This window comes from Camellia sinensis, chromosome 5 (genome assembly GCF_055761805.1).
Source record: "Camellia sinensis isolate YWXY chromosome 5, ASM5576180v1, whole genome shotgun sequence".
Taxonomy (NCBI): domain Eukaryota; kingdom Viridiplantae; phylum Streptophyta; class Magnoliopsida; order Ericales; family Theaceae; genus Camellia; species Camellia sinensis.
The window spans coordinates 213,028,656-213,172,834 of record NC_138965.1 but is presented as its reverse complement, the minus strand read 5'-3'; the positions used below and the strand labels follow the sequence as shown (position 1 = coordinate 213,172,834).

The 144,179-nt window shown below is 37.0% G+C and overlaps 5 protein-coding genes across 6 annotated transcripts; 3 read left to right on the top strand and 2 right to left on the bottom strand.

Annotated features, from left to right (window-relative positions):
- Nucleotides 1–9,729: 9,729 nt before the first annotated feature.
- On the top strand, nucleotides 9,730–16,845 carry RGS1 (REGULATOR OF G-PROTEIN SIGNALING 1). 2 transcript variants are annotated; one of them, XM_082871432.1, is made up of 11 exons: nucleotides 9,730–10,207; nucleotides 11,214–11,334; nucleotides 11,447–11,510; nucleotides 11,651–11,735; nucleotides 11,896–11,969; nucleotides 13,427–13,618; nucleotides 14,462–14,550; nucleotides 14,677–14,915; nucleotides 15,466–15,590; nucleotides 15,900–16,021; nucleotides 16,124–16,845. In XM_082871432.1, the coding sequence occupies exons 1-11, from the start codon at nucleotides 10,131–10,133 to the stop codon at nucleotides 16,352–16,354; spliced, it is 1,419 nt and encodes a 472-aa protein (XP_082727558.1). In that variant the 5' UTR covers nucleotides 9,730–10,130; the 3' UTR covers nucleotides 16,355–16,845. The 2 variants fall into 2 exon arrangements, with proteins under 2 accessions (XP_082727558.1, XP_082727557.1); XM_082871431.1 differs by having other exon boundaries at nucleotides 11,621–11,735.
- Nucleotides 16,846–45,878: 29,033 nt separating this feature from the next.
- Nucleotides 45,879–47,059, bottom strand: LOC145790349 (uncharacterized). The gene has a single exon (XM_082868092.1). The coding sequence runs from the start codon at nucleotides 46,866–46,868 to the stop codon at nucleotides 46,101–46,103; it is 768 nt and encodes a 255-aa protein (XP_082724218.1). The 5' UTR covers nucleotides 46,869–47,059; the 3' UTR covers nucleotides 45,879–46,100.
- An 11,423-nt stretch (nucleotides 47,060–58,482) lies between these two features.
- On the top strand, nucleotides 58,483–63,241 carry LOC145790348 (uncharacterized). Its single transcript, XM_082868091.1, has 3 exons — nucleotides 58,483–58,605; nucleotides 60,520–60,928; nucleotides 62,287–63,241. Exons 2-3 carry the CDS (start codon nucleotides 60,527–60,529, stop codon nucleotides 63,031–63,033), a joined length of 1,149 nt encoding a protein of 382 aa, XP_082724217.1. The 5' UTR covers nucleotides 58,483–58,605; nucleotides 60,520–60,526; the 3' UTR covers nucleotides 63,034–63,241.
- Nucleotides 63,242–78,665: 15,424 nt separating this feature from the next.
- On the bottom strand, nucleotides 78,666–79,723 carry LOC145791179 (photosystem II reaction center proteins PsbY, chloroplastic-like). The gene has a single exon (XM_082871429.1). The coding sequence runs from the start codon at nucleotides 79,379–79,381 to the stop codon at nucleotides 78,791–78,793; it is 591 nt and encodes a 196-aa protein (XP_082727555.1). The 5' UTR covers nucleotides 79,382–79,723; the 3' UTR covers nucleotides 78,666–78,790.
- A 16,153-nt stretch (nucleotides 79,724–95,876) lies between these two features.
- Nucleotides 95,877–108,203, top strand: ALB4 (OxaA/YidC-like membrane insertion protein). The gene is made up of 11 exons (XM_082871430.1): nucleotides 95,877–96,353; nucleotides 100,352–100,462; nucleotides 100,657–100,731; nucleotides 101,691–101,751; nucleotides 104,894–104,967; nucleotides 105,082–105,186; nucleotides 105,469–105,576; nucleotides 106,239–106,345; nucleotides 106,524–106,730; nucleotides 106,882–107,245; nucleotides 107,835–108,203. Exons 1-11 carry the CDS (start codon nucleotides 96,003–96,005, stop codon nucleotides 107,910–107,912), a joined length of 1,641 nt encoding a protein of 546 aa, XP_082727556.1. The 5' UTR covers nucleotides 95,877–96,002; the 3' UTR covers nucleotides 107,913–108,203.
- Nucleotides 108,204–144,179: the final 35,976 nt, after the last annotated feature.

The window sequence follows — 144,179 nt, the reverse complement described above, 5'->3', positions numbered from 1 at the left end:
GACTTAGCTTTCTGAATGCATACAGAGGCTACCACCAAATCGCCATGCATGAACCAGACCAGGAGGTCACATCTTTTACCACTCCAAGAGGACTATATTGTTACAAGGTCATGCCCTTTGGCCTGAAGAACGCAGGGGCAACATTCCAACGAATGGTCACCAAGATGTTTGAACCATTGTTAGGAAGAACGATGGAGGCTTACATCGACGACATGGTGGTCAAAAGCAAGGATGAAAATGACCATCTTAAGGACCTAGGAGAGATGTTTGATATCCTAAAGAAGCACAAGTTGCGCCTCAACGCATCGAAGTGTGCATTCGGTGTAGGATCTGGCAAATTCTTGGGCTCCTTGTGACCAACCGGGGTATAGAAGCGGACCCCTCCCAGATTAAAGCAATTCAGGAGTTGGAGAGACCAAACTCAGTAAAAGAACTACAGCATCTCACCGGCATGGCGGCTGCACTCAACCGATTCATCAGCCGATCGTCAGACAGACTACGACCATTCTTTCAAGCTTTAAAAGCCAAATTCGAATGGGACGAAGAATGCGACCAAGCACTGGAAAGCCTGAAAGAATACATGTCCTCCCCACCATTGCTGGTCACCCCAATACCAGGAGAAGAACTCTTCCTATACCTTGCAGTCTCTCAGCACGCAATTAGCGCAGTATTGGTCCGTGCGGAAGGAATTCAACATCTACCCATCTATTATGTCAGCAAGACATTGCTGGGAGCCGAAACAAGGTATTTGCCACTGGAAAAACTGGCATTAGCCTTGATGATGGCCTCTAGGAAATTGGCACACTACTTTCACGCCCATACCGTAGTCGTCTTCACAGCTTTCCCACTAAAAGTTTTGTTTTAGAGGGCGAACTTTTCCGGGCGAATTTTGAAGTGGGCAGTAGAGTTGGGACAATTCGACATCAAGTTCCAACCTAGGACCACAGTAAAGGCCCAATCTTTGGCAGACTTCGTCGCAGAGTTTACTCCTGGAAGTCGTCATATCTGCCCAGTCGACCTAACTGACACAACCAAACTAGGGATGGAAGATGACGCCGGAATAGCGCAATCCCTAGCAGAAGGTACCAAGTTAGACTCAAAGGCAAACCAGACTAAAGACAGCAAGGAAGAAACAAACCAAGCTTCAACAAACCAAGACTCACCAATAAATAAAGACTTGGTTCAGCCAGATAGCGAGGGGCAGACAGCAAGCATGGACCTTGAAGAAAACACCAGCAACGTTCTTGACCCCACGACATCATCCGACCCCTCCATTTGCTGGAAGTTATTCATTGGTGAGATATGGAAGCTCTTTGTGGATGGAGCATCCAACCGGCATGGTGCAGGACTTGGCATAGTCCTCATCTCACCAGACGGCTTGGTTGTGGAGCAAGCAATCAACCTTGGTTTCCTAGCATCAAACAACGAAGCGGAATATGAAGCACTTCTAGCAGGACTCAAATCGGCATACCATATGAAGGCTACCGAATTAATGGTTTACAGCGACTCATAGTTGGTGGTAAACCAAATTTCTGGCGACTATGAAACAAAGGATGACAGGATGGCCAAGTACCAAGAATTGGTCAGAACAGAGATCAAGAAATTCGAAGTAGTAAGGATAGAGCAAATCGGCAGGGAGAAAAATAGTAGAGCAGACGAACTAGCAGGCTTCGCCTCAATGGCAGACACCTCCATCCCTCATCCACTACTGATCGACTACCTACCAAGACCAAGCATTGAGGACCCCGAAGCAGAAGAGGTATGTTGCACAGAACTAGGCCCCTCATTGATGGATCCCATCATACTATTTTTAAAAGATGGCGTCCTACCAGAAGAAAAGAAAGAAGCCAACAAAATTAGAGCAAAGTCACAGCGATTTTGGCTCTCCCCATCTTTAGCACTATACAAAAAGTCGTTCTCAGGACCCTATCTAAAGTGTGTCCACCCCAGCAAAGTGGAAGCATTCTTGTACGAGATACACGAAGGGGTGTGCGAAAGCCATCAAGGAGGAAGATCGCTAGCTTACAGGGCCATTTCACAAGGATAATGGTGGCCATACATGCAGGCAGACTCAGAGAAATATGTGAAGAAGTGTGAAAAATGCCAAAAATTCGCACACCAAATACATCAACCAGCAAGAGAACTCCTACCATTAACTAGCCCATGGCCTTTCGCAATGTGGGGCTTGGACATAGTAGGCCCACTTCCGACAGCGCCCGGCAACAGAAAGTTCTTTTTCGCAGCAACAGACTACTTCACAAAGTGGGTGGAAGTAGAAGCATTGGCATCAATCAAGGAAAGAGATGTGAAGAAATTCGTCTGGTAAAACATCATCACTCGGTTTGGCATACCAAAAGCCCTTATCTCAGACAATGGCACTCAGTTCGACGGCAAAATCTTCAGAGGCTTTTGTGAAGAATACAAAATAGAGTTCTATAATTCTACACCGGCATATCCCCAAGCAAATGGACAGGCAGAAGCTTCAAACAAAGTAGTCTTGGATGGGTTGAAGAAAAGGTTGGAGAAAGCCAAAGGCAAATAGGCAGAAGAACTTCCTCATGTGTTATGGGCCTACCGCACCACACCGCGACGTTCAACAGAAGAAACACCATTCTCCTTAGCCTATGGAATGGAAGCCGTAATCCTACTGAAAATTGGCCTCCCCACAATTCGAAACGAAAATTTTGACCCCGACTTAAATGGAGAGGCCATAACATTCGAGCTCGACCTCACCGAAGAAAGAAGAGAAAAAGCATTAGTCCATATTGCCTCGTACCAACAAGAGTTATCCAAGAAATACAACAAAACAGTACATCCAAGACAATTCAAGATCAGAGATTGGGTACTACGCAAAGTGATGGGAAACACCTTGACACCAGGAGATGGCAAGCTAGGGCCAAACTGGGAAGGTCCTTACAAAGTGGTTGGGTTAGCAGGCAAAGAGGCATACCACTTAGAAGACAAGGACGGCAAAGCAATCCCTAGGCCATGGAACACGGCCAATCTCAAGTTATTTTATTTTTAACTTTCTTTCCAAACATGTGTAATTTCTTTTTCTTCAATAAAACAATCGATTCTTTTTAGCATGGGTTGTTCTCTGTAAAAGTTAGCTTTAGTGAAGTTAGGAATATTGCAAACATGTTATTCTAAGTTGGCTGGAAAAAACTAACTTAGAGGTTGGCTGGATTAAACCAACTCTTTTGTACTCTTCAGCCGAAGTAAGGGTATAGCTGAAGAGTGGTTGGTTGGATTAAACCAACACCCTTCCTAAGCCCAGGATAAGGATCCAGGCTGCAGGACGTTTGGTCGGAATAACCAAACATTATGCTAAGTTGGCTGGAAAAAACTAACTTAAAGGTTGGCTGGATTAAACCAACTCTTTTGTACTCTTCAGCCGAAGTAAGGGTATGGCTGAAGAGTGGTTGGCTGGATTAAACCAACACCCTTCCTAAGCCCAGGATAAGGATCCAGGCTGCAGGACGTTTGGTCGGAATAACCAAACATTATGCTAAGTTGGCTGGAAAAAACTAACTTAGAGGTTGGCTGGATTAAACCAACTCTTTTGTACTCTTCAGCCGAAGTAAGGATATGGCTGAAGAGTGGTTGGCTAGATTAAACCAACACCCTTCCTAAGCCCAGGATAAGGATCCAGGCTGCAGGACGTTTGGTCGGAATAACCAAAAATTATGCTAAGTTGGCTGGAAAACTAACTTAGAGGTTGGCTGGATTAAACCAACTCTTCGTACTCTTCAGCCGAAGTAAGGGTATGGCTGAAGAGTGGTTGGCTGGATTAAACCAACTCTTCGTACTCTTCAGCCGAAGTAAGGGTATGGCTGAAAAGTGGTTGGCTGGATTAAACGAACTCTTTATACTCTTCAACCGAAGTAAGGGTATGGCTGAAAAGTGGTTGGTTGGATTAAACCAACTCTTTGTACTCTTCAGCCGAAGTAAGGGTATGGCTGAAGAGTGGTTGGCTGGAATAAACCGACTCTGATTACTCCTCAGCTGAAGTAATTATGTCGGCTAAGGAGTGGTTGGCTGGTAAAGCATAGTTAGTTTGAACAGAAAAAACCGAGATAAAAGATCGTGGAAAAATCATAACAAGTACAAACGTACACATCAACCGAAGTAAGAGTTAATGAAAATTTTCATTCATCAGGAAGCAAATACAAAGGAGGGGCCGTAGCACGGTTACAAGAGTAAAAAAGTAGCAAAAAAAGAAAAGTACAAAATCAAGAAAAGAGGTCTTCAATTTTGGTATTAATGTCAACTTGAACGCCGGTTGCAGATGGAACATCTGTCTCAGTAGCAACTGACAGAACGATATCAGTCGATGGCTCAACAGTCAGGTCTTCCACCGTTGCCTCCAACCGAGCTGATTGATCGTTGACTGGCGCGTTGACTACCGGAATAACAGTTTGTTCGTTTTCATCGTCTGAATCATCTGAATCTTGCAAAAATTGTTTTTGGACCGAAACAGCATATTCCGCAAGTGAGGCCGGAATGAAGTACTGTGGAGCATTGTAGACCTCGGTTTCAGGCGCACAGCCGAGCTGTTCCACAACACTCCTCCAGCCACACTTGAAGAACAAGTCTTTCGCCCCCTCGCATTGCGGAATGTAGAGGCCCTCCGCCTCTTTGAAACCTTGGGCATTGGCATCACTGATCTTCTTCTTCAGGTCCGCTATTTCGGCGTCTTTTTTGCCTTCGAGTTTGGCCAACTCGTGCAAATATTTATCTTTCACCGTTATTGTAATTTTTTGTTTTTCAACTTCAGCCGAGCTAACAAGTCCGGTCAAGCGACCGTTCTCGAACTGTAGCTCGGCTATCCGCTTCTTGGAATTCTCAAGTTCGGCTGTCTTTGCCTTGGTGTCTGCCATGGCATGCCTTGTCGTTTTCCTGAGCTCCAGCACTTTCTTATGTGCGATATTGTTCTTCTGAATGGCTTGCAAAAGAATAGTAACTCTCTTCAGCCGGACTGATAATTGGGAAAAATTAGACAGAAAAGGGAGAGCCACTTACCAGGATCATTGACTTTGTTGATGACCGGATGGCCTTCAGTTCAGTGTTGAGTTGCTTGTTGTGGTGCTCCATATCTTTTGGAAGGCAAACACTCTTGGCTAGGTTGAAAGCCATTAAGTGGTCCTTCTCAGTAACAACCGAGTCACTTTCCTCGATATTTCGGTTTTGAAAGGAGAGAACTGGAGCCCATTTTGAGGAATCAGCTCGGTCAGATTGCTCTGGTTGAAGGATGGGTTGAGGACTTAGTGGAGGGATGGATTCGTTCTCATCCACAAGTTGTTGTTCGGTCAGGGTAGATCGGGCGCACTTTGAGGGGTGTGATGAAGAAGGCTGTTGAGAAGGGAGGGCCACAATGGCAGGCTGCGTTTGGCTTAGTAGCGGTACTTCGGGCCTGTTTGTTTCGGTTAGAAGCGCCCTTACTCTGTTCTTTTTAGCCATCTCCTCCTCAACTGTTAGTGGGATTAGTCTGATTTTTGGCAAGGTTGGGTCCGGTTCTGGGGCCTCCTCAAGAAGAAAGTCGGTTACTCTTGCCTTTCGGCGACCGCTGTATCTGTAGGTCGGCTCGAACTTTAATAGCTTAGCCCAACTACGTTCTGGATACCGTAGTGCGGTGCGCAAAGTCGCTAGATTGGGGTAGCTGTATAAAGAATGGAGGTGGGCAGAATCTGCAAAAAAAAAAGACAACTGTTAGCTCGGCTGAAAGATTGACAAACCGAAATATTAAATAGCAAGCAAGAAAACCGAAGTAAATTTACCAGGTTCTCCTTTTTTTCCAGTTTATACGTCGGCCAGGAATCTGGGCTTGGTGATCCTCAAAATTCCCAGACACCCAGAAAAAATCGTCGTCATTCAAGTCCTTATCTGGTGTTTGTTTTATTATCTTCTCTCGGCGACGACGTATTCTTAAATAATAGACCCACCCATCTTCTTTTGAACCAATGGAGTATTGGTGGAAGATTTCGGCCAGGCCAAGGTTTAGTCCAGCTTGGCGGTTCAGTTCGGCTATTCTCATTATGATGCGGTAGGAATTGGTGGATAGTTGGGTAGGGCACAGTCTAGTTTGCCTAAGAAACTCGCAAATTAAAGGTTGGACTGGAAATCGTAGTCCGGTTTCAATTATGGATAAGAGGGTGAAGGGGACAAAGCCTTCATTACCCCAAGGAATGACATCTTTTTCGGCCAAAATCAGGTGGACGTCATCGGGTATATTGTAGTCTTTCCTGAATTCGGCTAGGCCGCCCGGAGTATTTACTAAATACCTATACTTACCCATATATTGTATAATTTACGAATAAATTAGATCGGTGCAAAAATTGTGCTCAGTAGTTCGGTTGAGCGCGCAGAGGAGTGCCTGGGCAACCTAAGTCTACAAGGTAGAAAACAGAGGGGTTAAGCACAGATCATTGGACCGTGTTACAAAATAAAAGTAAAAAAATTATAGGAGCCCTACTTCGGCTTTGTGGATACTATAGGTTCTATCTCGGTTTCTGCAAGGTGATTGGTAGCTCGGTTTAAGCAGGGTTTTTATTAGCCAGGCCTTGGCAAGCGTTAGGGCATACTGATTGTGGAAACGATTTTGTTAGACCGGTTCATCGTCTAGGGGCAGCTTTCTGAGTTCGGTCTAAAAAACTAAGAAAGCTGGTTTAGCCCCAAAGGCCTAAATCGGTTGGATTTCAGGTATCTCAGTATACTAAGTGCAAACCTAGTTCGGTAGGTTACCTCGGTTAAGGGCTACCAAGAAGTGGTTTGACTTATTTAAAGCTACTGACATAAATATGAAGTGTTAGTTCGGTTGTAAGCTAACTAAAGTTTTACCTAGCTTAAACAGTATCCTAGTTCGGATGCATCATGATTCTGGATCAAAAGCTAGTTTCCTACAGGGTATTACATATACTCATATGTTCTACTATTAAGTTTTTTCTATAGAAGTACAGAGCAAAGCAAGACAGAAAAAGTGTTTGCAAAAAACACACAAAACAAAATATACAGGTACGAGAGCAAAACAGAGCAAGAAAAATGGATTTGCTTACCAGATTGTAGAAGAAGATCTGGAGATGGAAGCAACGGCCGTAAAAAAAGCACACGAAACAAAGCTTCACAGTTGCAAAAGTTAGAGGGCAATGGAGCTTGAAAGAAGGAATGAGGGAAATAAGAAAAACTGTGGTAGAGCCAAAGATGAGAAGGTTGTTTTGTGAAAAGGACGAAAGGAGAAAGTTTAGGCAGGACTGTTCAAATTTCACAAAGTACGAAGACGGCGTGATAGCCGTCCTCAGTCAATCAGAGCGTGCCACGTGTCATTAGAATGGGAAGCGTTACAGTCGTTGTGATTGAAGAGACATTTTGACCGGACAAGTAGAGCCCGGAGTGAAATAAGCTCGGCTGGAAGGCTAAAGAGCTTTTAGCCCGGCTGGAGAGGCTAAAGGCTTTTTTTAGCTCGGTTGGAACGGCTTGAAAACTTCAGCTCGGTTGATAGGCAGGTAATCCCAATCATGCTGTGCAGATGGAATTAAGGGGCAATTGAGAGGGTAATTTTGGTGAAAATTGGGCCGAGCTATGAGATGGACATTATGACCCAAAGCACGAAGGGCTGGGTAAAAGGCTGTAAGATTACTCCGGCCCAAGAGAGGTAAAAGATTACTTCGGCCTAGAAGAAGTGTAAAGTTACTTCGGTCCGGAAGCAACTTGTAGTTAGGCCGGACTCAGAGTTAGTTCGGTTATAACGTATTGTGGTTAGAACGGTCAGAACCTTGCTACTTGGAAGCTCGGTCTGAATGTACCATGGGTTGTACATGAGAGAACCGAGATAAAGAGGAGTAGAAGGAAGAACCGAGCTAAGGATAGTTCGGCCAACTCTGTGGCTCAGCATAACTAGTTTTATTTCGGTCATGTTGTGGTTCGGCCATGGTAAAAACCATCTCACTTGGTTTAAGCAGTGAGGGGGGTGTTAAAGGATAAGCATTATCCTACAGGAGTACGAATCCTAGGAGGACTCTGCATGGAGGAATAGAAGTCCTACTAGGATTGTGCTACACGAAACCTATAAAAGCTCACAAACATCACCTTTGGGGAGGTAACACACAACTTTGCTTTCTGAATACACAGAGCTTTTGTCTATTTGTCAAGTTTACTGACTTAGGCATCGGAGAGGTTTCCGGCATACACCCGCCGGCTAGCTCACGTTTGTGTTTTCAGGTGATAAAGCGACGACGTACGGAGGAGTGCAGACTTGGTCAACAGGATTATACGAGAAGGTTTATTTCTTTCCCGTACAATCACAATTTGCTCTCTGGAATGATTCCATCTTCTTTGAGCAAGTTGGGTAGCCTTGAAATGCTCAATTTGTCGGAAATTCTATCAATGGGAGCTTCCCAGCAAGTCTAATCAACCTCTCTTCTCTTGTTTCACTCAATCTTGGATCCAATCACCTCAATAACCAAATCCCAGAAGCCATTGACATATTACAGAACCTTTCAGTACTCGTCTTGAAGAACAACCAGTTCAAAGGCCAGATTCCATAAACTCTTGGGGATATCTTTACCATCACTGTACTCGATTTGTCTAACAACAATTTCACCGGCAAAATCCCAAATTCACTTGCCAAATTACTCAACCTTACTAATTTCAATGTTTCCAACAACAATCTTTCTAGCATTGATCCTGCTCTCCTCTCCAAAACTTTCAATTCAAGCTCTTTTGTCGAGAATTTGCAGCTTTGTGAGTATAGTCCCCTGAGTCCATGTCCTTCTCCCCTGCCTCTAATGCTGCCTTCATCTCCTCCTCCAGAGGGTTCAAATCATCGCCATCGTGGACTTAATATGAAGGACATAATTATTATAGTAGCTGGAGTCCTCCTCATGGTTCTTTTGCTACTTTGCTGTGTTTTAATCTGTTGACTGGTCAAGAAAAGAGTGATTGGAAAGAAAAATAATGGGAAAAAAGCCGGTCAACTTGCAGGGAGAAGCGAGAAGGCGGTCCCTTTTGAAATCGAGACTGAAGTGAGTTTGGTGGCGAAGTGGGTGGTAAATTAGTCCACTTCGATGGGCCATTTGTGTTTGGAGCAGATGATCTGTTGTGTGCGATGGCACACCACTGGTGGGACAACCGGCCGGAGGTCTAGCTGGTTATCTGGTGAGACCCACCTCCAACATAAACATACAGTAAAATGGTGAAATCTGTCCAGTTTCTCAATTTAGTGAAATTTTTGGGCCGTTCTCATTTTGATATCATTTGTTGGAGACAAAAAAGTTGTCTTTTTTTACCAAATTTAAATTTAGTGATGGTTTTGTTGAACCATTGGAGATGGTCTAAGTAACCCAATTTAACTCAATGTTAAATTGACGATTTTGATGTATTGAGCTGACAGATGTGGGTCTATTAATTTTTTTTTAAAAAAAATGGAGGTTTGGTTGGATGGTGGATATACAAGTTTTAATTTGTCAAAATTGATCCAACAGCATACAATTAAAAATTTGTCATAAATATTTATATATGTGGATATTATTTATTTGTTCAACAAATAAAGTATTGAAATTTAAAAATAATACTTTTAAGAATCTTCTTTATTGTGTGTAGTGAAAAAAAATTAAGATTTTTTTTATGAAGTATGATTTATTTAGTCAAAAATTAGAACTATTTTTGTAAAATTAAGATTTGCTAAATTTGTCAACTTAATCCATATTCAATCCGCCTAATTCGCCTAACTGGCATAGTTGATTTTGAAACTATGAGTAGTTGGATGTGGCCAATATTTTCTGAACCCAAACTCATTCGGTCAGATGACCAATGACATGCAACCTAACTAAACTAGATTCGCGAGCACCGTACCCTCAAGTCCTCACAGTGATCGATTTATTTATTTCTGGCCCATACAACGTGAGGGAAGGCCATCCCATTCCCAGATAATCAATTTTGTTTTCTCGATCGGTATGCCAAACGCCTAAAATGTAATAAGCAATTGTACTGTAGTGTGGTGGACTTATTGACTCAGAAAAACAGCGACGAACACATTTGACAATGACGAAGAAGAAGAAGACTTGTTTCTCTTTCGCCGCTAATTAATCAGAGAGGGTTTAAACAGTTGGAACTGAACGATTCAATTCCCAACTTCAATGGCTAGCTGTGCCGTCAAAGGAGGCTGTCCCACCGATTACATAGCCGTCTCTGTTTCCCTTCTCTCCATCATCTTGTACCTTCTCATCTCTCTCATAGTTACATATATATATATATATATATATGTATGTATAAATGTGTGTGTGTGTGTGTGTGTCTCTATGTTTGCTTAAAATCTTTGATTTTAATGGGTTTTCAATGAAATGGGTATTTCATGTGGAATTTTTGTTGCTTTTGATGTTGAAGTTATGTGGAAATATGAGATTGTTTTGTTTGATTTGAGTGTTTTTGGGTTGTAACTAGTGGAGTTTTGAATTATTTTAAAAATTTAAGGTTAAGAACTTAAGAGGGAAAGTCTTATGGCAATTGATTTGAAATGATGAGTCTTTCTTGTAAGTAAATTTTATGAGATTCAAGATTGTTATGTTTCAATTTGAGTGCTTTTAGCTTGTAATATGTAGCGATTGAACTCTTTTAAATCAAATTACGGTGTTAAGAAGTTGTTCTTATGGCAATTGATTTGAAATGGATCTTTCTTGTAAGTCAATTTTATGCAGATTGGTTTTGTTTCTCATTGAATTTGGTTTTGTTTCTCATTGAATTTGATTCACTCTCAATTAGGGTAGCTCAAAAATCTTTACAGATTAACAATCTGATATATATATATATGTGTGTGTGTGTGTGTATATCCATTTCACTGATCTGCATACCTGTGAAACATAAATTAAGTTGGGGCTTAAAACACGATTTCAAACAAAGCTTTGTGGTTTGTCCAATGCATCCAGTTGATTAGCTTTTGCCTCTTCTTTTTAACAATTTTTTTTTTTTTTTTTTTTTTTTTTTTTTTTTTTTTTTTTTTTTTTCGGAAATAGTTTGCTAAACAAGTTTACTCTGTTTTTCAGTAAATGAAAACAAAAAATAGAAAATGACAACACAACCGAACAGGCCCTAATTGTTTCCTTTGATAAAACATTGTATTATTATACATTTTTTATATTCTTTACTCGTATTGCTTTCTATTTGTTAGAAGCAGGCTCATTTCGGAGGCCGTCTATGCCCCATTAACCACTCTTTTCTTTTAGGCTTCTCACACGGTCAGCTTTACCCTTTTTAATCCATAAGGTTCCTCGTCCTAAAGGCAGCAGTTTTTGGCTACCAATGATTCAAGTTTTTGCCAGCTTCAACCTCTTGTTGTCAATTGTGGTAGGAATGTATTTCTATATCGTCCATTTTATAATGTCTTAATTATAGAAAAAAAAATTATGGGCTTCGGAGTGATGGTTGCTTCAACAGTATCATCTAATGATTTATGCAGTTGTCCTTTAATTTCCTGGAATTCAGAAAAACGCATTGGTGGCAATCTTGCTATCTTTGGGCAGGTTTTTTACACCTTTTTCCTTTTTAATTATTATTATTATTATTATTATTATTTCCCTGTATTTCTGTGTGCATCTTTGGTACATTGCCTTTAATAGTTATATGTTCCAAGGATTTATTTTCCAAGGAAATTTGTTTACAGTTTGGGTTGAAGGTCCTCTTGGATTTGGTTTGTTGTTGAGCTGCCGCATTGTTCAGGCTTTCCAACTGTATAACATATTTGTGAGGTATGTCAGCATTTTATTTATTTGTTTATTTTTGGTGATCAGTACAGCATTTTACGGACTTCTATCTCACTATGTATATCTGAATTGTATCATGACATTTGTCAGTTTTTATTTTCTGTCTTAATAATTTTGCCACTTTCATTTTCTTTTGATGTTTCAGGAGGCGTTTACCACCCTTTAGGTCTTATATTTTTCTTCCCTTGATTCTCTTGCCTTGGATTGCTGGTGCTGCATGTAAGAAATACCATGTCAGTTTGGCTTTTTTGCTAGAAATCCATTTTGTTTCTCTATCTTGTGGCCATGAACTCATTAATTTTTTCTTCCCAGGTCTCTTACCAGTACCTTTTAGCATCCTTAGAAACCGATATATATGGTTTATGTTCTTTTTGCTGTTGGTTAATGTTTATTTTCAAATTGAGTACACTGTTTTTCTTAGTCTTTATTCTTCCCAATTTTTATGTGTTATAGCAAGAGAACAAATGTGAAATGGTGATATTAGAGAACTGATTTTTATTGCAATTATAAGATATGCAGTCCCTCAAACTTTAGGGTAAACATTTCAGAAGCCAAGTCATCAATTTTACACTTGAATAAAGATGTCAAAACTTTAACTCTACAAGAGTCCCAACTCCTACGGAGTTAGGTTCTTGGACCTTAAGTTGATAATCTAAATAGAAAGTTTTTGTTAATACATGTGATCAAAGTTTCAGTGTGTATTATTGTTTTTATGTCGTTGACAGAAAACGTAAGAACAAGAACAAAGTGCTGTGATTTCTAATGCACCAACGAAGTTCTCAAGGGGGGAAATCTTTCTTCCTCGTGGATAATTATATTAAATTGTGAATACAAATATTGAATAATTGTTCTCATGTCAATATCATTAAGAGCATTTCAAATCCGTACTCTCTTTTTTTCATCAATTTTGAGAGAAAATTTGGTTAAAAGCTTGATCAAGTATGGAACACTCCAATCCTCACTCTCTTTTTTCATCAAATCTTGCTGAAGAATTCCAAACTTATTATAAAAACATGTTTTACCCATTTTTGATGAAAGAAAATTATCTACAATCCTTGCTCTTTTTGAAATTTCATCAAATCTGAGTAAAAATATTATTGTTGTAAATTTGGTCAAGGATTTGGTTCAACCTTGATTTGTTGAAAATTTTGCCTCTCTCTTGATTTGCTACAAGTTTGGTCAAGTGATTGGAGCTCACTTAAAACTCATTATTCATCAAATCAATTTGATGAAAGAATAGGTGAAGGATTGGAGATGCTCTAAGCGCAAAATGATCATGCATAGCAAAATATAGGGAGCCACTATTCCCACTCCACTTTACTTCAAATACATTCCCTTCTTTGCTCCAAATACATTAATACCCTTGAATTTTTGATTTTTTCAAGGAGTGTATTTTGTGTGAAAGAGTATTAATGTAACTATGTATAATAAAGGACAAAGCAGGGAGTATATTTAGAGTAAAGTGTAGTGGGAATAGCGGCTCCCCAAAAGATGTTTTGATATGTATGATTGGATGTTCCTACATGCCTGAATCTGCACACAGTCGGTGTTTCCATCAATGTGCTCGATCTTTACAACTGCTCTTTCATTTTTTTAAGTCTTTTTTTTGTTTTGGTTCTTCTGTTGCTTTAGTTTTCAAGGTAATTGCTTGTTGTGATTGAGTTTCTTTGCTGTAGTTATTCACATGAAAAGACCTTTAAATAATTGGTGCCACATGCGGACTCAATGGATCATCCCAGTTGTTTGCCTCCATGCACTGTATGTTGCAGCTTTGGTTGGTTTCACAGGAGCCATTCGTCACATACAGTTCAGATTTCACGAACTCAAAGACCTCTGGCGTGGAATTCTTGTCTCCACTTCTGCCATTGGTACATATTTTAGATTGCCTCCAATTTTCCACTTTTTATTAGGATTTATATTCGTCTTTGATAAATATGCACCAGATTTCTTCTGGAGTGATGAAATTATCATTTTTCCAAACTACCATGAAATTATGGACTTGACAGAGAGTTGAAAATTCTTACCTGAGGCTGTATCCGTAGGAGAATATACCCAGATTGATTTATGGTGTCATTGTGAGAATGTTTTGATTTCACACTCTAGATATGACATTTAAAATTTTAAAAAAAAATTAGGATACAGACACTACGAGAATATGCAAAAAAATTATATATATATATTTTTAAATATTTTTATTTGCTATGTAGTGGGATATAAATTTAGGGCACAAAGATATAAGAGGCATCAATGTAAAAGCCGATGGATTTTATTATTTTTTTTCACTTTTCCCTTTCTTTGTTTTCATATATTTTATGTTGACCCTAAATTAGCTTTCATATTATAAAAAAAGCCCCACACAAAGGAGTCCTAAGGCATGTCCAAACACAAGACATCTACATCCGTGAAGTGTACCCAATGTGTCTTGCAAAAAATAATAATAATAATAATAATAAAAAATATGACTTGCCACATGGACAGTGTGTCTGTGTCAGATATGGGTCAGGCACAGATGCGGAACCATGTTGGATAGTCCTTGCTTTCTAGTGCATTGTTATAACTTACCCCCTGGCACTGGTCTGGTTCTAATTTATTGGCAGTTGGCACTAGGTGCTTTTATCTGTATAAATAATTGCTAAGTCATGAAAAAAGACCCATTACTCTTTATTCTTCTTTCTTCTTTTCTTTTCTTTTTTTTTTTTTTTCCCTTGCAGGAATATGGGTTGTTGCCTACATCTTGAATGAAATCCACGATGATATTAAACGGCTTCAAGTAGCTTCAAGATTTCTGCTATTAATTACGGTATGCTTTTTCCATGTTCTTTTTTCTCTGTCAGGTTGCGTGTGTCTGCAAACATTAGTAGAATTTTTTCTTGATTGAGATCATTGCATATATTTGCTAACATTTATAGCAATCTTGTTTAAACAGGCAAGTATATTTGTTCTTGTTTTCTTTTCTATATCAAGTTCTCAGCCTCTAGTCTCCCAAATGAGTTTGAGGAAAAAGGATACCCAGGAATTTGCAACAATGGGTCAGGCTCTGGGGATACCTGATAGCGGTCTACTATTACAAAGGGAATCAGCTCCGGTCATAGATCCTAATGAGCCGCTCGATAAACTTCTTTTGAACAAAAAATTCCGTCAGTCTTTCACGGCATTTGCAGATAGGTGCAGTGTTCCCCCCTTAAACAAAATGAGTTACAGATTGGTTATCATTAGGGGTGCAACTTGGGTGGGTTTGATCCGAGGAACCTGAGCTCATCCCAACTGTAGTTTATGATGCTCGGGTCAAGCTTGGCTAGACAAGTTTGGATTGCAGGTCGAGCTTAGACAACTTTCAGCACAACTTGGGATGGGCCTAGGCAACATCTCAACCGGACAGAATCCGTTTGAGTTGCACGCCTAGTCATCATTGAGTTTTACGTAAATTACACTTACCACTCCTGGGTTTGGGAAAAAAACAATAAATCTCACAGGTTTGACATAACTATGCTGACTTTCCTTCTAGTAAAGGCTAAAACGAATAGGGCTAATGGAGATGGTGTGTAAACACATGGACAAACAATAGTAAAATGTTTGCATCCATTAGACTAATGAATGACTAATTGAAAGGGGACTGTGTTATGTCAAACTTGTGTGGTCCGGTGTATTTCTCTGAGCCTCAAGGGAGGTTAGTGTCCCTATGTTTTATTACTTATTTGTTTCTTCATAATTGCAGTTGTTTTGCTGGGGAGAGCATGCATTTTTATGATGAAGTGAATGAGCTTCATAAGATACCTATTGATGATACTGTTAGAAGAATTTACATGGCACGGCACATTATTGAGAAGTATGTAGTTGCAGGTATATTACTTCTACACACTGAGATTAAATCATATTTCTACATGAATTTCTTCCAGCCCAGCCCAGGGTTCGACACAGAAATTTAAATCCTTTGTAATTTCCAAGAAATTATCTAGTTTACAATGCAATCCATAATAAGAGAAAAATCTGTCATGTCACCTGTTATGTTTGTAGTCACTGACTCACCATAAAAAATGAACTCTGTTTCATTCTTTTACCAAGCATTTTCTACCTCATGTCTGCTTTCCATATATATATACTTTGTGAGGCATATTCTGACTATATGTTGCACAATAATGCCTCGAGCAGGTGCAACAATGGAAGTAAACATATCTTACCGAAGCCGACAAGAAATTTTGAGCACTCCTGATCTGGCACACCCTGATCTCTTTAAAACTGCACTAAATGAGCTGGTGCATCTGATGAAAATGGTTAGTTATTTAAAATGTTGCTTGCTTGCCTCTGTATCAGTCATATGTACTAATCTGATGCTTGTTTATAATACGACTACTCTTTTTCCCTCTCTTTTGAAGAATTTGGCAAAAGATTACTGGTCGTCTATGTTTTTCCTGAAATTCAAAGAAGAAGCCAGTATGAGAACCACTGGCCACGAGCTGGATCAGGTGAACGGTTGGAACTTCTCTCCTAGGTTGAGTTCTGTTCATGGTGCTGATGATCCTTTTTGCCAAGAACATCCTTCTAAGGACTCTGGACACGGTAATCATGATTCAGATATGCAATTAAGGGCAGGCTGTCAACAATAGTAGTGCTTTTTACTCACGGGTACGATGTATTATGTAGAGGTGTATAGTATACTTGTTCCACTAATTTTCATATCGAGTAGTTATTAGGAGGAGGCAGATGATAGAAGCTGATTGAACCCGTAGATTTGTATAGATTGATTGTGTAGCTCTTACTAGTTGGAGTTTGGAAAACACTGCAACTACTGCTATTGCAAATCAATGCACGCGGCTCATTGGTGTGATGATAGAAGTGCTTTTGTAAAGTGCTCATCTCGTGCTATGGATGTGGATTTGGCGAAACACGAAGGCAGTCGGGTTGAATCTTGGATATACCCAGGATGAGATGATGAAAAATAATTGATGATATTCATGTTAGACCAGGGGACTATTTTAGCTTGTGATTTGTAGAGGTACAAATGAACGCTAGTAAGCATTCCAGTTTTAAGACCTTATATTGAGATGGATTCTTTGTGCACCATCAAAATGATATTGAAAATCCCATTTTTCTACAATATTTTTTATTTTTGTATGTTTCATGATTATTTTTGTTGCAATTGTGATGTTTTATTGCCAATATCATTTCTTTGTCATCACTACATAAAAACTAGTGTTACCATAGGTCATGTATAATGGAGGATAGATTTACCAAATACCACACAAAATATTGTAATTTTTTGAAGCACAGGTGAAAAATATTTTGAAGGGAATAGAAATGAAATTGTCTTAATAATATGGATATGAAAAGGTGGAACTTATTGAAAATTGCTGTCTTATAATTTTCCAGTGCATTATAGGAGGGAAATTTGGTCTATCGATTTTGTTTTTCAGAATTTTGTTTTTGTTTTTGTTTTTGTTTTTTTTAAATTTTAGTGGTGGACTACCCTTTTTTTATTTTTATTTTAAGAGGGGAAAAGCCAACTTAATTGATTTTTTTTGGCTAATATGAATGAAATCAGTAGTTTTTTTTTTGTTGATGTATCATTTTCTATCCGATTGTAGATATAAATTAATTTTTTAAATAAATTTTAAAAAATGCTTGAAATATGATGAAGTGGAGATGGAAGTGAGAAATAATCAAATAACAAAATGTAATTTATCCGAATTTTGTTTGAATATTAGATACATTAAATTGTAATGGATGGACATAAATAGAGAGAGAAATGACTATGTAATTGTAGTGATGGAGAGATTGTTGGCACCATAAAATATTATTATTATTATTAGTATTAGTATTATTATTTTCAGGAAACATGGCATCTTCTTATACATTTGGGAGTTAAAAGAAGTTATGGAGATGATGGAGAACATGAGAGACAAAGTGGATGAGTTGAAGGACACATGGCAAGACAATGATGAAGATGGGAGAAATGGGTAGTGTGCATATCGAATACCGCACTAGATGATTGTGGATCGGAGCTCCGCACTTGATTAGACTATCTAGGAATTAAGACCCTACAACAAGGAGCACCGTTAGAGCTACCCGACCGGGGTCGGTCGGATAACCCCTCCGATGTGGGAATGAGTAATCAGAGAAGGAGAAAGGTACTCTCTAAGTGTAGAGAGTTGTGTTTTCAATCAGTAGGGTTTTGTTTAGATTAGTTACCTTCAGTATGAAGAGAGTGTAACTTATATATGACTTCTTAATTGTTGCCCAAGATGATTTCATAGAGCTTTGGTGCTGTCAAGTTTCCTTTTGCATTGGTCAAGGTAGGGGACCATCTGGTAGTTGATAGAGGGTGTATATACTTATGGTAGTCATGCTGATAACAAACCACATTCTCTTGATTAACCATTTCCTTAATTCTAGGTGTAGGGGGCCAGCTGAGGTGGTAACTTGCACATGCATGCGTTCACTGCTTCCACGTTTCTCTGATAGGTTCCCTTGGCTCGGTACCGTCGTGCCTCGGTTTGGCCCTTTATGAGATTGCTTGCAGAGATGGGCTAGCCCAATAGGATATCTTTGTATAAGCTCAGCCCATTTTGGTTCGGTCCAAGGATCAAGTCTTGCAGCTCAGCCCAGCCCAGCATCATTGCTGGATTGACCTTTCCACTGCGAATTGGACCCAAGTGTTTGAGGACTTGGGTGGATTATTGATGATGTAATTGGGCCTAACTGGCTGGCCCATTTGTTTACCGAGCTCCTTTGGACTTGAGTCTAATGGATTGGGCCAGTCCAAGGCTTGGATCCGACCTATTTCATATTTAGTCCATTCAGGTAGTTACTAAGTAATTATTACTGTATTTTTTCCTCTATAAATAGCCATCAATGGCTACATTGTAAAGAGATCTAAGAACTCAAATCAAAGACAATTGATTTATATTTTACTTATCATTTATATTTCCTGCACTTTATTTTATGCACTCATTTTTCAAAGCATAGAAGTAGAGGTAAATTAATGGTTAGTTTGATTGTACATTCAATTACCCCGATTGTTCACTCAATCATCTTTCTCTGTCTCCCTCATTCTTTTTTTAATTTTTCTTTTCTATACACTTGGCAATTTTGAAGACCTCTTCATTGAGGCAAAAGAACTGCCAATATAATCCCTTGATAATTGGCTTGAATTTAATCTGAAAAAATTGTTGGCCTATTTTTCCTACAAAGGAAAATGTCATAAATACGAGCGTACCAGCAATGATTGAAAAATCCTTACAGATTAAATTCAAGTCAATTATCAAGCGATTGCGTTTACGGTTCTTTTGCCTTAACGAAAAGGACTTCAAAATTGGTAAGTGTAGAGAAAAGAAAAATTAAAAGAAGAAAGAGGGAGACAGAGAAAGATGATTGAATGAAAAATCAAATTAACCATTAATTTATCTCTACTCCTATGCTTCGAAAAAGAAGTGTATAAAACAAAGTGCAGAGAACTTACCTCTACTCTTATCCTTCGAAAATGAAGTGCATAAAATAAAGTGTAGAAAATTAAGTGCAGGAAATGTAAATGATAAGAAAAATATAAATCAATAGCCTTTGATTTGAGTTCTTGGATCTCTTTACAATGTAGCTATTGATGGCTATTTATAGAGGAAAAAATACAGCAATAACTACTTAGTAACTACCCATTTCTCCCATCTTCATCATTGTCTTGTCATGTGTCCTTCCACTTATCCACTTTGTCCTTCATGTTCTCCAAATGAATAAGAGGATGCCACGTGTCCTGAAAATAATAACAATAATAATACTAAAAAAAATAAAAATAAAATAATAATAATAATAATTGTTAGGTTTTATTCTTGGCAATCCCGTTTGACAAAACTCCTTTCAGTTGTATTTATTTTCGCACTTTTATTTCAGTGAGGCTATGAGTGTTTAGATGCGAATCCAATCCGAATTGTGCTTTTCAGAGAAGTTTGTGATGCTAATACTTTCAAGATTGCCACTTCGCTGATTATGACGGGGATCGAGCTGCCCGGTCAGCTCGCGGGGGTCCAGGGGGCAGCGCCCCTTGGCGGGTCCGAGGCAGCGCCACGGCGAGGTCAAGGGGCAGCGCCCCCGAAGCAAAATGCAAAAATGCATTCAAAATTGCCTGTCCGCTCGAGCGGACATACCCGCGCTCGAGCGGAGAATCCCTGGTTCCAGCAGTTTTGGTCGCCTGCAAAAGTACTGAGATGTGTGATTTTGCGCTCGAGCGGACCTCTGTTATATGACGCGCATATTTTGCTGACGACGCTCGAGCGGGCTGTTGGGCGCTCGAGCGGAGATCGCGGGACAGATTCTATAAATTCGCGTGTTGGGTCAGATTTTAGGATTACGATTCCAGATCTTCTTTTTGGGTTCTAGGGTTTATATCTGGGGATACTTTGTGAGTTTTCTTTGATGTTTTATTGAGTATTCAACTCATGGTTTAAATAGAGTACATCAAAGGTTGTGTTTTGTTCTACAAAAGAGAGAGTTGTTCTTCGGTGGATTCTGAAGAATTCGAGCCTGAAGCTTTGGTGGATTCCGGGGTGGCTCATCGTAAAGACAATTCCAAGGTGAAGACGGGTTGGAAGAGGCACATAGAGGTTGGTTCAATTAGGCGTGGATTCGCTAGGTAATTGAGAGTATACCTATGTAATTCCTTTAAATCTTCTTAGTGGATTATTTTGTGGCTGTTGCCCGTGGTTTTTTATCACAGTTGGAGGTGTCCAATTGTGGTTTTTTCCACGTAAAATCGTTGTGTCTCTTTGTCTTGATTGTTTGATTGGGATTGTTATATTCTGCTTAAAATTGATACATAATCACAAATCAACATCTAGGGGATTTCTAGATTTTTCAATAATAATAATAATAATAATAATAATAATATTTTATGGTGCCAACATTACCCCACAGCCCTTAAAAATGATATTTTCTTGAATTTTTGAAGGGCCAAACCAAGCACACATACTGTCATTTTTGTGTCTTAAAAAAAAATAATTAGCCATTAATTTAAAAAGATAAGCCATTCTCAACCACTGATTTAAATGCATAGGCTTTTTCTAGCCAAGTTCAATATTTCAAATGGCTAAGTTGTTCTTTAGTGCATCAAATTCATCAAAACAATGCTTAAAAATGATTGTTTTATTAGTCATTTCATCAAAATTTTAATTTTGATGTGAACCACAAATCCAAAGAGGATTTTGACACCAAGAACCATGGTATAAGATGGCCTTAATAATTTAAATAACTTGACATTTTGAATAATTTTGAAAGATTCAGATTCATGAACATTAAATTGTTCATCATTCTTAGCCATGTTTGGCTTCAGTATATGTTTTTTGGCCAAATAAGTTTCATCATCCATTGATAAATGGGGTTGTTTTTCTATTTAATCCATTAATGAATTATGAAAATCCTCCATGTGAGTTTCATCATTTCTCGGTCTAATGGGTTGTTTCATTTTAGCCATTAATGGCTTATGAAAATCTTTCATAGACATCTTATGTCCATGGTTTGAGTCTCTAAGAATGGGTTTTTCAACCCCCCAAGTCTTATATGGAACATTATTTTTAACTATGCTTGGCTCAACAACATACTTTTTAGCCATGTTTTTTTCATAAATTGGCTCTTTAAAAATGAGTTTTTTGACCTCCCTAGCCATTGATGAAATCAATTCTTTGCTTTTGCTATTTTCAACCATGGAAAAATTCTAAAAAAATTCACAAATTTCAGCCATTATAGCCTCAGTGAAAGACTTGGTAGTGAGAGTTGACAATTCATCATTCCATTGGCGAATTTCCATATCAAGTTGATGAATTTTTCTAATTAAATGGTGTCCTTTTTCTTCTACCAAATAATATTGTAAGGAATGAAAGTTTATTTCATCAAGAAGATGGATCTCTTCTTGAATATCCAAAAATTTTTGTTTACGCCAATAGATTTCATCTAGGCTATTTGAAATGGACGAATTCAATTTCTTTTTCATTTCTTACACTTGACGTCCCACTGGGCGTGCCAAAAATTGTTGGTTTATTTTTCTTACGAAGGAAAATATCATAAATACAAGCATGCCAGTAAGGATTAAAAAATCTTTACAGATCAAATTCAAGCCAATTATTAAGCGATTGCATTGACGGTTCTTTTGCCTCAACGAAAAGGATTTCAAAATTGCCAAGTGAAGAGAAAAGAAAAATTAAAAGAAGAAAGATGAAGAAGGAGAAAGATGATTGAGTGAACAATCAAACTAACCATTAATTTATCTCTACTCCTATGCTTCGAAAAGGAAGTACATAAAATAAAGTGCAGAGAACTTACCTCTATTTCTATGCTTCGAAAATGAAGTGCATAAAATAAAGTGTAGAAAATTAAGTATAGGAAATATAAATGGCAAGAAAAATATAAATCAATTGTCTCTGATTTGAGTTCTTGGATCTCTTTACAATGTAGCCATTGATGGCTATTTATAGAGGAAAAAATACAGCAATAACTACTTAGTAACTACCCATTTCTCCCATCTTCATCATTGTCTTGCCATCGAGTCTTATATGGAACATTATTTTTAACTATGCTTGGCTCAACAAAACATACTTTTTAGCCATGTTATTTTCATAAATTAGTTCCTTAAAAATGAGTTTTTTGACTCCCGACCCATTAATGAAATCAACTTTTTGTTTTTACTATTTTTAACTGTGGAAAAATTTTGAAAAAATTCACCAATTCCGGCCATTAAAGCCTCAGTGAAAGACTTGATACTGAGGGTTGACAACTCATTATTCCATTGGCGAATTTTCATATCAAGTTGATGAGTTTTTCTAATTAAATGGTGTCTTTTTTCTTCCACCAAATAATATTGTAAGGGATGAAAGTTTATTTCATCAAGAAAATGGATCTCTTCTTGAAGATCCAAATTTTTTTGTCTACGCTAATAGATTTCATCTAGGCTATTTGAAATGGATGAATCCAATTCATTTGTCGTTTCTTACACTTAACGTCCCACTAGGCGTGCCAAAAATATATGTTGGTTTTTTTGACTTTCGAAGGTTAATTGTGTAATTTTAAACGTGCCAGCAAGGATCAATAAGCCCTTACAGAATTTATAATTGCCAACCAATCATCAGATGATTGTGTTAAAGTTCTTTCATCTCAATGAAGAGGACTTTTACTGGTGACTTGTTTTACGAGAAATTCATAAGAAATAACAAATACAGAACAATTTAGAAACTAAATTTCATTAAATGAATAAGAACTTACAATGAAATGACCCGGTCTTGAAAAGATTTACAGCAATGACTACTTGAGAACTACTCCTAGGAAATGAAGTGCAGTATAGGAATTGAAATGCTGAAATGTAAAGAACTGGAAATGTAAAAACTGAAAGGAAATAAGAAGTAAATAAACTGGTTTTTTGGATCTGAGTTCGGGTCACTTCTATTCAGCCTTCTTTGCTATTTATACTCTCTAGTGATAATTGTCGAAGTGGCCTTCTAACCGTCGAAATACACTTCCACGATCTATGGTCATGGCTTCGTTTAACTAGCTCCCACTACGCCTCTTTTGTAGTTAGGCTTCCTTTATGAATTTGAATTTGAATTGTAGGTAATCGTTAGGCTACGTCATCTCGGGCCTTTTGATTATTCCGATGCCACGCAGATCTGATACTACCAATATGAACTGCCATGTGTCTGTATTTGATTGGAGACTTGCATTAATTCCCCAAATTGCCCTTTAAGTGCCACGTGTCACTCTGCGATTGGCTTTTACAAATCATACGACCAACATTACCCCTCGCACTAATATACTAAATACATGGTGGTATTAGTGGACTAGTGTACTCTACCCACGTTCTAGGACGTGCATGGGCTCTGTATATTCTGGAAGTGTAATCACTTTTCGAACAATGAAGCAGTGAATTTCATTAAATCCTTGTGCTTTGCACTTCCATTCTCTAAGTAGACGAAAAGACTAGTGCATTCCCAATAGCCAATCACACCTTCTCTTACATTGATCGAGCATACGAAGAGTCTTTGGAAGATGATTGCAGGCCTCAAAAGAACCTTAATGCATTTATTGGCTACACTTATCTGCCTCCATTTGTACAAGTCAAGGAAGCTTTTGCAAGTTACCATCCTTTGGACCAAGAATCTGCCAACTACAAACCTTTGGACCAAGCTTTTGCAAAAATGGATCTTGGAAGCTCCTCCTCTACCCCACAACTCTCTGTATGGGACGAAGCTGCTTCTTCTTCCTCTAAGTCTACTGGCTGGGGAAGTTGGTCAATACCTGCTGAACCCCAAACAAGGGAGGAGATTCATCATCGATTTGTTGAATTCGATGATTCCCTTTCCATTCCTCCTTCTGCTCGGAGCTCAGTGGTTTATCCCTATATACCTATTGATCACCAACGCAATTTGGAGGACAATATCCACATATATACCCATCGTTGGCTTATTTTTCCTACGAAGGAAAATATCATAAATGTGAGCGTGCTAGCAAGGATTGAAAAATTCTTACAGATTAATTTCAAGCCAATTACCAAGCAATTGCATTGACAGTTCTTTTGCTTTAATAAAGAGGACTTCAAAATTTCTAAGTGTAGAGAAAAGAAAAATTAAAATAAAAAAGAGGGAGACAAAAAAAGATGATTGAGTGAACAATCAAACTAACCATTAATTTATCTATACTCTTATGCTTTGAAAATGAAGTGCATAAAACAAGTGCATAGAACTTACCTTTACTCCTATGTTTCAAAAATGAAGTGCAAAAAAAAAAGTGTTTCTCAAGTCCCATTATTAAAGCTTCATATTCAACTTGATTATTGGAACAAGTAGTTTCATCCACTTTGAAACCATGCGTGGTTTCTACCCCCTATGATGATTTAATTATAACACCAATTCCAACCAAACCACTAGCTTTTGATCCATTGAACTACATTTTCCATGGCTCAACATTGACCATACCAAGGTCCATTATGTCTTGGCTTTCAGTTTGACATGGATGATCTGCCAAGAAGTTAGCTTAAAATTGTCATTTTACTACCTTTTGGGGGACATATTCTAAATGAAATTCTGATAGAGCTAATATCCATTTGCCAATTCTTTTTCTCAACATACTGGTACATCCCCAATGGCCAATCACACCTTCTCTTACATTGATCGAGCATACGAAGAGTCTTTGGAAGATGATTGATTTCAATATTTCTTGTAATTTTCCTTATCTTAGAAGTAGTTTAAAATAGATTTATATTTCAAAGCATTTATTTTCAACACTTCCTTTTCAAAGCATTTTATGCACTTCATTTTCGAAGCATAGGAGTAGAGGTAAGTAATTATTACTTTAATTGTTCACTCAATCATCTTTCTCCGTCTCCCTCTTTCTTCTTTTAATTTTTCTTTTTTTTACACTTGGCAATTTTGAAGTCCTTTTCCTTGAGGCAAAAAAAACATTAATGCAATCGCTTGATAATTGGCTTGAATGTAATCTGTAGGGATTTTTAATCCTAGCTGGCATGCTCGCATTTATGATATTTTCCTTCGTAGAAAAAATAATCCAACAATTTTTGGCACGCCCAGTGAGACGTCAAGTGTAAGAAATAAAAAATGAATTGGATTCATTCATTTCAAATAGCCTAGATGAAATCTATTGGCGTAAACAAAAAATTTGGGATCTTTAAGAAGAGATCTATTTTCTTGATGAAATAAACTTTTATCTCTTAAAATATTATTTGGTGGAAGAAAAAAGACACCATTTAATTGGAAAAATTCATCAACTTGATATGAAAATTCGCCAATGGAATAATGAGTTGTCAACCCTCACTACCAAGTCTTTCACTGAGGCTTTAATGGCCGGAATTGGTGAATTTTTTTAAAAAAATTTCACGGTTAAAACTAGCAAAAACAAAACGTTGATTTCATCAATGGGTCGAGAGTCAAAAAACTCATTTTTAAGGAGCTAATTTATGAAAATAACATGGCTAAAAAGTATGTTTTGTTGAGCCAAGCATAGTTAAAAATAATGTTCCATATAAGACTCAATGGCAAGACAATGATGAAGATGGGAGAAATGGGTAGTTACTAAGTAGTTATTGCTGTATTTTTTCCTCTATAAATAGCCATCAATGGCTACATTATAAAGAGATCCAAGAACTCAAATCAGAGACAATTGATTTATATTTTTCTTGTCATTTATATTTCCTATACTTAATTTTCTACATTTTATTTTATGCACTTCATTTTCGAAGCATAGAAGTAGAGGTAAATTCTTTGCACTTTATTTTATGCACTTCCTTTTCGAAGCATAGGAGTAGAGATAAATTAATGGTTAGTTTGATTGTTCACTCAATCATCTTTCTCCTTCTTCCTCTTTCTTCTTTTAATTTTTCCTTTCTCTACACTTGGCAATGTTGAAGTCCTTTTCGTTGAGGCAAAAGAACCGTCAATGTAATCGCTTGATAATTGGCTTGAATTTAATCTGTAAAGATTTTTTAATCCTTACTGGCATGCTTGTATTTATGATATTTTCCTTCGTAGGAAAAATAAGCCAACAATTTTTGGCACGCCCGATGGGATGTCAAGTGTAAGAAATGAAAAATGAATTGGATTCGTCCATTTCAAATAGCCTAGATGAAATCTATCGGCGTAAACAAAATTTTTTGGATCTTCAAGAAGAGATCCATCTTCTTGATGAAATAAACTTTCATCCCTTACAATATTATTTGGTAGAAGAAAAAAGACACCATTTAATTAGAAAAATTCATCAACTTGATATGGAAATTTGCCAATGGAATGATGAATTGTCAACTTTCACTACCAAGTCTTTCACTGAGGCTTTAATGGCCGAAATTGGTGAATTTTTTTCAGAATTTTTCCGTGGTTGAAAATAGCAAAAGCAAATAGTTGATTTCATCAATGACTCGGGGGGGTCAAAAAACTCATTTTTAAAGAGCCAATTTATGAAAATAACATGGCCAAAAAGCATGTTGTTGAGCCAAGCATAGTTAAAAATAATGTTCCATATAAGACTCGAGGGGGTTGAAAAACCCATTCTTAGAGAGTCAAACCATGGACATAAGATGTCTATGAAAGATTTTCATAAGCTATTAATGGCTAAAATGGAATAACCCATTAGACCAAGAAATGATGAAACTCAAATAGAGGATTTTCTTAATCCATTAATGGATAAAATAGAAAAACAACCCCATTTGTCAATGAATGATGAAAGTTATTTGGCCAAAGAACATATTCTCAAGCCAAACATGGCTAAGAATGATGAACAATTTAATGTTCATGAATATGAATATGAATATGAATATGAATTTGAATTTTTCAAAAGTATTCAAAATGTCAAGTTGTTTAAATTTTTAAGGCCATTTTGTACCATGGTTCTTGGTGTTCAAAATCCTTTTTGGATTTGTGGTTCACATCAAAATTTAATTTTGATGAAATGGTTAATACAACAATCATCTTTAAGCATTGTTTTGATGAGTTTGATGCACTAAAGAACAACTTGGCCATTTGAAATGTTGAACTTGGTTAGAAAAAGCCTATGCATTTAAATCAGTGGTTGAGAATGGCTTATCTTTTCAAATTGATGGCTAATTGCTTTTTTTTTTTAAGACACAAGAATGACAGTATGTGTGCTTGGTTCGGCGCTTCAAAAATTCAAGTAAATATCATTTTTAAGGGCTGTGGGGGGTAATGTTGGCACCATAAAATATTCTTATTATTCTTATTATTATTATTATTATTATTATTATTATTATTATTATTATTATTAGTATTGTTATTATTTTCAGGACACGTGACATTCTCTTATTCATTTGGAAGTTAAAAGAAGTTATGGAGATGATGGAGAACATGATGGACAAAGTGGATAAGTGGAAGGACACATGGTAAGACAATGATGAAGATGAGAGAAGTGGGTAGTCACTAAATAGTTATTGCTGTATTTTTTTCTCTATAAATAGCCATCAATGGCTACATTGTAAAGAGATCCAAGAACTCAAATCAAAGGCAATTGATTTATATTTTTCTTGTCATTTATATTTCCTGCATTTAATTTTATGCACTTTATTTTATGCACTTCATTTTCGAAGGATATGAGTAGAGGTAATTTCTCTGCACTTTATTTTATAAACTTCCTTTTCGAAGCATAGGAGTAGAGATAAATTAATGGTTAGTTTGATTGTTCACTCAATCATCTTTCTCCGTCTCCCTCTTTCTTCTTTTAATTTTTCTTTTCTCTACACTTGGCAATTTTGAAGTCCTTTTCGTTGAGGCAAAAGAACCGTCAATGCAATTACTTGATAATTGGCTTGAATTTAATCTGTAAGAATTTTTCAATCATTGCTGGCATGCTTGCATGTATGATATTTTCCTTCATAGAAAAAATAAGCCAACAGAGATTATTTAGTGATTTTGGAATAATGATTTGTGCCATTCATAGGATAATGACACTTATTAAGTGACTCTAATAATTCATAAAAAAAGATATTTATTTCAACCAATCAAAATGATGTTGGAACAGTACTTATATTTATTCCAAAAGCAGTAGACGTAGGGCGCGTGACATCAAATCAAATGTAAGATTCGCTTGTGAATCAAAGCCATAAGAGAAAGGCTTCTCTTCTGTTCATAATGGATTTGAGTGTATTATTGAGTCTGTAAAATTTATCATGGGTTCTTTTTCCATAATTTGAATTGTTCAATGTGTAGAGTTCGTCAAATGCTTCATACTTGTAAAAAAATCACGTTGATCGGATATCAGTAACCCTTTAATCAAAACACATTTTTTTCAATGGTAAATATGATTTTAAAAATAAATTATTAACAAAAATATACTCTGATTAAGGGGCTACCGATATCTGATGAACGTGATTTTTAACAGGTATGAAGTACTCGACGAGTTTTACATATTAAACAATTTAGATCATCGAAACGGGACCTGTGATGGGCCTCACGGGCCCAATAGTACGCTACAATCCACACAATGGACTGAAGAAGCCTCTTCTATCGACAAAATCCCTTATTTTTCAGTTTATATTTCTGAATACAAAAAACGAATTCACAAAAATTTCATTCAAACTTTTCCAAAACGATGGATTTCTGAACACAAAATGACCTCGCCAAAACCTAATTTGAAAATTTTCCAATATATGTATATATATATAAATATAAATAGTGCCATTTTATATATTAGAAAAGAGGGTTGGGATTTTCTTACATAAATATTTTTTTTTTATTTTTTCTCTGGCCAAGTTGAACTATTGGCAAAGTTTTACACTTTGTGGGTGTACTCTAATGATTCCCTTTGTACTGTCAAGTTCATGGAATCAGAAGGCATTGCTAAACCTGTTCGAGGTAAGTCTTAATGAATTTAAATGGTGTAAGAGTTTGGGGTAACACCTTTGGTATTAGTCTCATCCAACCCAATAAGGGACACCCTACCTTGTTCTTAATGAATTCTATTACTAGAGAAGTTAAGAAAATTCGGCGAGATCCACCCACAAATGCGAGAATCATGTATGAAATTCATAATGAGAATGAAACGGTGGTATTCTTTGGAATGGGTGACGAGGGTGGTGATTTATACATAGGCAAGGTTGCAGAATAAGATAGGGTGTGCCTGTGTTCGCTTAAAAAATATGACTTTTGTTCTTTCCCTATAAAAGAGCACAAGTCTCTGGTTGTAGAGTGTTTCTCAAGAACAAAATCCATTGGTTGGTGTGCCGGGAAACAGATTTAACACCAGTGATCGTAGCCATGAGCCTTCTTAGCAATGGTAGTAATCAAGACTTGGTTGAAATTCTGGTCCCGAACGAAGTTGCTTCAAGACCCTGCACTTTTGCATGTTTTGATAGTTGTTTGTGCTTGATGCACTATGACAACAATATTGTTGGACAAGAACAAAAAGGACACCGTTCCTTCTGAGGTTCTAGAAAACTATTTTGATACCTCGTCTTGGATCAACAAAGGGTACTGGTTGGCTATGCTAGTCTCACTCCATATGCAATGTTGTCTCACTCCCCTATGCAATGTTGAGGTTGGATACAAAGCAATGTTGCTAAATGAAGAGAAGTTGGTTTTGTATAATTCGGTTGAGTTGATTGTCACGGCCTTGATTTTTTCAAGCCAACCGTGCGGCCTTAGATGCTTGACAACAGCTTAGTTTGTACTTAAGTAAGTCTTCTTGGAAGAGAGGTAGAAGAGATTCACACATACTTGAAGATTTCTAGATAGAGAAACAATTATAAAGAGAGAAACTCTTAAAGAATGCTTGCTTTGCATTTACTTGGATGATTTGGGCAAATGAGACCCTCCCATTTATATAGGCTACATGAAACATTAGAGATATAAGGATGGAGATGATTCTAGATTCTTCCCTTATCTTCTCAAATATCCTATTTTAAAATATACAAGAATAATATACAAGCTTCTAGAATTATGTATAAAATTCTACCAATCTCTTGATTGTTCTAGAGAATTTTGGATTATTTTATTTAGTCTCAAATTTTATAGCCATTCTTTAAGACTTTTGGTAAGACGTGACAAGATCCTAAAGTATCCCACTATCAAAAATATCCCCCAAAAAGGCAAACTCAAAGGTCTAGCGAGTATGGATAGCCTCCACTCGCCTACCAACTACTGATATTTCTAGAAGAAAATACAGCACAACACAGCACAGCACAGCACACACACACACACACACACACACACGCACACACGCACACAAGTATATAGTTATTTGAGTCATATTCTTGTTTTCTCTATATTGTTTTTTCATACCGAAATATTAAGTCATATATTCTTGTGGATTATCATTTGCCATTAGTCGGATATTGAGTTAGAATCTAGAGGTAGTTCTTCCTTCAGTTGGGTGTATTGGTCTTTGTCTTTGGGTGTATTGGTCTTTGTCTACACTCCCCTCAAGCTCAAGGTGGTAAGGTAGGTATCAACTTGAGCTTGGAGAGGAGATTAGAGAAGCGTCCTGGAGGATGAGTTTTGGTGAAGAGGTCGGCGGTTTGATCAGCAGAAGTAACAAAGAGAAGACGAACACTGCCATTAATAACATATTATCGTATGAAGTGGCAATCTATCTCAATATGCTTGGTGCGATCATGAAAGACATCGTTATGTGCAACTTGAATAGCACTCTAGTTGTCCCAATAAAGATTGGTGGTAGCAGAATGAGAAACTCTCGTACAAAAAAAAAGCCAACAAAGTCACACAAGCTCCTAAGTAGTGTCAACAAGAGCACGATACTCAGCCTCAGTACTAAAACGAGCAATACGAGTTTGTTTCTTGCTATGCCAGGCAATGAGAAAGTTGCCCAAGAAGAAACAGAACCCAGTAGTGGAACGACGGTCAGTAGGATCCCCTGCGCAATCTGCATCAGAAGATGCATGTAGCTGTAGAGAAGACTGAGCGGAGTAGTGAAGACCATGAAACAGAGTACTTTTGAGATAGTGCAAAATGCAAACCAAAGCATCATAGTGTGGAGAACGGGGAGCATAAGATATACACATCTAATATACAACTAACAATTTGGGAACCCCTGTTTTTGTGCATTTGGATCATTTTACAGTCTTCTAGTTATTGTGTCCCTATCAATTTTGGGAGTTGTATCTTCTTACGCTTTACGATTACTATTTTAGATGATTTAACAATTTGCGATAACAGCAACTGTATATTCCATGGAACTGGACCTCGTTTGGCAATAAGTTATTTTAGTAATATTTTAACTTTTTATTAAAAGGTGTACAGAAAAATAGAAAGAGTGAAGTGACAACTTATAGTGACTTTTTAACTTTTTAACTAAAACATGTAGTTGCCAAATGAGACAGAATATCATTGAGTTTATGTAAGAAAATCTTGAATATAATTACTTTGCATTGATACCAATTTTTTTTGTAATTTTTTGTTCTTTATTTCAAAAGTCTTATACAATCTGACGCATACAGTATATTGTCTATTGATGTGCAACAATTTTTTATTTTTTTAAAAAAAATTATCATAACATTTTACATTTTCAAAAAGGTTATTACTTTTGTATTTTTGAAATTTTAAAATGTTGTAATTTTCATTGTATATATTCGTTTATGATAAAATTTATATTTGTTAATATTATTTGTTGAAATTCACTAAATGAAATGTATATTGAATATAAAATGTTGTATAAACAAAAAAATATTTATTTTTTAGCAAAATTTCTATATGCATCATTAGTATTATGCTAACATTAGGGACGAAATCAAAGAATTTGACATTGGAGAGCCCAAAGCTAACTAGGTCAGATGTTTAGCCAAGAGAAAATGTTCATTAAAAAAAATAATTAATATTAGTAAACACAATTTTTAAATTTTTAATGGTTTCTAGAGTAAATAAAAATGAATTGAAGTGAAAAAAAAATACTAAACAAAAAAAAATGGAAAAAGCAACTCACAAGGCCACTAAAAATGTACATTATGATTTCATTAAAAAAAAAATTAAAAAATTGATAAATTCTATATCACCTACAAAATGAAATTTAAAAAAATAAAAATAAATAATCATGACCTTTTAAATGCCTTTCTTTTTCCAAAAAACCACTCCAGTATCCAACCTGAATCCATCAACGGTCCGAACATGTACCAGCTCTAATCTTTAATGGTCCCACCCGAGCCCCGATGCAGAGAGGCTTTGAGTTGTTGATAGAGGGTGTAAATCTGGCCCGACCTGGTTCACCTGGGCTCAGGCCTGGCCCATGTTGGGCCTTGCGGGCTCCTGCCAAACTTTGAGTCAAGCCGAGCCAACCCACGGGCCAAAAAATTAGGCCCAGGGGTATTTGGGCTTGGGCTTGGGCTTAGGCTTGGCCATTTGTTTTTTAAAATTTTTTCTACCAAAATTTTATTATTTTCCACTAAAAAAGACGCTAGGCCTCGGGTTGGGCCTTGAGTGGACCTTAAGCAAGTCGATGGGCTGGGCCATAGGCCGGACCGGGCTTTAAAAAGCCCAAGGCTCGGGTTGGGCTCAGGCCTAAACGGGCCAGGCCCACCTCGGGCCGGGGACCATTTTTACACTCCTAGTTGTTGAAAAACAAATGGGTTTGTTTCAACTCGGAAAAGAAGTTACAGTCTCTAGTCATCCATACCTTTCAGAACTTCGGGTTAAGTGTCTTGTTGAGCTAGTGCTAGATGTAGGCTTCTCAGGATGAGAATCCGGGTCGAATTTTAAGGTCGGGTTCACTAGAAAGTTGGGTTTTGTGAGGTCTTTCGGTAGTTAGTTGGTGGTGATGGTAGTGAGGTTGGAGAATAGAGAACCATAGGAAGAAAGAGGCTGACAAGAGGAGAGAAAATGAAACATTTGGATACGAGAAGTGATGGTGTGGTGGCTTGATTGATTTTTTTGGGTAATTGAACCATTTTATTTTTTTGATTTATTGGGATTTCTGATAAATTTTAAAACTTACTTGCTAACTATGGACACGGGTGTGGGTATGGATGAGTGTAAATGTAAGGTAGTGTTTGATAAAATTAAAAATTAAAAATTAAAATGATGTTTGGGAAAAATTTAAGTGTTAAATTAAAAATAATTTTTTTAATATGTATAACATAAATTTTGAATTTTATTATTTTAAAATTTAAAATTTTAATTTTTATATTATGATGGTGGTGATGGTGATATATAGTAGCGTTGATGGTGGTGGTGATAGTGGTACCGATGATAATGACGGTAAAATGATGGAGATACTTGCAATAACAATAATAATAGTGAAGAAGGTGATGGTAATAGTAGTGATGGCATGATGATAGAGGCGGCAACGGTAGGATAGCGATAGCCATAGTGGTGGTGATGGTGATATTGGTGGTGGTGGTAGTGGTGGTGACATGATGGTCGTGGTTGTGGCGGTAGTGGTAGGTAGTTTATAATAATGTATATCTATATTTATATTTAATATTTATAAATGTAATCAAAATCAAGTAATTTTTATATAATTTAAATTTTTTTAAAATTTTAGTAGATGTACTTAAATTTTTAAGTGGTAATAATAATGATTATTAAACAGACTTAATTGATTATTATATAATACATTGAATTTTAAATGGTCTATCAAATTATTAAACACCACCTAATTTTTCTTTAAAAAAAATACATATATATATATATATATATATATATATATATATATATATATATATGTGGGGGACATTTATGTTCCATTATTATCAAACACCACCATCTTTACTTTAAATTATTTTTTATATTCAATAAGTCCTATAAATGATATAATTATCAAAATATTCTAATAATAATAGGGGTGAAATGCATATTAATGTTTACATCATCAAGTTAATAAGGGTTAAAAAAAATATTTATAAGAATAAAATTATCTATAAAATATCTTAAATATAAAAATTAAAATAAATTTTATTTATAAACTAATTGAGGTAGAAATACGTAAAAGAAGATTTTCTAATAAATTTTTGTCAAAAAAAGAAAAGAAAAGATTATTTTGATATCATTACCAAAAACAAAACTACTTTTATTAATAATACTGTATATTTATTACTTTTTATAATAGTATTATTAACCGAATGTAAATACTTGATGTTCACACCATCACAAAGCACATAGAAAGAGTTCCTTTCCGGAGTACCCCAATATATATATATATATATATAGAAAGAGTTTTATAAGTTTCAAACCCTAAATCGACTACATGCATAGAAATCACAAAAATAGGAAAATGAGAGAGGGAGAGAGAGAGAGAGGAGACGCAATGGCAATGGCAATGGCAATGGCAATTGGTTTTAGCGGAGGTTCCAGAGGAGGTGACGATGAGTGAAATTCTAACAAGGCTTCCGGTGAGGTCTGTTTTACGGTTCAGATGCGTATGTAAGCAGTAGTACTCTTCAATGGGCACTCCTGAATTCATCAGAGAACACCTGAGGAAGTCAAAGTCATCGTCAAGTAGTAATAATAGAAGAATCATGATGGGTTACATTTGCAGGAGGGGTTTCATGTTCAAATCAATCTTGATTTCTTCAGAACCACCATAACCCACCACCAACAGCAGCAACAGCAGCAGCTTAGTAGCCTACAATAATCGTCCATGGAGCAATCAAAACCCCGCCAACGCTGTCATGATTCAAGGTAGTTATGATGGATTGCTCTGTTTGACTACCCAAAGGTGGCCTTCTCCTACCTTACAAGATCTCCACATTTGGAACCCTTCAACAAGAGAGCACAAGACTTTGCCCTATTTTATCAAAAAAGGATGTAGTATGAAAAAAGTATGTTGTCATATTAATTTTGAGTTTGCTTATGATCACGCTATTCATGCCCTCAAGGTCTTTGCCATTAGCTCATACTCATGCTCACGTGTTGGTAAACAAATCCAAGTTCATGTTTATACATTGGGAACCACAACCACTACGACTACCAGCTCTGAGTCTTCTTTGTCCTCCTCAGACTCCTGTTTTGAGGCCTACTACCAGATTCGGTCAGGCTCTAACTCAGACTCTGACTTTGACTCTTACTATTACTATGACACTGAGTCCGAGTCTGAGTTTGAGTTTGAACCCGAATCTGAATCTGAATCCGAATCTGAGTTCCAGTCTGAGTTTTGGAGAAGAATTCAGGATTTCCCTTATCCCCTCTGTAAATCATGTATAACGCAGCGGGTAAAAAAAGATTTAAGCCATACCTTAGGTGATTGAATCCGAAATGATGAACCTTGTTGGTAAATCACATACTTCACAAACCACAAACTACGAACACCCAGCAATGGAGTGATACCATAGTATGAGTATCACCCATACCAGTCACAGTGCAAAGGCTTGATTGTTTTACAAATGGGAGAGAGTTAGAGAAAGAGTATGGGAAAAATATAAATCGTTATTCTGATCATCCCACATCCCATATCCCATATATAATGCATCTGATATATAGGTTGATTCTATCTAACTATCTATCCATATCTATTGATAAGATATGATAAATATAGATATAAGATAGTGGGTTATCCAAACAAAAGGAAAGATAATAATTTAAATTCAAATTCAAATTATTCAAATGATCTGATATGGGTCATGGGTCATGCCACATGGGCGCCCAAGTTCGAGTCTAATACCCGGCCCAATTTCTAACATCTCCCACTCACACATGAGTTGGCATGACACTGCCACATCTTTATCTCAATCTCCCCAAATATTGAACAATTTCATACTAGCCATTGAACCGTACAACCGCTGAAAACACCTACATGTGGGGGCTCTATACTAGAAACTCAATATGAGCCAGCATAAAGACATCAACCCAAGAAGAATAGAAATAGTGTCTCATGTACCCAGACCCACTAATTACATCGGTCCAAAACATCTCTGATCTCTCAAAGAGCATGTTTGACCCTCCTAGGTCCCGCATTGTATTCACACTCATCAGCATCTCATACAGAGCAATGTGAGTTGTCAACAGTGAATATAGAGCAGAGATGTAGAACTAGATGATCTTCCCTTCACCCTTATATCATTTAACTAGAAATTGACCGCTTTCCCAGTAATGTCCCTTAAAGCCGAATCATACATAACCGCAGGCAATATACCAAAGTAGCCGAACATCAACTCCTCATCTTATGACATAGTCAAAGGTCACAAAAGGCACAAAATGAAGTCATTGGGAAAAAATGACTTTTAGGACTCATACAGTGAGGAAGTAGGGATCCATTCTCTCACCTCGCTAACGGGTCAATAAACACATGCAGTATGAATGCATGCTATAGTGGAGTAACTCTTCCAAAGAGTGATGTTAAACTCACGCACCATACAGATCTTAGTCTAGTCGCTCTTAAGCACACAAGTCGCTTCCTAGTGTCTAACTCGAATTCTCTATTTGCTCGCCTCTCAGGCATCAAATGAGATCTCGCATCTGGCTATCTATAACGGGCACATCATGGAAAAGTGGGTACTCTCATATCCATGGTCGGTCTCTAACAAGACCTCATCTTGGCTCCAACCAAGACGACATAGCTAGTGGATAATTTTAGCCTCTCTCTTGGCGCCAGATCCAATAAGCCACTAGTCTCATCCTTGCTCGCTACCTAGCGTTAAGGGCGATTGCTCGTGTGAGTGAGCCAATCTTGTTTGTTAACATCAATTTATTTATTCTGTGTATACTAATTCACAAACCATTACAAAAAGTAGTAAACATAAATGTGTAATAAAAAAAAATATGAATACTAATGGCATAAATATCCCCCAAAAAAAATATGAGTTCAACTGAATACACATATATATATCACCACCTACGTAGTTCTAAAGCCCCAACGCGAGTAAGATAAATATCTCTAGCAATGGGCTTAGTTAAAGGGTCCGTAACCATGCGACTCATAAGGATATGCTCCAGGATTACTTCTTTCTGCGCCACAATGTCTCTGATAAATTTGAACCTCACATCAATGTGTTTGGTTCTCCTGTGGTACTTAGGATCCTTAACGTAAGCGAGTGCAGCCATGCTGTCACAATGGATAGTCACAGGGTCTGAAGTATGTGTGATAATATCCAAATGCTGAAGGAATCTCCTCAACCAAACGGCTTCCTGAATAGCAGATGAACAAGCCACGAACTCAGCCTCCATAGTCGATAAGGCGATACGGGATTGCTTCTTACTGCTCCAAGAAATAGCACCATTGCTAAGCATGAAAGCATATCCTGAAGTAGACTAACGCTCAGCTAAGTCTCCTCCCCAATCAGCATCACAATAGTTAACTAGACGTTGATCTGAACTTTGGTAGCAAAGTGTGTAATTTGCAGTCCTCTAAGATATCGTAATATCCTCTTAACTGCTTTCCAATGAGCTGGTCCTGGGTTGGATTGGTAACGACTCACCAATTCGACTGTATAACAAATGTCAGGGCTTGTACACATCATAGCATACATCAATTTTTCAACAACATTTGCATAGGGAACACGGGCCATCTTCTCATTCTGTTCTGGAGTCTTAGGACCCATATCAAGGCTTAAACTTTCGCCTCTCGTAACAGGAGTGTCAATGGGTTTGCAGCTCTACATCTGGAATCGCTCTAGGATAGTCTTAATGTAAGTCTCTTGAGACAAACCGAGAAGTCTCCTAGAGCGATCCCTAAGGATCTTAACGCCGAGAACGTAGCTCGTTTTACCCATGTCTTTCATCTCAAATGTAGAGAATAACCACCTTTTAGTGGCGACAATCATCTCATTGTCATTTCCAGCCAATAATATGTCATCCACATATAATGACAATATCAGAAAAATGTCCTTGGGCTATTTAACGTACACACAGTAATCTTCATCAATCATCGTTAACCCATTAGAAACAATGGCTCGATGAAATCTCAAATTCCACTGTCTGGTTGATTGCTTTAAGTCATAAATAGATCATTGAAGCTTGCAAGCTTTGCGCTCCTGACCTACTACCACAAACCTTCTGGTTGATCCATATAGATCTCTTCATCCAATTCTCCAGTGAGAAATGCAATCTTAACGTCCATCTGATATAGCTCTAACTCCAATTAAGCTACTATGGCCAAAATTAGGTGAATAAAGGCAAACCTCACAACTGGTGAAAAAGTTTCCTCATAGTCCACACCCTCTCGTTGGGTGTAACCTTTCGCCACTAGGCGAGCCTTATACCTTTCTATGGAACCATCCGTCTTACGTTTGATTTTGAGAACCCATTTGATCCTGATAGTCTTGCGCTCTGGCGACAAATCAACCAAGTCCCAGACATGATTTTTCTTCATAGACTTTATTTCTTCATCCATTGCAGTAGTCTATTCTTTACTAGCAGGGGATAAGAGAGCCTCTTTGAGATTCTTAGGCTCCATCTCATCACTCGAAGCAATCATGAATGCTTTCCCTTCAATCTCAAAACGACGACGGGGTATAGCTCCACGTTTGCTTCTACCCCGTTGAGAATCCTGAGAATCCTCATCTATTAGATCTAATCCATGGGCAGGTAAATCGCCCCCACTGTCCTTAGGAGCTTGAATGATTATTTCATCATTCTCTACTAGGCTACTAGGTGCGCCTTCAAGTAGATCATCCGTCTCATAGAGTTCTACATCTCTAGTTACCTCACCTCTACTAGGGAAATCCTCATCTAGGAAATCCACATCTTATGACTCAATTTCAGTCACATTTCCATTCGAATGCTCCCCAATAAACACATAGCCCTTAGAATGCTCACTATAGCGAATGAAGATACACTTCTTTCCTCTAGGGCCCAACTTCCTAAACTTATGAGAAGCGTTGTGAATGTAAGCTGCCGAACCCCAAGGTTGCAAATTGCCCATATTAGGCTTTTTGCCAGTCCACATCTCATATGGGGCGGAAAGAACTAATTTGGAGGGCACACGGTTAAGGATGTAAGCAGCAGTTAACAAAGCATCTCCTCAATAAGAAATGGGAAGATTAGCTTGCGCTATCATAGATCTAACCATGTCAAGTAATGTGCGATTCCTTCTCTCTGCTACACCATTTTGCTGCGGAGTCCCAGGAATTGTCAATTGCCTGATAACTCCTTTTTCCTCAAAGAGCACTTTAAATTGCTCAGATAGATACTCGCGTCCCCGGTCAGTCCTTAGAGCCTTAATGCTCTTGTCTAATTGATTCTTAACCTCATTAACATACCGTCTAAAGCAATCCAATGCTTATGACTTGTGAGAAATCAAATAGACATGGCCAAAATGCGTGCAATCATCTATAAATATGATGAAATAATGGGCTCCATGCTTTGCCCTCACATTCATTGGTCCACATATATCAGAACGAATAAGTTGTAGTGGGATAGATGCCCTTTTGGCTTTCCCAAATGGTTTCCTTATTGCCTTTCCAGCAAGACAGTGCTCACAAGTAGGCAAAGTAACTCTAGCGAGTGGGTCTAAAAGGCCTTCTCTAGCCAATCTAGTCATTCTGTCTTGCCTTATATGGCCTAATCTAGCATGACATCTCATAGAATCATTATCACAAATAGATGCAATATAAGAAACAAAGCCATTGGCATTTTTATTAAAATTAGAATCATCTACATCCAAAACTAAGAAACCATCTAAAAAATAACCAAAACCATAAAAAATTGTTCCTAAATAAATGCTAACACCATTATTCTCAAAACAAAAGCTAAAACCAAGGCTCATCATGCTAATAACTGAAACTAAGTTTCGCTGAATATCCGGAGCATAAAGAACATCATGAAGATACAAGGTGCGGCCTCGTCGCATTTCCAGCTTGTATGTGCCAATGCCATGCACCTCTACACTGGACTCGTTCCCCATGTAAACTTTTCTGCTCCCAGTAGGTACTTGGCGATACTCAACGAACCCTACTCTGTTCGTCGCGATGTGGTCTGTTGCTCCTGAGTCTACAACCCAAAAATGAGGAGAATGAGCAATTAATGCTTGACTAGAAACAAAGCATTGAATGTGAGAAATTAAGTAAGGAAGTACTTTCTTCTGCTCAGGGCAATCCCGAGTGAAGTGTCCTTCTTTGTTACAATTAAAGCATGTCAATTTAGCGTTTACCTTATTGCTACCTCTCTTGCCCCTACGCGTGAAATTTCTAGCGCCATTGGGCTTTAGCACAGCTGTTGCTTGCTTCTTAGGAGCACATTTTGCTTTTCCACGCTTCAACTGAGAAGTTCTACGTAAGCTTGACTCAATCACTATAGCAGAACCATCAGACTTAGCCGCCTCGAGGCACTCAGCCTCTAGCTCCAAATGACGCGATATGTCTTCGAATGTTTTCACACTCTCATTATGCATCATGTTCTGCTTCATCTACTCCCAAGAATTTGGCAGAGAGTGAATCACAGCTTGTACTTGTTGCTCGTTAGTCAAATTGTGCCCAGCAACCGCAAGCTCACGTATCATGGCTGACATGACCCTCAAATGCTACTTCATCGAGTGATGCGCCTTTTTCTGATAAGAGTCAAATTTCATAGTCAGCCCACATAGCTTTGCCAAAGAGGTGATACCAAACTTTTGCTTGAGAGTTTTCCACATTTTGAATGCAGTCGGGCAATGCTCAAACTCACTAATCAAGTTGTTGTGCATGTTGTTCAACATGGTAAAGCGCGCACACCGATCTTTGTTACGCTAAGTTTGAAAGACTTCACGATCACGACGATGTTGAGTTGTATTGCCCTGCTCAGGCTCAACCATCACTTGTTCAAGTGTAGTTAACACTTCTTGCTCATTGAGGAGGTATTGGATCTTACGGCACTATATGTCATAATATTCGCCATCCAATTTCTCTCCCTTAGTTAAGTCTACTACCACTGTCTTAGCAGCCATTTCTACATACAGAGTAAACAAATGCGCATGTAATATTAATGATAACAACACAAAAATTATTTTGCAGCAAAAGAATCTAAATTAAATAATGATAATATTACACATGTCTCAAGATCAAAAATTTGCTATGCTCGTAATCATCTCTTACGCCTCTAGTTACAATTATCAAAATTTAATTTAATTCCATGCGCAAAAAAAAAAAAAAAAACCTCCCACTACTTATGGCATGTGCAAAACATAATAAATTCCATACAATAGCATCTTAATATAAATTTACAATTAACTCATGCTATATTCATTTAATAATGAAATTTAAATAAAAAAAAATCAAAAAAAAACTAATCATGCTTCTCTAATCATAACATATTACAAACTCTAAGAAAAAGAAAAACAATATGCTGTGTTTAATATTCAGATTATGTCATAATAGAAAATACATCATTCTGAAATTTTTTGAAATTTTAAATAATTAATAAACACACATAAAATTAGAAATAAATATTCCAGAAACTAGTAAACTACAACAATCATACCAATAAATAGTAAACCATTACAGTAGTCTACAATAAAAATTTCAGCTCCAGAAACTTAGGCCCCGTTTGGGAACAGGCTAATTTAGTAACTTTTTGGCTATTTGGCTAAAATATCAGCTAAAAAAAACTAGCATGTTTGAGATGACTTTTTGGCTTTTTACGAAAAGATGTGCAAAAAGTAGAGAGAAAAGAGAATATTTGACTTTTTGGTATGGGTTGTTGGCTTTTTGGCTAATTTAGTAACTTTTTGACTAAAAAGTTCGGTTTCCAAACGAGGCCTTAGTCATGCAACACCAGAAACATTTTAAAGTAGAAATAATGAATTATTATCTCAGGAAAAATATTTTTTATTTTCATAAACTTTTGAAAATTTTACAGTAGATAAAAAATTTAATTCTAAAACCAACAGTATCAACCATGCTTGAAACAAAGCTATAACAAATTATTTATGACCATTTAACGCGATTCAAAATTTAAAAAAAAAAAAAAACAGCGCCTTAGCACCCAGCAGCAAAGCCAACCAAGATGGCGTAGAAAACGTCGCGGCTCGGCTCGGCGCGGCGTGCGCTTGCGTAGCGCGGACGGCTCGCGCGTGGAGTTCGCAGACGGCGCGCGTGTGCAAAGCACGCCTAGTGCGTGCATGTTGTGGTTGACGCGTGGTGCGCACGTGGTGGCGCACACGTCGTTAGATGGTACGTGTGGATCATGCGCCACCTTCCAAGGTATTTTGTGGTCTAATTTTGGTACTGCCGGACTCCATTTTTAGAAATAAAAACATTTGTGGTCTAAAAAATGACATTTAATAAACATGAATGATGAGGTGTATTACACTCTCTTTCTAATGAGAAAAATTCAAAAACGAACCCAAATTAGAGTTTGATATATCTCATCAATCGTAAGTCCAAATCTAACAAATAATATATGGTTTCGAATGTCTCGAAACAAGGATTCTAAATATGTAAGATTTGTAGACTGAAATTGAAGTATGTAAAACCATCATGCATGTAAAGTTTCGGGAATATAAAATGGGTCTCTATTTTTCTTGAAATCTAACCGTTCGATTTTCATAAAACTTTACAGATATGTTCTACATGAAATATACTACAACATATATAAATTTCAGGTCGATCGGAGATAGTTTGAAAAATTATTAATTTTCATGGATATATCATGTATATATATAATTATACACATATTTTAATACATAAAAATAAGCACGAAAATATCAATTAAGGCTCTGATACCAATGTAAATCATGTATAACGCAGCGTGTAAAAAAAGATTCAAGCCATACCTTAGGTGGTTGAATCCGAAACGATGAACCTTGTGGGTAAATCATGTGTTTCACAAACCACAAATTACGAACACCCAGCAATGGAGTAATATCATAGTATGAGTATCACTCACACCAGTCACAGTGTAAAGGCTTGATTGTTTTACAAATGGGAGAGAGTTAGAGAAAGAGTATAGGAAAAATATAAATCGTTATTCTGATCATCACACATCCTATATCTCATATATAACGTATCTGATAGCTAGGCTGATTCTATCTAATCATCTATTCATATCTATTGATAGAATATGATATATATAGATATAAGATAGTGGGTTATCCAGACAAAAGGATAGATAATAATTTAAATTCAAATTCAAATTATTGAGATGATCTGATATGGGTCATGGGTCATGTCATATGGGCGCCCAAATTCAAGTCCAATACCCGGCCCAATTTCCAACACCCTACATCCTGGTTCACCTGGCAAGTTAGTTAATGAAGCTCTCCATTGGTTAGTATATGACCCCTTGACTTCTTCTTCTTCTTCTTCTTTTTATTCTAGGTTGAGCATTGTTTCAATTGATGTGACAAAGGAGACTTATGGTGAAATTCCAATGCCTAATCATGGAGAAGTTAGTGGTTATATTTACATGTGCTTGGAGGTTTTAGAAGTGGGTTGACTTTTTTAACTATTTTAGTCTGGAGTTAAAAAGTTTGATTTGAGAAGAGTTTTGACTTTTTTTTAGTTTTTTTGTGAGAGAAAGAATGTAATGATTATGGATTGGATGTGATGTTTTGTCTTATTAAGTTAAAAAATCTATTTTATTTTTTATGACTAAAATAATCAAAAAAATCTCAAGATTAACTTCCCAAACGGATCCTTGAGAGGATCTGTTTGTGTGTTTGTGCGGTTTTTAATAGACCTAAAATTGGAATTGATGTGTGGGCGGTGAAGGAAAACAAGGTGGGAGATTCATGGACAAAATTGGTGACAATTCAATGGCTGCGTACAATTCAAAAGAAAATAAATTCACTTTTCTTGATATTGGTGACACTGACATGGTTGATCTCCGACAAGTCTATCCCTATTTTGAGACCCTAATCTCGCTCAATGCCGCATCCTGAAGATGAAGAAAATTTTAGTCAGTTAGTTTGTAACTGCATCATTTCTCCATTATAATATCAACTTATTATTTATATGAGTTCAATTCATCGCTGTTCCGTGCATTATTTATTTTTATTTTGTTTTAATTATTTTAACATAAAGAAACGCGTCATAAAATTACGGGCCCTTCCGTGGTCATAAATTATAATTATAGATTATTGATTCTTCAATTATTATGATAATATCCATTTCAAAATTTTTAATTCTTACCTTTGAAATTATTTGATTTTTATGGAAATTAAAATAATAATTTAATTTATGACATTGTTATGGAAAATAAATAAAAAATTTAAATTATTATTTTTTTATTCTAAAAGTTAAGAAATATATGTCGTATATAATTATTGGTCCATCCAATTATATTAAAAAAATTTAAACATTTAAAGTTTACAATAGAATCTTAGCTATATTTAATTTACATCTCATTTAAATTTTTATTTTTGAAAGATAGAAATATATTTTTAATTATCTATAATTTAAAATTTTAGAATCTTTGAATTTAAAAGTTCAAAAATAAACTTTTAGTAATGATACGATGAGTACACAAAATACACAAGATGATAACCAGTGCACAAGTCCCTTTATAACATGGTTTAGAAGTGGTAATACACAATGGTCCTGTTTGGTCCTGTTTGATAGAGTTGTGAGAAAGTGTATATAGTTTATGCCTTAACAGCTTATATGAATATAAGCTGATTTTTTACTTATAAATTAAGCTTCTCCTGCTCAACCCAAAGAATAAGCTGACTTCTGACTTATAAAAAGTTATAAGCTATATTGTTAAACTAAACCAAACACATCAAAATAACTTAAATTAAATTAAAAACTGAAATAAGTTGAAAAAAACTATACCAAACAGGGCCAATATCTTTTATTTATAAAGATTTGCTCTCAAATTTACTACTCGTACTCTTTACCAATAATATTAGGTATCATGAAAAATTTTCACTTTTAGATTATTTATAATATTTTATTGTATATTATGCAATCATTCTTAAATTAATTTCATAATTTTTTTGTAATATTTATTTCATGATGTGTAACATTACTCACTTTTTACTTGTGAGCTGATGATATACTAAGATCATGTTTTCTGGCCTTATTTGGTAATAGATTTTCTATTGCGTTATCTTATATCCAAATAAACCCCCATCCCACCAGCTAGTTTTTTAATTTTTATTATTATTATCATTGTTATATTATTTTTAATCAGCACAAGAATGATTTATTGATGGAGCAATAAAATGAATCAAAACTAAACACAATAGAAGGTACAAAATTGATTGCAACAATAAGGGGACACCCAGATAAGAAAACAGAGGATATGAAAGGATGAATGAATCCATAAAGCTTCCTAGTGGAAACCCACATTACTCCAAAAACATACCAAGAATCAAAGGACCAAAGATGATTATCTGAATTTTTGATTAATGACAATCACATTTTGGAAATTTCATGTCATGTTTTTTTGGACTGCAGAGAAAATTATGAGCAAACAGACACTCACAACAGTTTTAATCAAATTATATCTATATATTTGTGTCTCCCTCCCATGTTCAATATCTTGATTCTAATGGGTTTTCAATGAATCATAAGCAGAACACCTTTAAAATGTTAGACATAACATATCTAAAATTAAGGCCAAGTTTGGCATCTACTAAATAATACAAAAAGTCAAAAAGTCACTATTTTATTTAAGTTACATCATCTTATTTAAATCACATTACCTCTCTAACACATTACATCAAACCTAACCCAAACTCAATTCATATAAGCTAATAAGTCAAAAAGTACACTTTTTTAGAATATCCCAAACAACTCTAAAATACAAAAATACACAATTGCAAACAAAAGAACAAAATTGCAAATTCATCAAAACTAAAAATACTGAAATTCTTTAAAGTGAATATGAACTGTAAGCTGCTGTTTCAACTATTAAAAAACAATAGAAAGAAAGCAAAAATATATGACTTCTGATTAAGGCCAATAAAAATTATACATTATGATTCCATAAAACAAATGATAAATCCTATATCACCTACAAAATGAAATTAATAAATTAATAAATAAACAATCATGAGTCATGACCTTTAAATGCCTTTCTTTTTCCGAAAAACTACTTCAGTGTCTAACCCGAACCCATCAACGGTCCGAACATGAACCAACTCCGATCTTCGAAACAATTTTTTTAATGGTCCCACACTGTACAGATCATTAGCCGAGTACTTATCAGCCCGTCTAGAAAGAGCCACGTGTAGCACACAGACCCCACCGGGCTTCAACGTCCGTTCGATCTCATCAACAAACTTATTCGGATACAGCGCGTGATCAAACACATTCGAATATTCAAAGTCAAAAGTCTCATCATTGAACGGCTGGTGATGAAAGTCGCCTTTCAAAACAAGAGGCGGGTACGGAACCAAGTCAATACCCACAGAGTCGGACACTCCGATCCGTTTTAATGCCTCCACTTCCTGTCCGACCCGAGCCCCAATGCACAGAGCCTTTGAGTCGTTGGAAAGCAAACGGGCCTGTTTCAACCCGGAAAAGAAGGTGGAGAAGACTCGGATCTTTCTGTCCCAGTCTCGGGTCATCCATACCTTTCGGAGTTTCGGGTTAAGGGTCTTGTTGAGCTGGCGCTGGATGTAGGCCTCGTAGGAGGAGAATCCGGGACGGATTTTGAGGTCGGGTTCGCCGGAAAGTTGGGTTTGGGGTGGTGGTTCGGTGGTTGGCTGATGGTGGTGATGGGGTTGGAGGAGAGAGAAGAAGAGGAAGAGAGTGGCTGAGAAGAGGAGAGAGAGAATGAAACATTTAGGTACGAGGAGTGGTGGTGTGGTGATGGTTTGGGTGGTTTTCATGTTTGCAACTGCATGACGATTTTTATGAGGTGTTGGTTTTAGTTTCTGGGTATACCAGAAACTTCTCCCTCTTTCTCTCTAGACTTTCCCTCCCCCCTCTCTTTCTCTCTCTCTATATATATATATATGTGTTTGTATATACACGTATGTATAGTTATGGGTGTTGTTGCATGAGTTTGAAGAAAAGGAAGCTAGGGAAGACAGAGAGACAAGGCGAAGGTTGATGATATCCGCTAGTCATATATCGATGAATAGGAGTGATATCGTGGAATTCTTTTATTATTTATTTATTTATTTTAATTAATATCTCGGGTCTAACTCATTTTAATTAAATTGGACTTGAGTTAATGTAAATTTAAATTTAGCTTTGGTTTGGTTTTTATCTTTGGCTATATAGGCTTGTTTTGGAAAGTTAGTTTTTAATCATTTTTTTTAGTTTGTAGTAAAAGTCAAAAATTGACTTTTTTGAATTTTTTTTCATTTGGGAATTTGATTTTTAGTCAATGATAAAATTAAAATTCTATTCTTCATGGGTCAAAATGTGTTACATGGATAAAGTTGTAAATATTTTAAACTAAATGGGGGTAGTTTAGTCATTTTATTATGATTTGATATTATAAACAAATATTAATCAAAAAAGCCAAAAGTCACTTTTTACCAACTTCCCAAATCATTTGTCTAAAAAAGCTAAAAACTTGGTTAAAAGCCAAAAAATCACTTTTTACCATTTTTTCAAAATAGGCCATAATCACAAAAAAACAAAAAAAAAAAAGCTACAAAATCACAAAAAAACAAAAAAGTTACAAAAGTACTAAACTACCCCATATACAAACAAAAAGTCAAAAAAGCATCATTCTATACTAAGGGCAATTTTGTCATTTCAAAGTCAAAAAGTCAAAAAAGCCAAACAAGAATACCAAATGACTAAAAAAGTCTCAAGCTAAAAAAGCCAAAAAATTCAAAAAAGTCAATTAAAAAAATCATTGCCAAACGACCCTTAAAGAGTTAAAGAATCAAAGAATTAATCCCTAAAGATCTTAAAATTAACATTGAACAAAACTCAGTGTAAAGACATAATTTTGAATTGTTCGCATGATTTAAGTGGTTAGTCGATGGATCAAGTGGGTGATTCTAATTGATTGAGGTGTGATCAGATCATATGTCATTTTGAAATTTCCAGATGAATGAGTACACTTCTAGATGATGACATATGTTTAGATAAATCAGGATCCTATTTCAAATTGGAGGAGTCCTTGATATGTGATATCCTTAAAAATGATAAGGATCATATGAAGTAAGATTTTTAGGGGCAAGCTCATTGTTCATTATATAAGGAAGGCATCCCATGAGTTAAAGTATATTTTTTACTTGAGATTTGTTACTTGAGTTGAGATATTTGTGAGATTGATTGACAAACTTAGTTGTTGAAGTGCTCCCAAGTAGACGAGTCACTAGTCTTATTGTTTTCTCATGCGCAGGTGTACGGGGAGGAAATAATTCTCCTCGTATAATCCTGTTGACCAAGTCCACGCTCCTCCGTACGACGTCGCTTTGTTACCTGAAAACACAAAGGTGAGCTAGTCGGCGGGTGGGTGCCGGAAACCTCTCCGATGCCTAAGTCAGAAAACTTGACAAATAGACAAAGCTCTAAGTTCTCAGAAAGATTGTGTTCAATTACCTCATCCAAGGTGATGCTTGTGAGCTTTTATAAGTTTCATATGGCACAATCCTAGTAGGACTTGTATTTCTCCATACAGAGTCCTCCTAGGATTCAATCTCTTAAAGATAATGCTTGTCCTTTTACACCCTTCCCCACTGCTTAAACCAAGTGGGATGGTTTTCTTGATGGCCGAACTTCCTTTTGACCGAAGTAAACTTGGCTATACCGAGCCACAGAAGGCCGAACTATCCTTAGCTCGGTCTTCTCCTTCAACTCTTTACTTCGGCTGCCCTGTTCAACCTTGATACGCTTAGATCAAACTTCCAAGTAACAAGTTCTGACCGACCTAACCATTGTAAGTCACGACCGGACTAATTCCGACACCGGCCTTCCCAGAACATACTGCGACCGGACTAACTCTGAGACTGGCCTAACTGTGAGTTGCCTCCAGACCGGAGTAGTTTTACTCTTTCTTGGGCCGAAGTAACTTTGCCTTCCCAAGGCCGGAGTAGCTTTACATCCATGAGCCGAAGTAACATTTACTTCTCCCAGCCGGAGTAATTACGCTTCTCCTGGGCCGGAGTAACATTGCTCTCTGGGCCGGAGTATCCTTTACGGCCTTCTTACTTAGTCCTTCGCGTTTTGGGCCTCAAAGCCCAACTTGCAGCTCGGCCCAATTTTTCCCAAAAATTACCCTCTCAATTGCCCCTTAATTCCATCTGCATAGCATGATTGGGATTACCAGTCCACTGGCCGAGCTAGTGTCGTTTTAAGCTTTTCCAGCCGAGCTAAAAAATACTTTAGCCTCTCCAGCCGAGCTAAAAACTCTCGAATTTTAAGCCGAGCTAATTTTACTCCTGGCCATGTTTTGTCCGGTCAAAAACGTCTCTTCAATCATAATGTCTGTAATGCTTCCCATTCTTATGACACGTGGCATGTTTTGGTTGGCTAAGGACGGCTGTCACGCCGTCCTTCAGAATTTTTGTACTGTTCCCGCCTCTTTTTGCCGCCCTTTTTTCTCTCTCCCTTTTCACAAAACAGCCTTTCTCCTTCTTGAATCACTTCACCTTCTATTCTTCACTTTCTCTTCTCCCCTGGTTCCTGAGTCTTTGAGTTTGCTGTGTTCGTGCCTCCATTGCTGCCATCGCCTCCATCTTTAGCTTCTCTCTTATACAGGTAAGCAAGCCTATCCTTCTTGCTTTTTCGTCTGCTTTTGTTTTGTATGCTTTTGAAAACACTCTTCTTCATCTGTTGCTTTGCTGTTGTACTTTTATGAAAAAACCAGTAGAACTCTACGCTTGTATGAACTATTACGTAGAAAACCAATTTTAGATCCAAAATCAAATAGCAACCGAACTAGGATCCTGTTTGCCCCCACATAGGTAGATCTCTGTAGTCAATAACCGAACTAGAACTTGTAGGAATATCAGTAGTTTCTTCCGAACCACTCTTAGCCAAGATAAGATCACCGAACAAGCTTGCATATACCGATCTAGGTACTTCGGTCTATAACCGAGCTAAGCTTTCGGGGCCAAGCCGGCTTTCTTAGTTCTTAAACCGAACTCAGAAAGCCGCCCCTAGAGGCTTAACCGAAGTAATTTTATTCACACTGCAACCGATTTAGGTCTTGGGGCTAGACCAGCTTTTTTAGTTTCTTAGACCGAACTCAGAAAGCTGCCCCTAGACGTTTAGCCGGTCTACCGAGCAAACTACTCAAACCGAACTACCAACCCTTTTGAAGAACCGAGATAGAGCCAACTTTTTGAGGCCGAAGTAGGGCTTGTATATCTTGCTTATAATTTGTAGCGCGGTCCAACGATCTGTGCTTAACCCCTTTGTTTTCTACTTTGCAGACTTAGGTTGCCCAGGCACTCCTGCGTGTGCTCAACCGAGCTACTGAGCCTAGTTTTTGAACCGAAATAATTTATTCTTAAATTATACAACAAATGGGTAAGTATAGATACTTAGTCGAAACCCCCGGTGGCATGGCCGAATTTAGGAATGATTACCAAATCCCTGATGACGTCCATCTGACGTTGGCCGAAAAAGATGCTACTCCCTGGAATAATGAAGGCTTCGTCCCTTTCACCCTTCAATCCATAATAGAAACCGGACTACGGTTTCCTGTCCAGCCGCTAATCTGCGAATTTCTTAGACAGACTAGGTTATGCCCCACCCAACTGTCCACCAATACATACCGTATCATAATGGGAATAGCCGCCCTAAATCACCAGACCGGTTTAAACCTCGGCCTAGCCGAAATCTTACATCAATACTCTATTGGCTCAAAGAATGCTGGGTGGGTCTACTACCTCAGAATTCGCCGCCGTCGAGAGAAGATAATTAAACATACTCCGGATAAAGATCTAAATGATGATGATTTCTTTTGGGTCTCTGGGAACTTTGAGGATTTTCAAGCTCAAATCCCTGGCCGACCTATAAATTGGAAAATGGGAGAGCCTGGTAATTTTACTTCGGTCTTCTGCTTTGTGTGTTATCTCGGTTGTTTAGTCTATTAGTCGAACTAACACTTCTCTTTTTTTGCAGATTTCGCCCATCTCCATTCCTTGTATAGCTATCCCAACCTCGGAGTTTTGCGAGCCGCATTTCGGGTTAAAGAAAGAGATTGGGCCAAGCTTCTAAATTTCGAACCGACCTACCGTTACAGCGGTCGACGGAAAGCAAAGGTAACCGATTTTCTCCTCGAGGAAGACCCAAAACCGGACCCAACTTTGCCCGAGATAAGACTTGTCCCTCTGACCGCAGAAGAAGAGATGGCAAAAAGGAGCAGAGTCAGGGCCCTTCTCACCGAAACAGCTAGGCCCGAAGTGGCGCCTCCCAGCCAATCGCAGCCCGCCGTTGTCGCCCTCCCTTCTCAACAGCCATCCTCTTCCCGCCGAACCAAACGTGCCCGCACTGCCGAATTCGAACGAGTTTTGGTTGATGAGGAACCTGTCATTCAGCCGAGCTTACCATCAAGCCCTCGACCGGAGTCTTCCGACCGGACCATTAGTTGCTGGGCACCGAAGCTATCTTTCAACGACCGAGACATTCTGGAAACAGACTCGATTGTTGCTGAGAAAGACCACCTGTTGGCCATCAACCTGGCCAAGGGTGTGTGTCTGCCTAAGGATATGGAGCATCATCACAAACAGTTAACCACCGAGCTGAAGTCTATCCGGTCAGCCACTAAATCAATGATTCTGGTAAGTAACTTCGGTCGCATTTCTGTTTTTCTACTCAACTTTTTCTTCGGCTAACTTGAGGTTGTTGCTTTGTCAGGCCATCCAGAAAAATCAAATCACCCATCGGAAGATGCTGGAGCTGAGGAAAGTAACTAGGCAAGCAGCGGCAGAGGCAGAGGCGAAATCGGCCGAACTAGAGGAGGCCAGAAAGGAAATGGCCGAACTCCGAGGTGAGGTCGGTCGTTTGACCGGATTGGTTAGTTCGGCCGAGGCCGAAAAACAAAAGACTGCCATTGTGCTGAAGGACAAGTACTTGCGCGAGTTGTTAAAACTTGAAAGAAAGAAAGACGCCGAAATGAAGGAGAAGGCGAAGGAGGCTGAGAAACAAGGTTTCAAGAGGGCAGAGGATGCTTACGCCCAACAATGTGATGCTGCGAAGGAGCTGTTCTTTAAATGCGGCTGGAGGGCGGCAGTGGAGAAGCTCGGTCAAGATCAACAGACCGAGGTTTTCAACCCTCCAGTTTATTTTATACCGAAGTCCCTGGCGGAGTACGCGGCTGCTCTGCAACAACAGTTTTTGGAAGACTCTGGCTCTGATGATGCCTCTGATGAAGATACTCCGGCCGAAGATGTGGACCAGCCAGTTCGGTCGGTACCCACTGCTGAAGACCTAACTGTTGATCCTCACAGTGGAACTGCAGCCGAAGTGGTTCTCCCTAGTGTGAATGAGCTCCCTCCAGAGACCGGTCTTCAAGTTGATGCCGATGCGGTTTTCGACGCTGAAATTGATGAACTTTTCTCTTAGTTTTTTTATTTTTTCTCCTTTGTAACCGAACTATGCCCTTTTGTAATGACTTCTCTTAGAATGAAAATTTTACACAACTCTTATTCCGGTTGTTGTGTGTGCTTGCATTTTGTCATGTCTTCTATCTGCTTCGGGGTCTTCTATTTCGGTTTTGGCTTTTTAATCTATGCTTGCCAGCCAACCACTCCTTAGCCGATATAATTACTCCGGCTGAGGAGTATTAAGTGTTGGTTTAATCCAGCCAACCACTCTTCAGCCTTACACTTTCTTCGGCTGAAGAGTGGCAAGAGTTGGTTTATTCTAGCCAACCACTCCTTAGTCATGCACTTACTTTGGCTAAGGAGTACAAAATGTTGGTTTATTCCAGCCAACCATTCTTCAGCCTTACACTTACTTCGGCTGAAGAGTAACAAGTGTTGGTTTATTCCGGCCAACCACTCTTCAGCCTTAAACTTACTTCGGCTGAAGAGTAACAAGTGTTGGTTTATTCCAGCCAACCACTCCTTAGTCATGCACTTACTTCGGCTAAGGAGTACAAAGTGTTGGTTTGTTCCAGCCAACCACTCTTCAGCCTTACACTTACTTCGGCTGAAGAGTAACAAGAGTTGGTTTATTCCAGCCAACCACTCCTTAGTCATGCACTTACTTTGGCTAAGGAGTACAAAATGTTGGTTTATTCCAGCCAACCATTCTTCAGCCTTACACTTACTTCGGCTGAAGAGTAACAAGAGTTGGTTTATTCCAGCCAACAATTGAAGTTAGTTTTTCCAGCTAACTTCTAGTATTTGGTTATTCCGACCAAATGTCCTGCAGCCTGGATTCTTATCCTGGGCTTAGGAAGGGTGTTGGTTTATTCCAGCCAACCTCTAAGTTAGTTTTTCCGGCTAATCTTAGAATAATGTTTGGTTATTCCGACCAAACGTCCTGCAGCCTGGATCCTTATCCTGGGCTTAGGAAGGGTGTTGGTTTTATTCCAGCCAACCTCTAAGTTAGTTTTTCCGGCTAACTTAGAATAATGTTTGGTTATTCTGACCAAACGTCCTGCAGCCTGGATCCTTATCCTGGGCTTAGGAAGGGTGTTGGTTTATTCCAGCCAACCTCTAAGTTAGTTTTTCCGGCTAACTTAGAATAATGTTTGGTTATTCCGACCAAACGTCCTGCAGCCTGGATCCTTATCCTGGGCTTAGGAAGGGTGTTGGTTTATTCCAGCCAACCTCTAAGTTAGTTTTTCCGGCTAACTTAGAATGGAATGCTTGCAATATACTTGAGTCTTTGAAAACTAATTTTTACAAAGAGTAATCTGTGCTAAAAAGAATCTCATTTTATTGAAGGAAGAGAAAATTACATTTTTTGAAAAGAGAAAAGCTAAAAGTAAAATATCTTGAGATTGGCCGTGTTCCATGGCCTAGGGATTGCTTTGCCGTCCTTGTCTTGGTGGTATGCCCCTTTGTCTGTTAACCAAACCACTTTGTAAGGACCTTCCCAGTTTGGCCTTAACTTGCCATCTCCTGGTCCTCCACTGCTTTCCGATCCGCCGCTTTGCCGATATCTGTGAACATTACTCTCCGGTTCTTCCACCGAATGAACATATCCTTTGGCAGCGCGGCTGCCATTCGCCGTGACGAAGCATTGCTTTGACATGATCTGATCTCCATAGACTTCTTCAATTATGCCGGTGTTGTTGGGGAACCGCATTACTTGGTGGAAGGATGACGCCACTGATCGCATGGCATGCAGCCATGTTCTGCCCAAGATGATGTTGTAAGTGGAGGGGACCTTCAATACCCAGAACTCCACTTGTTTTGTCACGGTTCCTGCTCTGACTGGAAGAATGATTTTGCCGACGGGCCATTCCGGCATGGAGTTGAACCCAATTAGGGGAGATACGGCAGGTGCCAAGTCTTTTTCTTGCAGTTTCAATTGCTTGAATGTCTCGTAGTACATGATTTCACATGAACTACCCTGGTCAATCAGAATCCGCTTGACGTCAAAATCCTTGATTCGGAGAGTGACGACCAGGGCATCATTGTGGGGGCAGTAAATTCGTTCCAAGTCTTTGTCAGAAAAAGTCATGACGTTTGTTGCCTCCGTCTTCCCCTTCTTGATGGCTGGTTGGGCACTTAGTACTTCTCTAAAGTGTTCTGCCTTTTTGATCGATCCCCTGAGCTCGCATACACGCTCAGGTTCAAAGACTCCATGTATGACATTGATGACGCCTTGAAGCGGGGCGTCTATTGGCATTCCATTGGGGGGGTTATTATGGTCCTGGGGGGCTGGCTGCGTCCCTCCTTCAATGTATTTATCCAAGTGTCCTGCTGCCACCAATTCCTCCAAGTGCTGTCTCAGTGGCGTGCAATTCTCAGTTCGGTGCCCCTTTTCTTGGTGGAAGGTGCACCGTGATCTGTCGTCGTAGTCTTTTTGGGCTTCTCCTAGCTTGGCTGGCCACTTGACGAAAGGCTCATCTCTTATTTCGCTCAGAATCCGATATATTGGTTTCTTGAACACCGTTGTTATGGCAGTGCCGATTCTCAACCATTTTTTATCTGGGTCTTCTCCGTTATCTCGTCTGCCGCGCCCGTTTTTGTTACTTCGGTCAACCGTGTTGACCTTTGCAGAGGTTTTCTTTTCTGGTACTGCGGTCGTGCTTGATTTTGCCTTTGCACGTGCGCCATCCTCTTCTACCCTGATGTGCTGATGCACTCTCTCCATCAGGGCCTCCATGGTGAGGGGTGGCGTCATGGTAATTGAATCCCTTAGTCGGTTCCCTACTGGTAGGCCTCTCTTATATTGCGCAATGGCCAGATTGGTGGGGCAGTCTCCAATCTGGTTGAATGTCTCCCAGTAGCGGCTGTTGTAAGATCTGAGGGTTTCTTTCTCACCCATGTCGATGGAGAGTAACTGGTCTATCTCCACCGGTGTTTTAGTATTTGTCCGAAACCTTGTTACGAATGCTTCTGCCAATTGGGCCCAGGAGGCTATGCTGCCCTCCGGGAGCTTTTCGAACCAAGTCAAGCCTAAGTCGCCCAGACTTGATGGGAAGAGTATGCACATTAGGGCCTCGTTTCGCCTGTACACAGCCATGACTTGGCGAAAGTGGCTCAGGTGAGAATACGGATCCGTCTTCCCTTCATATGTATTGAACTTCGGCTGAAGGAAGCCTGATGGTAGGGGTGCGTTTTCGATCGCTGGGACAAACGGCGAAGTCTGTAGTCTTGCCAATGCCTTGTCCGCTGGTTCGTAGGCCGGTCGCGGTATTGGCATTCCAACCTCGACGCTTCCGTGCGTCCGAGGAGCCAACCGTTGTAAGGCCGAAACTCGTTGTGGATCCCTTGCCCTGGCATCCTCCCTGCATCGTGCTTTTTCTTCTAGCACGGTTCGTAAGTCGGATGACCTGGGTAGCTCGGTTTGTCTGGATCTAGTTTGGTGTGAATGCGAAGGCCAATACGTGCTTCCTTCAGTGTATGATCTCGTCCTCTCGGACCTGGAGTGACGAGTCCTTGAAGATAAGGAGTGAGTGTCGCCTATCCTGAGGCTTCTGCTCCCTCTTTGGGAGGGTGTAGTATTCCTACTACGACTTTCTGAGTGGCGAGGGGGCGTCTTGTGCTTGCGCCCCTCTCCTGTCGCCACATCATTGGTCTTCATCTGGCGTTTCAAGGCCTCCATGTCCGCCGCCATCTTCCGAATCAGTTCATCTTGTTCCTTCACGCGATCTTCCAGGGCTTGAGGATCAACCCTCCTCCTTTGTTTGTCAGGACTCTGAGAGTGATGAGGGCTGCTATTCCGCCTTCCCCTGCCACTCCTCCTGGAGTTATGTTGTTGGGGCTCCAGATTCGCCATAGGAGGGACAGAGGGTAATCCTTCGCGCCTTGCGCCCCCCTCTGGAGTTAGTCCGTCGACGGCGGACTGCGGCAAGTCTTCAATGTGTGCCATTGAATGAGAAAAGGAGAAGCTTAGTCAAGAGGTTTTTGTTCTTGTCTGTTCTTCCCACAGACGGCGCCAATTGTACGGGGAGGAAATAATTCTCCTCGTATAATCCTGTTGACCAAGTCCACGCTCCTCCGTACGACGTCGCTTTGTTACCTGAAAACACAAAGGTGAGCTAGCCGGCGGGTGGGTGCCGGAAACCTCTCCGATGCCTAAGTCAGAAAACTTGACAAATAGACAAAGCTCTAAGTTCTCAGAAAGATTGTGTTCAATTACCTCATCCAAGGTGATGCTTGTGAGCTTTTATAAGTTTCATATGGCACAATCCTAGTAGGACTTGTATTTCTCCATACAGAGTCCTCCTAGGATTCAATCTCTTAAAGATAATGCTTATCCTTTTACACCCTCCCCCACTGCTTAAACCAAGTGGGATGGTTTTCTTGATGGCCGAACTTCCTTTTGACCGAAGTAAACTTGGCTATACCGAGCCACAGAAGGCCGAACTATCCTTAGCTCGGTCTTCTCCTCCAACTCTTTACTTCGGCTGCCCTGTTCAACCTTGATACGCTTAGATCAAACTTCCAAGTAACAAGTTCTGACCGACCTAACCATTGTAAGTCACGACCGGACTAATTCCGACACCGGCCTTCCCAGAACATACTGCGACCAGACTAACTCTGAGACTGGCCTAACTGTGAGTTGCCTCCAGACCGGAGTAGTTTTACTCTTTCTTGGGCCGAAGTAACTTTGCCTTCCCAAGGCCGGAGTAGCTTTACATCCATGAGCCGAAGTAACATTTACTTCTCCCAGCCGGAGTAATTACGCTTCTCCTGGGCCGGAGTAACATTGCTCTCTGGGCCGGAGTATCCTTTACGGCCTTCTTACTTAGTCCTTCGCGTTTTGGGCCTCAAAGCCCAACTTGCAGCTCGGCCCAATTTTTCCCAAAAATTACCCTCTCAGCAGGTATTGGGCTTTTCTATTCCTGCACATGGTCTAGGGCTTAGTTTCCAGGATCTCAGTGAGGAGATCCGATTTGATTGTGAAGTCAAAATTCAACACCTACATCCACATCTTAAAAGAGTCAAATTCAAGACCTTCAATCTTATTCATAGAGTTTTACTGCTTATCTAACCCCTAGTGATCTTCAATTTTGAACTTAGTGAGATTTTTTTTTTTTTTCCGTATGTCATATACTAACTCATACTTGTTAGGTATATCAACAATGATCAACTTAGGTTTCATTTGAGAATAAGTTATTTTAATTTGTTATTTAGTTTTTTACGAAAAAGCTTATAAAAAAAAAATAAAAAGAGTGATGTAATAGAGTGTTTTATTTTATTAGTTATTTTAGTGTGGAATCTGTCCATTTCAATGTGTTAAAGTTTTTCATTGATTGAAAATCATGCGTATAATATTACATGATATTTCAAAAGTCTCTAATAATATTCTCAAATGGCCTATACGATGCTGTTAATTACAAAAATGAGCCTTTCATATTATTAAGTTGCAAAATTTTGTAAAAATTATAATAAAATAAGATTTTTGATCAATAATAAAGTATAGGATATTCAAGATTTAACATTTTGATAACACACATATCATCAAATATTTTAAACATTAAATAAAAGTAGGCCCACCAATGAAACACCGGATGAGAGGTGCGTAGTGCGCACTCCGGCGGCAAAGTGGCGGTTGCTTTATTCATGATATTATATGTATTTTAGGGGTTGTTTGGCATCTACTAGATAAGATAAAAAGCCAAAAAGTTATCAAAAAAGCCAAAAAGATCCTTTATCTCGGAAGATTGGGCGGCAAAACCCTGTCTGACTTTGCAAAGGGTAAAATTACGTTTCTGCCCTTCCTTGTTGAAATTGCATCAGTCGAATATATCACAGAATATACACGATCAGAAAGCCCCTTTCCTTCTCCAACCTCACAAATCCCTCAGTCAGTTGAACAAAGTCTAGTCCGTCGAAGACACCGCCCACTGCCGAAGATCCGTCACACCCTTCACCTTGCACCACCGCCACAGGCGTGCCAAAGGCAGACCTCGACGCCATCACCTGAAAACTGTAACAGACAGGAAGGACCATCCCTCGTCCAGATCTGCACCACCGCCGACCAGATCTACACTACTTCGGCCCGTATCCCCCAAAGAACAAGGTAACATCTCTTCCACGCCACTGATTCTGGGCATGTGAACCAAATCTGTACATTTCCCCATTTTCGGCGATTTGGTAGTTGCGAAGAAAATCAATGATTTTTCCTGAATCGCCATGTACTCTCTGTACTATCACACTTCCACTTTCCAACCTTTTCTTTTGTTTACCTTCTTCATCACTCTCTCCTCTGTTCCTCCACTTTCCTTTGTCTGTAATGGCTGCCCCATAACCTAACCCCTCTATCATACAATATGCGTGGTTTGATGTTTTAGCCTTCTGGGTCTCTCTCTTTTTGGTCGGTGAAGATGACCCACACAGCCCTTCAAAAAATTTGTAGATCTTTTTGTCCTGGGTGTCTGATGGTATTGGGGATTTTTTCTTCCGTGAAACTTTTATTTTCTCAGATACCCATTGACAAAATATTATATATTTTGACAAATTTTTTCTTGTTTTTTTTCTCCTGGTAATGTTGGGCTTCTATGCTTGTAATGTTCACAATTTTCGGTTTGGATATTTCACAGTTGCTTGACTTTGTTGGGTCTTTAGTTCAATGATGTTAAACTTTTCTAGCATCCAAAGCACATTGTCGAAAATTTCGGCCCTCATGTTGTTCACCTTATAGATATTGTAGGTGGAGTATAATTATTGGTGTTCAGTGTTAATTGTTCAGCTTATAGACAGTGTTGTCCAGCTTATAATATAATTCTTCTCATATTTATAAATTATCTCATACGGTCAAAAAAAAAAACATAATAATGGTATTAACAAAATCCTGTAACTTAGTTTGTTAAAGAAATGGAGTAATGTTATATAATTCATCTCGTGTTATTATTAAGAAATTCTATAATATACTCTTTCGTAGGATTTGTTATATGTCTTCTTTTTTTTAATAGAAGGGTTTATTAAAGTTTTGTTATGATCTTTTCTGATATTTTTATTTCTCAGTTGATGTTTCAACCATTTAGGTCTGTTTATTTTTTGCTTCTTCTAACATCTACAAAACAAAATGGAGATTAGTGTTTCCAGCATCGTTAGTGTATGAGAACAATTTTTATTAATGAGACCTTATCTGCATTTCATAAAAGGAGAAATAACTGTGCACATTGCTTAAAACATGAATGATCATAGTAACAGGAGAAACAACTGTTTTTCCTTTTCCAATTATCTTGAGTAATAAGCACATGACAAGCAATTCTCAGAAACCAATTTCGATCCAAAATTTAGGTTGCTGCTCTAAAGATAATAAATATTGCATTTCATAGAGTTATATTCAGTACAATAAACAGTTCAAAGCTTAAAAGATCTTCCAGGTGAATAGCATTTCAGATTAACAACTGACAGCTTTTGGTAATGGTAGATAACAACTTTTCTAAATGGAAGCCACAAGGATGAGTTGGTTTGGAATGGATAAATGAATCCATGGATATTCATGATGCATCTATATTATCTCACAGGCAAGTTGCATAAATACCATACACTATAGCAGTAGAGCTCCAATATCGAATGATTCAAAAAAAATTAAAAATACAGAACAAGTACGTAGGGTGATCAGATTCTGTCTGAATCAATTTTAATGGGCAGAACTCCATACTATTGAACTAGCTAACTGGGACCATGCTACATAGGCACAACAGAGGCTACATTTGATGTATCACTGCAGTGAATATATATCTGTGCATGTTTATATATGAAAATCCTTTTCAGAGCAGTAATCCAACAATATAAAAGGCATGAACAAGAAGAACCGCATCAAGAATGAACATGAAACTATGAAATCCAGATACGGTCTTACTTTTTTTTTCAATTGTTTTAACTAGATGGATGGGAATTTCTTAAATACATATTGCTATTTACCATTTTCATGTTGTGCCAATGGTAATTTTTTGACATTTTCACAATTACTGTTGCATTGTAGTACCGCAATGGAGCAGTCACAATCGCCATCCACACCTTCGAGACATTTGCGTAAGCGTGGTGGTAAACAGTCTCAACCGCAGTCCAGACTAGCTCACAAAGCAAATTGGGACTCTGACACGGTGCGCATGTTCTTGCAACTTGTTATCAAAGAGTTGGACTCAGGTTTCAAGGGCAGCTTCCATACAATGACAATGCACGGATACAGGGCTATCGCCAAGGCCTTCGAGGAGCGTACACATAAGGTCCATGAGGTGAAGCAACTGCAAAACAAGTACGCGTCACTGAAAAAGGATTGGCAATCGTGGTCACGCTTGATGGACAGCAGGCATGGGCCAACCGGCATAAGTTACAATGAAGCAACTGGTTTGATACAAGCATCCGACGACTGGTGGGCCCATTATGAAAAGGTAATAATTCCATCATCTTCTTTGTAATATCCAACGTGCAAAATTAAATATATGTTACAATATATTTATCAAAATTCTGCAAACATATTTTAATGTGACCAAAAACAAGAACTAAACTTGGTTAGACTTTTCACCCCAACAACCGTTGTTATACTTGCCAAGTGGCCTATCAGTCTCTCTATCTCCCTTCCTATGTATGACTGTTTTGTGAAATTTATTTAACTGCTTTGTGAGTTTCTGTGGCCAACTACTTGACTGACTTCACTTCATTAACTAATGTCAGTACTTCACTAGCTAATGGATTCATTCGTACGTAAGCATGGGCAAACAATCTTAACATTCAATTTGTATTTCCCTTATTGGTGCCACCTCTACTTTTCCAAAATTGTGTACATGTCTTCTTTTCTATAAGGCTCTTTGCTGCGTTTAATTGATAGGAAATGAAAGAAATACGAATATGAAAACTATTTTCCTTTTCTGCATATGAAAACGTGGGTTCCACCATTGTCATTTTGTTGAAGAAAGTATTTTTTGCTTAAATCATTTCCTATACATAAAAATTGAGATTATGCAGCTGTGGGAGAGTTATAAAAACTCCTGACTGTCAGAAAAGTAATCTGTCCCGCTGACTGTCATAAAACAAGCCGGAGTTAATTTCTTATCATATATTACATTATCTAAAATGGCTATGAAATAGCTCTGAAATTCAAGGGCTTATCAGTAAACATACATTTTGGGGTTTCTCTGAAGCTGAGAACTTGTTTTTATTCTCTTTTAACATTCCTGAATTGGATGTACCTAACATCCATGGTCGTGCTATATCTGCTTTCAAGGCCACTGGATAGAAGTAATGTTGGTTTTTATATTTTTTGTTTTTTAGAAGTTCTGTTTCTGATTCACAGCAAACTGCTTCATACCAATAAATTGCAAAGTTTTATTGATTGGGGGTTATTTATTTCAAGCTTCATTCTATGATATACTTTTCGAAAATATGTCTTACCTTGCATTTCCCCCCCTTTTTTTTTTGCTTCAGATCCACTGCAGAATTTCAATTCATGATTATTGAAGAATTTTTAGTGACTTCATCTCTGACTTCTACAATTTGATCTTATCCTGCACTGCTTTCACAATTGGGTTCTTCATTTAGCAATCAACTATACTTTATAATCCATACTTATAAACAATGAACATAATCTGGCAATCAGTCTGTAAACATCACTGCAAGAATTCATGCAATCTGGTAACAACTTCTTTTTTACTAAACCTGTAACATAAACAGAATCTTCCATGGCTGTTGTTGTGTTTATCCTCCTTCCTTGATTCACTTCATTATGTTTACGTGTTTGGGTTTTCCCCAGATTGACAAGAATGCACTGAAGTTCAAAACGAAAACGTTGGAGCATATGGAGCTAATGCGAAGGGTGTACGAAGGTGCAACTGCAACCGGGAAATTCGCATGGACACCAGGGGCAGCGTTCGAACCTGTGGCCACGGAGGACAATCCGTTGCTGGTAGACGAAGAAGACTGCGAAGACAGCAGTGGTTTGCCCCCTTTCCAGCCATCCGTGCAGCATGGACAAACTGTCCACCACAGTTCTGCGCAAGAGGAGGACATCCCGGTCAGTGTACATGCTGCGGCATCGGCAATTCACGCTGAGGACATCCCGGTCAGTGTACATGCTGCGGCATCGCCAAATCACACTGATGACACACCTACGAGTGGCCACAGCAAACGCAAATTCAGTCACACAATACACTCGCAGCGGAAAAAAGGGCAGAGTGTCGGCGCATCGCTCTTGGCGAGTAGCATGGAAAACCTTGCGTCTTCAGTTAAATTACAACAACGAGAAGTCCGCATGCATCATGAATATGGAGATTCGGCCTCGGACTGCATTCGTAATTGTATGGCAAGGTTGTACTCCCTACAAGGCTTGGACCGGCAAGACCCACTAATCCTTTACGGTATGTCGCTAATGGACAATCCGGCAAATCAGGCAATACTGTTGCAGCTTCCGACGGACGCAGACGTCATTACTTGGCTGCGAATCAAGAAGTCCCACAGTATGGCTGGCCCATCAGCGCCAACTCACGGCCCCTGGTTTTGACGGCCTCAGTCACCGGAAATGGCTCATGTTTCATTAATACCCTGCATTTGTTCTTTTAATTGTTGCTACCTCCTATGTTTGTTTTATGTTTATTATTTCCCCTATGTTTGAGAGTGGCTGTCGGATTTTTTTTAAATTATGGAATCGGTGTGTGATGTGTTGGATGTTTAATTCGGACTTTGTATGCAGCAGGCATGTTATTTATAAATGTGTTGGATGTTTTCTTTTCTTTTTACCCACCTTTTATAAATGTGTTTCAATTCTTACGTTTTAAGGGATGCTAACAAAGCAGCTTACTGAATAGTGATGACCCACCTTTTATGAGTGTGTTGTATATCTGTGGTCTATGGCTATTCAGACCATTCATAGTGATGACCCACCTTTTATTAATAGTGATGACCCACCATTCATGAGCATAGCAGTTGAACGAAATGGCTATTCAGAGCTGTAAATGAGGATTCTAACTTCATGTTTACGAGATGTCATTTGCCCCAACTCGTCAAGACTAGTGGTCTTACAAGACTTTACAGATTGACAACACAGAGCATTGGGGAAATTTTCCGGTGGTGCTCTCAGAAGGAAAAAGTGTTAAATTAATTGAAACATTTCAATTCAACTTAAAGGCAGATGTGTTAATTCGAACTGTTAATGGATAAAGGTTGAATGGAATTAAATCCTTTGTAGTCTGTAAAAAATTAAATGACAATCAGAAATGAAAGAAATATTTGTAAAAACGTGATTTTTAAAAAATTAAAATATTCACACACAACAAAGAAAAATGTACTAGTCATTTTGGTTTTTTTTTTTTTGTATTAGTATTAGTTAATTTTTTCTAGCAAAATTGACAAATATTATATTTTCAAAGTGTATATTAGCTGTGTTCACAAATAATTAAAAAAATTGTAACAAAGATGATAATAATGGATGTAAAGTTTTTAAAATATACATACATTTTCGGACAATAATGGAACTGACAGAGGGAGCCGTAGGCAGATGGACTGGTGCTATGGTTTGTACCTAAATATTTGCCCAAAGATTGTTGTGAACTTCCTTCAATATTGTCCATTTGTGAGTCTTGATAGATGCTACAATTGTAGACCATAGGTTTTGCATGGCAGGTTGTCTTTTGTGAGTCTTGATAGATGCTACAATTGTAGACCATAGGTTTTTCATGGCAGGTTGTCTTTTTTTTTTGGGTAATGGATGTCACGTGAACACTGTTGCGCTCATGGGAATCTTGACGTATAAAAATTACATTTTCAGTCAATATGTGCGTACCCTGTATGTGATGGATAGCTTTTGTTATTTTACATTATGAAAATGTCCAGTTTATTATCATGGCAGAAATTAATATGAAAACTACGTTTTTTTTTAATTTTATTAGACAAGTAGTCTAATAAATTAGCATGGCTGCACAAAATATTATTTTGTGGACATTATTAAAATGTTTTATGGTTCTCACAAAAAAGTAAATCAAACGTGATGGCACCCTTGACAACAATATCATGGACCTACATACAAAAGCTACGCATTTGTGTAAACATGGCCCCCACAACCTTGGCCATTATATTCTTCCCCTCTTGTCTATTTTATTTCTTCAAGAGTTCACAGTGTGGTTTTCTCTCTGTCCCTCTCTCACCATCAACTTGAATTATTTTATTTGCTTGGAAGTGTTTGAAGTTGTTCACATTTTTCGCCAAACTCAAAGAACAAATGGCAAATGACGCAGGTCCGAGTCACCGCGTTGCACTTTCCATTCCCGCCCGGGAAGCTATCAATGAAATTGCGAGGGAAATGGTGGTCGAAACTGATCACAACTTGGTAGAAGCCTATAACAGTGTGGCAAGATATTATTACAACAATTATTACAGAGTCCCTCAAAATACGTCAATACTTTCGGGACGTTTATGGATGTTTGAGTTGTTTAACGGCCACCAGGGCCGGTTTGAAGATAATGTCAGTATGTCACAACCAGTGTTCTTGTTGTTATGCGATGCGCTTCACAGTTTCGGATTGACGTTGCCGGAGCGCGAGCATGGCGTTTCGCTGGAAGAGAAGGTAGCCATTTTTATTTGTGCGTTGCAGGGTCTATCTTGGAAACATTTGCAAGAACGGTTCCAACACTCAAAGGAGACATTGTCACACAATTTTCATGAGGTAATGCAAGTTATGATACCGTTTACATCGGTTCATAGTAGGAGTCTTACGCCTGAACAAGTACAACAAGGGGGCCATCCACATTTACGGTCACAGCAGCGGTACTGGCCATTCAAGGTGACAATTTCCATAAACGTGCAAAATTTTTTAACGCTTACAAAAAAACCAGGATGAGGCCAAAATAAAATAGGCTATCAATCACCATCGGCCCAATGGGTGGTATGTGTGTCAAACAAAATTAAAAAACAAGTACTAAAATTGTAACATGAATAAAGTATAAACAGTAGCAAAATAATTTATTCAAAAAGAATTGAAGTCAGCCTGTATAGTTGATTTTAAGATAAATTATATTCACATCTGTAAAATAAAGAACAAAAATGACCGTTAAACGTGTCAATTCTAAATATATTTTTTTTTCTTCACAGTAGTTGTAATTTTGATGGTATTAATAGATGATGAAATTATTATATTATGGTTACATATTTTACATTTCAAAGTTTGTTTAACAATAGTTAGAAATTAGGTAAATTGTAAATATACCTGATGGAATTTTCTTAAAAAACAAATTGTTTGCTGTGATTTGAAAAAGCAGAACTACTCCTTCATTTAAAAAATTTATTTTTAACAGAATTAACTTCTCACAATAAAATTTATAATTGCTCTCCTATACATTCTATAAAATAACCTAAATTTATGAAACAAATTTTTAACATTATTAAAACTGTTAATTATAAATGATGATTTATTAATAAACTGTTTGACTAACAGATGTGCAATGGTATTATCAACTAACTAACTTTTTTATTTTAAAAACAGAACATTATAATTTTATAAAGTTGAAAGATTAATAATTGTAATTTTTGTTATTGTTTTTCCTTTTTCTCAAGTCAAAAACCAAGTACAGAATAATGTTGGGCTTCTATGGACTAATCATAGACAGCTTACATTGATTGTGCAAACTATTCGATATATAGCGCTTGTTGAGTACTTATGTTAATATGTTAATTGATTGGTGCGTTGCGTAGGACTGCATCGGTGCATTGGACGGGATGCACGTGATGGCTCGTGTCTCACAGGAGTACGCCACATCATACTATGGCCGGAAAGGCGTGCCGACACAGAATATAATTGCTGTATGTGACTTTAATTTGTGCTTCACATTTGTCTCTGCCGGTTGGGATGGGAGCATGCACGACAGCCGGGTTTTGCACTACGTGACAACCGAAGAGAAACATCGCTTCCCGCACCCCGCAGCAGGTAGAAAATATTAAACCGAAATATGAATACGTAGAAACTATAAATATTAAAAATTTCCCAAAATGTAGTTTATTTCCCAAAATTAAAAATTTTGGAAAACAACTTAAAAAACATGAAACAAATGAAAATGAAAATTTTTCAAAAACAATGAAGTGGTATATAAGAATGTGAAAATGAAAATGAGATGTTATAATTTATTGTTTACAATTTTTTGCAAAAGTACTCTTTTATAGAAATGTTGTTAATGAATTAGAAAGTAATTAGAAAAATGTTTGCGTAATTAGAATTATAATTGTTCACAACAAAAGAACTTCACAATGAAATTATAATTGAAAACAAAATTGGGACAAGAACAATTTTTATTAATCAAAATGTAATTGTCCAAAAAAAACAAATTATTATAATTCACAAACAATGTTGTAATTGGGAATATAATTTTTGAGAACAAAAGGAATTGGGAGAAGGAGTAATTGAACACAAAATTGAGAAAAAATTAATTTAGAAATGGAGAAATTATTGAACAAAAGAATTAATTATTAAAAAAAAAAACATTACGAGCCAATGCAAGTTAATTGAAGAATAATTTAAGTGGTACAGAATACAGTCAAATCGAAAATGAAATGAAGCAAATTTTGTAGGAAAATACTATTTGGTGGATAGTGGTTACAGCAACAAGACAGGGTACCTAGCCCCCTACAAGGGGTATAAGTATCACCAAAATGCCCATCGCAATCGAACACCGCAGAATTAGTTCGAAATGTTCAACAAGGCACATTCGTCACTGCGTAGTTGTATTGAGCGGACATTCGGTGCCTGGAAGTCTAGGTGGGGGGCATTGCGGAATATGCAGAAGTTAAGTTTTTCTAATCAAGTTACGTTTGTATGTGCATCGATGGCGTTACATAACTTCATACGCCGACATAGCGAACTTGATGAGGTCATGATGGGTATCCCAGACCGTGACGATTACGTGGCCCCCCAAATGCCCGACCACGACGAATACACACGAGTTGCTGATGTGATGGAGGAAGAGGACTCGGACCCTACAATGGCCACTGTAAGGGTGAACATTACTAACGCACTGGTACGGCAAGCACACCGGTAGAGGCGAATTGGAAATACAAGAATATTGGTTGAATTTCTTTTGCAGTATCTTTTATAATAATTTGTTCTCAACCTGCCTATGCCAAAAAAAAATTTCTAGCCATTTCTCAGAAAAAAAACAAAACATAAAAAAAAGAAAAGGAAATTTGCATGACTGGGCATGTACGTGGTTTATCTTTTTTTATTCACATGCTATGATATGAATTCCCGAAAATACAGAGCAGACCTGTTCCACTCGTTTCCAATTTTCGGACAATAATGGAACAATTACAACCTCTGCTTGAATAAAAAAATTTAATAATGAATACAAAGAGGAAAACAACGAAAAAAGAAAAATTTCACGACAAATGAAAAGAATATCAAAAAATGACAAAAAAAGGAAAACAATAAACCAAAATGTTGAAAGGAAAATAAAAAAAGGAAAAGAATAATGCTAAAAGAGTAAAAATTAAAATGAAAATGTTGAAAGGAAAATAAAAAAAGGAAAAGAATAAAAAAAATTATTGACTAAAAAAGGAAAATAAAAAAACCAAAATTAAAATGAACAGAATGAAAAAAAAAATGAATAAAACAACGAAAAGAAAAAAAAAATAATAATGTTCAAAGGAAAAGAATTAAAATTTTAATAATGTTAAAAGGAAAAGAATAAAAAAATAATAATGTTAAAATGAGAAGAATACTGACAGAAATCCAAAAAAAATTATGTTAAAAGGAAAAGAATGGAAACAAAAAAAAAATAATACAAAAAATAATAAAAATCTTTAAAAAAGGAAAACATATTTGTTTTCGTGCTTGTGAAAACAAATAATAATGGTATTAAAAAAATAAATTCTTTCAAAAAGAAAAATAAAAAAAACAAAAATGTTACAAGGAAAAAAAAAATGACTATAAAAGAAAAAAAAAATTAAAAGGAAAAGAATGAACATAAGAAAACAAGGCATGCAAACCGTTGCACAGTACTTGTTTTTGCTGAATAAAAAAATTTGAATTGAAAGTACCGTTGCACTTTGGTTGACAGCCACGAATACGCTTCCACGTGTTTCTGTTTATGTGTCAGTTGGGAAGGGTAAAAGAGACATTTTACCATGTGTAATAATATTATATTGCACACATTTTCATGAAAAGTCAAAAAGTTAACCCAAACCTCCATATTTTTTTCCTCACTTTTTTAGTCTAAAAAGACAAAAAGTGCACTTTTTTAGGACACCCCAAACCAGCCCTTATACATAGGATAGTTGACGATAACAACAAAGTGGTGGTGGAGCTATTATTTGTTTTCATATTGATTGGTCGTTCTGCTTTTTAGTTGACATTTTCTGAAGTATTCATAATGCTTTTGAAAGCAAAAAAAATTAAATGATAATGGTTAAGATTTTTAAAGTTCATCCATAAGTAATTATGCTTTTTCACTGTTAGTTTTGCAGACAATAAATTAGAAAGTGTCTTAACTGGATCCTAATATGGTGATAGAATTATGCTATAGGAAAATGCCTTGACCCCACAAGGGGCACTCTCACGATCCCCTCACTCTGATTGGTTTTTTTTTTTTTTTCCTCCTTCAATCATCAGTCCTCGCGTGTGTGTATCGGGGTGGTGATTAGAGGGGAGTCTCATGTTGCGGATCGAGGGCACACCAGGGAACTCAAACAAGCAATAACACACAAGATTTAACGTGGTTCGGCAAGTCGCCTACGTCCACAGGCAGCGGATTCACTATATTGAACAAAAGGGTAAGAATTACAACACTCTCTGTAATTCTCTCTCTCTGTTATCTCAGCTATGTCTCAACTCTCCTTAACTTCTCTATATATAGAGATTACAAATGCAAGAGGAACCCTTTGAAATGAGCTGGCTGCCAGCCCATTGTTGTGCTTTCGGTGGCTTTACAGATTAAAGCTTCACATGGCTTCTCATGGCCTCATGGCCAACTCACATGGCCTCATGGCTTCCCCACCATGTAGCTGGCTAACATGGCCAGAATCTGTAGCCAATATTCAACAAATCTCCACCTTGGCGAGGATTCTCTTATCCAACATAGTGATCGATCAACACTGCCATGCATCCGAAGGTGCTCAGTTCCGAGAGATGTTGACCAAGTCCAAACAATGTTGGAACTTGATCCCAGAAACTACCTTTGTGAGCATATCGGCCGGATTATCTGCAGTACCAATCTTTTGAAGCAGAATATCCCCTTCATTCACAATTTCTCGGATGAAATGGAAACGGACATCAATGTGCTTGGTGCGGGCATGATGAACCTGGTTCTTTGCCAAACAAATGGCACTCTGACTGTCACAAAACACCTCAACGTGCTTCTGAACAATTCCCAAGTCTTCAATCAACCCATGTAGCCAAATAGCTTCCTTAAAGGCTTCCGTCACTGCCATGTACTCTGCCTCTGTAGTAGACAAAGCCACCGTTGACTGAAGCGTTGACCTCCAACTTACCGGCCCTTTAGCAAGCGTAAATAAATACCCTGTTGTTGACCGGCGTTTGTCTAAGTCACCAGCATAATCTGAGTCCACATATCCTTCCAAATTCTGCCCGAGTCGGTTATCTCTCTCGAACTTCAATCCCAGATTGACCGTGCCATGTATGTACCTTAGGATCTATTTCACTGCCTGCCAGTGATCTTTTCCTGGATCATGCATATACCTACTTACCATACTCACAGCATGCGAGATGTCAGGCCGTGTACAAACCATAGCATACATTAATGCACCAACTGCATTTGCATATGGAACTTGTGCCATATGCTTCCGTTCTTCTTCTGTGCGTGGAGACAACGAAGCACTAAGCTTGAAATGAGGGGCCAATGGTGTACTTACAGCTTTGGTTTTCGCATTGATGCCAAATCTGTCTAACACCTTTTTTAGATACTGGGTTTGTGTCAGACAAACCGTGCCCTTCTTCCTGCCTCTCTTGATCTCCATGCCAAGAACTTTCTTTGCTTCTCTCAAATCCTTCATTTCAAACTCCCTTGCTAACTGTGCCTTGAGTTTGTCAATCTCCACCTTGCTCGTAGATGCAATCAGCATATCATCTACATATAAGAGCAAATAGATGAAGGAACCGTCGGGAAGCTTACGGAAATATACACAATGATCAAATTGACTTCTTGTGTATTCTGTCTCTATCATGAACCGATCAAATCGCTTGTACCACTGTCTCGGGGATTGCTTCAATCCGTACAACGATTTGTTCAGCTTACAGGCCCAATTCTCTTTTCCAGCAATTTTGAAACCATCTGGCTGGGACATGTATATCTCCTCTTCAAGATCTCCATGTAAGAAGGCAGTTTTGACGTCGAGTTGGGCGAGCTCGAGATCAAACTGTGCAACCAAAGCTAACAAGATGCGAATAGACGTGTGCTTCACAACAGGTGAGAATACCTCATTGTAGTCTATTCCTTCCTTCTGAGCATAGCCTTTAGCTACCAATCTAGCTTTGAATCTGATGCTGTCTCTGCCTGGAATGCCTTCCTTCTTGGTGTAAACCCATTTACACCCAATTGCTTTCTTGCCTTTTGGAAGTTGTACCAACTCCCAAGTCTGGTTCTTGTGAAGTGACCCGATCTCTTCATCCATAGCCTCCTTCCATTTGACACTTTCTACATTATGCACGGCTTCTTTGAAAGTGCACGGAACATTGTCTTCAATGATTGGAAGTGCATAGGCTACCATATCGGTCATCCAACTGGGTTGCTTAGTAACCCTTTTTCCTTTCCTGATTGCAATAGGTTCTGATTGTTGCGGAGCCTCTGGATCTTCATTTTCATCTGAACTCTCTTCAGAGCTATCCTCTGAGACTTCTTCAGGATGGTTGATTGGCTGACTAGTCTTTGCTGGAGTCTCAAACTCCACCTGCACTGACTTCTTCAATGCTTCCTCATTCTGTTGAGGATCTGGTTACTTCAGCATTGCAGACTCATTAAAGGTAACGTCTCTTCTGATGAGAACTTTCTTTGATTCAGGGTACCACAGTCTGTATCCCTTGACACCGTCACCGAAGCCCAAGAAGATGGCTTTCTTGGCTCTTGGGTCCAACTTAGATTCTGTAACATGAAAATATGTTGGACATCCAAAGATACGTAACTGATCATAATCAGTAACTGGGACTCTTGACCATACCTCCATAGGAGTCTTCCCATCTAATGCTGCAGTAGGTAGTCTGTTGACAAAATGACGAGCATAGTTCAATGCCTCGCCCCAAAATGCCTTGCTCAATCCAGACTGTGACAGCATACACCGGACTTTCTCCACCAAAGTGCGGTTCATGCGTTCTGTAACTCCATTCTGCTGCGGTGTTCCAGGAACTGTGAAATGTCTCACTATCCCTGTATTCTGGCAAACCTCAAAGAAGGGATCTGATGTATATTCTCCACCATTGTCAGATCTGAGCTTCTTGATCCGTCTGCCTGTCTGGGTCTCAATCATCTTCTTCCACGTAAGAAAGATGTCTAAGACTTCATCTTTGTGTTTCATTGTATAAATCCAAACTCTTCTAGAGAAATCATCAATGAACGACACAAAGTAGTGTTTACCTCCCAACGAAGCAGTCTTGGAAGGACCCCATACGTCGGTATGGACGTAGGCTAGAATCCCTTTGGTACGGTGAATTGCAGTACCAAACTTGATTCTTGTTTGCTTGCCCAATACACAATGCTCGCAGAACTCAAGCTTCCCCGTCTTGGCGCCTTTCAACAGGCCTTGCTTTACCAACCCTTGTAAAGCCTTCTCATCGACATGCCCTAGGCGCATGTGCCAAAGTTTGGAAGTGTCTGATGCATCATCTTCTGAGCTGGTGGAGACAGCCACTCTCCCTGTGACTGTAGAGCCATCTAGGAAATATAAATTTCCCTGTCGAGTACCCTTCATTGCAACCAATGCTCCTCGAACAACTTTAAGGACTCCACCTTCCATGGTTACTCTGTAACCTTTGGAGTCTAAAACTCCCACTGAGATGAGATTCTTGGTTAGATCTAGTACATACCGTACATCTTCAAGAATTCTGATTGTTCCATCATGGATCTTCAGTTTAATTGTTCCAATCCCCTTTGTCTGGCAAGCTTGGTCGTTGCCCATCAGCACAACTCCTCCATCGAACTCTCGTAAGCTCGAGAACCACTGCTTGTTAGGACACATATGGAATGAACATCCGGAATCTATTATCCATTCATCCGACTGGCCATATGATGAAACTGTGAAGGCTCCTCCTTCATCATTATCTCCATCTCGTGCAATATTCACCTTCTCTTCTGTCTTGTCTTTATTTGGACAATCTTTTGCCCAATGTCCCTTCTCGCGACAAGCTGCACACTCGTCTTTTGCAAGACGTCTTTTGTCTGAAGGTTTCCCCCTGGATTTTGAGCGAGACTTTCCTCGCCCTGAATTTCTTCTGTTATTTGTTCTGCCTCTGACTGTTAATGCCTCGGATGTTGAGTCCCTGTTTGCAGACTTATCTTTCCTTCTGAACTCATTGTTCACCAAGGCGTTTGCAACATCAATATACTTGATCTTCTCTTTACCGTACAGTAAAGTAGTAGTGAGATGATCATACGAGTCAGGCAAGGAATTTAACAATAACAGTGCTTTGTCTTCATCACCAACTTGATCATCCAAATTCTTCAAATCCGTAATAATTTTGTTGAAGTTATTTAGGTGTTCGTTCATCGAAATACCTTTAATGTAGTCGAAACGAAACAACCTCTTCCTCAAGTAGAGCCGGTTCTCAATGCTCTTTGTCATGAACTTATCTTCCAGCGCCTTCCAAAGCTTCTTCGCAATATCATATTCTGTAAAGGCGTACTTCTCCTCTTTTGCAAGGCAAAGTTGGATGGAACTGCAGGCCAGGAGATTCACCCTCTCCCATTCTATCTCGTCCAGGTCATCTGGTTTGTCTCCCAGAGTGAAGTGCAGGTTCATTTGGACAAGCATATCCTTAACTTCGCATCTCCACATGCCGAAGTTGCTGCTTCCATCGAACTTCTCTACCTCGAACTTGGCATGGGACACCGGGGTCCAATGCCTAGAAGTGCTTGGACTGGCTGAATTACTTACGGAATCGGTTGATCTAGATTCTGCCATTTTTTTAGAAACTTCAATTCAAAAAACTGACCGTACAGATGTGTCCGGAATACTCCAAATAGTTGGGAAGCACTATTGGATCGTCAAAAACGGACTCCGAATGGCTCCGATCTGGCAAAAACACTTTGGACGGGTCAGATCTGCAGAATCTGGTGCGCTGAGGTGCACCGGATAATTTCTCCGGTTCGGCTAGCGTCTGGTTGACATCAGCGGCTCGGTCAGCGGCTCAGGCTTGGTCAACGCGGCTCCGGCTCAACGGCTTGACTTCGATCGGCTGATGACGTCGGCTGGCGTGGGCGCGTGCGGCGCGTGTCTGCGCGTGAACGCACGCGTCGTCTACCTCTAAAAGCGCGTGCGGCGCGTGCGTGAGACTGGGCCGACGCGCCGACTCTCTTCACGGCGCGTGGTGGCGCGTGCAGCGACTGGGCCTCACGCGCAAACTTCCCGAGGCGCGTGAGAGCGCGTCCGGCCTCCGTTGGGCTCTGTTTTTGCTGTTCTGGACTCCTCTCGAGGAGTTCTTCCTCCTGGTATGGTCAAAAGTGGATTTTGAGCACTTCGAAATCTGGGCACTTTCGGGAAAAATTCGATTTTTCGCAACCCGAGCTCTGATACCAATTGTTGCGGATCGGGGGCACACCAGGGAACTCAAACAAGCAATAACACACAAGATTTAACGTGGTTCGGCAAGTCGCCTACGTCCATGGGCAGCGGATTCACTATATTGAACAAAAGGGTAAGAATTACAACACTCTCTGTAATTCTCTCTCTCTGTTATCTCAGCTATTTCTCAACTCTCCTTAGCTTCTCTATATATAGAGATTACAAATGCAAGAGGAACCCTTTGAAATGAGCTGGCTGCCAGCCCATTGTTGTGCTTTCGGTGGCTTTACAGATTGAAGCTTCACATGGCTTCTCATGGCCTCATGGCCAACTCACATGGCCTCATGGCTTCCCCACCATGTAGCTGGCTAACATGGCCAGAATCTGTAGCCAATATTCAACATCTCAATCACTTCTGAATTCTATATGTACTAATTAATGTATATATTAATGTATCAATATATAATGTGACATCATTTATATGATTTTAGATATTTGTAACTTGTATAATAAATGTGGTTAATAATAATATCATAATACTAATTAATACATTAATGTGTACACTAATTGATACATGTAATACTACCGTTTCTTGTAAGGTCTTATCTTAATTTTCGAAATTTATGACACTAGGGTCCCATGGTTATGGCTTTAATAAATACTAAAAATATTGTGAAGGGCTGACTTCAAAAAAAAAATTTCAAAAAAAGAAAATTATAAACGGTTCAAAAGTTGAATACATAATATAACATAAATTAGGGTAAAATATAACGACACCTCCAAAGGTTTGGTTCAATTACATTTTACCCTTAACGTTTTAAAAATTACATTCCTACCTCTGTAGTTAATAGTCTCATTTCACAAATCTCTTCTTATATAAAAAGCAACAACTCCTAGTAGAAAAACAGAAGAAATTACATTGGAAAAAAAAAGTAAAGTAAAAGAAAGGGAAAAAAAAATAGAAGAAGTAAAACAAAACAAGAAAAGAGAGAATACACGAGTTCAATATTTTCATTCCATCTAAATAATTACAATGACAAGGGGGTTAGTGTAATTTTTCAAATATTAGGGGGTGATATGTATTAAATCTAAATCTTAGGACGTGTAAGTGTAATTTACCCTATAAATTATATTTAGATTTTGTTTGACAACATAATTTTTTTTTTGTTAAAATAATTTAAAAAAAAAAAAAAACAGATCACATGTCTTGAATGCATTAGTCATCACAAAGACGAAATTATCAGATTAATGTATTGGTGATACATAAAATGATAACGAAATAGTTTGATACTTGAATTAAATCACCATATCATTTTGTTTAAGTAATTGTTATTGTTCATACTTATGGATGGAAAATGATGGCTACATATGACTTATCCTATCATTTTGTCTAATGGAGGTTTTCCTAAAGCCACTTTAGAAAAACCACAATGCTTCCAATTGAGAAAAGAAAATGCTTGTGAAATGTCAAAGGAAAGCTAACTAAACAAGTATTATATTATTAGGTAGTTATCATGTAGCATTATTTGTATGATGTTTTTTTAGATGGATCTAGCTCCCCTCCAGTAATTAGAGTAGCTCCCCTCCAGTAATTAGAGAGGGTTGTTTGGCTCTGGTGGGTCTTGATTTGGGCCCGTGTCGATAATTTAAACTATTCAATGCATGAAACTTGTAAAGTATATCATCGTTGTAAAAAATCACATTAATTAAATATCGATAATCACTTAATTAGATCACATTTTCAAAATAAATTGTGATAGAAATGTGATCTGATCAAATAGTTATCGATATCCGATCAATGTGATTTTTTGTAGGAATGATGTACTTGACGGGTTTTATACATTGAACGGTTTGAATCATCAATATGGGCCCAAATCAGAGCCCACCAACGCCGAACAACTCTTCCAAGTTACTGGAGAGGTGTTAGGTCCTTATTAGATGATGAATCGAAAACATGGTAAATGAGTTATTATTTATCTCTTAGTTACTTAATAAAGTGAGTCAATATTGTCTCATTATTAAATTTTTTTAATTTTATTATTGATTAAAAAATATTATATAAATAATATGATAATTGTTGGGCCAATTTTCGGTGTACAATAAATAAATTGAAACTAAATCAAATAAATAAAATAAATAACTTACAGAATTTATTTTACCGAATCGAAATGAGTATTTAAAAGATCAAGTCGAGTGTGTGACACTCTATCCTTAAGAAAGATTCGCCCCACTACGGTGCTTACGGAAAAATGACGTCTATCTTTTAGAATACAGTAATCTTTACAAATTGTTGTAGCACTCCAAACAATTTGTTCTGCAAACAAAACCTTGTGTTTTATATTCTCTTTAATTTTCCTAAAAATTAATATGAAGAATTTATGCAAACAGAGCAAGAAAATGAAGAGAACAGATTTTATGTGGATGATATTTAGACCATTTCAGATCCTCAAACTGCTGAAATTAAACTGGTATTTATAGGCAAAAAATCCTGTCCGAACAGGTACATATATGAAGTGAATAGGTGCATATTCAAACTATACTGATGCAATTTGAAATTCAAACAGATCTGCAAACTGTTTGGCAGTTTTAAACTGCTCGGAACTGCTGGCAGTTTTCCCAATCTGTTGGACAATTTGAACCTGTTGAACCTCAGATTAAATATGTTCAAATCTACCAAGGCAGATTTAAATTTGTTTGGGAACACAGAATCTGTCCAGAGCAAAAAACAGTTTCAAAACCTATTTTGGACAGATTAATCTGTTTGGAAAATTGGACTGGAGGATGTCACATTTGGACAGAAAATTAAATTCAATTTTGGCGTAAATTAGAATTTTTAATTAAGAATTTTTGGAAAAATTCAAATAAATTTTTGTCCAAAAAATTAATATAACAACTGACCTAACCCACAACTGCGCTTGGCACAGTCGGCAACCTATGTGTTGTGGTTTGAGCCAAGGTTCCAATTATTCATAAGTCCTTCCTTCTACAAACTTGGGTGCCCCTTGGGGTCCAACCCAAGTGTTATTACCTAGAATTTATATACACACATAATTTCTCTTAAGTTTCCAATGTGGGACTAGCTTTACAAAGAAACCTACATTTAAATCTTTAAATGTCCAATTTTACGAACCCGAAAACGACGTCAATTTCCTATTCACTCATAAGTAGCTTTGACGAACCGTTTTCACCGTGTGACTTGCCATGTGGCAAGGAACACGTCACCTTTTTGGACTTACCCCAAAAGACATTTGGGACCCACTTAAAATTGGGCTCAAAATTGATTCAAAATAAGCCTATAAAAACCATTATTTCCAACAATATGATGCTTTCGAATTATTGAATAATTAGACTAGAGGGAGAAAGAAAGAAAGAATAGGCACAAGCCATCGTTTTATATTTCATATTGGTTGAATGGCTGGTGGTATGTCCCAATAATAAAAGTATCTTAATGGATGTATTATTATATAGTGCACTTTTCTCTTTCATAAATATGTGAATCCTATACATCTGTATCACATTCTTGTGAGAGGGATGACTCTCATCACACTGCAACCATGGTCCATCAACTAAAATTGATATAGAAATTGTTTACTTAGAGCATTTTATGGTCTTGTTCCACCACTATTCATAAATTGCTATGGAAATGAGTATATCATAATAATATACTTATATACTTGTTATACAAAATATCACTTTATCACACAGCAAGCATAATTCATTAACAAAAATTGATATAGAGATTATTCAGCTTACTTGGAGCATTACATGTCTTTCCACAACTATTCACAAAATGGTTTATTTCTATTGGTAGTTGGGTTTGTCATTGACATATATGTTAAGGCCAGTGACCTCAAAAATAGGGGTGTAGTATTTTGTGATTAGTATAAAGTAAACGGTGGTGTTACATGTACCAATTAGTGTACTAACTGGGGTACTAATATTAGTTATGACATTATTATTGACCTCACTCGTTAATCACATTACAAATACTAAAAACCTTTTAAATTATGCCACATCATCAATTGGTACACTAGTTAGTACACTAATTGGTGCATATAACATTATTCTAAAATAAAATCTTGTAACAATCTGAACACATTGAATGATAATGAATTTTATTTATATCTAACAGTTATATATATATCATATCAAATTATAAATAAAATGTGATAAAAAAGTAAAAATAAATTAAACTTTGCTTTTTTGTCTTCTTTTAAATTGACATGTTCAAACTAATCTTTTTGATGATTTCTTGCACATTTCAACAATTCATAATTATCTTTTTTATTATTTCGTGTCTTCAACAACATGTGCCTCAAGTGACAAAAGATATATCATGAATTGATAATGACCTATATAAGTTTTGGGTTCTGAATATGGGCTTATGCATGTGAGAGTCCAACCACAAGAATTAACTTAGACCCAAAATTTTGTTTTCAACAAACAAAAAAGAAGTTTTATTAAAGAAAGCCGCAAATAAAAGCAGTTTTTTGAGCATCACACCCCCACATGAACATGGAAAATTCTATACATACATATATAATTTTATATCACTAAGACCTCATCCTGTTGAGCTGGTTCAAAGCAGGCTGTAGAATATTGTAAAGAACCCAAAGAATCGCCGGAGCGATGACAAACAACAGAAGCTGCCCTCTGTTGTCACTAGCAGCAGCCTCAGCCACCATAGCAACCTCAGTAGCTGAAGCATGAGGAGTCATAGTCATTGACATTCCTAATAATCCACCACTTAGTCCTAGCCCTATGATCACTCCTTTGCTACTACTCATTTTGTTTATTTGATTGAGAGCTGGTTGGAGGATGTTGAAAAGAACCCAAGCAATGGCTGGGATGATGGGCAGGAGGAGGGCGAGGCCGCGGTTGTCGCCTTCCGCTATCTCGGCTATTTGTTGGGCTGCCATGGCAGGGTTGCATGAGCTCAAGGTGGAGAAAACGGCTCCGGCGAGGGCGGTTGAGAGATTAGGATTGTGTGGTGGTGGTTTTGAGGTGGTTAGGGCTTTTGGGAGGGTTAGCATTGAGAGGAGGGTGGTGGGTTTTGTTGTTGGTGGTGGTAGCTTAGGAGGGTTGGTGGTAGTGGTGAAGTTGGGATTGAGCATGGTCATTGTTGTTGCTATGGTTGTTGCCATTGGTGTTTGGGTTTTTTTGTTTGTTTGTTTGTTTTGTTTTTAGGGATAGGTTAGGGTGTGAGAAGAGAGGGATCAAAGATCAGAAGAAGAAGGAGAATGGATTCAAGGGTTGGGTATGATGGAAATGAAGGTGAGAAAGAGAGATGGGAGCCAATGGAATTGTGATCTGTAGATTGTCCTCTTATCCACAGGTTGTAATTGGTGAGATTTGGACCTCATATTCCATGTCCCACGAATGCCTCTTATCACCAATAAAAGCTGAATTGTATAGCTAGCCACTTTTTGTTTTAATTTTATTTTTTTATGAATTTGTTTACAAACACAAAAATTGTTTTAAACATTACACACAAAATATATATGAATAAATAAGAATTAATAATATTTGTTTGTGAGATGAGATGAGATTCATTCTTGAAAAATCTTATTTATTTATTTATATGTCAGATTCTATGATTGAATTTCTATATTTATAAATTATATATATTTTTTTAATTTTATTTCCAAGCATTTCCTCAAATGTGCAAAATTATTTGGTGCCATACTTGGCGATGCAACAAGGAGTTCTGTTACCCAGCCCAAGCCTATACATTGAGTGGGCCAAGTCAGCCTGAGCAAGCCTTAGATTGGGCTTGGGTCTAAAGTTTGAATTTAGACCTTGCCTGTGATAAGCAGGTCGCCAATTCTTCCGTTTGTTAAAAAATATTCAAAAAAAAAAAAAAAAATTGGTAATTATAAATCGTAACTCATTAAAATAAGCCATGATGTTTTATTCACCGAATTTGAGCTCGCTCGAATAGTTTGAATTTATGTATGTTGATTGACATATTAGTCATTCGAGAGGTCATGCAACCGGTCATCCAAGTAAATGTCAGTTGATAATAGTGATAGTTGCGGTTGATAAAGATAACAACCACGATTGACAAGAGTGATACCAGTCATCCAAGTGGTTGTCTGAGAGGTTGTCTGGCCGATTGTCTAACTTATGTAATTTCGGATAATTTGGGCAAGCCCAACTTTGATGGATCAATAATTTTTCTAAAACAAGTCATTACCGAGCTTGGACACAACACGGGCTAGCTCCATATGGATCTAATAGTAGGGGTGGGCGTCGTATCGTGTTAGGTCATGTTCGTATTGTGTCATCTCGAGTTTGTATTAGAATTACCTCAAACTAATCTGATCCGTTTATTACTTCATGTTATCGTGTCGTGTCATTTTTAGTTCGTATCCGGTTTGCGTCGTGTTAACATGTCATATCAAAAAAATTTATTATTAAACATATCAAATGTATGAAAAAAATTAGAAATTTATTCACAAATTAAATTTATATAGATTTAACACTACCTTGACTTGTTTAATATTCGTGTTATCAGGTCATGCCATATACACATTCGTGTTAGGAAATGGTCAACCCTAATCTACTAACTTCGTATACGATTCGAATCGTATCGCAAATTCCCACTCCAAACCTTAGGCCAATTGGGGTTAAAAGGGCAGGTCAACACTCCTGCCAAAAAGATTTAGGCAATATTTGACATAAATTAAATAAGTATATTTATTTAGATAAGTATACTTATTTGAGTCATATCACTTTTGGGTGAAGCGCTAATAAATCCCAAAATGTGATATTGTGAACTGTTTAGTCCTCTTTTTTTTCTTATGAACCCAAAAATCTCATTAAAGTGAAAATTATACAAAATGGTAGTCACTTACATGCTTGGGTTTAATTTTCTAAGGATAAAAGTGGATTTCTTTAAATGTAAAATTACACATTTGGGTAATTTGTATTATAAAGGTTTTGGATTTTCCCTCTTAGAACAAATCCCACATTACGAAAAAAATGTAAAACTCTAATAACGTAATACTCTAATGTAGCACTAACGTAACATTTACTATAATACACTAAAAAATTCTTTGGTGCACTTTTCCCAAACGTAACAATGTAACACTAAAAAAAAAAACTCATCAGTGTACTTTTTCTAAATGTAACAGTCCAATGTAACACACAAAAAAAACTCCTTAGTATATTTTGTTCCAAACTTAACACTCCAATCGATGTAACACACAATTTTTTTTTCTTAGTGTACTTTTTCTAAACGTAACACTCCAATTAATGTAATTCCAAACGTAACACTCGCATATAACACATACAAAAATACTAAAAATTTTCTTAATGTAATTTTTCTAAACGTAATTTGAAATTATACATTTGTTCAAAACTTATTAAGGAATTTGTATACTTCTTTTGGAATGGTTTGAAGAATCCCACATCGTTTTGCAATAGTGGGAAGACGCCCATATCCTTGTTTTGGAGTGTTACACTTGGAAAAAGTACACCAATGAGTTTTTTTGTGTGTTACATTGGAAGATTACACTAAGAAATTTTTTTAGAGTTTTATATTGGAGTATTACGTTTGGAAAAAGCACATTAATTTTTTTTTAAGTGTTACATTGGAGTGCTAGTGTTATATGGGAGTGTTACAGTTTGAATTATACATTGCCCAAAGTTTACTCAGAGATTTTTGTATTCCTTATGAAATGTTTAGAGAATCTCACATCCTTTTAAAATGTTTTCAAAATAAAAAAGATTTTCATATAAAAATTCATCCCAAATTTGATTCTCATAGATTATGTACATTACCTTTCTAGCACAAAAGAAAAAAATGAGAAGGAAACATAATAAGGGTATAATTGTAAATTTAATTTCTAAATAATATATTAAATCTACCTTTCAAAATTAATGAGACTAATTGGTCTATAAAAAAATCCTTCGGACTAAATAGATTATCATTCATCAAAATAAAATTCATAAGTAAATTTGCTATCACTTTTTCTTTATTTTTTTATACATATTTTCATAAAAAATTAAAAATATAAGACTCTGTTTGGTTGTATTTTTAAAATACATTTACACCCGTTCATTTGCGCTTCACGTTTGAATACAATTTTCAAATCATAATTTCACCATACCATTCAAAATACATCTCCACTTCTTGTTTGACAACTTTCTTCTTCATTTCTCTACTGTGAAAAGCTTCCAATGGTACATTTCATCCCGTGCCTTCTGTCTTCTTCATTTCTGAAAAGCTTCACGTGCAAAAAGAAATTTAAAGCTGAACTTCACGAGTGGTCTTCCTCTGTTTGAAAGATCACGAATGATTCTTCCTCTGTTTGAAAGATCACGGCTGATGATTCGTCACGAGTCGTGTTCGTCTCTGTGAACTGAGACCATTTTTTAAACCATGTCTGTGAACCTCTTTCCCGCCCATACCAGCTCCCATAAATCAGGTGAGTTGCAGTTTGTGCGTTGTGGAAGATTCACTCTCCAAGCAACCAAACAACGACGAGACCGAGGTCAAATAAATCACAAATTTCTCTCAAAATTATTTTTACAGCTCACTGATTTTCTGAAACATCCCCAAATTTATTCCAAATTTATTTGTCTTAGGTTAAATTTGTTAAACCTATTTTCGAATCAGACGACTACCAAAGAAGCGCACATCCACCCATTGTACCCACTCTATCACCGGTGACAACTATTCCACTCATACTGATCTAGTACGTATATCCTTCAATCCATCTGCTATGTAATAGGTGGTTGGAAGTCAAAATGGATTCTGAAATGGGTTCTGATCTGTGTTGATCTGTCCAAACGGTGCAAAGCCGGTCAACCGCCAAGACAATTAGCCGATCATCCCCCAGGTCATCTGGCCGGTCGACCGTCGTTCTTTCCCTCACTTCTGGGTCAACCCTGCACTCATCCCCTTTCATGCTTCTCTTATTCTGCTCTACTTCTTCTGTTTATTTCTGGTTATTGTCTACTGCGTACACTTGTTTCACAAACTTTTTGCAAGCAATATTATCTGGTTTTTATTGTTGTATCTGTTTTGCCCAACACTGTTTAAGAACTTCAATTAATATGGTTTTCCCAACACTATTTAACAACTTCAATTGATTAATTTTTATTCGTACTGAAACATAATTATAGTTGATTTTTGCATTGTTATTTTTTTATATCGACTTCAAATTAGTTTAGATATAAATTATGTGTTGTTAGACGGATGGGAACAATTCAGATGACAATCAGGATACAAGAATGCGGAGTTCCAGAATTGAAATAAAGTTAATAAACATGTTTAGAGAAGAGGTACAAAAAAATCAAACAACAGGCCGTAGTACTGTGTGGATAGTTAGGCATTGGAATCATTTTGCAACTCAGTTGTAAAATCATTTCGATACACACCAAAACAGGTGCGATAAAAATATCAACGATTGAAAGCTGATTACCGAACTTTCAAGCGACTGTAGGCACAGACCGATCTTGGATGGGATCCCATTGTAGGAACTGTTGTTGCACTCGATGAATTTTGGGACAAGGTTTTTCATTAACCTGTACCATTTTCAATTTTTTTTTTTTTTTTGTGTAACATTTCATCACACGTACAGTATGTTTATTTTCAATATTTTCAATTGTTATAGGCTACAAAAAAATGTAAAGAAGTTTAGGACAAAAGGATTTGAGTACTTTCAAGAAATGCCCGAAATTGTTGAAAATTGTTGTGCCACAGGGGCCTTGTCACGTGTATCCACACAAGGAGCCCCTGACTCTGTTTAAGAAAATGAAATGCTTAATAAATTTTGGAGCCCTAGAGCTGGTGGGAGTAATGCTGCTGAAGCCATTCCTATTGACTTATTCGACGATGAATACATGGAACCAACGAAGGGCAATAGTCACAAGAGGGGCCCTACAAATAACCAGACTGACAATAGTTGTTCTAAAAGGTCATAGTCAAGTGGCTTCGATGATGTCTGTGCAGCTTTCACTACCTACATACAGGAAAAAACGAAACATTCACGTGCACGATCAACTGACACAGAGGCTGTAGGTGCAGGTGGTGATGAGTATTCCCTTGATACATGTCAAGATGCCCTGCTAGAGCTTGGGGACATACCACTGATCCAGTACGTTAGGGCACTAACATTATTCAAAGACAAGGAATGACGAAGGTTTTTTATGCGTACTCCTGCCTGTAGACGCGCGAACATCCCGAGAAAATCCCGTTTTGTTCATTGGGCTCACTACAGTTCGGACTCAATGTCACAGTTCTTAATCTGATCTTGCAAAGTGCAATGCGAGATTGATAAATCACCAAAGAGTCCAAATCCGGCAAATCATTTTGAAAAACTGATTTTTAGACAGATGTGCCAAACATGGATTGCTTTGCCAGATACAGAGTCGCTACCTAAATATTTTATTTTTGGAAAATTTAGGAAACCCTAACTCGTGCCTAAGGCCACGTGTTCGTCATCACCAAAGTTGTCTCGGCTCGGGAACTTGGGTATGAGAGGAGAAGGTCATGCAATGAGCACCGCCGCTCGCCCCGATCAAAGATCGGCCTTTACTAACATGATATCTTGTTTTCGAAAATACATGTGCTCTTATTCCGGTTATTAACCTAGAATTACTATGTGATGCGCACAACATACAAGTATAGACTAGATCGCCTAAGTTGGAACAAAACATCTCATGTTTGTTTTTGAAAGCGATTTCCCACTCGCAAGTAGGCTAAAATGTGGATTTTGCCACCCTCAAGTGGGCTTAGAAAATATGGTGATTTGTCACTCTCAAGCGGGCTTAAAACTCACAATCAATGAATTGTTCCAATTCAAGTAATCTAACCTTCACCCATAGGCATTCAAGCAGTTATATCACATAAGCAGTTAGCCTCATGACAAGCATGCTATCATGGCAGTCACTTACACACATGCAAGGATGCTAAAGCATAAACACTTACCGAGTACTCCGAGCCAAAACAAAAGCTATGTTAGAAATCAATGCATGATCATAGCTATGTCAAGAATGCCTAATGCAACACATATAAAATACAACTGAGATAGGCTCGGTTATTCTAAAATATCATGTGAAATGCAATTTGATACATGTATTCAAACAGGAATTGAAATACAATGCAGTTAGTATGATGCGCCGAGCCCGGTGCATGCAAGACAGATGAATGGATGCAAACATGCTAGCATAAGGATGCTAATTGAAACATGCACTAAAACTAACAATTGTAAGCTGGTAAATAAAAGGGAGAAAGAAATGGGGGTTAGAAGACATGCATCACACATACGCACACTTATTTACAACAGTTGTGCCCTCTCGACGGAGGGTCCGAATGAATAATACAGAACCAACTAGCTAATCTAATTAAACTAGTTATTACACAACAGAATGAATAATAAGCTACAGCTAATTATTACACAACTCTAACTAATTAACAAATTAACTAAGTTAGCAATTAAATTAGCATATAAACTATATGATGTAGGCAGCCTCAGCTCTGCTTTGGATGACAAAGGATGCATGCATGCTCAAGTCACCTTGTTCGGAAATCCCTCGCGATGCGCCGATTTGGCTCTGTTTGCAATTAATCTCAAAAACTTGCACCAAGCTCCAGAGAGATGAAACTCCACCTTGGGAATCTGTAGGGATGCTGCCGACTAGATATTGGCCTTGGAGACCACCTGCCGACCACTTTTTGTGGTGAAAACCAGAAAAAGTGGTCAGCCAGCCACTTTATCTGGTCGACCGACCAGTTTTTGTTGCTGGTTTCTGGTTTTCTGCAATAGAGGGCAAGAAACGGGCATGGCAAAGTATTTGCAACACATGTATGCGCGACCACCCTCCCTATCATTACATAAGCTCAAGGGAGTGTAGGTCTCGACCCTCGGGCCACCAATCATGCATCTCGATGCATGATGGCCGAGGGGCCGAATTGCGCAACTCAATATGGAATGAATGACATACAAACACCTAAAGCCTAGAACTCCGTCATGTATTGTCAAGAATGTCAGCGACCGGGAATCGAGGTACGCTTCATCACTTCGAGTATGAAACATCCCTCGTTTCCCGTGTTTGGACTAACGCCTATTCCAAACACAATGCAACAAACATGGCATGCACAATGCGACTCAATTATGCAACTTAATGCAACACAACTTGGACATGCAAGTGATGATCATGCAAACATGCAAACTAGCATACACGATGCTATGAACTATATGGCATACACAACGCTCATGACACTAACATACACAATGCACGTGGTAACCAACATATATAATGCAATGAAAATGGCATGCACAAGTGCAATGATCAATCATGTAACAACATGGCATGCTCAATGCTACGAACTACATGACATACTCAATGCGCAATGGACTTAAACCGAAATGAATAGGCCTCAGCCATGTCCAAATCAGTGGCCATTGATGATGAAATCAAGGCACCAAAACACACACAAACATGTATAATGTAATGGCCCAAGCCTAAGGCACAAAATACAACTCTCCAAGAGCATTGAAAAGATGAAACATGGAGTACAATGGCATGTGTTCCAGCACTAAAATGGCGTACAAAATGACTTCGAATCATGCAAACAACTCACGCAATGCATGTTGAAAGGCTCAAGTATCGAAGTGAAGTATATTACACTAGAAGCATGCAAGGCGATGCTCAAATGACCAAACCAACCCCAAACAGACCCTATGTAGGCCAAAACAGTAACAAAATGAGTTGGGATGATGGCTTTGAAAGGCACAAAAATGGGGCTCATGTAATGGCTCATAAATATGACATAAAAGCATAACTCTAAAGAGCACTTAAAGAGTTAAAAATATGGAAGTATAGCAGCCCTACATGCTCTGAAATAACATTCCCAATGATGCCAAAACATGCAAATATCTCAAGTTAAGCATGCAAGAGACCTCAAAACTCAAAACTAGTCAAGGCTATTACACTATAAGCATGCATGGTAAGCATCATTCGATCAAGGAGCCTCAAAACAGAGCTAAAGCAGCCCAAAATATGAACAAAACCATGTTGGAGCACAGCCAAAATGTGCTAGAATAAAGAGCCAAAACATCATGAAAACAAAGCTAGTCAACAAGATTTGTTCTACAAGTATATGAGCCACTCAAGCGACAACCAAAACAGCTTTAGACAGGTTATGACATGCCAAATTATGGTCAAAAACCCACTGAAATGGAGTCAATACATGCTAGCAAGACATGCTACTTTGATGGGTCACAAATGGGATTACACTACACATACTAGATGCATGCACAAGGTGATCGAACCAGCCATGGACAGACTTAAGGCAGGTCCTAAAAGTCACAAAAAAATGCCTGAACGAAGCCTCAAAAGTAAAGGGATACATGCTCCTATGATAGGCCAAAAATGTAAGCAAACAAAACCAAAAAAAAGGGCGTCACCCCCCTCTGGTTTTAGGCCTCAAAACCACATGCCTACCATTGAAAATCCACCGGATTTAGTGGCTAGAAGGCCAAGCAAGGACTAGCTCAAAGGCGCTAAGGCATGGCACAAAACAAGGCCAAACAAGGCATGCAAGAGGGTAGGAGACCCTCAGCACCCAAGAGGCCTGAAACAAACATGTTAAGTGCTCAAAAATAAAGCTTTTTTTAGTTGAAAACAAAGCTCAAATAAGCATGCAAGTATGGCTAAGAGAATGATCAAGACAAAGCTTAAAAGGGGAGAAAAGAGATTACCCTTGAAGCACTGCAATACCAGCAAGTTTCTCAGCCAAAAACCAGCTTTTCAACCTCCAAAAAGGTCTTCCAAGAACCTCAGTTCAATGGTGGGGTGTATGGTTAAGAGTTGTGGTATAAAGGTGAAGAACAACACACACTTTAGGCACCAAATATAGAGATATAGAGGGAGATATACACTTGTGCCTTAGGCAAAATTCAAGACCTCTACAATGGAGAGGGAGAGCCTCTCTTATAGAAAAACAAAGGGTTCAAGCTTCTTGGAGAAGCTAAACTTGGATGCAATCCCTCCATACACGTGTATGGAGGATACAATTTGTGCCCTCCAGCTAGCATCTATACAGTCTGCCAAAACAGGGGGAGAGCTGCCGACCAGAAAATGTGGTCGGCCTGCTACTTTTAGTGGTCGGCCGACCACCTAAAGTGATCTCCCAGGCAAAAAAGTGATTGGTAGGGGGAATTGGTGGTCTCCACACTGAAAGCAAGCTAATGGTGGGGTGGGAAACCAGAAAATGTGGCCCAAAGACCAAGAAAACTAGTTTCCCTACCAGAAATCGACTGGTGGGGAGAAAAGTGGTCTCCAAGGATAAAACCTGGTCTCCCACCCTTGTACCACTTCCCAAACAAGGAAACTAAGGTTTGTACCCAAGACGAACCAAAACGGATGCAAGACGAGGGTTCGGGAGGCAAGACGCGCGGCCGGGAGCACCGAAAACTAGCTGTCGAGCATCAAAAGTGGCGTATGACCACAAAAGTGGTCTCCCGGACCACAGTGTCCTTGTAGGGAGAGGAAGCAAGGTGTGGTTCAAGAACCAAACCAAACGGAGAACGTTAAGCGGTCCTAAGCCGAGGCGCACGGCCGACGCCTCCGAAAATCGAAAACTAGTCTCCAAATGGGAACAGTAGCATATGACCACGAAAATTAGCCTACGACCACTGAGAGATGGTCTACAAGACCTCTCCCTCCCTCCGGGAAGAGAAAACAAGACTTGGTCCGCAAACCGAGTCAAAGCACAAAGAGTTCAGAGGCCCGGAGGCAAGGCTCTCAGTCGAAACTCCGGAAACTCGAAACGAGCACAACATACACTGTCACCGAGCGCTCAATCGGTGACGTCTGAGTCTTAAGGTCGGTCAAAAATGGGGTGTCTACATTGCCCATATGCGCCTAGCTATGATCATAGCTTTGCAGTGAAGTGAGAAGTTGTGTTTTGATTGAGATTGCGGTTTTCTTTGTCGTTACGCGAGATGATTTGATGATTCCTGATTTGTTTTTATTCATTTTTTTTTCACCCCATGATATGCTATTTTTTATTCGTCTTCGTATGTTTATTTTTATCTTATTCCGACACTGTTTTTGTTTTACATTTACATGTCATTCTTCTGCGTTCTTTAATGTTCGTTTTCTTATGACAAGATGACTAATTATTAATATGTTTTTTCTTCTCGTGTATTATTTCATTTAGTTCGATAAATGACTAAGGCCGACTAAATGTAGCCACTGGTTAATTTTAGTTTCACCAATAATGGTAACAGTTAGTATATTGTTAAACATTATTTTAAAATTATGCTTTTTACTGTGATGTAGCCGAAATAATATGTCATCAGACATAGAAAATAATGCAATGGAGAGCTCATCAAAGGAGGATGAGGTTATTGAAGATTTTATGGATTTTTTGATGATTGCTTTTATGCACGACCGTATGAATGCGTCAAGTAGTAGACGACCACAGCGAATTTGTCCATTCAAAGGTGATGATTACATCTTCAGTTTATTAAATGGCCATCCACAACAATGATGGACATTATGCGAATGGATGAACAAATATTCATTTTATTGAAAAACACCTTACTTCAAAATGGCTTTGTCGAAACTGAACATATGCATATCAATGTCGAGGAATCGCTTGAAATTTTTTTTGTACACTTTCGCACAAAATGACCGGCATAGACTACTAGCTGATAGATTTCAACGTTCCACTGAAACTATTTGTTGGCACATCAAAACTATTATGCGGGTACTGTGCAAGCTTGCATCAACAGTTATCAAACCACGTAACCAAGATGAGATACTGGCAAAAATTTTAAATGACAAGAGGTTTTTTCCCTAGTTCAAGGTATGACTATATGTTTGTCCTGTAAGTTTTCAATAACAGTAAGGAACAATTTTTTTTTAATGTTATAAAAGTAATATCCAAGTTTGTTTCAATTTTAATGTTAAAGAAATATTTTTCACATAGGATTGTGTCAGTGCTATCGATGGCACATCGGTGGATGCATGGGTCCTTGCCTCAAGAAAAAATACAATCCGCGATCATAAATCTATGGTATCGCAAAATGTACTCGCAACTTACGACTTCGACATGTTGTTCATATTTATTAATTCTGGATGGAAATGTAGCGCTCATGACAACGCTATTTTAATTGGCTCTATTACAAGAGCCGATCTACAGTTCCCACGTCCACCCTATGGTGAGTGTCATCAAATAACACACTGTACATTTTTAAAAAATATTTTTGTGTACATGTATTTGACAGAGCAGTGTATACATTATTTACATGTAGACAAGTATTATTTAGTAGATGTTGGTTTTCACGAACATGCATGGACTTCTTGCCCCATTTCGTTCCTAACGCTATCACTTGCAAGAGTTTCATGGCCGTCATTATTCTGGACCCAAGGAATTGTTTAACCATCGACATTCGTCGTTACGTAATGTCATTGAAAGAATATTTCGTGTTCTGAAGAAGCGCTTCCCAATATTGCGGTCCATGCCAAATCACAAGTCCACAAGACAAGGCCCTCTCATGATTACATGTTGTGTACTGCACAATTGGATCCGTTTGCATGCAGATATGGACCCATTCTTCATGGAAGCTAATAATGAAATGACGGCAAAAGCGGCAGCAGACAAGTTTGTTAGAGACCAAGCTAACTATGTTGACATGTCACAACATGGGTTGACGTACCAATCGAACTTCAGGAATGCAATTGCTACTGCTATATGGCAAAATCATATTGGCCATGGATAGATTTGTCATGTGAACAAATAATGTGAGTTTGGTAGTGATGAATGGTTAAAAATGTATAATTATTTTATTATTTTCAATCATTAAGACACCGTTATTAAATTAATTCCCCCACTTTATTTTTAATTGTGAATTTAATGATATAATTTTACTTTTTGTAGGATAACTCATAATGAGGATAAGGATTCGGCTATATGGCAATTAAAGGAAAGGGAACCCAAATCAAATTCATTCCCCAAACAGTATCACATGGCCAATCAACAAAATATAGTTACATGGATGAAGAAACTTAATCGGATGAGTGATGCAATGTAATGCTGGGGAAAAATCTTATTGGTTGGATAATGCAAAGATGTATGAGGCAAAATTCTATTTGATGAACGAGTTCCGAAGGCAATTGGATGGTTGATGGTTGAATGATGCATGCAGAAATTCCAGTTTATGATGTTCATTCAGTTTAATACAGAGTGTTTAGTTTAGTTTATGATGTTCTAATTTTCTTTGTTAAGGTCAGGGGTGAAACCTCAATGTTTTCTTTATAAATATTTTATGTTTCAATCATTGCTTTTAATATTAGATTATTTTAATTGATTGGTTTATTTATTTGGGAAATTTTTTTATTATGTATAATATCTTGTTCTATTTTAGACTCCGAGCATGATATAAGCTTAATATTCCCTATGAATCAAATAACTAGATTTTTATGGTGTAATCAATCAGTAAAAGTAATTAATTTTTTTATTAATTTTTATATGAAATAATGATTTTTATCTTCCAATTGAAAATACTTTTTGTGTATATTTTAATTGAGTTATATAAATTGAATTTAAAATATTTTAAAGAAAGAATTGGTGGAGGATCCTTGATGCCTTAGCACCCTTTTTATAAACACCTAATTTTATCTTTAATTAATTATGTTCAACCATTTCAAAAATCTAGAATCATATTTTTTTTTACTTTATTTGAGTGGTCGGTAATTATTTTGGACAAACTGGTCCTTGTGGATTTGACCTCGGATCACCGAGTTATATTACTTCGTGACATCCTGCACTTGGGATTGCAATATAAAAGTTGCAGCAGGTAGTATTGTATGTATTATTACAATCGTAATTTTTTTTTAATGTGTACAATGCAACTGTAGTTTGAAGCATGCTCTTTACAAGTGCTATGCGATTTTAATTTTACCTTTCAATAAAACAAAAATATAAAAACAAAAAAACATTTTATAATTGATCTACCTTGGATATAAATAAAAATTGTAAAAGATGCAAAAATGCTACTTCTAAAAGAAAATAGTTATTGGAGTTAACTATTTTTTAAGTAAGATGTCAAGATATATTTTATGACTTTTACATTTTGAGTTCTACAATCGTCAAAACTCCAGAATCATATTATCTGCTATTGATTCGCACAAAAATATGCAATTTATCAAAAGGATTAAGGGGCCTTAAATTTAAGGTTTCATGACAATCGTGCATGATTTAGGGAATGCACTTTAAAAAGAAAAATGCATATGGTATGTCTTTCATAATTTTTTGACAAAATTTTATAACTTAAATACAAAATATCATAATTTGTTTACTACTATAGCCTTGTTTGGTTTGTTTTTCAAAAAAAATTTTGGGAAAAATTCTCTACAAACAAATTTTCAAGAGTAATCAAACCAAACAAATTTTTCTAAAAAAAATTTCAAAATTTTGTTTGGTTACCTACTTTCCAAAATCACTCTCTCTCTCATAGCATCAAATCAATCACTTTTTTTAAAACTCTCTCCCAAAACAATTTTCCAAAACCATTTCTGAAAAAAAGCAAACCAAACAAGTTTTTGTATTTTTTATCTCAAAAACTACTCTACAAACACAAACCAAACACCAATTTTTTTTTTGGACAAAAAAATTATAGCACAAATTACAAAGTGTTATAACATTACCACTGGTTAATTTTAGAGTACACATCATAAATTCATTATTCATAACGTTAATACAAAATATTATAACAAAATAAGAAAACAAAATAATCACAGCATGTGTCAACTATTTAATTGCTCATCGAAACAAGTTAAGCTTCATTGTCAGGTGGTGGTGGTGGTGGAGGTGGAGGGAAGTAGTGATGGTACACCTGAGTGACTTGATGGTCAATCTGATCAATGCGGTTACTTGTCACTTCATCACGTCTCCCAGAGTCTACACGAAACTCACTAAATTGTTGAATTAGTGAGTTCTGAACGGCGGCAAATTCATCGAATCGATTACCTAATGTATTGACCTGATTAGCCATTTGTTGTTCCCATTGTACGGGCTGATTGTACCATTCTTGTTCCAACGCCAAATAATCAGTCCAGTATTGGGATTGTTGATTTGGTGGCATGGCATTGTCATTGGGGTCTTCGGGATCAGATATTGGTTCATTTGCAAAATTAATAGATCCCAATAAGTTTTCAGCGCCAACAACTTGAAATTGGTGAAGTGATTTTCACATCTACTTCACCTTCAACATTGACATGATGCACCTTGAAAATTTTGGTTAACAGAGCTCCAAAAGGTAGTGACTAGCCACTGAGAGTACCAAGATTTGCAACCACCATTTCTTTCAGTAATACGTAGCATAAATCTAATGTTTGTCCAACTTTAAAACAATATAACAAATAAACATTAAAAAATGGAACAACATCAAAATGTCCTTTTTTGGGAGTGACATTTTCGACTATCCATCGATGAAGAATACGAAGGTGGGTTTCAAATGTCTTGCTTGTAAATTAGTGTTGATAAATCGGTTCTCACAAATTGTGGTATAAACCTTAGTTATATCACTAACAATGTTAGCTAAGTCAAACTTAGTCTGAAAATGACATTGCAAATCCCTTGACTGAACTCCAATAATTTGTGCCAAAGTGTGAGGTTTTAGTGTGATTATTTTACCTTTGACATAAGAGGTCAGACTATAATGTTCAACTTCTCCCTCAGTAGGTCTCAAGTGAAGCTAAAATAAATACACAAGATAGGGATATACCTTTTGTGATAAATTAGTTAAATGTAACCATTCCATCATCTTCAGTCTGCCAAGCAACAGAGGATCATATTGAGAAGGTAGATTTACACTTTTCCCGGTAACAATTGGTTGGTTGGCAAAATTTGAATAAGCTTGTTCATGATTGTATGTAAGAAAATCAATAGTTGGATAGGTCTCCTGTTGTTGCTGTTGTTGACGTTGTGAAGGGTTAGAGGTTTCGCCACATTCAGGTCTGACTCTTTTTATTCTCGGCATGACTTGTGAAGGTAAGCAAAATGACAACAAAAGTTAAGAAAAATGTATGAAAGATGTATAGCAAAATGTATGAAAATGATGTACAAAAAGCAACAGATAGCCAAACTGAGCTTCGGGTGCTGGAAGCTGGGAGTGAAACTGGTTGTAAAGCTGGGAGTAAAGCTGGTTGTAAAGCTGGGAGTAAAGCTGGTTTACTGGTCGGATGACCCATTGGTTGACCGGCCGGATGACCCACCGGTTGACCTTCACGTCGACCTGTTTATTAAAATATTCGGCTTTCTACAGCTCAGCTCTGAAATTGTGAAGCTTTGATTCAAACTAACCTCTTATGAAAACTCTTCGTCTTTTCTTTTATACGGATATGAATTGTAAATATCTATACTGAATTTTTGAAATTCATTGGTTGTCAAATTAATTGAGGTAGGTGGTGGAGAAGGTGGTTGTATGGTGAATAAATTGTTGAAGTTGTTGGAATGAAGATGGTGAAGATGGTATAGTTAAAAAAATGAAGTTGGTGACTTGTATAAAGCCTTAGTGAAAGAAATGGTCGAAAAAAATCTGTAGCTATAATTGCTTTATTTATTTATTTTTTCTTTTTTTTAATCAAATATTGACCAACTGACAATCTGTGGTTGAGTTTTGGCTCTTTTTATTTTTTATTTTCTTTTATCGAATAGTGACCAACTGACAAGCAGAGGAGTGATGGGTCTTCAGCATGAGTGAAATGACGATGTTGCTCTTTTCATTTTTTTCTTACATAACAATTTCACATTCTATGAAAGAGGGGAAATTTAGTCATTTCATAGTCAAATACATCAATCAATAGCCCCAATAATATGAGCTTCATGGGTGAGGCAGGGGTGGGGGACAATAATGAAGCTGAGGAAAATGGTACAAGATAAAGGATTTTTCATTAAATTGATAAAATTTAACAAATGAAAAAACGTTGATATTGTTTGGTAACGTTTACGTTTTGGTTTGTATTTAAAAAAATTTAATAAATTGGTTTTTGTTAATTTTTGTAAAAATATAATTCTCAAACGTGTTTGGTTTGAACAAAATGTTTAGAAAATATTAGAAACGTATAGAAAAAAATTTGTTTATTCAAGCCTAAAAAATTAATTGGCATAAAAATTAATTGAAAAAAATAATTGACATAAAAATTATTTGAAAAAAAATAATTTAAAAAAAAAATTAATTGAAAAAAAAATTAATAATTCATTTTTTAATTGAATTTTAGAAATAGTTTGATTATAACCGTTGATCAAAAATTTCAATCCAGTTTTGAGTTGTGTGTTTGATTATTGAATTAAGTTTTGAAAACTCTTTTTAAAACTCATAACCAAACAAATTTTCTTATTTCATATGTCACATCAAACTTTCAAAATTCACACTCAATTCCACACTTTATTAAAAAATTATAACCAAATAAATTTTTTACACTCAATTTATAATTTCAAAACTTATAAATTCAAAATACAATTCTATTTTCAAATCATATTTAAAAAATTCTTTCAAACGCAACTAAAATCATTCCAAACAACTCCTACTTATATGGGCGCCATAAAGAAACAAAAAATCCCAAAAAGAAAGTGACCAAACTAACCTTCCTCCTTTCCACTAAAAATATCATATCATATCATATCATACGTGCGTATATGCAGATGCGTACACGTACATACACTAGTCCACCACATACTCTTGAGAAATTTGCCTCTCCATTTCTAGGGTTTGCGCAAGCAAACCTAACAACGCAAACATGTCTAGTTTCCTTTCAATCGGACCCAATTTGGTCCTCTCTCCCTTCCCTGACCGAACCACAACCCTAAACCCCCTTCTCCACCGAACCCACTATCTGGGTTTATCGAATCACAGACCATTCCTTCGAGGCTCACTTGGTGTGGCAAGGTTAGGGTTCAAGAACGTTCCAATTCCCGACCCGGATGCTGCGGAAGGCTTAATTCGGGACCTGTTTGGGAGAGCTGAAAGTTTTCTCTTCACGATTGCCGATGCCGCAGTTTCATCGGCTTCTTCAGATTCAATTACGAGCACCAAACAGAGCAGTGATTGGTTATCTGGGATTACGTCTTACATGGAAACTGTTCTTAAGGTATGTTAAAGAATCCAACTTGGCGTTCATTGAATTACAGATGGTTTGGTGTCTGTATTTGCGAATTGGGTATAGAAGTCAGTCTCACATGCAATTTTTCAAACACTTGTTGAGCAATGAAACTAACAATTCTGTTTATCTTTGAAACTAGTCTATCACCTGTGCTATGTACGAGATAATTATAGATATTTATATTTATTTTAGATTTTTTTAATATATAAATTATGTTTTTTTAAGATTTTTTATAAAAATAATTTAACAATCTTATCATTAATCATAGTATATGAGAGAGAAGTTGAAAATGGTACTATAATAATTATACACCTGTGCTATGTACGAGATAATTATAGATATTTATATTTATTTTAGATTTTTTTAATATATAAATTATGTTTTTTTAAGATTTTTTATAAAAATAATTTAACAATCTTATCACTAATCATAGTATATGAGAGAGAAGTTGAAAATGGTACTATAATAATTATACACATATTGTTGATCAAGGATTTTGATCAAATCAATAAATGTAATAATGTGGAAAGACATGTGGATTGAAAAAAAATTAATAAATGCTGATCATGAGATTTTAACCAAATCCATAAATGCTGATTTTTTTTTTAAAATAAAAAATTTAAAAAATTCAGATTGGGATTATTTAGAGCGGTTGAACAAACTACAATCACATTTTTCTTTTGTGAGTTAACTTCAATCATATTAAAAAATCAAATTATAAACAAAAGGGGATAATTTCAATCATGCAAATTACATTTTTTTTTAATGTTATCTAACTACAATGACAATTTTCTCATAATAAAAAAAAATAATTGAAAAAATTAATCATTAAAATAGTAAATAAAAAAGATTATTTAGAACCATTGAACAAACTGCAATCACATTTTTCTTTTTGTGAGTGTTTATGTTTATCTAACTTCAATCATATTAAAAAATAAAATTATAAACAAAAGGAGATAACTTCAATCATACAAATCACAATTTTTTTAATACTATCTAATCATCATCAATAATTAAAAAAACACAATAATTTATTTTTCAAAAACCATAGTGAGTTAAAAAGATCAATTACAATTTTTTTTTGGGGTCAAAATACAATCTAATCATCATCAATAATTGGTACATCATGTGACCTTAATGAGTACAATCCATTTTGTTTTTCAAAAAATACAATGAGTTAAAAATCAAATCACAAATTAAGTGAATTGATAGTTAAAAAAACACAATAAGTTTTTTTCAAAAAATACAGTGAGTTAAAAAAATCAATTACAATTTTTTTTCAAAATACAATCTAATCATTATCAATAATTAGTACTTTAAAAATCAAATCAAATCACAAATATTTTTATGCTATCTAACTACAATCATAATTTTTTCATGAATAATTGTAAAAAAAAATCCATTAAAACAGTAAATAAAAGATTAAATCACATTAAAAAAAGAATCATTGAACAAACTACAATCACATCACATTTTTTCCATAATAAAAAAAAAAGAACCATTGAACTAACTACAATCACATTTTTTTCTTTGTGAGTGTTTATGTTTATTTAACTTCAATCATATTAAAAATAAAATTAAAATAGTAAATAAAAAGATTAAATAACATTAAAAAAAAATATCATTGAACTAACTACAACAATCATATTAAAAAAAAGAGCCGTTGAACATATTACAATTAGGGCTGCAAATGAACAGAGCCGTTCATGAACAGGCTCAAGCTCGGCTCGGTAAGAGCTCGTTCGAACTCGGTTCGTTAGATTTTTTCTGCGTTAAATTTTTAATAAACAAGCCCAAACATTCTAAAGCTCGGCTCGTTTAATATTTATTATTTATATATTAAATAATATAAAAAAATGTATAAAAAATAAGAGAAATATGCTATTTATATATTTAAAAAATATAAATGTAAATAATAGTTAACTATAGATAGTACATTTACATAATAATGATAGTAGATATTATTATTTTAGTAAAATATGGACTTTTTTTTAGTATGCTTATATATATTGTATATATAATTGTATAATCAAAGTTTTAATTGTAACTTTAGTCTCACATGTAGGTATGAATTTATAATTTTTTTGGCTCGTTAAGGCTCGTGAACATGCTCGAGCTCGAGCTCGAGTCGAGCCTAAGCCAACTCGGCTCGAGCTCGGTTCGTTAATTTTTTATTTAGCTCGAGCTCGTTAAAATCTTAATAAACAAGCCCAAACATACTAAAACTCGGCTCGGCTCGGCTCGTTTGCAGCCCTAATTACAATCACATCACATTACAATTACATTTTTTTCTTTGTGAGTGTTTTTGTTTATTTAACTTCAATCATATTAAAAATAAAATTAAAATAGTAAATAAAAAGATTAAATTATATTAAAAAAAAAAAACCATTGAACTAACTATAACAATCATATTTAAAAAAAAAGTCATTGAACAAACTACAATCAACATCACATTTTTCCCATAATAAAATAAATAAATGAAAAAAAAAAGAACTATTAAACTAACTACAATCACATTAAAAAAAAAGAATCATTCAACTAATTATAATCACATTTTTCTCTTTGTGAGGGTTTATATTTATCTAATTTCAATTATATTGAAAAATCAAATTATAATTTTTTATTTGCTAGACAAATCACAAATATTTTTATGCGCTACAATAATAAAACAGTAAACAAAAAGAAAAGTCAAGAAGGAGAAAACAAAAAAAGACTTATTATTTGCATACGTGGTCACTGAAATTGAAAGTGTAGAAGTGAGAAGTTAAACAGGAGAAAACAAAAAGGAGACTTACTATTTGCAATAGGTATGTGAAAAGTTAAAAAGAGTGTGTGTATTGGAGAAGTTAAAAAGACTTGGAAGAATTTAATAAGTGCTAAGTTTTTTTTTTCAAAAAAAAAAAAAAAAAATTAAGAAATTAAGGTTAAGATATTGGATCTCTCACAAAACTTGTGGGTTAGAGATAGATATAAATAAATTGATAGATATAGATATAGATATTTATATTTGTTTTAAATTTTTTTTAATATACAAATTATTTGTTTTGGAAAAGGTACTGTAGTAATTATTAGAGAAGTTAAAAAGTCTTGTAAGTTGAGAGAAATTAATAAATGTTGAGGTTAATTTGTTTTTTTTAAAAAAACAAAAACTTAGAAAATTAGGATTGGCATATTGGAGCTCCCACAGGCCTTGGGGTTATAAACCCCCTTTTGCTTAATATATAGTATAGATTCCATTAAATAACTAGTATATGTAGAGTAGAATTGTTGTCATGTCTTTGACAAGTTCATGCCTGAGCTTGAGGTGTAAGAATCAATTGAAAAAAACACGAGGGTTAGGTTTTCAAGCTTGAAAAATACCATCTTTCAACCCATGACTTGTAGAAGATCCAAATCCCATTAAGGCATAGTGCTTCTATGTGATGCAAACTATAGAAGTTCTGGTAGAAAGATGCTTTGAGGAATCCCTGGGTTTTTTTAGCCTTGTAGCAGATGCAAAGTGAATAGTGAACTTGCCTTGAGTGTTTCTATATATTAGTGCAATTGAAATTGCTCTGGGAGATTATGTGTCAGAGTGGAGAGAGTAGTGGGCAACTGAACACAATAGTTTTGCTGGTTGATTTTACTCTTTAATCCCAAAAGTAACTACTAAGGAAAGCTAAATATTTGGAGAAAATCTAGTATTGTTGTGATTATTTTTGGAAATCAAAATTATGTGACAATGTACACAGCAAGTGAGTTATATATTTTATATAATAGAATAGATAGATATATTGATAAGTCATTAAGGTTGTGTTTGGATCAAGGATTTGAGTGAATATTTATTAATTCACGTTTCCCTTCCCTTTTCCTTCACCTCCACAAATCCCTCCTTAAATCCTTGATCCAAACACAAACCTAAGTGTTTCTGTATATTGTACCTACTATTGGTATCTGTTGTTGTCATGTGGGTTCTCAATTTTTTTTTTTTTTTGTATTGGTTTCAGGTTTTGAAGGATGGGTTATCTGCTTTACATGTTCCTTATGCCTACGGTTTTGCAATTATTCTTCTAACTGTACTCGTTAAGGCTGCCACCTTTCCTTTAACAAAGAAACAGGTTTATCTTGTGCTTTACTAAATTTCAATTGAATTTTGTTATATGATTGCTTTCTTGTCTTTAAACTGATAGATTGAGTTTCTTAATTTCTAACTATTTGCTTTAAGTTGGGAAGCTTCTCTAAATTTGTAATGGAAAATATTTGGGTTTAGTTCTAATGACGTATAAATGTCTTCTAAAATTATTATGGGCAGATAGAATCTACGATGGCTATGAAATCTTTGCAACCTCAAATAAAGGCTATTCAGCAACGGTACGCTGAAGACCAGGTTACCTTTCATCCTTTCCTTTGTGGAACATGTTATTCTTAGCATATATTACTGTTGTGGTGCTGGTTTTTATGCTTGCTCCTTTGAGAGACGCCAAGTGATTCTATATCACAGATTGAATGGATTTTCAAGTGGAAATTTATTATGTGAGAAGCTTCTTGACCAGCTGATTGTGTGAAGATAATGGTTAGCCTAGCATTTCTTATTCAAATATGTTTCACTTCACCTTTTGGCAAACATGTCATTAGAAGAAATGGGTCAGCTTCTTAGTTTGTGGCTAGCGATGAAACTAAACCAATGAACAGTTCAATTGATTCTACATCACTAATGAAATAGATGCTTTAGTGGAGTCTTGCAACACCAGGAAACTTTTGTTTGGTTGATATTTACATTTCAAGCTTGTTTCTTCAGTAATTTTTAACCAAACTTCAGATCTGAAAGGAACTTAAGCAAAAGTTAGCGATTAGAAACAGTAGCTTTGATTCTTCATATATTTAGAATATGAACGTTAGTTGCATGAGGCTGGGGTGGGAGAGTTTAAAGTAGAGAGAGTGCCTAGGGAATATTTATATATATAAATATATTGTAAGAAATATTTTTGTTGTCATAATATATATGTTAAATGTTTACATTACACTACCACTTTAACATTTATACATAATCAAAGTAAATTACGAAAGTAACAATTCATCATCACTAATAACATAAAAAGGATGGAGAAGGGAAGACACCTGTCTTTAATCACTCCTTTTGGCTGCCCAGCATGGTCTATTAATATGCATCTTTTTACTCAGTTCTCAAAAAACCCAAATTGAAAGCTCTATAAAAAAAACCCTCATCCTTTAATTCCTAAGAGGATAGTCAAAATCAAGGATTAGAAGCCAGTGAAGATTGAAAGTGTGTTGACAGTTAAACGCTTCCATTTTCAATGACCAATCCTCATGTGTATTCAATTGCAGGAGAGAATTCAGCTCGAAACTGCTCGATTGTATAAACTAGCTGGCATAAATCCACTGGCAGGTAGATATTATTGCTTATTTCCTTGTTATTGAGTTTTATCATGGAGGTTTTGAATGCATATATGTATTTGTGGAACGTTTCCACCATTTATTTATAGAAATGCAACATAATGATGTTTTGTATCAATAAATAAGTATATAGTTAATCACAAAAAAGTATATTTATGCAGAGTAGGAGAATACTTGACACTAAAAGTTTATTTGCTTTCTAAACCAAACCAAGGCTTAAGTCCCATCTTGTGGGGTCGGCTACATGAATCTTTCTTCTCTGCGCGACTCTATGAACGGCCATTTGGTTACTGTCACTATATCGCCTCTCTTCACTACTGTCTCTGTTGGTCTCCGTTGTATATGACCAAATAATTTCAATCTATTCTCTCTCAACTTATCTTTTATCGGTACTATTTCTATTCATTCACGAATATACTCATTTCTAACTCTATCTTTTCTAGTCTTGCTACACATTCACCTTGACATTCTCATCTCAGCATCACTCATCTTCATAGTTGTCAAATCGGGATTCGTATCGTGAATCGAAATGGCCTCGTACCGAATCGCGAATCGAATCGAATCGTGAATCGTAAAGATTCGGTCACTTTTTTTAAATTACTTAAAAACATATATCTACACATTTAAATATTAAATATATCTTATGAATATAAAATATTTAGACTTAAATCAACAAAAATGTTATTTTGAATGATAATCACGTAATTTAATAGGTAAGAAGTTAACAAAGATTCCTATGTAAAATCACCATCTTACCCTTTTTTTTTTTTATAGATATTTTTTATCAACCATTCTTAATAAAGATAATAACCAAATAGACAAATTATTAATTTCTAAAGTAACAATAGTTAACAACGATATTGATATTTAGACAATAAGCATATATACTTTTCTAAGTAAGAGTAAACAAATAATAAGAAAGAATTATTTAGGATATTTTATTTTAAAGCCTAAAACATTTTAAAAGATATAACTGACCTCACACATGTAATATTCAATTTAATAAAATAGTAATAGATAATTCATAGTGTAACTTTAATCTTAAACATCTTTAGAAGATATATTACAATTTTTTGAAGGGAAAAAAAAATGAGAAGAAATGTTAAAAATATGTTAGGTCTGACTGAATCTGATTGGATCCTATAAAAAACTCCATGATCAGATCACTAAAATAACAACAAATCATATATATATGTTGGTTATTTTGGTATTAAATGCTATTAGAAGATGTATTATGTCATTTTCACTAAAAAGATGGAAAAAATGAGTCGAAAATATGTCGAACATAATAATTTCAAAAATTGCATGAATCGTAAAAAGTGAATCGAATCGTGAATCGATTGTGAATCGTGCGATTCACTAGAGATTCACTTCCAAAATAGATTCACTCATAGATTCGTATCGATTTTGCAAAAATTGTGTAGCGAATCGCGAATCGAATCGCGAATTGTAAGATTCTGATAACAGAGCTCATCTTATGTACATATTGTTTCTTAGTTGCCCAACATTCCGTCCCATACAATATCACTAGTCTAATAACCGTTCTATAGAACTTTCCTTTTAGTCTATTGAGTATTCGTTTATCACACAATATCTCAGATGCACTTCTCCACTTAAGCTACCTTGCCTTAATTTTATGGACCACATCCGTTGCAATTTCCCTAGCCGTTGTGATAATCGATCCTAACAAAAATGTTCACTCTTAGGTAGTTTTTGATTCTCAATCTTCATTCCTCCTCTGCTTCCATTGCTACTGTTACTAAATTTACACTCCCTGTACTCTGTTGTAGTTCTACTTATCCTAAATTTTTTGGATTCGAGTGCTTTTCTCTAAGTCTCTAACTTAGTGTTAACTCCTCTAGTTTCTTTCACTACCACGATACCATCTGCAAAAGTATTCATCATGGCACATCATCCTAAATATTTCTTGTCAACTCATCCATAATTAAAGCAAAAAGATAAGAATTTAAGGTTGATCCTTGGTGTAACCCCACAATAATTAGAAATTCATTCGTCTCCCCAACAGGCGATCTAATAGTAGTCATTACACCTTTGTACATGTCTCATGTAACATTTTGTCACCTCTTTCTTATCTAACACCCACCATATTATATCCCGAGGCACTTTATCATATGCTTTTTCAATATCGATAAAAATTATATGAATATCTTCTTTCTTTTCTCTATACTTTTCTATTACTCTTCTCAAAAGATAAATCGCTTCCATTGTTGGCCTACCAGACATAAATCCAAATTGATTTGCTGACACATCTGTTATATCTCGCAATCGACATTTCATTACTCTCTCCCACAATTTTTGATATGTAAAAGCAGCTTATTAAACAAAAAGACAAGGAATTGTGACAGGTGCATCTGATATTCTTTTTATGTGGAATTAAAACATGAAATATCGCAATATATTCATCAATAGATCATATATTTGTGAGATAAGATCTGATATCTATATGAATTTTAAATTGACAAATTTAAATTCACAAAATATGATGATATGTAACAAAATATTGCAATTGTTAACGGATAAATAATATATTGCACATGAATTTGTTGTGTACATTTCAAATAAAATTTCCATTAAATTGACTGAAAATTTGGATATATTGCAAAAATCACGTTGCTCATTATTGGTATTTTTATGTATATATAGTCTTTAAAGCACTTATCTTCTTTCGTCCTCAGAGTCTTTAAAGGTTGAGAAGTTTGAAACGCACATTAACCATCATACAAATATTCTGTATTATTCCATGACATGGTAGAGAGTACTTCGAGCAGCTCATTGATTAGACTTCAGGTCATCCTATGTGGAGAAATTAACAATACTTCTAAACTCAAATCGCATAGGAACTGTACATAGTACTGATTTTAGGTTTATTTTTATTAGTTGTAGTCTAATATTTTATATTTATATGTGCTTTATCAGAATGTGATTAAGGACAGCAGGATGAGAGTGCCTCAGTTGCTTGTTGAGCAGGATCATGACCATCTAGTAGTTAAAAATATAGGCTTTTGCCAATAAAGCCTGTATGAAAATATATATTTTCTTATGGTCTTGTTCTTCTGACAATTTGTGGTTGTAAGCTTAGAATTACTCTCATGTTACCTTTTTGTCTGCATCAGGGTGTCTGCCAACTCTTGCCACCATACCAGTCTGGATTGGGCTTTATAGAGCCCTTTCGAATGTGGCTGATGAGGTAACATGCCAATAGCCAACAGGGCGTTTGAGTCCTTGTGACTTTTGCCACTTCTGCTTTTAATTTCTAGCAAAGGGTCTCTGTATCTAATTGAATGTTAATTCTAATGTTAAGGGACTCCTGACAGAAGGCTTCTTCTGGATACCTTCCCTCGCTGGTCCAACTACAGTTGCTGCTCGACAAAGTGGCAGTGGCATCTCTTGGCTTTTTCCTTTTGTAGTAAGTGCTGCAACCCACTCTAAATCAATAACTAACTTCATTTGTGAAGATATATCACAGAAATTATACTGTTATGTTCCTTCTGAGTGCATTTAGAATATTCTTTTCGAATTAGTTTTACATATACCACAAGTTGCTCCTTTTGATTTCTTGCGAATGTTTATAATACGATAGAATCTCTGATGTTTCCGCACTATAAATTTTGTTTGCTATTTATCTACAATGCCTTATAGTTATTCCTTATAGTTATTCTTATCCTTGGATGCTCAAAATTCTTTGCAGGATGGTCATCCTCCCCTTGGATGGTCAGATACCTTGGCATATCTTGTCTTGCCTGTGCTGCTGGTTCTCTCACAGTACATCTCTGTTCAAATCATGCAGTCATTGCAGGTTTGTTAGTTTATAGGTGTTGTTTTGGATCTCTTTCCATATCTCAAACGTCATTTATTTTAAGTTTCCTTACTTCAACAATCTGCTTATATATTGTGCTGGTGCTTCAATTGTTGCATTTTCAGGATTGATTTGTCCATATTACTTGATTTTTTATATGATAAACTTGCTCAGAACCCTCCTCTTGATTTACTCTTTTAAGTAGAAAAAATGTTGCTTTTTCAGGATTGATGTGTCTGTATTACTACTTTCTTTTCTGATTGAGATGCTCAACGTTTGAATTAGAAGATATATATATGTATATATTAAAATTTCTTAAGAAAACAAATGGGCTAGAAACCTTAGCCATTATAGTAGTTATTCGATTCTATATAATAACCCTGTGGTAGACTTGTGATTGTCTTCTTTGAACCTTTTTATTCTCTCTGTAATTTTCCTCGACAGTTCTCTCAAATTTAACGGCATTAGTACACTGTTCTGCTTATTACAGGTTTCTCGGAAGTACAATATCTGCATTTAGTTTTGCTCATTGAATTGATCCGTTCTTTTTAGTGTAGTTTCTCTGACAATGTTGTGGCTTCCACCATTTTGATACATGAATTATTGATTTAAGGAGGCAGATTCTCATTCCTTTTTTGTTTAACATGTCTGATAATTGTCAGGCTAATAATGATCCAAACTTGAAGAGTTCTCAAGCCATAACAAAATTTCTGCCCTTAATGATTGGTTATTTTTCTCTTTCAGTTCCTTCTGGGTTAAGCCTTTATTGGTGAGCAACTGTATTCCCCTATTAATTAAACTATGGCATTTTGTTTAGAACTTTTATTGTCATGATCAAGATCAAAACATAAAATGTCTTTTTTTTCCTTTCTTTTCTTTCCCTCGTTCGATCAGTAGTAACCTTAACTTCCATGAATGTTCAAGAATTTTACATATGTTTTGTGCAGGTTCACAAATAACATATTGAGCATGGCACAACAAGTTTTTCTTCAAAAATCGGGGGTTAAAAAAAATCCAGTGAGTAAATTCAGTGATAATATTATTAAGAAGGAGGAGCAATCCCAAATTCAGAAATCTGTTTTTGAAACCAGCACTGTCATAAAGGAACCCCAATTGGAAAAGTCGACTTCCGAGGGGCTCCGTCCTGGTGAAAGGTTAATTCTTGTTGATTTATTGTAATATGATGCAATTGTTGTTTAATATATGACATTGCTTGTCATATGTACATGTGCGTGTGTGTTTGTATGATTGCATTGTTGCAATGGCAAATCTTGTTTTTGGTCTCAAGTTATTGGCGTTACCCAGATTTAAACAATTAAAGGAGCAAGAAGCAAGGAGGAGACAACAAAGGGAGGAAGAGAAGAAAGCTGAAGAGGCAGCTGCTAATGTAACTCAAACGAATGGAGCACATGAGAAAGAGGCTATTTCAGTTCAAGGGGAAAGTGGAGATGAAGTTGAGTCAAGTGATTCCAAGAATGGAAGCCCTAATTCTTTAACTGGGATGACCAATTCATCCAGCACTGATTATCGTGTTGTGAATGGTAATCTTTCTAATTTGGACTCCAAGGAAGATCAGACGACTTCTATCCTTGACATGAAAAGCAGTGAACTTTCGGTGAATTGCGAGGATGGGAGAAGTGATCAATGTCTTCATGAGAATCCAGAGAAGGTAACCTTGCAAGCTATATGTTGAAAAACTTTGCATCTTGGTTTAATGTATAATATATCAATGCTACATGTTGTTGGTGTTCTCACACACTGCCAATTTCTTCTCCATTTCTAATTGCATACCATGATCTATCCAGTTTTACTACGGGTTGTGAGCCCGTATACCATATATGCAGACCCGTTGAAATTTATTGGGGTTGAGGTAGGTAGATGTATTCAAGTTGCAACCTATGAAAGATGGATCCAAGAAGTTCCAATTGGAGCAATAGTGGAATTCAGGCCTTTTATTGAATCGAGTTGTTGTGTCCAACTTTTATTCCCTCTGTTTTATCTGTATTATGCTTCCATACTTCCTGGTAGGATTCACCAGTATGGTGATAACATAATAACTTGTAATGGTAAAAAATTGGTAGTTATTTTTATTCGTTGCAGTCCTTGTTGTTGCAAGCAGTTTCTTTCTTCCGTTACCCCTTCAGGCAATTGGGTGTATTGCAAGGGTCTCGAAATCAAATAAATGGATGGCACTGTTTTTGTTTCATCAGAATGTAAGAGTAATTTCTGACCATTTGATTACCATCTCATTTATCCAGGGAGAAGCAGTTGCTACCACGGGCGCTGCAGATAACAAACTTTCTGGCGAAGATTTGCATCAGGGAAGAAGTGAGTGAAGGATGGAAATCGAAGCTGTGTATCACATATCCGACTTAACGGGATTGGCAGGTATAGTTATTTTCACACCCATTAAGTGAAAGAGTATACAAGCAACTTATTACTGTCCCTTGCAATAGCTTGAGTATTGAAAACCATTCGAATGGATAGCATGCTCTGTATGCTTAGTTAGATTGTAGGGTTAGTAGGGTGTAAAATATTGTTGTCACACATGGATATCGAGGCTAGTAAAGTTTTGGAGGGTCGATCTAATTTTAGATTGAGCATTAATGAAAAGCAGTCTTCACCAATGGTTTGCTAATTTATTATCGTTGTATGTTTATTATTAACCCTTCCTAAATTGCGTGAGGTTGTAACCTGGCATGATGGCAAGTGTTGTTTGTCTCCGGTTGTGATGTGTAGATTGGAGTTATGAGAATCGACTTCATAAAAGAAGTGAGGGTGAGTCAGTCTTTTTATTTATTACCTCTTTTTAAACCATGTTATAAAGGGGACCCTTGAGCATTGATTTGATTATGGTCTTTCTAAATTGTTTATTTTGTTTTTTGTTAGTCATTCTTTGCTGGGCAGGGAGATCATTTGTGTGATTGTGTCCACAACTATGTTATTAGCACTAATTATTTTTGTACTAATACAAAATACAAAAATGGAGTTTGTTAACAGAATTTGTTGGGAGAAAAAGTATAAAAATTCAATAATTCTACAACACTATCGATCACAAAATTAATCTCAGAAAATACAATTGGAACGAGTATCAGGGCAGAAGAGGTTTTTATGATCGAAAATTTTTATGCAAAAAAGTTGTGTGAATTTTCCAGGCATCGCATGGATCAACTGTGTGTTGTAGTTAATCAAATAGAATAATTAATGGGTTCTCAACTTTGTTTATTTGTCACATGATGGCTTAGTCACTCACCAATCCACGTGATGACGTAGAAAGGACCACCTAATATGCCTCTCTTGACCTAGTTTAATCACATGATTACCCATTTTTATTTTGAAAATGGGTTTGTAGGGTCGATGATTGGGACCGAATTGTATTGCGTGAGCAAATGCACTTCGACACAAATTTTGAGATGAAAGACTTTGGTTTAACTTGACGTATGTAGGTCATTAATCCTGCATGTGATTGTTTGATTTAACAATCCTAATGGCCGCATTAATCGTGCATGTGATTGATTTAACAATACTAATGGCCCTTGTAGGCAATTATAGCCTTCGTTTGGCAACTTTAGGTTGAGATTTGGGGTTATTTTAGTTAAAAAATAAAAGAAAATAAGTTTTTTAATTTAGTAAGACAAAATATCACATTTAATTTATAATTATTATATTTTTTTTTCACAAAAATAAAAAATTCAAAATGTTCATCCTAAACGAGACTTTTTAGTCTCAAACTAAAATAGTCAAAAAGTCAATCAACTTCCCAAACAAATCTATAGTAAATTATTTTATCATAGATTGGGGTTTAGTAGAATAATATGGTTGCTTGTAATGCAGCTAATTCGTTGGCTGACATTAGAGATTAATGTGTTCCAAAGTTTTATTTAGGATGTGGGTTGATTTTTTGGGATGAAATTTTTTACTTTTATGAGAGAAAAAATGAAATGATTATGATAATTTTTAACTTGGGATTACAAAGTCTGTATTATCTTTTTGTAACTATTTTAATCCTAACCCATTCCTAACCTACATGCCAAACCAAGACCAAGTGTCTTTCAATAATGGGAAGGGCCAACGCTATGTGGGAAGTAAGTTGGTTTTTTGGCTTTTTTAATAGGGTATGGCTTCTGTCTAGTCCGGGATCGGACTAGACCGTGTTGTTGGGCCCGTGAGGGCCCACCACGGGTCCCGTTTTGATAATCTGAATCGTTTAATGTGTAGAACTCATCGAGTACTATATGCCTGTAAAAGATCATGTTGATCGGATATCGATAACTATGTGATCAAAACAGTTTTTTGTCAACCGTCAATTTGTTCACCGTCTAATTTTTTTAATACGAAACTGATTTGATCATATAGCTATTGATATCTGATCAACGTGATTTTTTACAGACATATATTACTTGATGAGTTCTACGTATTAAACGGTTCAGATTATCAAAACGAGACCCGTGGTAAGCCCCCACGGGCCCAACAGTACGGTCCAATCCGATCCCGGACTGGACAGAAGCCATACCCTTTTTAACATGAGGCTAAGGGTTTTTTTAGCTTTTTATGAGAGAAAGAATGTAATGATTATGGGGTGGATATAATATTTTGTTTTATTAAATAAAAAATTTAATTTATTTTTTTTTATTAAAATAGTCCCAAATCCAACTCAATCTTTCTTCTCAAACCGAGTTCAAAGTCATAAAATTGTTGTGCCTCCATATTTCTAGCATTTTAACAAGTCAATTCAAGTCTTGTATAGTGTTTTTGTAAGAAACTTAATTAATATGCAATCCAATGAGAGTTTTATTTTTATTTTTTTTATAAATATTCTAAAAAATCAAATTATTTATCAAAATAATTTACTTTTCAAACTTTTTATCAAGTTAACTTACTTTTTAAAAAATGCAAATTCAAAATGCGACTTCATCATGGAAGCGTATATTCAAATTGAGATTTCATATTAACTTGACTTACTGATATATAGATATAAGCCATGTCAATATGAAATTGCATGTTTAAGATGTGATTTTATCACGAAATCGTATTTTGAATATGTAATTTTAAAAAGTGGATTAATTTGATAAATATTTTGAAAAGTTGGTTATTTACATAAATAGTTTAATTTTTTAGAATATCAAAAAAAAAAAAAACTCAACCATATGTTTTACAAAATTTATGACGTGTTTGGTTTGTGAATTTGTGGAAGAATTTTAGACAGAGAAAAGAAAAGAAAAGAAAGAATTAATTTCGTATTTATACATTTTTCTCTTTCATTTTCATTTCTTTCTATAAATATTTTCACAAATTTAAATTCTAAATACAGTCTTAAAAGGTTGACTTCTGTTAAAAAAAAAAAAATTTGTTTAGGAAACCCTTGATTCCAATTCATGGATTTTGATACCTCGTTAATTTTTAGGAAGGTAGGATGGTCTAGAAGTTTCTGCTAAAGTAGAGTCTAGAATGGTTAATATAATTATGTTAATTTCGTAACACCTACTATATTTTGTCTACGTCATTTACCCATTATTCTAACAAAGGCATGGAAATTGTTAGAAGAAAAATGTTTGGGGGTCCTAATTCTGTGGCTCAAATGTGGCTCAAATGGCCAAAACGACGTCGTTTTGGCCATTTTGATGTTGTTTTGTACTCAAAACGACGTCGTTTTGGCCATTTTGATGTTGTTTTGTACTCAAAACGACGTCGTTTTGACCATTTGAGCCACATTTGAGCCACAGAATTTGGGCCCTCTACCATTGCTCTTGTTAGAAATGTACATGTGCATGAGTTAAGTGGAAGTTTCCAGGTAGAAGAGTACAAACCGATGGGTGTTCTTTTTTCTTTTTTTCTTTTTTTTTTTTTTAAAGAGATTGGACAAACCTACGGTTTTGAAGATTCATAAAGTGAACACATAATTTGTGCATAGAAAAATATATTCAAAAAATTTAATAAGTAGTTCAGATTTCTTTAAGATGTGAGTTACACTAATCAAGAATTGCATCTGAGTTGCATATTATTTTTTTTTTTTAAATATAATGAATTTTACTGACATATTTTGGCTATCCTTGAAAAGGGCAGAGAAAGATGCACATGAAAAATGTTTGGTTGCCACAATTTTCGTGGCTAAAATGGCTCGAATTTGTTAAAACGATGTCGTTTTGTGTTATTTTGTGCCCAAAACGATGTCGTTTTGACAATTTCAAACCATTCGAACCACTGAATTTCGGACACGCTACTATTCCTGTTATTTCATGTGGGTGGAGTGGGAAACATAATTTACAAAATTTCATTTTGATTGCAGACTTCAAACTTTTCTTGGAATTTGCTTAACCTGGTGCTCTTTTCAGGAAAATGTTCTCGAGATGATTGACAAGGAAAAAGAAGGAAAGGAAAAAAAAGCTAGTAATATACATGTTTGTTAGGTCATTGCGTTTGAATCAAGATTCTCTCATTGAACTCTCTCTTTGACTCCTTATTTGCCAGGTCATTGGGCTCACTTTTGGGCCTAATCTTGATGATTTGAACCGTTTAGATTTTAAGATTTATTGAGTATATCATACCTGTAAAAAATCAAGTTGATCGGATATTAGAAACTACGTGTTAGGATTATCAAACTAAAAACTATTTCTTTTTAAAATTTAATAAACAGTTTTCCGAACACATACTTTCTGATATTCGATCAACGTGATTTTTTACAGGTATGATATACTCAATAAATCTTAAAATGGGAACGGTTTGAATTATCAAAAGTGAGCTCAAAAGTGAGTCCAATGACCTAACAAGTAAGAAATTAAAGAGAAAGCTCATGAGAGAATCTTGGTTCCATCACATTTAGCACAATTTGTAATATAAATAATTGTTCATGGCAATCAAAAAGTTGATGTCAACATTGAGAGATTGTGAAATGTGGAGTGAAAAAAGTTGCAACAACTAAAGTATATGAATCTGATAAATCATATTTTCTTGTTAGTGCAAAGTTACTTGCTTTTAATTCTCCCTCTCTCTCTCTTAATTTTCTTTTCATTTCTCACTGCTATTGAGAAAATTATTGGATACTTTTTGAATATTATGTGATATTATTTCCGTGATACTCTCACTCAACACATACTTTAAGTAAGTCATTATTTATTTCTTAACTATCTAATAAAGTTGAGTTCGCATATCATGTTTATAAACAATATCCCATGGTATTCCGCGACAACAAAATTAAAATTAGTTACTAATTGTAGAGTTTTGTACGGCAACAAGAATTAATATATGGTAATAATTATTAATTTTATTTATTCTTTAATGTTTTATATATTTTACAACATACATTAACTTAGCAAAAGTTTGAGAAATAGTGGATGGTGAAGATGACTCCATCAACATGTCTTCCTAGAAGAAAAAGCAAAAGCAGATGTTTGAAGTGTTGTAAAGCAAGTACTGTAAAAATAAAGAAACTAACCAACAGCCACCAACCATGTACAACACATTTTTCTCATGGCTTTCATAGTAATTCAAAATTTTGTGAAAAATTTGTAGATGGAAAAAAAAGGTGGATTTATAAATAGAAAATTAGCTTCTATTTTATTCAATTTTTTTTCTTATAAATTATTTTTCAAATTTAAGATCCAAACATAACCTTATAATCTCATTGTCCAAATAAGAGAAAAATGACAAAATGAGAGAGAGATGGGGGAGGACTCGGACCGGAGCCCATTCTTAAAATACAAGATGTTTCTAAAGATATGTTTGGATGACAGAAATTAAAGAGAATGAATGCGAATTTTACTGTCAGGATTCTCATTACTACTAATAATATTTATATGTTAATGTAATTCAATAATATGGTTAATTTTAAATATTGTAAGTCATCTAGTTGCTTTATTCTAAAATAAGTCACAATCCTCAAGGATTGTAAAATTGTCATGGGAGAAATTCCTGCTTAGCGTGACAATCTTATTATGTGTTTGGGAATTGAATTAAGAATCACGTTTTCATTTTTTGATGCACCCAAATAACTGAATGAAATAAATCCAGAAGTTGAAATAAAATTCTCATTACCAAACCAATCAAACCAAAGTCTCATAAAATGAGATCGGCTGCATGAATCCCTCTTCTCTACTCGATTTTATTCAAGGCCATTTTGTTAGTCAAATTAAGAAGATTCTTATCTCTATTTACTACACTAATCTATATTAATCTAGGTCAACCCCTTCCCCTAACACTACCATCTACCGTCATTATATCACATCTCTTCACTACTGCCTCTATTGGACTCCGTTGTGTATGACCAAACCATCTCAATCGATTCTCTCTCAACTTATCTTCTATTGGTACTACTCTTATCCATTCTTGAATATACTCATTTCTAACTCTGTCTTTTCTAGTCTTGCCATACATCCATCTTTTCTAGTCTCGCCATACATCCATCTTAGCATCCTCATCTCAGCAATACTCATCTTATCTACGTGTTGTTTTTTAGTTGTCCAACATTTCGTCTCATACAACATCATTGGTTTAATAGCCGTGCTATAGAACTTCCCTTTTAGTCTAATGGATACTTGTTTATCGCACAATACCCAAGATGCACTCTTCTACTTAAACCACCCCGCCTTAATTCTGTGGACCACATCCGTCCTAATCTCCCCAGTCGTTGTGACAATCGATCCTAAATAATGAAAATGTTCCCTCTTAAGTAGTACTTGGTTCTCAATCTTCATTTCTCCTTTGCTTCTATTGTGACTGTTACTAATTACACTCTATATACTATGTCTTAGTTCTGCTTATCCTAAAACCTTTAGATTAAAGTATTTTTCTCCAAATCTCCAACTTTGTATTAACTCATTCTCTATTCTCATCCACTAACACAATATCATTTGCAAAGAGCATACACCATGGCATATCATCCTAAATATTACACGTCAACTCATCCATAACTAAAGCGAAAAGTTAAGGATTTAAGGTTAATCCTTGGTGTAACCTTATAGAAATTGGAAATTCACTCGTTTCTCCAGCAGATGATCTAATAGTGGTCACCACACCTTCATATATATCCTTAATCAGATTAATGTAACCTTTTGTCACAGTTTTCTTCTCTAACACCCACCTGATTATATTCGGAGACACTCTATTATATACTTTCTTAAGATTGATAAAAACCACATGAATGTTTCTTTTCTTTTCTCTATACTTTTCTGTCACTCTCCTCAAAAGATAACTCATTTCCATTGTTGACCTACTAGGCATAAATCCAAATTGATTCTCTGGCATCTCGGTTATATCTCGCAATTGACGTTCTATCACTCTCTCCCACACTTTCATTGTGTAACACATTAACTTGATTCCTCTATAGTTGTTACAATTCTAGACATCTCCTTTATTCTTATATATTGACACTAAAATACTCTTCTACCACTCCTCTGGCATTTTCTTAATCAATAAAATCTTGCTAAATAACCTAGTCAACCAAACAACCTCATTCTTACCCAAACATTTCCACGCTTCAATAGGTATATCATCAGGTTCTAAAACCTTATTCAATTTCATCTTCTTAAGTGTAAACTTTATTTCAAAGTCCCTAATCCTACGATAGAACCACTAGTCCTAGTTTTCCTTATTACCGCCAATTTCCTTCCCTTTTGACTTAACTCCATGTTTCTCATTTAACTTCTCAAAATTGTTTTTTCACCTCTCTTTAATCTCTTCATCCTTTACCAACACCTTAGAGTCCTCACCCTTGATGCACTTAACCTGATTAAAATCTCTTATTTTCATCTCTTTTATCTTAGCAAGTTTGTATATCCTCTTTTCTCCCTCCTTTCTATCTAGTCTAGTGTATAAGTTATTATATGCTTTCAACTTAGTCTTCCTCATTACTTTTTTGACCTCCTTATTGGCCATTCTGTAACGCTTAAGATTTTCCTCAGCTCTAACATTCTACCACTTTTTAAAGCTTTCTTTTTTCGTCTTTATTACCACTTGGACCTCCTCCATCCACCACCAAGTTTTTCTAAAGTTGGGTCCCTTTCCTTTCGACTCTCCAAGAACTTCCCTTGAGATTCTCCTCATACAATTGGTCATCGAGTTCCACATAGTATTAGCATCATCTTTTAAGTCCCAAGTACCTTCTTTATCCATTCTATTTTTAAATGTGTCTAGTTTACCCCCTTTTAGGTCCCACCATGTAGTCCTGTGACGCCTACTATCTTTTCAAGTTTGGTATTACCTGTTAAAGCATAAATCTAATAACAAAATCCTGTGTTGAGGCATCAAGCTCTCTCCCGGAATCACCTTACAGTCGCTGTATTTTAGACGTCCCCTTTTCTTACTAGAAAGTAATCTAATTGGCTCCTAGTTAACCCACTCTTGAAGGTTATCAAATGCTCCTCTCCCTTTTTATACACAGTTAGGGCTGCAAATGAATCAAGCTGTTCATGAACAGCTCGGGCTCGGCTCGTTAACAGCTCAGTTTGAGCTTGTTTTGATTAGTTAATAAATGAGCTTGAGCTACATTTCCAGGCTTGTTTGTTAAACGAGCCAAGCTCGAGCTGACTAAGTCTCGGCTCGTTAAGGCTCGCGAGCCATAGTATATAAGTAAAAAAAAAAAAGATTAAGATTCCTCTGTGTATCAAATTCATTCGTTGCTTCTGCTTGCTACTCTTTGTAACCTATATATTCTTATCCTATTACTGCTGCAAAACACTCAACAATCCAGATTTGGCCAACACTTGAATCAATCGCACAAACTTATCACCTCTCAGACACTCAAACATTGATGACGGTATAGTTTCATTGCTCTGGTGAAGATTTGAGACTGGGAGATTATTCTTCTCTCTTGAATCCATTGTGGTAAGTTAATTCTCTTCTCTCACACACACACTCTCTCTCTCTCTTAACCATGGTGTCTCATATGTTCATATGCACACAGTACACTTATTTTAGCATTGACCCTTTCTCTCTCCTCTCCCTTCAGTCTCAAATTTGCAGAATTGGGTATTTCTTACTACCCCTTCTAATACACACACTGTTATATACATTTTGTTTGTCTTCTTTGCTACAGTGAAACTTTAATCATGTATATATTTGTCCCTTGTTTTTTTTTTTTAATTGGTTTTTGGTCCTTGTTTTGAACATATAAATTAGGGAAAAATTACAATCTCTCTCCCTTTCTCTCTCTCTCTCTCTTTTGTTTTTTATTTTTTATGATTGTATTTCATAGTTTTGATATTTGTTCAGTCTATGAAGATGATTTTTGAGTTGGATAATTAGTGCATGCATATATACAAATATATATGTATGTGTGTGTGTGTATATATATCCATATTCAAATCTAGTGTTGGTTACATTTGTCAATAAAGATGATTTAATAATTTTATGTTTTAACCGTTCAATTTTTAGATGCTTTGTTTTGGATAATTTTCTCTCTCATTTCACTTATTTGATTCAATGGTGGTTCAATTACCAGCACATATATTGTCTCCTATTTCTTTTTAGTTGCATAATGAGTGCTCACATTTTGACACACAAAATTATAATTTATTTTACAAAATTGAATGGCAATGAGCATCCTTAAACCAAACTCCAAAACCATAATTTGCTCTGTAATTTTGAACATGAATTTGCATTTCAGTTTTGTATGTGATTTTAGTATTTCAATAATATTGTAGTTTATGGTGCTATTATTAGTTCAAATATATATATATATATATATATATATATATATATATATATGTATATATAAATATTCAAATATGGGTCTTGGTTACATTTGTCAATAAAGATGATTTACTAATTTTTTGCTTTAACAATTTAATTTTTGATGCTTTGTTTGAGTAATTTTCTCTCTTGGTTTCACTTATTTAATACAATGGTTGGTTCAATTTTCAGTTTCTTAATGTACTATTATTATAGTACAATTTTATATTGATTGTTAATTTATTAGTGTATTAATTTATTTCTTGCATTATTGTTATTTTTTTTAGATATGTCAAATAGACAAATTAATCTCATTTCTCCAGAGCACGATTTTTGTACACCGTTTTCGTCATTTGAGGAGTCATCCACTAGTCCATTGATGGATACAGCTAATGAAGATGCAAATGATGTGGATAATTTAATTGAACTAGAGGAAAATGCAAGAGAAAATGGAGTTCCCGAAGACAATTACAATCCATTCCAAAAGAAGACTAGGAAACGAACATCAAAAGTTTGGAATGAAATTAAATAAGTGGTTCTTCCAGATGGTACCAAGAAGGTTGAATGCATGCATTGCAAAACAAGATTTGCCATTCCTTCAACGGGTGCTACAACTCAACTTCTTAGGCGCTTGAACAATTGTGCTAGACGACAACTTGCTGACAAAAAGAAAAGGGTTCTATCACTTGAGACAACCGAGTCTGATAGTGTGACCAATGTGGTAGCCTTCAAGTATGACCAAGAAAAGGTAAGGGAAACTGCTTCTCATATGATACTTTATCATGAGTATCCTTTTATTCAAATGGAGCATATTTTACTTAACAAGTTCATGAAAACTGCTACTTCACATTGGCAAAACATAACTCGTACCACTGCAAAAAATGATTGTGTCGACTTATGACATAGAAAAGAATAAGTTGAAAACATTATTGAAGAGTGTTAATAGGAATAGCATTACAACCGACCTATGGAAGTCAGGGCAAAAAATTCAATACATGGTTGTCATGGGTCATTTTATCGATAATGATTGGAAGTTGCAAAAGCGTGTTCTTAACTTTTGCAATGTACTACCTCTGCACGCACACTGGGGTTATCTTTGCAGATGCTCTTCACAAGTGTCTAGTCGAATGCGGCATTGAAAACACAGTGTGTACTATAATAGTGGATAATGCTTCATACAATGATGTTTGCATGAGAATTTTGAAAGAAACCTTTGCAACGAAAAAGAAGTTGCTTTTGGGTGGAAAAATTTTTCATGTACATTGTTGTGCCCACATATTGAATCATGGTGCATGATGGGCTTGACCAAATAGGAGATATTGTTGATGGTGTTCGAGATGGTGTCAAGTACTTGAGTGCTTTAGAAGCACGTCTTAATCAATTTAGAGAGATTGCTAAGCAATTGCAGTTACCTTCAAAAAAATTGATTTTAGATTGCCCAACCCGGGTGAAATGTAGCTTATATGATGTTGTCTGCTGCTTTGGAGTTTAAAGATGTCTTCCCTATATATCAAGAAAGAAATCCAAGTTATTTTTACGTGCCTAGCCTTGAAGATTGGGTGAAAGTTACTGTATGTCAATTTTTGGCAATTTTCAATGAAGTCACAAATATTATCTCCAGGAGTGAATATCCTACTTTTAATTTGTTCCTTGTAGAGGTTTGGAGGACAAAAGAAATATTGAATGAGAAGTCGGTGGATGACAATGACTACATTAAGGCAATGGCTTTGAAGATGAAAAAGAAATTTGACAAGTACTGGGATGAATGTAATTTGTTGATGTAGTGTTGGATCCAAGATTCAAATTGATGCTTGTTCAGTTTTGTTTTCCAGAGATCTACCCAGAGGCAGAAGCTACTAGAAATATTTCTGTGGTGCTTGAGGCCCTATATGAGCTTTACAATGAATATGTTGTTATTCATACTTCAAGTAACAATAAGTAAAGTTTGTAGCAAAGCACTCGAGAAGCTAATGATGCTACTTATGGTCGTAGAAAAGCTCTCGGCATGGGAAGATCTAAATTTGAATCTTTTGTTAGAAAAACTGACACAATTCAGCCTGCAAAATCTGACTTGGACATTTATTTAGAAGAAAGTATTTACATATGCAATGAAGGTTCAAATTCCCATTTTGATGCATTGGAGTGGTGGAAAGTGAACAACCTTAAGTATCAGATATTGTCCAAGATGGTAGCTGATATATTGTCAATTTCAATCAGTACAGTGGCGTCGGAGTCAACATTTAGCGCTGGTGGTAGAGTTATTGATCCCTATCAAGCATCATTATCAACGGAAACAGTTCAAATCTTACTATGTGGATTTGATTGGGTACGTGCACTACATGGACTCAAAAAGGGATCAGATGTAAGTATTTTTTTTAATTATTAATTTTGATCCATACAAATACAATAACAAATTCCTTTATTATCTATTTACGTGAAACATAATATTGAAATAATATATTATTGTTTCTTTTGATAGACTATGGAGTCATTTTTCAAAGAGATTTTACTTCCTTATTTTGACATCTTTGGGTATGTTTCATCTTTAATAAACAAAATTTCTTAAGTACTATCATAAGATTAATTCATATATAATAATTCTACTGTTACAAGTTGAAGGCTCACGTGAAATTCCAAAGAAATGAAGACTTTTCGGTGTGTTTTCAAGTGAATAAAGTCAAGAAATTATTGGTTTAGTTTTTGGTTATTATGTTTTGTTTAAGGATGCATTGTGTAATGTCCCGTGTAATGTGTTTTATTTAAGGAAGCACTGTGTTTTTGGCAATTATGTTTTGTTCCAGGATGCACTGTGTAGTGCATTGTGTCATCCACATATCTTTTTATTACTAGTTGTACATAATTTTTATATATTTATTTTTTTGGGTTTGATTTTTTGTGAAAAAAAAAGTGTGATTGAAAATTTTATTGAATTAGTGACAAAACAGTATACATCACTCTCTGTATATGAATTGGAATTTCATTTTTTGAGTTATAGATGGGAATTGGAATTTTGAGCTCGTTTACATTGTCGAGCCTAGACGAGCCAAGCTCGAGCTTTTAAACTATCCAACGAGCCGAGCTCGAACATAATTTCTGAAGCTCAACATGAGCTCGAGCCGAGCTTGAGCTTCCCCCATTTTGACTGAGCCGAGCCTAAACATCTGAAAACTCGGCTTGGCTCGTTAGCAGCCCTATACACAGTATTGGCCTCTACTAGTATGACAACCCTGACCTATGTTTAGCATTAATTCATGATTAAGCATGCTAAGTAAATGATTAAGATGAAATCCCAAATTGATTATGTGAGTGCGTTGTTTTAATTGCATTTCTATCTGTTTGATATGGAACAATCTGTTCATGTTTTGATTTCGATTTGCGAATTGAAAGCCTTATGGGCGACCGGTTCAGAAATTGACTTGATTTATATGCTAATTAGGGTTTATGGAATTTTATGGTAGGTCTAATTGAAATTTGATTTAGAACAACTAGATTAGAATAAATCATGTTAAATTACTTTAGCTTGAGTTATTTACACATTTGCCATTAGTGGGCCTTTACAAGGCCATTTGTTTGATTCATATATCTTGACACACCATTCATGCTCCATCTTCTTGCGCAAAACGTGAGAGAGGGAGAGAGAGAGAGAGAGTTGGAAGAAAAGTGAATTCAACAAAAGTCTTGCTTGAAATTTAGAGGAATTGAAGAGGACTTGCAAAATTGAGCTACCACACTTGGAAATTCAAGACTTAAGGTGGGAATTCACCCTCTTAATTATGAATTTAAGTTGTTTCATGCATGGTTCATGGAAAATTGGAGACTAGAGTCAAGAAATAGCCTAAAGAGTAGAATTGAGAATCAATTCCTGCATGCATGTCCACATCATGGAGTTTTGGAGTTGTTTTCATGAAATTCACACATGCATGTTCACATTTTAGTTGTGATCCAAGAATTCATCATGTTTTGAGTCGAATATTGCACTTGATCATAATTGAGACGCTCAAGATCAAGAGACTTCATGCATGTTATGTTCTTGCATTTTTCATAAAGTTTACATTGGAATTTGGTACAATTGGCACACTTTTGGGCTATGATCTTATCAAATGATCTTCAAAACATGTTATGTTATGAGTGTCTAAGTATTTTCCAGAGAATTGGCCCAAAAGGATGAGTTTTGGCATATTAAATCCATGGTTTGAGCTTTGGGAGCAAATTTGGAAAACCTAGAATTTGGCTTCCTCGCTCGATCGACCACCTTTGGTTTCAGTCTTTCACTCGAGCGACAGAATATTGGCTCAAGCGTAAATTGCAAGCTCTCAGGTTTTTGCGTGTGCAGAAGCACGCTCGAGCGACAAGACTTGCATTCGAGCGAAGAACTGTGTCTCACGCTCGAACGAGCATCGAGCGGAGATTTTCCGCAACCAGTACTTTTCACATTTTTGCAGATCGCTCAAGCGAAGGAGTCTACGCTCGAGCGCGACCAGGCACATTCTGCATGTCCGCTCGAGCGAAGGAATCCACGCTCGAGCAAGACCCCTGTTTTTAGCAAGTTTTGAAAAATATTTTTAAGTATATTTTTGCATCATTATTTCATCCTAGGCATTCATAGGCCATGTTTAAGGCATCATAATGAGGGTAATGACATAGGACCACACCAAAACAAGAAAGGGACTAAGTTATTAATTCTGGATGTGTGATTAGATGTGTGTCCGTTCTGTAACTGTGTAGGGTACGCGCCTCAGGGAAGTTGAATAGCCCGCTTACAGCCCTGTTATTTGTGAGTAACAATGTTGTAAAGATATATTCAATTGTATTTATTTTTAGATTGATAAACCATATTGCTTTCTGAAATGATACTTTGTATCGATTGAATGATGATCCTATTTTGAATTGTATTCGTGGCATCCATAGCGTATTGTGATTGTTATTGATTATTGATATTTTTATTGTTACAGAGATCTCTATCAGTTCCACATCTTGGAACTATTGTTATTGTATGATGGCCATCAATTGATTGTTCGGTCTTTTATGACCTAGTGTATTGTTGCTATTAGATGTACGACGTACAACCTAAATGAACATGATAGATCAAATTGATTGAATTGAATGTCTGATTGAAAAATGGTATTGATTGAAAACGTTCTAATGCTAATTGACTGTTTTCAAAATTGAAGGACATCATTCCCAACGTCTTTACACATTTGTTATTCATTAGGCTTTAGCTCACAGTTTATATATGTATATATAGGTGGCCAAGCACCGGACCAAAGCTAGAGGTGCTGATTTAAGCTCCTGTTTTGTTAAGCCAGCCACTGTGTCTCACTTCGAGGTTCCGCACTTGCACGAGTCAAGGCTTTTGGGTGTTTTTATCCACCCCTTTTGTTGAGTGTAATGAATGTTTAAGGCTTTGGATGTACAGTTATGTTAAAGGGGTTATGCCCTTAACCTATATGCCACTGGGTATATGTATATGGCTATGAATGTGGTTATGTTCATAAAAGTCTTTTTCCATTCAGGTTTTCACAGCTCATTGGACACATTTTTATTATTGATTGGCTTCCGCCAGCCCCGTTATACTGTATTATTGTCATTACTGTTAAGCAGGCCTTTGGTAATCACGGATTACTAGCTGGTTACGATGCTAAACCCTTAGAGGCGGGTTTGGGTCGTGACAGAGTGGTATCAGAGCACGAGTTATGCCGCACACACGTGTCCAAATGATCTATAAGATGTCCTAGAAAAGTAATTAGGGCATTGCATGAGAATAAGAAAGTGTGTGGACATGATATGTATGCATGTGCTAATGTGCATAAGTAAGCTATTTTTCCTACGTTTATCATTACTGTATTGTAGATAGCGAAATGGAGAATGCAAGAAATGCCGATGAACCTGAATCATCCGAAACAAGAATGACAAGGTTGGAAATAATGGTTGAATTATTGACCGAGGCTTTAAGACAACAACAAAACCAACAGCCCCCACCTCCTCCTCTACAACCAGTGCAGCTAGAACCAAATGCCAATGATGATGTGATTGCTTTGACATAGAAGTTTAACAAAATGAAACCACTGACATTCCAGGGGGGTCTTAAGCCCTTAAAGGCCGAAGCGTGGGTCCTACAAACTGAAAAACTATTTGAAGTATTTCCATGTTCAGAGGCACATAAAGTGTTACTGGCTACTTTCACTTTACAAGAAGAGGCTAGACGGTGGTGGATGCTTATTCATGATACCAACAATGCTATGACCTGGACTTAGTTTAAGGAAGCTTTTATGAGAAATACTTCCCTTAGTGTGTCAGGGACCGTAAAGTGACTGAATTTGAACAACTGAAACAGGTACCATGTCAGTAGCTGAATATGAATCTAAGTTCACTGAACTTGCCCGATATGCACCACACATGGTGGATACCGATTATAAAAAGGCTAGAAAATTTGAGGGTGGGCTTAATGTGGAAATACTGGATCGAATTAATGTCTTGAAACTACTCAAGTATGTGGATGTCCTTGACCGAGCCATTATAGCCGAAGCAAATATGGCAACATTGAAACAGTCTAAGACACCGACGACTGAATGGCAGGATAAGAGGCAACGTTTTAACTTCAAAAAGGGCCAGAACAGTTCATTGAACAAAAAGCAAAACACAGGGTCAACAAGCAGTTTTAGCCAAGGCAGCAACTCTATACCGCCTTGTTCAGAATGTGGCAAAAGACACAAAGGGGTTTGTTATAAAATCTCCGGAGCATGCTACAAATGTGGTGAGGTGGGCCACATAATTAAAGACTGTCCTCTCGCTTCTCAGAATTATGGTAGGCCCGTAGCAAGTGCTGCAGCATCAACTGTTACTCCAAAACCCAATCCCAAGGCTACTGGGAAAGAACCTCTGAGGCAAGACTGAGTGTTTGCACTTGTACTAGGAGACGTGCAGAATACCGAGATAGTTGTGTCAGGTATACTTTCAATCTGTGCTCAAAATGCGTATATTCTGATTGATTCGGGGTCTACACATTCATTTGTCTCGCATGCTTTTTCACGAAAATTAAATAGACCACTGGAACCCATGAACTATTTGTTACCTATATCTTCACCTATTAGGGGATCCATGACTTGTGCTTATATGTATCCTGCATGTGAGATTGTTATTGGGGATGTGCTCTTATATGTTGATTTATTACCTCTGAATCTTGATCATTTTGACGTAATTTTGTGAATGGACTGGTTAACAAAATATCATGCCTCCATTGACTGTGTAACGAAGCAAGTTATTTTTCATTCACCTGGATTGCCTGAATTTGTGTTTAACGGAGTTGGTATGGTAACTCCCCCATATTTGATTTCATTTATAAAAGCATTTAAATTGATTAAAAAGGGGTGTAAAGGGTATTTATGTTGCACATTGACTGTACTTATTGATACTAAAGCTAATGTGGACAGTATTCCCACAGTTAGAGAATTTCCAGATATTTTTCCAGATGATTTTCCAGGGGATTTGATTAATAGGGAGATTGAGTTCACCATTGAGGTGTTACCGGGCACACAGCCAATTTCCAAAGCTCCGTATAGAATGACACCCACTGAATTAAAAGAATTGAAAGTCTAGTTGCAAGAATTGCTGGACAAAAAGTTCATCAGGCCCAGTACTTCACCGTGGGACGTGCCAGTTTTATTTGAGAAAAAAAATGATGGCTCATTGAGGCTTTGTATTGACTACCGTGAATTGAACAAGGTGATAGTGAAGAACAAGTATCCATTGCCTCACATTGATGATTTATTTGACCAATTGCAAGGCGCTCAGGTCTTTTCCAAAATTGACCTTAGATCCGGATATCACCAATTGACAGTCAAAGTAGAGGACATTGAGAAGACTGCCTTCCGAACAAGGTACAGACACTATGAATTTCTTGTTATGCCTTTTGGATTTACTAATGCGCCTGCTGCATTTATGGACCTCATGAACAGAATTTTCAAACCATTTCTCGATGAATTTGTGGTTGTTTTAATAGATGATTTCCTGATTTATTCCAAGAGTAAGAAAGAACATGAACACCTTTTGAGAATTGCTTTGCAGACCTTAAGAGAACAGAGACTATATACAAAACTAACAGAGTGTGAATTTTGGCTTGATAGTGTTATGTTTTTGGGACATGTGATTAGTAAGGATAACATTTCAGTTGATCCACAGAAGATTGAAGCAGTGGTGAATTGGCCTAGACTGACTAATGTTACTGAAGTTCGGAGTTTCTTAGGTTTAGCCGGGTACTACAGAAGGTTTGTGAAAGATTTTTCCAAAATTGCTCTGCCATTGACTCAGTTGACTCAAAAGGGAATACCATTTGACTGGACCAATCAGAGGGAATCATCTTTCCAAGAATTGAAAACTCGACTTGTGACTGCACCGATTCTCATGCTACCCTCAGGTACGGATGGATTTACTATTTTTAGTGATACTTCTTATAAGGGTTTGGGATGTCTCTTGATGCAGAATGGTAAAGTTATTGCGTATGCTTCCCGACAATTGAGGCCACACGAAAAGAATTACCCAACTCATGACTTGGAACTTGCCGCGGTGGTGTTTGCATTGAAAATTTGGCGCCACTACCTATATGGGGCAACGTGTGAAATGTACACCGATCACAAGAGTTTAAAGTATTTCTTTACACAGAAAGAGTTGAACATGAGGCAGAGGAGATGGTTAGAATTGATAAAGGACTACGACTTGCAAATCTTATACCACCCGGGAAAAGCTAACACCGTTGCTGATGCACTTAGTCAGAAATCAATTGGGAATTTGGCTTGTTTACTCACCGGACAGAAAGAGCTGTTACATGACCTTGAGAAATTTGAGGTTGAGATTGTTTTGCGTGAACAAGGTGGGACATTGGCTGCTATTTCTGCTCAACCGGCACTTATTGAAGAGATCAAAGAGAAACAACAACAAGATGATTTTTTGAAGAAGATCATTGATGAACAGAAATCCAAACCAAGGCCAGATTTTAAATTTGAAAATGATGTGTTGGAATTTCAGGGAAGATTGTGTGTACCAAATGATCCTGAATTGAAAAAATGAGTTTTGCAAGAAGGCCACAGCTCAAAACTTTCTATTTATCCGGGAAATACAAAAATGTACCAAGATTTAAAACTTAATTTCTGATGGCCAGGAATGAAGAAAGAAATTGTTAATTTGTATCGAAATGCATACATTGCCAACAAGTTAAAGCTGAACATCAATGACCCACAGGTTTACTCAAGCCCTTGCCAATACTGGAGTAGAAATCAGAACATATCACTATGGATTTCATTGTTGGGTTGCCTCGCTCCAGTAGAGGTATGGATTCAATTTCGGTTATTATTGATCGGTTTACTAAATCTGCTCATTTCTTACCTGTCAAAACAATTTATAATGCGGATAAATTGGCTACAATTTATATTAATGAAATTGTTAGATTGTATGGGGTGCCTGTGTCCATTGTTTCTGATAAGGACTCGAAGTTTACATCGAGATTTTAGCAAAGTCTGCAAGTGGCTTTGGGTACTTAATTGAGACTGAGTAGCGCATACCATCCTCAGACAAATGGTCAATCAGAAAGAACAATCCAAACTTTGGAAGACTTATTGCGTATGTGCGTTCTCAATTTCCAAGGGAATTGAGAAAGTCATCTGCCTTTAGCTGAATTTGCTTACAACAACAGTTTCCATTCGAGTATTGGCATGACGCCTTTCGAGGTCTTATATGGCAGAAAATGTCGGTCTCCTATTTGCTGGGCAGAGGTTGGAGACGGGCCTTTACTTGGGCCTGAGATCGTGTATGAAACAATAGAAAATGTGAAATTAATTCAACAAAGACTGAAAATCGCACAAAGTCGACAGAAAAGCTATGCGGATGTACACAGGCGAGACAGGGAATATGAAGTGGGTGATCATGTTTTTGTTAAAGTGACACCAATGAAAGGACAGACTCGCTTTGGAGCTAAGGGTAAACTAACATCGTGGTATGTTGGGCCGTATGAAATCATTGAAAAGATTAATCCAGTGGCATATCAGGTAGCACTCCTTCCTGAAATGGAACATATGCATAATGTCTTTCATGTCTCAATGTTGCGGGACTATCTACGGGATCCTTTCCATGTTATTGAGCCTACCTATGTGGTTTTGAATGATGATTACACTTATGACGAATGGCTTGTCCAGATTGTAAACCGACGGATCAAGAGGTTGAGGAACAAGGAAATTCCGTTAGTGAAAGTGGATTGGCAAAACCATGGTGGCGTTTATGCGACTTGGGAAAGGGAAGACGATATGATGAAAAGATATCCCAAATTGTTTCCCCTGAATCTGGTATTCTTCCAAAATGAAGGTAATTCGAGTTTGGAAGACCAAACTCTTTCTAATGGGGGAAGACTGTAACAACCCTGACCTATGTTTAGCATTAAGGGGTTGTTTGGGATGATCTAAATAAGTGCACTTTTTGACTTTTTATGAAATACGAGTTGGGTTTGGGTTGGGTTTGAAATGATGTGTTAGAAAAGTGATGTGACTTAAATAAGATGATGTGACTTAAATAGAATAGTGACTTTTTGACTTTTTGTCTTTTTTTAAGTATGCCAAACTTGGCCTAATTCATGATTAAGCATGCTAAGTAAATGATTAAGATGAAATCCCAAATTGATTATGTGAGTGGGTTGTTTTAATTGCATTTCTATCTGTTTGATATGAAACGATCTGTTCATGTTTTGATTTCGATTTGCGAATTGAAAGCCTTATCGGCGACCGATTCAAAAATTGACTTGATTTATATGCTAATTAGGATTTATGAAATTTTATGGTAGGTCTAATTGAAATTTGATTTAGAACAACTAGATTAGAATAAATCATGTTAAATTACTTTAGCTTGAGTTATTTACACATTTGCCATTAGTGGGCCTTTACAAGGCCATTTGTTTGATTTCATATATCTTGACACACCATTTATGCTCCATCTTTTTGCGCAAAACGTGAGAGAGGGAGAGAGAGAGAGTTGGAAGAAAAGTGAATTCAACAAGAGTCTTGCTTGAAATTTAGAGGAATTGAAGAGGACTTGCAAAATTGAGCTACCACACTTGGAAATTCAAGACTTAAGGTGGGAATTCACCCTCTTAATTATGAATTTAAGTTGTTTCATGCATGGTTCATGGAAAAATTGGAGACTAGAGTCAAGAAATAGCCTAAAGAGTATAATTGAGAATCAATTCATGCATGCATGCATGTCCATATCATGGAGTTTTGGAGTTGTTTTCATGAAATTCACACATGCATGTTCACATTTTAGTTGTGATCTAAGAATTCATCATGTTTTTGAGTCGAATATTGCACTTGATCATAATTGGGAAGCTCAAGATCAAGAGACTTCATGCATGTTATGTTCTTGCATTTTTCATAAAGTTTACATTGGAATTTGGTACAATTGGCACACTTTTGGGCTATGATCTTATCAAATGATCTTCAAAACATGTTGTGTTATGAGTTTCTAAGTATTTTCCAGAGAATTAGCCCAAAAAGATGTGTTTTGGCATATTAAATCCATGGTTTGAGCTTTGGGAGCAAATCTGGAAAACCCAGAATTTGGCTTCCTCGCTCGAGCGAGGGATTCCACGCTCGAGCGACCATCTTTGGTTTCAGTCTTTCGCTCGAGTGACGGAATGCTAGCTCAAGCGTAAATTGCAAGCTCTCAGGTTTTTGCATGTGCAGAAACACGCTCGAGCGACAAGAGTTGCGCTCGAGCGAAGAACTGTGTCTCATGCTCGAGCGAGCATCGAGCGGAGATTTTCAGCAACCAATACTTTTCATATTTTTGCAGATCGCTCGAGCGAAGGAGTCTACGCTCGAGCGACCAGGCACATTCTGCATGTCTGCTCGAGCGAAGGAATTCAAGTTCGAGCGAGACCCCTGTTTTCAGCAAGTGCATTTTTGCATCCTCATTTCATCATAGGCATTCCTAGGCCATATTTAAGGCATCATAATGAGGATAATGACATAGGACCACACCAAAACAAGAAAGGGACTAAGTTATTAATTCCGGACGTGTGATTAGATATGTGTCCGTTTTGTAACTGTGTAGGGTATGCGCCTTAAGGAAGCTGAATAGCCCGCTTACAGTCCTGTTATCTGTAAGTAACAATGTTGTAAAGATATGTTCAATTGTATTTATTTTCAGATTGATAAATCATATTACTTTCTGAAATGATACTTTTTATCGATTGAATGATGATCCTATTTTGAATTGTATTCATGGCATCCATAGCGTATTGTGATTTTTATTGATTATTGATATCGTTATTGTTACAGAGATCTCTGTCAGTTCCAAATCTTGGAACTATTGTTATTGTATGATGGCCATCAATTGATTGTTCAGTCTTTTACGACGAAGTGTATTGTTGCTATTGGATGTACCACGTACGACCTAAATAAACATGATAGATCGAATTGATTGAATTGCATGTCTGATTGAAAAATGGTATTGATTGAAAACGTTCTAATGCTAATTGATTGTTTTCAAAATTGCAGGACATCATTCCCAACCTCTTTGCACATTTGTTATTCACTGGGCTTTAGCTCACAGTTTATATATGCATATGTAGGTGGCCAAGCACCGGACCAAAGCTAGAGGCGTCGACTTAAGCTCTTGTTTTGTTAAGCTAGCCATTGTGCCTCATTTCGAGGTTCCGCACCTGCACGAGTCAAGGCTTTTGGGTGTTTCTATCCACCCATTTTGTTAAGTGTAATGAATGTTTAAGGCTTTGGGTGTACAGTTATGTTAAAGCGGTTATGCCCCTAACCTGTATGCCACTGGGTATATGTATATGGCTATGAATGTGGTTATGTTCATAAAAGTCTTTTTCCATTCAGGTTTTCACAGCTCATTGGACACTTTTTTATTATTGATTGGCTTCCGCCAACCTCGTTATATTGTATTATTGTCATTACTGTTAAGCAGGCCTTTGGGAATCACGGATTACTGGCCGGTTACGATGCTAAACCCTTAGGGGCGGGTTTGGGTCGTGACAATTAGATCAGAAGCCAATGTAAAATCTGAAATCCTCTCTTCAGCCTCATTTCTATCACCAAAACCATACCCACCATGCACCATTTCATACCCAAGTTTATTTACTCCTACATGGCCATTGAAATCATCATTTATAACTAGGTTCTCTTTTACGGATATCTCCTGTAATGCCCCATCTATGACGACCCCGGTTTTGACCCAAGCTTATATTGTTGTTTACCTCTTGTTCCCTTTGTATCTCTTTAGAATTGGCTTTTGGGTTGTTGTGTTTGCGTGTGGGCTGGTGGGTCGCTTGTTTTTCAAACCTTGTATTACCTAGGATTTTGGTCCTCTGCTCGAGCGGCCATTCTTGCGCTCGAGTGGGCTTTGCTATTTTTGCTCCTCCGCTTGAGCGGCACTTCTTGCGCTCGAGCAGGCTTTGCGAACTCTCAGTACTTTGCAAGTTTGCAAAACTGCTGGGAGAGTGTTTTCTACGCTTGAGCGTCTTTTCCTACGCTCGAGGGGGTAGGCACTCAAGCGGCCATTTCCTACGGTCGAGCGTTGGTTTGTTGTCTGCAAAACTCCTAGATGTGTGTTTTCTACGCTCGAGCAGCCATATCTTGCACTCGAGTAGAGAGTGTTCATTGTGTCTTGGCGCTCGAGCGGCCTTTTTTGTGCTCGAGTAAAACAACTTATTGTGTCTGGCGCTCGAGCGAACTGTGCATATATCAGATCGCGAAAATGACTTTTTACATTACTTTTTCAAATCTTTTTATCCTTAAACCTAAAGTTAAGACCCTCTCTCTCTAAAACACCCCATCTCTCTCTCTCTCTCTCTCATTCTTTCTACATTTTCACTTAGTTCTAATGGTTTCTCCACCCATTCACCTTTGTTAAAAAGTTAGAGTATCTCAAGATCTACACTTTGATCCGAATAGAGTTGGGTTTGGACATTTTTGAAGTTCCACCATTCCTTGGCTCATCTTCTCTCTTTTAGGTAGGGACTTTCTACACTTTGTTATGATTTTTAACTTAGTTATCTGTGGTTGTGTAGCAATGGTGGGTTTTGGGAGTATTGTGGACAAACCTAGGGTTTGGTTAGGAAATAAAAGAGGGTTTTGATGAATGGAAATTAAATGGCTATGGACTTTGGAAATGAGGTGATGTTGTGTCAAAATTGTTAATTTTGGGACATGGGTTGATTTTTGGAAAAAGGGAAAATTTTGCCCTAAAAAGATTATAATATTTATTTTGTATAAATTAATGAAATTGGTGTTGTGAACATGAAATTGGACGAACATTGAAATAAATGGTGGAGTTGAGTATGTAATACCTCTCACCTTTGAAATTCTTGAATAAATTATCTGTCTTGAGATTGAATATCTGTTTAGAAATATCTATATTGAGCTATCGGTGGAGGATAACTATGATTGTTGTAGAAATTGCATGAGGATTAGGTGAATTGAAACTAATCATTTAATTGTGTCATTGAATATAACGGTATGTTAAGACATTGAATATGTATAATTGATAGTTGTTGAATATGACAATACTTTAAATACATCGTATATGTATGATGTTTTTGGAGGAGAAAAATAATGTACTCCATGTTTTGGGAAAAGATGGGGGATGGACTCCATAGAAATTAAGTTGGTCGGAGTGTCCAGGGTGAAAGTCCCGCGGATGAAATTTCTGTAAAATGGCAAGAATGAAATGCTTGTATGATGATTATGTTGGTTGAGAACCACTGAGTTGTAGTCTCAATTGGGTTATTCGGAGAATTATAATCTTGGCCTATGAACTGTGATGAATTGAAATAAATAGATGGGAATGGATTGAGTTATGAATATCAATACCATATGGTCGTGTGGAGAATGTGTATTTGGTCATGAATATTGAATATACACTTGACACTTATATCTTCGTTAGACCTCATATATTATGATTGTCACGACCCAAACCCGTCTCCATAGGTTTAGCGTCGTAACCGGCCAGTAATCCTTGGATTACCAAAGGCTTTTTGACATAATGACATACAGTTAGGGGCTACGGAAGCAAAATACAAAATACATATACAGTCCATTGAGCTGTGAAGACGTGCATGGAATTGAAAACCTTAAAACTTTATATACAAATAAGTGACATCATAGGTGCAGTGTTTACATGTCACTATCAGTCACATATAAAAAGGTGAACTTGTTCATAAAGCAAAAGGACCAGTCTTATACATTCATATGGACACAACCACTAAGCATGACTTAATCTGGAACCTCCTCTTGAGACACGAAGGTTGGCTGACAAAACTGTAACATAGGCCATCAACTCTGGGCCTGGTCACATGCCTGCTCACCTATATATATAATATAAATAGTGAGCTAAAGTCTAGTGAATAATAACAGAGTAAAGACTTTAATGAATGATGTCCCCTAACTACGACAGAAATTGAAATTCATATTCATATTTGTAATAACCCTCACCACTGTTTATCGATTAACTACTGATTACTGCTAAACTGAGACTGATTATGATTGGTAATTGAACTGATTGAAATACTGAACTGACTGACTGAAATATGGAATTAAATTGACTAAGTATATCTGTTTAACTGTATGTCTATCTGTTGACTGTTTAATTATATGTTCAGTTTTTATGTTTAAACTGTTAATTAAAGGCCTCATCGGCGGCCGAATCTGAAATTGATTGATGATTTGTGATCCTTAGAATTAATGCGATTTTATGGCATATTTAGTTAAAATGTGATTTGGTATGATTTAATTAGATTAAATCGAGTAATCAAGAGAGTTAAGCTTATTTACCTAACTACCCCCTTAGTGGCCACTTTCTTACACATATTTGAGCCTTATTACATATTTAGGCACACAATTCATCAGCCATTCTCTTTGTTATTGCCGACCATAGAGAGAGAGAGAGAGACTAGAAGAGTTGATTTCATCTCACTTTAGCTTGTGAATTGCTTGGAATTGAAGAAGAAATTGCATTTGAGCTTCCCTTCCTTGAATTGGAGACTTAAGGTAGAAATTCATCTTCTCATTCTTGTGTTTAAACTGTTTCTTGCAAGGTTTAGACCTAGGTTGGAGACTAGAGCCAACTTACGGCTCAAATTGTTGTGTTGAAACTTAATTGTTGCATGCATGTATATATATTGAAGTTTTGAGGTTGTAGTTCACATTCCTCACATGCATGTCCATGTTTTAAGAGTAGTTCATGATTTCATCATGTTTTTAGAAAGAATTGGCTCAATTGAGCTAGCATTTGAAGCTTTGAAGTGTTTAAATTCATGCATGTTTGCACATTCTTCATATTCATGGAAATTGGTTTGAATTGGATTTATTTGAAACACCCTTGGGCTTTGATTTTACAAATTGAGCTTTGAATCATGTTAAAGTATGAGTTTTGATGTGTTTTCCGAAAAATTGGCCCAAGAGGATCGAAATTTATGGTTTAAAACTTGGTTTTGAGCTTGAGGTTCAAATCTGGAATTTCCAGAATTTGGACTCACGCTCGAGCGGGGTGACTGGCGCTCGAGCGTGGAAATTGTGCTCCCAGCATTTTGTTCTGTTTTGAAGTCCGCTCGAGCGGAATAATTGACGCTCGAGCGGGACATTGTGTCTCATGCTCGAGCGGGTGTCGAGCGCCCAATCGAGCGTGATTTTCGCCTATCCAGCACTTTTAACTGTTTTACAGAACGCTCGAGCGGGTAAGTCTACGCTCGAGCGGAAACCTTTGTCTGCATGTTCGCTCAAGCGGAGTAACATACGCTCGAGCGTGACCCCTGTTTTCTGAAAAGTCTGAAAATGCTTTTAAAGTGCATCTTTGCATGCCCATCCCATCCTAGGCATTCCTACGCCTAGTTTAAAACATCTTAATGAGGATATAGATGTAGAACCACACCGAGGCAAATTAGGGATTAAGTTATTATCTTTCCCAACTGTGTAGCTTACTGTGCATTCAATCTGTAACTGTGTAGGGTTGGCGGCTGGGGACGCGCTCTAACTTTACTGTAGCCCAGAACTCTGTGAGTAACAACTGTGTAAAGATATGTTCAAAATGATTATCTTCTGAACGATTGAACTGTACTGCTTTCTGAACTGTTAACTGTTAATTGAATGAATGTATGTCTTATATTCTGAACTGTATTGTGGCATCCTTAGCAACTACTGTTTATTGTTACTGTTACAGAGATCTTTGTCGGTTCCCTTGTTGGAACCACTACTGTTACTGACTGATGGCCATCATTTACTGCTCGGTCTTTTAAGACCTACTGTTTACTGTACTGTTATGCTAGTGGATGTACCACATATGACTGTACTGACTGAACGACTGAAATACTGATTTAATGGACTGTTTTCATTACTGTAAGGACATTCATTCTTAACCCCTTTACGCATTGTGTTATTCACTAGGCTTTAGCTCACTGCTCATATATATATGTAGGTGTACAGGCACCAGACCGCAGCTAGGAGCATCGGGGTAAACTCTAGTTTTGTCGAGCCAACCTATGTGCCTCAATGCGAGGTTCTGAGCCTGTCAAGCTACGGCTTAGGGGTGTTTTTGTTCCCCCTTCTGTCTCTGTAACCACTTTATTTACTGTACTGTACGGTACTGTTTAATAGGGATTAGGTCCCTGAACTGAATGATTGTTTTTATGTACATACTGTTTGGTCTGACTGTGTATATATATATATTTGAATGAAAAGTGTTTTAGCATACAGACTGTCACAGCTCACTGGACACTGTCTATTTATTGTATTGGCTTCTGCCAGCCCCTGTACTCTGTATTAATGTATTACTGTTAAGCAGGCCTTCAGTAATCTCGAATTACTGGCCGGTTACGGTGCTAAACCCATAGGGGCGGGCTTGGGTCGTGACAGAGTGGTATCAGAGCGATACTTACCATGAGTTATACCGCACACACGTGTCCAAATGAGCTATAGGGTGTCCTAGAAAAGTAAATAGGGCATCACATGAGCATGATAAGCGTGTGGCTATGATATGACTGAATATATGCTAATGTGTTAATCTGTTTAAATAAATGACTGCCTATGTTGATAACTGTTATAACTGCCTATAGTGAAATGGATAATGCGAGAACTGCAAATGAATCTGAAACCTCATCCTCTGAGGCAAGAATGACAAGACTGGAGAGAATGATGGAACTCATAACTGAAAGACTGGACCAACAACATAACCAACAACCCTCACCTCCTCCTCCGGTACAGCCGGAACAGAATGTGAATGTTAACGATGGGGACATAATTGCTCTCACCCACAAGTTCACCAAAATGAAACCGCCATCCTTTCAGGGAGGCCTTGAACCGTTAAAAGCTAAAGCATGGGTCCTTGAGACTGAAAAATTGTTTGAGGTTTTTCCGTGCTCTGAAGCACATAAAGTGCTATTGGCCACCTTTACTCTGCAAGAAGAAGCCAAAAGGTGGTGGATGCTTATCCGTGATGACAACACCGTAATGACTTGGGCTCAATTCAAAGGAGCTTTCTTCGAGAAGTATTTCCCTCAGTGTGTTAGGGATAGAAATGTGACTGAGTTTGAACAACTGAAACAAGGCACCATGTCGGTGGCTGAATATGAGACAAAATTTACTGAACTTGCCCGTTATGCACCACATATGGTGGACACTGACTACAAGAAGGTCAGAAAGTTTGAAGGCGGCCTTAATGTTGCAATACTGGACAGAATTAATGTTTTGAAGCTACCGAATTATGTAAATGTTCTTGACCGAGCTTTGATAGCTGAATCGAACATCGAGGCACTGAAAACTGAAACACCAGCGTCTGAATGGCGTGGTAAAAGGCAGGGTTTTAAATTAAAGAAAGGCAAGCATAACCCATTGAATAAGAAACAGAATACGGGGTCAACAACTAGCCCCAGCCAAGGAGGTGGTTTCACACCACCCTGTTCTGAGTGTGGCAAGAAGCACAAAGGGGTCTGTTACAAAATATCTGGAGCCTGTTACAGGTGTGGCAAGGTGGGCCACATGGTTAAAGACTGCCCCTTTGCTCCACAAGCCAGTAGTAAAGCTGCACCAAGCGTGGCGGCATCAACTGTTGCACCAAAACCGAACCCCAAAGCTACCGGGAAGGAGCCTATGAGGCAGGGCCGAGTGTTTGCCCTAGTACCGGGAGACATGCAGAATACCGAGACCGTTGTGTCAGATATTCTCTCTATTTGCACCCAAAATTCTTATGTACTGATTGATTCGGCGTCTACGCATTCATATGTGTCGCATGCTTTTTCGCGAAAACTGAATAGACCATTAGAACTCATGAATTATCTGTTAACTGTATCATCACACATTGGGGGATCTATGAACTGTGCATATATGTACCCTGCTTGTGAAATTATTGTTGGAGATGCACATTTGTTTATTGACTTACTGCCTCTGAACATTGATCATTTTGACGTAATATTAGGAATGGACTGGTTAACGAAATACCATGCTACCATAGACTGTGTAATGAAACAAGTAGTTTTCCATCTGCCGGGTTTACCCGAATTTGTGTTTAATGGGGTTGGAGTAGTACCTCCTCCGTATTTGATTTCATCTGTGAAAGCTGTTAAATTGATTAGAAAGGGGTGTAAGGGCTATCTGTGTTCTGTATTGACTGTATCTACTAACGATGGTGCTAACGTGAACAGTATTCCTATAGTCAGAGAATTTCCAGATGTATTTCCAGATAATCTTCCAGGGGATTTGATTGACAGGGAGATCGAATTTACCGTCGATGTGATTCCGGGAACACAGCCAGTATCGAAAGCTCCTTACCGAATGGCTCCAACTGAACTGAAAGAATTGAAAGTGAAACTGCAAGAACTGTTGGATAAGAAGTTCATCAGGCCTAGCACTTCGCCATGGGGCGCTCCTATTTTATTTGTGAAGAAGAAAGACGGCTCACTGAGATTGTGCATTGACTACCGTGAACTGAACAAGGTAACTGTGAAAAATAAATACCCATTGCCACGTATTGATGACTTATTTGATCAGTTACAGGGTGCTCAAGTGTTCTCTAAAATCGACCTCAAATCAGGATACCATCAGTTGAAAGTTAAATCAAAGGACATTGACAAAACTGCTTTTCGAACGAGGTATGGACATTACGAATTTTTAGTTATGCGTTTCGGAGTTACCAATGCACCTGCTGCATTTATGGACCTCATGAACAAAATCTTTAAACCATACCTTCATGACTTTATTGTAGTATTCATTGATGACATACTGATTTACTCCAAAAGTATAGAAGAACATGAACATCATCTGAGACTTGCCCTACAGACCCTAAGAGAACAGAAACTGTATGCTACACTGTCTAAATGCGAATTTTGGCTTGATCATGTTATGTTTTTGGGACATGTTGTTAGTAAAGATGGAATTTCTGTTGATCCGCAGAAAATTGAAGCTGTAGTAAATTGGCCTAGACCAACAAATGTGACAGAAGTCCGAAGCTTTTTGGGACTAGCCGGATATTACAGAAGATTTATCAAAGATTTCTCCAAAATTGCCTTACCGTTGACTCAACTGACACAGAAGGGGATATCATTTGACTGGACTGACCAAAGGGAATCTGCTTTCCAGGAGTTGAAAACTCGACTTGTAACTGCACCGGTTCTTATCCTACCTTCAGGTACGGACGGTTATACTGTATTCAGTGATGCTTCTCATAAGGGTTTGGGATGTGTTTTAATGCAGAATGGGAGAGTTATTGCTTATGCTTCCCGACAACTGAGACCGCATGAAAAGAACTACCCGACCCATGATCTGGAACTTACTGCAGTAGTATTTGCACTGAAAATCTGGCGTCACTATCTGTATGGGGCGACATGTGAAGTATATACCGACCATAAGAGTCTGAAATATTTCTTCACATAGAAAGAACTGAACATGAGACAGCGGAGATGGCTAGAACTGATTAAAGACTATGACCTACAAATTTTGTGCCATCCGAGAAAAGCCAACACCGTTGCCGATGCATTGAGCCGAAAATCGATTGGAAATTTAGCCTGTTTGCTCACCGGGCAGAAAGAATTGCTTTGTGACCTTGAAAAATCTGAAATTGAAATTGTTTTACGAGAACAAAGTGGAACCTTAGCTGCTATTTCTGCTCAACCAGCACTAATTGAAGAGATTAAAGAGAAACAACAACTGGATGACTTCTTGAAGAAGATCATCGAAGAAAGGGGAACTAAACCCAGACCGGGTTTTACATTTGAAAGTAATGTACTGAAATTTCAAGAAAGACTGTGTGTACCAAATGATTCTGAATTGAAAAGAAGGGTTCTGCAAGAGGGCCACAATTCGAAATTTTCTATCCATCTAGGGAATACGAAAATGTATCAAGATCTGAAACTGAACTTCTGGTGGCCGGGAATGAAGAAAGAAATTGCTGATTTTGTATCAAAATGTCTTCATTGCCAGCAAGTCAAAGCCGAACATCAACGGCCCGCAGGCTTATTGCAGCCCTTACCAATATCGGAGTGGAAGTGGGAACATATCACCATGAATTTTATTGTGGGATTGCCTCGCTCCAGTAAAGGTATGGACTCAATCTGGGTTATTATTGATAGACTGACTAAATCTGCTCACTTCTTACTTGTTAAGGCAATTTATAATGCGGACAAATTGGCTATACTCTATATTGGTGAAATTGTTAGACTGCATGGAGTGCCTGTGTCCATTGTTTCTGACAGGGATTCGAAGTTTACATCGAGATTTTGGCAAAGCTTACAGACTGCATTGGGTACTGAATTGAGACTGAGTAGTGCCTATCATCCTCAAACAGATGGTCAATCAGAAAGGACCATCCAGACTCTGGAGGATTTATTGAGAATGTGTGTCCTTGATTTTCAGGGAAACTGGGAAAGCCATTTGCCCTTAACTGAATTCGCCTACAACAACAACTATCATTCAAGTATTGGTATGGTGCCTTTCGAGGCATTGTATGGCAGAAAATGTAGATCTCTGATTTGCTGGGCAGAAGTTGGAGATGGGCCTTTGCTTGGGCCCGAGATTGTATACGAAACGACTGAGAAAGTGAAACTGATACAACAGAGACTGAAAACCGCACAGAGCAGACAGAAAAGTTATGCTGATGTCAGAAGACGGGATAGAGAATATGAAGTGGGTGGTCACGTTTTTGTGAAAGTGACACCAATGAAAGGCCAGACTCGTTTCGGAGTCAAAGGCAAGTTAGCGCCAAGATATGTCGGACCGTATGAGATTGTTGAGAAAATCAATCCGGTGGCATATCAAGTTGCGCTTCCTCCTGAAATGGAGCATATGCATAACGTCTTCCATATTTCTATGTTGAGGGACTACCTCCAGGATCCTTTCCATGTGATAGAGCCTACTCGTGTAGTGTTAAGTGATGACTACATTTACGAGGAACGGCCCATACTGATCGTGAACAGACGGATTAAGAAATTGAGAAACAAAGAGATCCCGTTAGTGAAAGTTGACTGGCAAAACCATGGTGGCGTGTATGCCACTTGGGAAAGGGAAGATGACATGGCCAAAAGATATCCTGAACTGTTTCCACTAAATCCTATTTTCTTCCAGAATGAAGGTAACTCGAGTTTAGAGGACTAAACTCTTTATAAGGAGGGGAGACTGTAATAACCCTCACCACTGTTTACCGATTAACTACTGATTACTGCTAAACTGAGACTGATTATGATTGGTAATTGAACTGATTGAAATACTGAACTGACTGACTGAAATATGGAATTGAATTGACTAAGTATATCTGTTTAACTGTATGTCTATTTGTTGACTGTTTAATTATCTGTTCAGTTTTTATGTTTAAACTGTCAATTGAAGGCCTTATCGGCGGCCGAATCTGAAATTGATTGATGATTTGTGATCCTTAGAATTAATGCGATTTTATGGCATATTTAGTTCAAATGTGATTTGGTATGATTTAATTAGATTAAATCGAGTAATCAAGAGAGTTAAGCTTATTTACCTAACTACCCCCTTAGTAGCCACTTTCTTACACATATTTGAGCCTTATTACATACTTAGGCACACAATTCATCAGCCATTCTCTTTGTTATTGCCGACCATAGAGAGAGAGAGAGAGAGAGACTAGAAGAGTTGATTTCATCTCACTTTAGCTTGTGAATTGCTTGGAATTGAAGAAGAAATTGCATTTGAGCTTCCCTTCCTTGAATTGGAGACTTAAGGTAGAAATTCATCTTCTCATTCTTGTGTTTAAACTGTTTCTTGCAAGGTTTAGACCTAGGTTGGAGACTAGAGCCAACTTACGGCTCAAATTGTTGTGTTGAAACTTAATTGTTGCATGCATGTATATATATTGAAGTTTTGAGGTTGTAGTTCACATTCCTCACATGCATGTCCATGTTTTAAGAGTAGTTCATGATTTCATCATGTTTTTAGAAAGAATTGGCTCAATTGAGCTAGCATTTGAAGCTTTGAAGTGTTTAAATTCATGCATGTTTGCACATTCTTCATATTCATGGAAATTGGTTTGAATTGGATTTATTTGAAACACCCTTGGGCTTTGATTTTACAAATTGAGCTTTGAATTATGTTAAAGTATGAGTTTTGATGTGTTTTCCGAAAAATTGGCCCAAGAGGATCGAAATTTATGGTTTAAAACTTGGTTTTGAGCTTGAGGTTCAAATCTAGAATTTCCAGAATTTGGACTCACGCTCGAGCGGGGTGACTGGCGCTCGAGCGTGGAAATCGTGCTCCCAGCATTTTGTTCTGTTTTGAAGTCCGCTCGAGTGGGACATTGTGTCTCATGCTCGAGCGGGTGTTGAGCGCCCAATCGAGCGTGATTTTCGCCTATCCAGCACTTTTGACTGTTTTGCAGAACGCTCGAGCGGGTAAGTCTACGCTCGAGCGGAAACCTTTGTCTGCATGTCCGCTCGAGCGGAGTAACATACGCTCGAGCGTGACCCCTGTTTTCTGAAAAGTCTAAAAATGCTTTTAAAGTGCATCTTTGCATGCTCATCCCATCCTAGGCATTCCTACGCCTAGTTTAAAACATCTTAATGAGGATATAGATGTAGAACCACACCGAGGCAAATTAGGGATTAAGTTATTATCTTTCCCAACTGTGTAGCTTACTGTGCGTTCAATCTGTAACTGCGTAGGGTTGGCAACTGGGGACGCGCTCTAGCTTTACTGTAGCCCAGAACTTTGTGAGTAACAACTGTGTAAAGATATGTTCAAAATGATTATCTTCTGAACGATTGAACTGTACTGCTTTCTGAACTGTTAACTGTTAATTGAATGAATGCATGTCTTATATTCTGAACTGTATTGTGGCATCCTTAGCAACTACTATTTACTGTTACTGTTACAGAGATCTCTGTCGGTTCCCTTGTTGGAACCACTATTGTTACTGACTGATGGCCATCATTTACTGCTCGATCTTTTAAGACCTACTGTTTACTGTACTGTTATGCTAGTGGATGTACCACATATGGCTGTACTGACTGAACGACTGAAATACTGATTTAATGGACTGTTTTCATTACTGTAAGGACATTCATTCTTAACCCCTTTACGCATTGTGTTATTCACTGGGCTTTAGCTCACTGCTCATATATATATGTAGGTGTACAGGCACCAGACCGCAGCTAGGAGCATCGGGGTAAACTCTAGTTTTGTTGAGCCAACCTATGTGCCTCAATACGAGGTTCCGAGCCTGTCAAGCTACGGCTTAGGGGTGTTTTTGTTCCCCCTTCTGTCTCTGTAACCACTTTATTTACTGTACTGTACGGTACTGTTTAATAGGGATTAGGTCCCTGAACTAAATGATTGTTTTTATGTACATACTGTTTGGTCTGACTGTGTATATATATATATATTTGAATGAAAAGTCTTTTGGCATACAGACTGTCACAGCTCATTGGACACTGTCTATTTACTGTATTGGCTTCCACCAACCCCTGTACTCTGTATTACTGTATTACTGTTAAGTAGGCCTTCGGTAATCTCGGATTACTGGCCGGTTACGGTGCTAAACCCATAGGGGCGGGTTTGGGTCGTGACAATATTCTTATTTCGAGCATATATAGAATTCAAAGTTCATGTTTAGTCTTACATAATACATCCATTAGCGCTGATAGATCACACATAGAATATCTTAAATCATACTTGTTAGTTCTATATAAAAACCTCCGGCCGAGTAAGAATAACTTGTCAGTCCCATGAAGGGACCTCCGGACTGGGAACTTGCAAACTTGTCAGTTCCACTAAGGAACCTCCAGCTGGGCATAGATGGCTTGTCAGTCCCATAAGGGACCTCCGGACTGGGAATTTGCATATACTTGAATCATAGCATTATGTCATAATTGCTTGTTAGACTTGGACAATCATTCATAGCATAAAGCATAACATTTCATAAAACAGTTCTTAATCCGTGAGTAGAAAATAATTTACTTGAATATAACTTTACTAAGCTATTACTCACAGATAATTGGTAGCTCCAACTTGACAGCAAAGTAAGCAATTCACTTATTCCGAGGCGCGTGACCTACATAACATGGTAGATTCATACATTGAATGTACACGCTCAGATTGTACATAACTTATTTTGCTTATGCTTAGTGTGTTTCTAGCCTGTAACGTCATTATAGAGTCTTAAGCATGGCCCAGGAGTGCCTAGGATGGAATGAGGATGTCCAAATGCACTTGAAAATATTTTTCAAAACTTGCTGAAAACAGGGGTCTCGTTCGAGCGTAGACTTCTTCGCTCGACGGTCGCTCGAGAGTGAGACACAATCATTCGCTCAAGCGTAACTCTCGTCGTTCGAGCGTGCTTCTAGACGCACACACACCTGAAGGCATGCAATTTACGCTCGAGCCAACCTTTTTGTCGCTCGAGCGGAAGTGTGAAATAAAGTTGGTCGCTCGAGCGAGGAAGCAGAATTCTGGGTTTTCTAGATTTGCTTCCAATCTTCAAAACACGAATTCAACTCTTCAAAACACATCTCTTGGGCCCCAAAACTAGAGATAACATAATAAACTTATAAAACATGATGAATTGAGGATTATTTCACAAAGTTATGGCCCAAGAGTTTGCCCTTTTTGCATAAAGTTATAACATAAATTTTATGGATAACTCATAAGTGTAACATGCATGAACTCCCTTGAATTCAAGCACTTCAAAACTAAATCAAATTTGGCAAATTGCTAGAAAACATGATGAGCTCTCAAAACATAGATGAGATAAACACATGCATGAAAGAATCCTTTGAAATCGTGCCCAATTTGTGAAGAAATGCACATGCATGTATGGTACAGCCTAATTCATCTCAATTCTAATGCAATTCCTTCATGAATTCACTTAATTCACCAATAATCTTGTAGAATCCAACTCAATTATTCAATGAAGAGTTCAATTTCTTACCTAGGGGCTTGAATTCCCAAGAGGTGAAGTTAAAATTCTTAAATCTTCTTCAAATAGCAACAATTCCTAGCAATCCCTGGATTTGAGCCCAAATTCTCAAGTCTTGAACCAATTCTCCATTCTCTCACTCTCTCTCACGTTTTGGTCTTGAGAGCTCAAGGATGCACATAGATGAAGAAAGGAGTGAGTGAGAGAATGTATGTGATCAATGAGGCTACTAAGGCCTTAATTAGGCCATTAAACAAAAGTGTGTTTAATTAAGGCTAATTAGTGGACATTAGTTTAATCTAATTTAATTGTTCCAAATCGAATTTCAATTTAGCCTGCCATAAAATTCTAAAAATCCTAATTAACACGTAAATTAAGCCAATTTTTGATTCGGATGCTGATAAGGCCTTCAATTTACAAACCGAAAGGAAAACATAAACAGATTTTCCTACGTTAAACAGATATAGACGTACTTGTGCAATACACATATGCAATTTAATTCAGAATTTTATCCTAATTAC

Coding starts and splice junctions, on each gene's coding strand:
- LOC145790348 (XM_082868091.1), top strand. CDS start 60,527: ATGGAGCAGTCACAATCGCCATCCACACCTTCGAGACATTTGCGTAAG. Junction 60,929..62,286: donor GGTGGGCCCATTATGAAAAG/GTAATAATTCCA, acceptor GGTTTTCCCCAG/ATTGACAAGAATGCACTGAA.
- RGS1 (XM_082871431.1), top strand. CDS start 10,131: ATGGCTAGCTGTGCCGTCAAAGGAGGCTGTCCCACCGATTACATAGCC. Junction 10,208..11,213: donor TCCCTTCTCTCCATCATCTT/GTACCTTCTCAT, acceptor CTTTTCTTTTAG/GCTTCTCACACGGTCAGCTT. Junction 16,022..16,123: donor TGGTGCATCTGATGAAAATG/GTTAGTTATTTA, acceptor TCTCTTTTGAAG/AATTTGGCAAAAGATTACTG.
- ALB4 (XM_082871430.1), top strand. CDS start 96,003: ATGTCTAGTTTCCTTTCAATCGGACCCAATTTGGTCCTCTCTCCCTTC. Junction 105,187..105,468: donor CTTGGCTTTTTCCTTTTGTA/GTAAGTGCTGCA, acceptor AATTCTTTGCAG/GATGGTCATCCTCCCCTTGG. Junction 105,577..106,238: donor AAATCATGCAGTCATTGCAG/GTTTGTTAGTTT, acceptor GATAATTGTCAG/GCTAATAATGATCCAAACTT.
- LOC145790349 (XM_082868092.1), bottom strand. CDS start 46,868: ATGAAAACCACCCAAACCATCACCACACCACCACTCCTCGTACCTAAA.
- LOC145791179 (XM_082871429.1), bottom strand. CDS start 79,381: ATGGCAACAACCATAGCAACAACAATGACCATGCTCAATCCCAACTTC.